Here is a 121,896-nt window from a genome sequence, read left to right as displayed (position 1 = left end):
ACGTCAGCCGTGTCCCCGTGGTCATTGCACCCGGGACCTTTGGGACGGCGGGGGGATGGCCGAGCTGAGCACCGACTGGGAGCCGAGACCCAAGCAGGGCAGTCTCTGGCTTTCCACAAGAGCCAGGCTTTTCCTGGGGAAATGGCTGCTTTCCCTCTGCCCTGGAAGGCTTGCTTTAACTGAGATCCCAATTTCTGCCTCCCACCGCTCGCCACTCCCCCGATGAGGAGCCACGTGAAATTTCTCTTGCCATCTTTCATTAAAATAATCCAATTAAGCAATGCTCAGGAATCTCTGGTCCGGGCCAGCCTGGTCAGCCGGCGTTCCCGTGTTTCCAAAGCATCTTCTCGCCCTGCTTGCCCTCACTTCAAAGCTCCGGGGAGCAGCCCCGTCCTTGGAGCGCTTCGGCAAAGTATGTCAAGAGATTCGGGAAGCATGTTTTAATGCCAAGGAAATTAGTAACCAAATGAGTTCTTAGCCAAACGGCTCCTCTTCTTGATCTTGGGAAAAGTGGTGTTTAAATTCTCTATCTCATGGTTTTAGACTCAGGAAATGTGATTGCACATCTGTCATTATTTTACTCTTCTGTGTTGATTGCTCATATTAAACAAACCACATTCCTGCATCGCTTAGTAATCTCTGCTGTTCCCTTTCCTCTCCGAGAAGACAAGTCCCAGCTTGACATCAATGTACCTGTTGATCAGAGCTCCACTGTTAACCAACCGGCAGATCTGTTCAGACACCGGCCGCGGGGAGCGTTCGCACCACCGGCCCCTTTCCTCCAGATTGCTGCAACTCCGCGGCGCCTCTTTTCCCTAACCCTCGTTCGGCCGAAGAGCAGGAGGAGCCGCCGAGGTCCACACCCCGCGGGGACCCATGTGCTTCCCAGAAAGGCTCTCCAGCCTTCCCCCGGCCTCCACCGAGCAGGTAAGAACACGCGCTTCGGAGTTGGACACCAGTCAAAACAGGGTAGGTCCCTCGGAGCGCAGCGCGGTTCCCAGGAGCCTCACCAGCCCCGGAGGACGCGGTGCGCCCCGGCACGCACCATGGGCTCCCATCGGCCGAGCCCGCTCTGAGCCATCGCACCTCTGCGGGACACTGAGCTCTCCTCGCGGTGGTTTTGTCTTCCAGCTCTGCTGAGATCGCCCCCAGCTCGCCATGGAGCTGCTGGAGGAACCCGACTCGTAGGTGTTCCCAGCTCCAGGTAGGAAAGCCGGCGCGTGTTCGTGATGGCGAGGGAGGGAAGGTGGTGCCGGTGGGGAGCTGGTTCTGCGGGGGACATCTCGGCTGGCACCCGGCCGAGCTGTGGGGACGTGGCTTTCACCACGACGTGCCTGTCCTGTGGCTGTAAGCGCTTTCTAGTGGAGGATCTCAGGGCAATCTCGTTATTGAGCTTTGTCTTCTCCTGGCGAGGACACGGGGCACGTGTTCCTTCCCTGTGTCCCGTCAGGGTGTTTGGCTGCTGGGGCCGTGCAGGGCCCCGGGGTGCTGGTGGGGACGGCGCCGTCTCCATATCCCCCAGCCCCCAGGCTCTCTTTGTGAGGTTGTTTGGCTTGGATCGCTCCGTTTGGATTCGGTTTTGTTTGCATTGTCTGTGGCGGTGCTTTCCAAAGCGGCACTGGGGTGGGTCGTTTGGGGATGAGAAGGGAAAAAAGGGCAAAAAAATGTGTCCTGTGGGTCACCGATGGAAAAACAGGAGGAAAGGCAGGCGGGGAGGAAGAGGGTGGTACTCGGGGAAGGAAAAGGGGGCTGCCTGCGAGCACCGTCCATCTTGTGCTCCGGCAGCTCCGCTCCCTCCCCGACAGCCAGGTCCCTGTGGGACTGGGGCTCTCGGTGCCCCTTCAGGTGGCCTTAGGGACTGGGGGGCAGATGGGTGCCCTCTTGTGCTGTCACCACTGAGCTGTTCTTGGTGAGACGCCTCGGAAACGAAGCTGCTTATTTTTAAATAACTCTGCCCTTTGCACCGCCATGCGAGGCCCTGAAACATTTTTCTCCTTCGGCCCCTACGGGAAGAGAAGGAGAGGCCCTGGGAAGGCCTTCTGCTGGCCCCAGATGAGGTGGGGGCAGGAGGGCATGGCTGGTGGGTGCCCTTCCCCACGCACCCCGGGGTGCTCCTGGTGCAGCGCCGGCCTTGCGGTGACGGCGGGGCCATGATGGGTCCCCCGCTGGCTGCCACCAGCAGCTTGTGGCATGCCACCAAATGGGAGGTGGGCCGGGGCCTCCCAGCTCTGGCCTGGTATACGGCTGTGGTTTTTGTGTATATGGCAGCCATGGTTCAGGTGGTTTGGGCTGGTGTCACCTCCGGACTGCCCAAACCGTCCCGACACGGAGAGCTGGCGCTCGGCCTTCCTTCTGGCCACGGATATTGGGCCCCGGCCCCGCTCTGCTTGTGGCTGCCGGCAGCCAGTGCCCCGCTGTGTGGGACCAGGGCAGGATGAGGCCTGCCTCGAGTTCTGGTGCTGTTTAGAAAGCAAGTGCACGGGGTAACAGGAGCTTTCGTCTGCGCTGCTTTCAGCTCAGGGCCCCCCGAGCCCTGGGAGCGGACAGGAATGTGGCGCTGGGTGCGTCCAGCTCGAGATGCGGTTTGGGAGCATTTTGTGGCTCGCACTCAGCCAAACCCATGCAAATCCCCGCGCGGGGTTTGCGGAGGCCTCGCAGAGCGGTGTGGTGCTCGCAAACCTCGCCCGCTGGAGCTGGGGGGGTAAGGACGAAGCCCCGTGCTCCGTGTCGAAACACATCACTTTGCTCGGCCGCTCTTTACGCCATTTTGTAGTGAAATTTGTTTCAGGCAGAAGCAGAAGCAACCCCAAACTCCTTCCCCGCCTGTCCCCTGTGCTCCCACAGTTGTGCACCTCCAGACGGGCAGGAGGAGACGGGGTCTGCACATCCCCACACCTCGCTGACCCCCTCCTGCTCTTGCATGCCTCCCATTTTCCCTTTGCACTACCACCTCCAGCTGCCCGGTGTTTTCAGCCAGGATCCCAGCCCGGGTTTCAAACGTCACTGCCTTTTCCACCTTGCAAGCATGGCCAGCTGCAAGGCCACCGTCCCTTTTCGCAAAGTGCCCTGTCCCGGCGCCGCGCAGGGCCGTCGGAGGCCGCGCCTGTGGGACGGCTCTTTTTAAACAATTAAGAGCTTCTCCAGCTCGTTTCCTTCCATGCCCTCGCAGAGGAAATCAGCTTAATTAGTAGTCTTGGTGAATAATTAATTTTCTCAAATTCTTTTGATAGCTTCTTGAAAGCGAGGGGAGGGCTGGGTCAGGCACGAGCTGCTGCCGAGCTGCCCCATAGCTGGCGCCTGCAGCCCCCAGAAAAATTTGCTCCCTTTTGATAGGGGCAGCCCAGGGGGGTGCAAATATCCCAAAAAGTGGGGTGAGAAGGGGCTGGGGCTGTTCTCCAAGCTGTTTTCCATACCAGCATCTCATGGACATACATCCACCCGATTGATCCCATGCATTCCCCGGTACAGCACGGGCACGCGGCCCTAAAGCCTGCTGAGCTCCTCTCCCATAGAGAGGGTTTCGAGGCTCTCTGCCCGTAAAGATCGGGTTGATTTTCAGCTTTGGCTCTCTGTTTTTAATAACAGGAGGGTCTGCTGTTGTTTAGACCTGAGCGGAGAGACTTTAATTACTACTTCTGTTACGAAAACGATGTAAATAGGGACTCGGGGAAGCAGCGAGGGTTATTAAAGCGAGGAGGCTGTAATTGCCGTGCCCCACCCTCTCCATCAGATCTTCCTCGCTCTTGGGTTTGGAGAGGACCGGCTGAGCCAGTCGGGTGTCCCTGGCCGCGGGTCGGCCCCGCAGCCCGCCGGCAGGGCGAGGACGCTCCCGGCGGCACCCAGCGCACCGAGGGCAGTTATCGGCCCCGGAGAGCATCGCCCGCACCCGGCAGGGCCGTGCCACGGGACCCCTGTGTTTTGGCACCCCCAATGGGTTTGCAGCTCAAGGAGCAAGGCATATGGATTTCGCGTGGTGAACGAGGAGGGTTTTCCTCGGGGAGAACATTTTGTAGATGAAGAAGCTCCCAGCTGAGCTGCGAACGGCATCTCGCCGATGCGAACGTCCCGCGCCTTGTTGGTTTTTTTTTAAGTCATATCTTTGAGTTCATTTAATAATGGATGAATTATCAGAAATATGCGCTGGCGTGGAGCCCGGGTTTTGTCAGGAGGCGAAAAACTTCAATAACATGTTGGCTGAAATTATTAAAAAAACAAGGGAGCGAGAACAAATTTAAAAAGTGGAAAGTAAATCTGTGCCAAAGCCTCTGGGGATGGGGAACAACCAACTCAGTGGCAAACTTTCTCTCTCTCTTTTCCTACATACCTGTGCAGGAGGTGGGACTGCCCTCACCCAGCGTCAGCCAAATAAAATGGCAGCACCTTGGTTAAGCCTGAGCCTGGCAATTTTGGGGTCAGCAGCCGAGCCTGGGGCCGGGAATGCCCGGCACGCTGCCACCGGCTGCAGAAGGAGATGTGAGCTGTGCCGTGCGTGGCTTGCCTACTGTGCCCGCACCCAGAGCTCCTGCTTTTAAAGCAGAGGGCCAGCAGGTCGCCGTATGGTGGCACGTGTGTAATTGGTGTTGCAAAACGCAGACCAGCTCAGGTCAGAGCAGCGGGGATGGCTCCAGCGCTGTGCCCATGCGTGTCCGACACCTCCCTGCGCTGCAGACCCTGCAGGAGACTCTCCTGCAAAAGTGGGGACAGTGCTGCATGCCTGACCCGTGTCCCCTGGCTTTGTGGTCTTGTATTCCCCCTTGGGGGACCCCAGCAAGGAAGGGGTAGGGAGATACCTGTCAGATTTGGCACTCTGCAGCCTGCTGCACAGGGAGCACAGGGGACACCCCCCGTTGTCCCCAAAGCCACCACCTCCTCTCAACCCCACCGGCTGGAAATGGGGATGCAGAGAGGTGACACCAGCTGCTCCCCAGCCTCAGGGGATGCCCTCGGCGGCCTTGCAGCAAGTAAAACCCGCGTCCCTTTCCCTGCTGCATGCTCACAGGACAGCACCCACGCACCCCACGTCTGCGCCTTGCCCCTCCATTGGGCTCCCCTGAGCCCCAGGGCACAGGGATGGGGACGAGAGGCACCGGCGGCTGCTCTCTCCCCATGGCCGGAGCCTCTCGGGTGAAGCAATCGCGCCCGTCATCAGACAGGAACGAGGCGAAGCCGGGGGCGAGAGGCAGCAGGGGGGGAGCGTTGCCTCCCCGCCAGCATGCAGCAACACGCCGGGCAGCACGGCTCGCCGCTTTGGCACTGCTGTGTCCCGCTGGACCCCCAGGTTCAGATGTTCTGGGGTGGGACACGTGCTTGTTACATGTGGAGCAGTGCAGCGAGCTCAGCATCCTCCTGCGGGGCACTGGGCGTCCTGCGCCATGGGGTGCAGCCCGGCCCCCAACACTGAGCATTTGGGACCGTGGGGAGCAGGGGGTGGCTCGGGGCATGCAGCTTCCCAAAAGCGCCAGTGGCCACAAGCTGTCCTCCCCCAGGGCTTTCTCCGAGCCCTGCAGAGCTGAGTCCTGCAGAGCCGAGCCCCTGCGCTGTTGCATAATGCAATCAGGGTTCAATCTGGGTGGAAAAAACATCCTTTTGGTCACGCTTGTGGAAAGCCGCGGGCTCTGGCCACGCTTGCTGGCTCCAGCGCTCGCCTTCAGGATCCTCGCGCCGATGGCAAACTTTCCTTCTCCTCCCACTGCGGAGGCTTTGGCTCTGCGGAGGGGGAATTTCCCGCTGCCTGCAATTAGCCAGTTTTGAGGTGAAAATATGCGCTCCCCTCCCTGCTTGGAGTCAACAGCTGCGGGTGTGCGAGAGCCCCCGGCCAGCCCGGGCAGGAGGGGCCCCCCCCGGCTCCAAACCATGCCTGCGCCTGCGTGCCGTGCACCGTTTTGGGGCAGTCTGGGGGCAAACGGGGATTTCCAGCTCCCCCTATGGCTTGGGGGCGATGCTGGGCAGTGGTGGTGGGGGTCCTGGGGCGGGGGGGCGGATGCCCGCAGCCCGGCCACGCGTGGGGGCAGCAGCGACAACGGCGGCTGCCAGCCCTCTGCTCGCAGCTGGAGTCAGCGTGAGTCAGCCTCTGCCAGCTAAGGAGCTCTCCCGTCCTCCTCCTCTGCTCCACTCATCCCTGGCTCCCCCGGGAGAGGTGACACAAGCCCTGCTCCTGCCCCGTGAGCCTTTGTGACACCCCCTAAAGCCATCACCCCATTGCGCAGAGGGGTCCCAGGGGGGTCCCTCCCGTGTCCGCGCGGTGGGCGGCCCGGAGCCACGCTGCTCCCAGCACATCCCGGGGGCTCTGCCAACATTCCCCCCACCGCGTCCCACATTTGGCCAGTCCCAGAAAGCAAACCAACATTTTTAAGCTCGTTTTTTTTTTTCCCTGGCCCTTCTCAGCGTGCCCATTTTCGAACACGAGGCCGCCGGCTACGGAGCCGGGTGCCCTGTGCCGCGGGAAGGGTGCGGGCTGATGTTCGGGCGTCCCCATGGGTTATGGGCAGAGAGGGACGTGCAGCAAGGGGAGAGGAGGGACACTCGGTGGCTTTGCAAACAGCTTGTCCCCAGGGCTGGATTCGCTCCGTTTCCACGCTCGGCTTTCGGGGAGTTTTGTCCCCAGGGAAGCGGCCGAGCGGGGCTGTCGGCCACGTGCCGCGTCCCCACGGGGCGGGCGCCCGGCTGAGCCCCGCACAGCCTGACCCCGTCCTCCCCGAAAAGCTGGGTGTTAGCTAACAGCCTGCCAGAGCCCCGGGCTGGCTGAAAAACTGCAATTCTGCTCCAGCTGCCGGAGGAGGAGGCCTGTCCCCACGGGGAGGGGAGGGGAAGGGAAGGGAAGGGAAGGGAAGGGAAGGGAAGGGAAGGGAAGGGAAGGGAAGGGAAGGGAAGGGAAGGGAAGGGAAGGGAAGGGAAGGGAAGGGAAGGGAAGGGAAGGGAAGGGAAGGGAAGGGAAGGGAAGGGAAGGGAAGGGAAGGGAAGGGAAGGGAAGGGGAAGGGAAGGGGAAGGGAAGGGGAAGGGAAGGGAAGGGAAGGGAAGGGAAGGGAAGGGAAGGGAAGGGAAGGGAAGGGAAGGGAAGGGAAGGGAAGGGAAGGGAAGGGAAGGGAAGGGAAGGGAAGGGAAGGGAAGGGAAGGGAAGGGAAGGGAAGGGAAGGGAAGGGAAGGGAAGGGAAGGGAAGGGAAGGGAAGGGAAGGGAAGGGAAGGGAAGGGAAGGGAAGGGAAGGGAAGGGAAGGGAAGGGAAGGGAAGGGAAGGGAAGGACCCTCCTGCCTGCGCTCCTGCCCGCTTGCCGGCTGATCCAGCTCGGCTAATAAGCAGGTAGCAGCGCCTTGGCTTCCCCGCCTGGGTGGGGAGGATGCTTCCAGCACCGAGGGTTTGTAACCGAGGCATAAGGAAGCAGACAGGAGCAAGCAGGTAATTTTTATCCCCGTGATCTAAGCAGCGTCGTTTCGCTTGGAAAAATGCATGAATTTTCCTGCTGTTTGCCCCGGCAAACCCTTCGTTCTTCCCCGTCTTGCTTTCTGCTGCAAGAGGGAAGGAGAAGCCACCCCGCCGGCTGGCTGGGCGGTGTTTCACCACCACGACGGGGGGTCAGCTTCGTTTTGGGGTGGGGGCTGGCAGTCGGAAGGCAGAGCCGGGAAATGCTGGGGCTGCACTGAGGGTGTGGTGGTCCTGAGCGGCCTGAAGCAAGGAGCAAATGGAAGCTGCTGGTATTTCCCTAATGGGGTGCCTTCCGTCTGATAGACCATCGGTCCGTCCCTATCTCATCTCCGATGGAAAAATCTGAATTTCCTTGGCTGTGCTGATTAAAGTTTAATTACCTTCAATGCAAACGATTTATCAAAGGAACACAGATTTATTTTTTTTTTGGAGAAGTTCATGCATACCCTGGGAAGGAGAGCGGTTGCTGACGTGCTCCTCCTCGGAGAGCCTGCTCAGTGTAAGCAGAAACCTTTGGGCAGAGGCAGGGAAAAAACTACTTTTGTTTTTTTTCCCAAATAGCTTCCCCAACTTGTGAAAAATCCCCCTCAACAGCCAATTTTACAAGTGAGTTACATTTTCCCGGTCCTCTGGTATCCGGATGTTGAAACCTCTCGCTGGGAATCGCAGAGACCGGGGGAAAACGGGGCCCTGGCCGTTTTTCCATGTCCTGTGTGCGCGTTGCTGTGCCTGGAGACGTGATTGCAAAACCAGCCCCGGGTTCGGAGGGAGACGGAGGTGCAGGTGCTCACACTGCTGTCGTCGTGCTCCTTCTTTTTCGGAGAGGTTGGCTCCTTTCTCTTGCTCTGCCGAGCCGGCGATGCCTCTTTGTGCCCCGAACCTCGCAGCCAGCAGCACAGGCAGGGCCGACGTGAGCTCTCTGCTCCCCCCAGACTAAAGGGAGCTGGCAATGCGGGAGCTCAGCCCAGTGTAAGAAGGCAGCTTGTCCTACGGCAGAGCACCGCGGGTTTGCGTCCCAGTGACTTAAAGCCACCAAAATTCCTCACCCCAATCCCTCCTCACCCTCGTGCTGGCGGCAGCGCGCGGGACGTGCAGCAGGGGAGCGAAACCCTGCCGCTAACCCCAGCCAGGTGCAGGCGCGGTGCTTGCCAAAGCGACGCCGGCTGTGCCACGGGCACGGCCCCGCGTGCTGCAGCCGAAAGGGCCGTGGAAAACCCCGGCGCAGCGCTCACCGCTGCGTCTTCCCACCCCGAGCTCTTGGCGTTCCTCTCCTCCCCTGCCGGCGTAAGCAAAGCCAAGCTGCAGGGAGGTGCTGCTGGAAGCGCTACCTGCTTTTGCATCCTCAGCCGTCCGTGTTTCCAGCCCCCAGCAAAAAGGAATCCAGCTCTCAAAGCGTCGCTGTACTTAGAAGCAAATGCGAAGACATTAAAAAAAAAAAAAAAAAAAAACAGATCTGCAACATTAGTAACCCATTTGCGCCATGCAAAGATATCATTAATTGCCAATTAGCTGCCGAACAGGACTGAAAACATCCAGCTTGGGTAGCGCAAATGCAGCCGGGCCCTCTGCAACCAGAAAAACACCCGGCACCGTGTAATTAAATGGCTCCTGCACGCTCACCCCACCTGGAAAGGCTGCGGGAGGCTTCCCACGCCGCTGGGACGGGCACCGCTGGGATGGGAGCCGCCGGGATGGGTGCTGCTGGTCCCGCAGACCCCAGCATTTGCCGTGTTGATGCCCCTGGGGACCTGTTTTGGATCTGCCCCGTTTCGGAGGGAGAAGGAGCAGCACAGACACGCGTGCCGGCGGGAGAGCTTTGAGCGATCCCTGCCGCAGAGGTGCCGAGGGTGACGGCGGTGCCTGGCGGACGCGGGCAGAGGAGGTGCAGTATCGGCTCGGGCTGGGCGTGAAGCCCAATGCAAATTGTTAATTGTGTTTTTAATGCAGCGGCTTAAGACCCAGCCCCGTCGCAAACACGAGCAGGGGAAGGTGGCAGAAGCATCCGATCCTGCTCCGCAGGTAGGGCTGTCTGCTGGGCTCGGCGAGGGAGGAAGGCAAAAGGCCTCTCCTGCCTCGGAGGCTGGCCTGGTTGTACCTGGAAAATAGGGACTTACGCTTGGAGAAAAACGTATTTCAAGCATCATTTTCTCTACCTCGATTTTGTGGGCACCTAGTAGGGTCCCTGGCTGCGCAGGCACAATTCTGGATCTGATACCGTGAGAGCCAAAAAGCCTGCAGCAAAGGGATGTGTGGCTGTGGGGCCGCACGGGGTCGGCGTAAAATGGGGACAAATCCCCGTGGTGGGCGAGGGCTGCCTCCTCCTGCGTGCGCCCACCATGGGAGGTCCAATCCTGCTCCCCCTGGCTGATTTATTCACACCAGCAGCTCGCAGTGGTGTAACAGCACCGCAGAAAGCCCCCGGGGGCTTTGCAGGGGGGGAATGCAGGTGGGTCTGTACCCAGCTCCCCCGGCGCATCGCAGAGAGGGGCAGAGTCGTCTCTCCCCGCTCCCCCAGGCCAAATCCTTCTGACGGGACGGGCAGGATGCGGCCCTTTGCTCAGCGCCCTGTGGCACTCCGTATCTCTTCCACCAGCACAAACCCGGCGTGGGCTCTGGGGGGCTCGTGCCCTGCCCGGGCAGCTCTCTGCTCCCGTGTTTTCGGGTGCTTTTTTTCCATCTCGAGCCCTTCCCGGGGGCTGAGCTCCAGCCCGAGGTGTGCTGGGGAGTGCAAAGACAGATGCCCACGGCCGGATCCTGCCCAGCTAACGAACCCCGGGGCTCGCGGGCAGCATTGCGGATGCAAAGTGCCAGATCAGCGCGGGGTTCCCATTAGTAATTACGCCAGAGGGTAACGCAGCATCTCCCTGATCACCGACGACCTGGGAGGAGCCGCTCCGCATGTGATTAAACGTCTGGGCACACGGCGTAAATCACGGGAGTGGGATTTGCCATGGCAGGAGGGATGCAAAGCAGGGAGTGCCAGCGGGGTGCTTGGGGGCACCCTCCTCCTGCACAGTGCCCAGATGAGGGGGGTACTGCCAGCAGGAGGGGTTTTGGGGGCTGCGTTGGCACAGGGGAGAGCGTGGAGAGGCACAAAACAGGTGGCGAGGGGCTGGGATGGAGCAAGTGGCTGAGGTCAAGCCATGCCCCGCTGGGACGCGTGGCCACAGGGGTCCAGAAGCGTAACCAGAAGCAAAAAAAGGGCAAAAAAAATAAAAAAAACACTAAGACTAAATGCAGCAAGTGCTGACAAAGCGAGCCGGGGCTGGGGGCGGGGGTCAGGGCGTGTGGCAGCGCTGCTCCCCGTGCCTCTCCTCCTCCAAGCCCGGCATCCTCCAGCCCTGCTCCTTCTCCCGTGTAAAGCCCTGGGCCAAGCCCTGCTGGCCCGGGGAAGCGCTGTGCAAACACAAGCACCGAATGAGAAACACCTGGGATTTCTCCCCCGCCGCCAGACACCGTTGCGGCCTTCCAGGCACTTTCTTTTCCCCCCCCCAAAAAAAAAAAAAGTCCATGAGAAGAGGGCATTGTGCAAGGAAACTCGCAGCCTGGCTGCTGAGCGGCTGGTAAAGTGATGCCAAGGAGATGAGACTGGATCCCACGAAAAGCGACGCCCAAAGGAAGGTTCTTATCCCGGGAACATGTGCATTTTATGCCACCGTGTTAAAGGGTGTCAGTGCTCTCTTCTAAGTCTTTATATCTGGATCATAAAATTTCAGAGGAGCAGGGGAAAAAAATCCCATAAAGGAGGCAGTAGCCACAGCTGCTTCTGCTTTATTGCGCTCATAGAGCTCATAAACAGCTTTGTTCTGCAAAGTGAAGAGCTCTCGGGCCAGCGGCGCCGTGAGGGCTCCTGCCTGCTGCCATGGGGTGCCCGGCGTGGGGACCTGGCTGTGCGCAGCCACCCCAAAAAACCTGCCTGGGCTTTAGGATGCGCTGTGATGCTGTGGTCCAGGGGAGCGTGGCTGGAGTGCTGTGATGGGGGGCGAGGGATGCAGCCCCAGGGGCTGCAGCAATGCCAGGGCTGGGGAAAAGTGCAGGGATGCGATGGGTGATTTCTCCTCTTTTGGCTATTTCCGCGGTTAAAGCCAACAGTCTGCACCCAGAGACCTGGGTATCTGGGGGAAAGGGGGGGAAGGAGTTTCCCAGGGCTGTGAAATCCACGCAAGCCCTGTCCTGGAGAGGTAGGGCCCCGGCTGGAATCGGCATTGGGTCTGCTCCTGCCCCTGCAGGACACCCCCACCACCCACATCGGGTGGCCTGGGCACCTCCAGCGCTGCCTGCGCTCACCCCAGGGCCTCCCGTTGGCATTCGCCGGTGTTATTTCCCCCCAGCTGGAGGAACCCAGATGGAAACCACCTGCTCGGCCCCGGCCGGCTGGCCCCGCGTCCCCTGGCCCCGCCGGGTGCCAGCGGGGACACCCCGAGTGCACGGGGAGATGCTGTGGCTGTCGGGGCCGAATCCTGCAGCACGGAGCAGTGCTGCTGTGCTGCCACGAAGCACTGCGGGGCGATGCCAGCCTGCCCCCGTATCGTTTTGGCCCGGGGCCGTGCCTGATTCATGATTTAAGCACGTTCTTCCCTTCGTCCTGTTAACTAGGAGCTCCGTGTGCGAGCCCACAAGTGCGGCGCGCGGCCAGCCGGAGGCTTCGCAGCTGCCACTTCCCGGGGAAGCGACGTGCCTGGGGAACGTTTCTGCTGAGCGTGGCCCTTCAGACCCAAACAGCGGGGAGCGTTTCCTCGCTGCCCATGTCTGTGCCAGGGATGGTGCAAAACATCGTGCCCTGCTGCTCGGGAGGGCGCTGGGAGCCGCGCTCTGCGCCAGGCTGCGGTCTGTGGGCAGCATCACCCTGAGACGGGTGCACTCGTTGGGTTGTTGCTGGCAGAGCAGCGGCTCTGAGCACCCCACTGTCCCTCCCCTAAAGGAGGAGTCCCCCCAGGTTTTGCCCCCAAACTGCTCCCAAACTGCCAGGCAGGCGGCCCACAGCTGGGGGTTTGGGGAGGAGTGTGGAGCCTGCGGGCTCGGTGTCGTGGTAGGGATGCAGGGTGCATGTGCCTTACCTGCATTATATATATATACGTATACGTGTGCGTATGTACGTGTCTTCCCTGCAAAAGGAGGGACCCAAAATACCGAAATAAAAGCGGTGAAATACAGGTGACCAGAGCTGGAGTTAAGGACGTGGGGCTGCGGGACCCCCACGATGTGGCCAGGGAGCTCAGGCGCGTCGTGCTGTGTCCCGCCTGCTGCTGAGGAACCAGGAGTTTGACAGTTCTTTGTGGAAGCCCTCTAGATAAACGTTAGCTGAGACACGGATCCTCGCAGGGGCCTGCTCAGTCCGCCCTTTAATAATCCTGGGGCGTTTGGTCGGGCACTTAAAGCACGCCGCGGTCTGCTCCAGAGGCGGACCCGCGCGGCCGGGACCTCTCCCAGCCCTCCCGCGAGGCACAGCCCAAACACCCGCGGTGCCGGCAGGGGTGGTTTGGGGCTGGGGTGGCCGCTGTGCTGGTGGCCCCTTTGGGGACCGGCTCCAAACGGGGCTGGCGCCCCCCTGCCAGGCAGAGCGCGGGAGTGGAAACCGAGGGGTGGCCACAAGGCAGCGCGGCGCGGGGTGCTTTGGCACGGGGTGCGTTGGCACGGGGTGCTTCGCCCTGGGGCTGGCAGGGACAGGGCTGGCGTGGGCTGGGTTTCCTGCATATTTACAGCCCTGCAGCCCCAGAAATTTACAGAGCACGAGGCCAGAGCCCTGTTTCCCCGGCTCCTGCCTGCACCCTGCCTGCTCGTGCGCTCCCTTGAGCAGCAGTCGTCTGCAGCTCCCGATGCAACGTGGGGTTGTCCGAGCCACATTGCAGCACGCAGCTCGCCCCGTGCTTTGGGGCCGAGCCTCTTTCGGTGCTGGAATCCCGTCTGCTTTGAAAATCCTGCTGGTGAGAGCCTCCTCTATCCAGGTTCGAGCGCACACGGGTGCAAATGGAGTGGCTCCGGCGGAGGAAGCATCTCCAGCTGCACCAGCACGGGGCGAGGCTGGTCGCTGACCTCCCGTGCGATGTTTTAACCCCGTCCCCACAGTTTGCATCCAAATGTGAGCGGGGAGCGGGGGAGAGGTTTGCTGCCTTGTGCAAGTCCGTAATCAAAACCCGCTGCCGGGGGCTCCGGCTGAAAGCACATCTGTTGGGGGGGCCGAGCCAGGAGCTGCAGGTGCGCCCCTGTGGCACCCTCTGTGCCCTGGCCCCAGACGGGTGCTTCCCCTGCCCAAATTGCATTAATTGCAATTATTTTTCAGCAGATTCCCAGACCAGATTTCTCCCCCAGCTCCTTAGCCCCCTGCTGCCGTGGATTCGCTGATGTCTCGTAGGGCTGAGGCTGCGCTGGGGCGTGCGGGGGGACCCCACTGGGGTTCCCAAAATCCCAGCCCCTGCCGTGGAGAAGCCTCCGGGGATGTCTGTCCCCCCGCCGGATGGGGCTGGGATCGGCTGGTGGCTCTGCAGCTCTCGGAGGGAAGCCGGCGAGCAGGCGCGCAGACAGGCTAAAAATATTCCCCCCGCTCCTGTGATCTTTCCTCCCCGCCGGCCGCTGCCTTTCCTGCATTACAACACGTTTCCACGGCTTCCCAGCAGCTCCGGCAGGCGGGGAGCAGCTCTGCCAGCTCCGGGAGATAAAAAAAAAACAGGTCCAGAGCCCCCAAAAAGCCCATTTAGGGCCCCAGAAATGGGAAAGCATGCAGATGGGAGAGGGAGAAGGGTTATTTTGGTGGGTTTTTTTTTGGAAATGCAAAGTGCAGCGTGTTTCGTCGCGCAGGGGGCTGAACCAAACCCACGCCACGGCACTTCCCTGCTGGCCTCGCCAGCTTGCTCCCCCCGAACTAACTAATTGCCTTATCAATAACTTGGCAATGACAAGCACCTGATGCGAAGCGAGCCCGCCCTCCCATCGGGCCGTCCCGAGGAATCTCACAGGCTCCCTTCGCATCCGGCTGCTGCGGCTGGGTTTTGAAGAGGATCCTCGGTGGCAGGCGGCTGTAAATACGGGGGGAGATGAGGGGAAAACCCCGCGTCAGCACCGCCGGCAGAGCCGCACGCAGCGGGTGAACGCCGGCCTCTGCCAGGCAGCCAGGACTCACGCTTCGATTTTCTTCGTATTCCCAACACTGGTGCACTCAAGGGTGGGTTTTCCCTTTTTCCAGCCCCACACGAAACCGCTTCTCGTGTCCTTTTCATCCATCCCGACTTCCCAGACAGAGACGGAGGACAGCGGGGGAAACAGAGAGGGAGATTTGGGGTCCAGACCCACGGCACCCCCCCTCGGTGGGGACCCCCCGTCCCGCTGCTCCCGGTGCCCAGCCGGAGCGCAGCGTGGCCGGTCCCCCCCCGGCCGTGGAGCCGTGGGTGGTTCTGCATTTCTGGCATTCCTGCCCCGGCGCCGATGGCCGCGTGCCACCGCCGGCCATCCCTGCGCTCAGCGGGGCTGTCTCGGGGGCCACCCCTTGCTTCCCGCTCCCCTGCGGAAGGGTGCTGCGGAGCTCGGCTTGCGGAGGGTTTTGCCAACGCTCTGCCAGCCCCGTAACCCCGAGGATGTGTCCAAAGTCTCCCTGCGAGCCCCGGAGCAGGCGGGGGGACCTGCTGTCACCCAGCGCTGGCTCCTGCTTGGGGGGCACCAGCTCTGCCAGCCCGCCGCCTATCTCACCGGGACGGACCGGGACGGTGCTGGGGGGGTCGCTCATCCAACATCAAAGAATCGAGGCAGCATCAGGACAAAAACCCCGAGGAGGGCGCCCATAGGTGCCCAGGCATTCGGTCGTAAAGCAAATAAAGGCAGGGGCTTGATTGTGTCCCTGCGGAGCAGGCGCCCCTGGCGCACCCCATCGCATTGACCCCACAGACTCCAGGGATCACCAGGCTCACAGCTGGATGCCCAGCTCGCCGCGCACCATTTGCCCCCATGCAGGACACGGCACGCGTCTGCCTGGCCCAGGGGAGAGGGCAAAAGATGAGTTTCCTTGGAAATCCTCCATGAAATGCAAGAGACCCAGCAAGGTCCAGCTCCTCGCTGGAGTTTATAGCAACGCGCGGCTGTTGTGGTTCTGCGCGGAGCCGAGCAGGGCTTCATTATTTATTTTCTTCCCTTTATGGGCTGAGAAACCATCCCAAAGCCGAGCAGGGCCCGGCCTCCCCCACTCAGTGACCGCCGTCTTTGTCCTGCCTGCCCCGGGGAAGAATTTCTAAACCTCGTCTGCAGCTGGAGCCGTGGCCCTGCCGCCGTGCCAAGCGTCCCCCGAGCGGCGGGGACACCTCTGTCCCCGGGCGCACCCCGGTGCCATGCGCATGCCTCTGGGTATGGTTTATTAAAAAGCAAATATACACTGGGGGAGGCTGGCAGAGAGCTGGAAGCCCCCCTGAAATTGCATTTCATCGGCTTTTACAAAAACTATGTGCAAAATCAGTGGCATAGATGGAGGAGCTCGTGGCCAGGTTATGGGAGAAGTCAGGGAGCAAACCTCTTGGGGTTGCGCGCGGGGGTTTTAGACCCTTCCTGGTACATTTTGCCATAAGGGACATCCTAAAAATTCCTTTGCAAAATGGGCGGCTATTTTTGCGGCACCCGGTGTTAATGCTCGGGGCCGATGGGGAACATGCCTCGGGTGAGCGCGGCCCCAGCCTGAATTTGGAAACGCTCCCCGGACGAAGCGCCCAGCGCGCTGCAGGCTGCGACAGCCCCAGCCTCCGCAAAAAGGAGCTGGGCGCTGAGAACCAGATGAATTTGTTTGTTACTCTGTAGCTTTGTTTATAATTTTTATCCCATTAGCAAAAATCATAGGGAAAATATGTATGAGATAAGAGAGCTTCCACGTCTGTGCAGCGATTCCTGCCAGTAACAATGCCAATATTGAGACGCTGTTACAGAAGATATTTGACTGGCGATAATGCAGGATCACAGTGAACAGCTGCTATTTCCCATCCTCTTAATATAAATACATCTAGTGTGAAAAAAATCTGTATATTTTATGTGGATGATATTTTCGGTCATAACCACAGCTCCTTTTTTTTTTTTTTTTTTTTTTCCGGAGACATGCCTCGCAATGCAATTAGCTCCATCAAACATTCTCCAAAAGAGAAAGACAGAAAGAAAAGGTTCAATTTATTACATTTTCCATCTGCGTTTCCGTTTCTTGGGATTTTTGGCAACCTTAATGCCAGAATTGTGAAAGAGAAATGTCACTGGAGTCCTTGGGGTTTTCCTTTCACAAAGCCGGCCGGCCGGACACTGGCTCATGTCCATCTTTCCGAGCTCTCCCTGCGGAGGGGACGCGCCCGCGGCCCTGGCCTGAGAGTATCTCCATTTATCCTGGGATATGTAACACAGCGTTAGCACGCATGCCGTCCAAATAAGTGTTTGTGTATCGCCTCGCTGGCATCCGAAAGCTTTCTGCTGCTTTATTTGGCTGTCCCGGTGCCTCCAGAGCAAGGCACCTTATTACCGAGGGGCAGCTCGTGCAAGCCCGGGGATGAGCAGCAGGGAAGGGGCTGGTGTGGGACCCCCAGGTGACACATTCGGCAGGATGGGACCCGTGTGGCACACCTGTGGCCCTGACTTGCCCTCTCGAGCGGAGCACGAGGTGATGGGGATGTTTGCCCCTCGCTGCCGGAGCTGGCAATGCGCACTCACCCTCCCCAGCCCCACCGATGCCGCACTGAAAACGTTTTGTTCGTTTTCTAGAAAACGAACCAAATTGCAGCTCCGCAACGTGCATGGCCCCTGCTGCACACCCCCTGCGCTAGCTGGGGAACGGAGGCCTCCTGAGTGAATTTTGGGGGAAAAAAGACTTTTCTGGCCTCTGCTCTGCTGCTCTGCTGCCCTTGGCTGCGGTGGCGCCCAGCACATGCCGCCGGTGGCTTCATGGGGACGCGGTGTGCCACAAGCAGCAGTGAGCTGCCAGGTGCAAATGCCCCCTGAATTTTTCACGGAATGAGAGAGCTGCGGCGGGCCCAAACCCGGCGCTTTTCCGGCCCCTTTCAGCTCTGCCGAAAGCCAGGCTGTTTTTTTCCATGAGGACAGCAGCGCGTCGGGTTCCCACTGCCGGCACCGCGCGCTCGCGTCGTGTAATTACCCAGCACGATCAGTTGGGCTGCAAACAGATTTCAGGAGCGAGCGTCAGGGTATTCGCAGCGGAGCTGCTCTTTATTTAGGTCTGGGAACAAGCGGCTGTTCTCTCCCACAGCCTCGCAGAGACTGCGGGGGCAGAGCCGGCCTCTCAGGTCAGCCCGAAAGATGCCTATAGACACTTAAAAGTGAGGAATAAATAACTACTCCCGAAACGAATCTCGCCATATGGCACTTCTGAGGAAGGAGCGCCGCGGAAGATGCTTTGCCGCTAATTTATGGCGCTGCTGCTGCTATTCCTGTCCCGGGTCACCGATGGAGCCCGGCCCCGTGTGCGCGTCGGCTGCCTTACGGGCGCGGGGCACCCCTTATGGGCTCCCTTCGGCCGTCACAAAAGCGAGCCAGACCCGACCGTGGTCCTGCTGCCAGGACATCAGGGGAGGATTTCCTAGGAGCAGGATCTGGCCCTAATTCTGGCTTGGTTTGGCTCCTGAAGGCAGGCCTGGGGGGTCGGTGGCACGGCCGGGGGCTTGGAGCCCCCAGGCACCGCACGCTGAGGGGTGGCAGCGGCTCCTCCACGGCTGGCTGGGGCTGTGGGAAAACCTGGGGGCTTTGGGGATTTTTTTTTTGGGGGGGGGTGGGTTATGGGAGATCGAGGCTTTTGGGGAAAGCTTTCTGGGGGCTTTTCCCCGGTGGCATAGCAGCGGCCTGGGCGGCGCGAGTTTTTGGGGTGGGTGAGAGACGGGAGATGCGATGGGGCACGGGCAGAGCCCGGGGCGTCTGCTCCCAAGGGGCTGCCTCGGGACGGAGCTGGGGGCCGCAGGGCTGGGTGCGGGGGGTGCTCGGCTCCCCCCGCAGAGGCCAGGCGAGTGCCGCGGCCAGGCGATGCCGGCGGCCCCGGGGGGGGGGTGCCCGGCTCCCTCCCGGCTCCCCCCCCCACCAAGGAGCCGCCCGCTCCCTGCGGCTGTCGGCTCCCCGCGGGCAGCTCAGCACCCTCAGTACCATCCCCGGGTCCCCTCCCCGGTGTCCTCTGTCCCCCCCCCCCGCCCCGCTCCGTGCTGCCCCCCTGCCGGCCCCGGCCCCGCTCCGAGGCTGGAGGGAGGCGGCGCCGGTGGCGCTCGGGGCGGTGCGGCCCGGGAAGGGGCGGGGGCGGCGGGCCGGGCTGGGCTGGGCTGGGCACGGCTCGGCACGGCTCGGCACGGTTCGGCACGGCACGGCTCGGCTGGGCAGAGCGGTCCCCGGAGCCGCAGGTAGGTGCGCACCCGTGCGCCCCGCACCGCGCGCACGGCTCGGGCACGGCACGGGCACGGCTCGGCCGGGCACGGCACGGCTCGGCACGGCTCGGCACGGTCCAACAGCCGCTCTCCCGGCCCCGGTGCGGCCCCGGGGGTGCCCCGGGTGGGCCCGGGCTGGCTCGGGGAGGCTTCGGGGCGGCGGGGGCCGGCGCGGCGGCTTGTTGCGCTGTGGGGGCCGAGTTGGTGCCGGAGAGCTGCAAGTGGCTTCATTTTCCAGGAATGCGAGTCATTTCCTCTGGCCGGTCGCAGGGAGTTGAAATTTAACAGCGGCGGGGCTGCTCCGCCAACCCCCCGCCCGCCCCGCTCCGCTCCTCCGCCCGGCCCCCGGGACCCTTTGCTAGGGGCCGCGCTCGGCCCCGGGTTGCGCTCACCCATGGGACCCCTGCCCCTGGGTGACGCTCGCCCATGGGGCTGTGCTTGCCCGGGGGGTCCCCTCACCCGTGGGTCTCACCACCAGGGAGTCTGTGAGGCCCATCTCCTGGGGGTCCTATTGCCCAGGGGTCGTGGTCACCCAGGGGTCCCATCACCCAGGGGTTGCGCTCACCCAACAGGTCCCATCGCCCAGGGGTCCCATCGCCCAGGGGTCCCATCACCCAGGGGTCCCACTCACCCAGGGGTCCCATCGCCCAGGGGTCCCATCGCCCAGGGGTTGCGCTCACCCATGGGTCCCATCGCCCATGGGTCCCATCACCCAGGGGTCCCACTCACCCATGGGTCCCATCGCCCAGGGGTCCCAATCATCACCCGGTCCCCTCATTTCTGTGTCCCCTTGTCCGTGGGTTACACTTGCCCGTGGGATCCACCACCCATGGGTGCTGTTGCCTGTCGGTACCCTCACCGCGGGGCCTCTTGGCCACGGATCCGCCTGCCTCTGGGTGCCATTCACCCGCGGGTGCCCCTACCTGTGGGTGCCGTCACCCCAGGACCTGCTCAGCACCAGGTCAGTTCCACGGGAGGCTGCGTGGCCTGAGGGTCACTGGGGCGAGCGGGGCCACGGGGGTGCTGTGGCACGGAGCTGGCGGTGGCACCCGGGGCACCCGCTAGCGCCACTGTGGCTCACCGCCGTGCTTCCCACCGGCGATGTGAATCCCCATCCAAGTCGTGAGGATAAACCCATGCAGCGCCTTAACGAGGCCCTAAACGAGCTGGTGCCCCCGTAGGGACTAGCGTTCCCATGAGGAGCGCCTTTCCCTGCTGCAGGGCTGGGGCTGAGGGCTCCCGGCCGCGCCGTGCCACCCGTGTCCTTCGGCTCAGCAGTGCCCGGCCGTGACGTGCCGCCGCCACCTCGGGGACACCGTGGTGGCAGCGAGAGGGACACGGCCGGGTGCCTTCGCTGTCGTCTAGCAGTTCTGAATCAGCTTTTTTCTGCTCGTGGCTGATGCGTTTTCTGGTCATGAGGGTGTTTTTCGCTCGAAGCCAAGCTCAGCTTTTCCAGAAAGGTTACAGCCGCGCTGATTGCGCGCCGAGGGTTTCTGCTCTCCGCCGTTCCTGGGCTGCTTTGTGTTGGTGTTTTTCCACCAGGCTTGCTCGCACTCCCTAATTCTTAGATAGAGCGTGGATTGATTTGGTCTCTGTTGCTTGAAAGCGACGTTGTTTCGTTTAAAACTCCGAGTCCCGAAGGCAGATTGGGATTTGGTTATAGGTTATAGGCTTTTTACTATCAGTTTGCAAAGGGGTTCTTTTTTTAAACTCGGTTTATTCAGGCTCTTTAAACCCAGAATCTGTAAGCAATTATTCCATTACATGAAAGTCAGTACACTGAAAAGGATTAATTCAGACCAGATGTAAAAATAAATGTGAATTTCAAATTAAGATGATGTCAGCTCCCTCCTGCTAAAAAAAAAAGAAAATAAAAAAAAAAAAAAGAAAAGCAGCGCTGTGGACTCCAGATGGAATATACAAATTATGGTTGTGGTTAAAATATCTGCCTGGTTGTTAATTTAGTTTTATGCTTTTCTTTTTCTTTTTTTTTTTTTCTTTGCCTCTCTGAAAAGCAGGCTTATGATATTTTCCAAAGGCAGAAGGCTCTCCCCGCTGCTGCTGGGGAAGGGGAGCCGGGGAGGCGCAGCGCGGCCCCCCCAGCCCCGGCGCTTTTGGGGCCGCCCGGGGCGATTCGGGGAGCGGAGGTGCCCGGCTGCTCGAGGAGACCGCGCTGCTCGCTCGTAGGCTGCCCAGCCAGGGCGGCTCCGCTCTTCCTCTCCAGTCCTGAGGATCCAAAAAAATTAACCTTGGCTTCGTTTGCCCCAATCTGGAGCTGGAGGCAAAGGTGCCGCGGACTTCGGAGGGCGCAGATGGGGACCCGAAGGTTCAAGGCACCGTCGTCTGTGTTTCGGCGTGAAATGGAGCTGGTTTGGTGCGAAATGGAGCCGAGGGCTTGGTGCCTGCCATGTGTGGTCTTTGGGAAGCGATGCTGGGAGCCACCCGGCGGGGCTGAGCCGTGGGGAGCCCGCCGGCATCCCGTGGGGCTGTGCCTGGGTTCTGCACCCACCCCACGTGCTTTGCACCTCGCTGCGGACCCGAGGCAGGGCAGCGCTTCCCCACGTGCGGTTTTGAACCCGTCTCCTTCCCCTGGGAAATCACCCCTGTCCCGGGGCTACAATAAGTACGATCAAGGCTTTTTTTTTTTTTTGGCTCTTTCCACGTGCACCCGGAGCCGCGCGTTCCCCGGAGCGGGGACCGGTTTGGGTGCTGAGCCCCAGCTGGGCCGTGGCAGCGCGGCTCCTGCCCGGAAGCGCGGCCATGGGATGGGGCTCCCAAAAGGGGCTTCTGCACAAAAATCTTCCGAGCCTTTCCGAAAGCCCTTTCCCTGGGAAAGAGGACTTTGCCCGGGGTCGGGGCATCACGCAGGCAGGAGGCTGCCGTGGAGTTGATGTTATTTTTTTTAACAGGGGCTTTCGTGGTTTGGAAATGTCTCTTTCCGGCGCGGGGAGGCCAAGCCGGCTGCGGGGAGGTTGAGCTGCTCCTTACGGCTGCCTCGTGGTTGGAGAGCAGATCCTGCAGCCAAACCCAGGGCCAAACCCCCGAGGATTTACGGGTGCTGCTCGGGCTAACCCCATGGATGGAGAGGGCAGCGCTGCTTCCCGTCCGCGGGCATCCTTCGGGGCAACTGCTGCCATCCTGGGACCTGTGCGCCAACAAATCCCGCCGTGGGGCTGGGGGACGTTTCACAAAGCCCCGGAAAGCGTGGGGGGGGGTGTAACGGGATGAAAGCACTGCGCAGGGGCGCGGGGTGCCCGCGCCGGGGTCCCGGCTGGCCGGGGCGCACAAAGCCCCGTCTGTTCCCCTGCCTCTCCTCGAATAACCCGCAGCAAGCAGAGCAGCGCCGCGTCTCCTCCTCCTCCTCCTTCCAGCGCTGCCGCGGGGGATAATTGCTTCCAGCCGTGTGCCAGCCGGCCTCCAGCCCGCCTCGCGCCCTGCGCCCCCTCTCCAGCCTCCTCCTCGGAAGCCGGCGGTCTGAGCGGCTCGCGGTGCGATTTTGGGCACCGCCGTGGGATGGGGATGGTGGCGGCTGGGCAAAGCCCGGCTTTGGGAGGCTGGAAGGAGGCTGAAAAATAAACGAAACGAAGCCCAGCCGCCCCAGTTTGACACTACAGGAGGGAGCGCTGCTTCCCCGGGCCCCGTCCCAGCGCTGGCGGGGAGGCGTGGGCCGCGTGGCCGTCCTGCCCTGCCCTGCCCTGCGTGGGGGCATCTCCTCGTTTCCAGCCCTCCCAAACTGGGCAGAGCTGCGGGACGCTGGTGGGGCCGGATGCGTGCGTGCGGCCCCGGCCGTGTCCTTGGTGAGCTGTCCCCATGGATCATCGCCGCTGGCTTCCTTCAGGGCTCGGACATCTGCAGCGGCCCCGGGGGGGGCCACGGATAGAGCCCCCCCCCCCCCGACCCGGTGGTGCTGCACCTGGGAGCTCTCGGCAGACGTTGCTTTAATCCCAGAGGCCGGTGGTGAAGTTTTCCAGAAGGAAATAAAATGGAAGGGGCTGGTTCACGAAACAGGAAAGGAAAACAGAGAAGATAAAAAGCAGGAGCTGGCGGCCGGAGCCTGCCGAGATCCGTCTGCTGAGTGCCTCTGCTGCCGGTTTAGTTTTTAGTGCGCCGAGCCCAAAGGAAGGCAGCGAAGGCAGGAGGAATTGCTGCGCCACGTACGGGTAACCCGCAGCTGGAAAACTCCGTGCTTCCAGGCTGGATTCGACATCTTGCATGGCAGAGGGCAGGGCGGGGGGAGCAATTTCCTGAGCCCCCGGCGCGGTGTCGTGTCCCGCGGGGCTTGGCCCCGGCTGCAGATGCAGAGCGTCCCTGTTTTGGGACGGTGCTCGTGTCCCAGCCCTTGGTGGCCGTCCCCGGGTGTCCCCAGTGCTGCTGCACGCCGGTGGCCGCGGGGACCCCGGTGTCCTTTGGGTGCAGCTCCCGCTGCCCCGGCCGAGTCCCCAGCATCCCAACTGCTTTGTGGGGGATGAAGTAATGGAATATTTATAACCCGGTCCTTTTTCCCAGTGCAGGTCTCTTTCATCTGCCTCTGTTCGTTATGAGGAAACTGTTGAGTTCATGAAGAATTGGAGACAATTTTAATTACGGGGTGACCGCAAGCGTGAATTAATCTAGCTTTTGGGTTAGCAGAAGCTGCGCTAAGTGACAGCCTTAAAACTTGTAATAACAGCTTGCGCATACCTGCGCCCTGTGATGTGGGGTAAAACCGACTCTAAACTCTTCCAAACAAGAAATTCCTGCCCCGTGAATTCATCTTCCCATCCAGCTCTGCACTTTGTTCTGCCTTTCCTCTCCCTGCGCCCGATCAACCCTTGCATAATCCCTTAATGCGCTGCTATTGTGGCTCGGGAGCGCCGAAACAAAAGCCGGGGACCGGCGGCCGGGTTGGACAGCCGATAGGACAGAATTTACAAACAAAAAAAAAGAAGGAAATTGGTCAAATATAAACGTGACAGGGCTCGAGGGATGCGCTGCGTTAAGGGATGCGCTTTCAGCGTGTGCCTCGTGCCGTGCTGCTTCTCCCCGCCTTGGTGGCAGCAGGAGGGACTCGCCGGTGACAAGCGCCACCCGCCAGCACCGTGACATCCATCCTCGGGCATCCCCGGAGCCGAAATGTCACAAACCGAGACCCGGCCACGTCCTCTGGATCCGATCGCGTGCGCTGCGGCGGGGGGGGAGATGCTGCACATGCAGAGCAGCCTCGTTTCGCGTGGAAAAGAGTTGTGCGCTGGCTTCTTCTGAAGGAAAAAGCCACCTCGGCCATGAAGTTCAGGCTATGTAAATCCCAGGCGCTGGAACGGGACCAGAATTTCTGTTGGCTGTGAGAGCCTGCCAAGCTGCTCCTCTGCCGCCGCCCGAGCCTTCGCGTGCCCGCAGCCGTGCGTGCAGGACCCGCGCTGGTCCAACGCCGCGCGTGCCCGGGCAGCGGGGATGTTGGGAGCTGCTTTTCCGAGGTTTATTGCACAATGTTTTCTTTCCAGCTCGGCTTTGTAAAAGCATTCGTCCCGTGGCACCGGGGTGAGCCGGGGAGATGCTCTTGCAAGCACAACAGGTCGAGGAATTTTCTCCCTGCCCCCCGGAGTGATGGAGCGCGAGGAGGCTGACGAGGTGTCTGCAGTGCCTTCCCATGACGTTTTAATGCTTTTTGCCCAAGCTCCCTTTAGCAGGAAAAACACCGATACTTGCTGTGCCATGGCCGGGAGAGCCACATGTGCCGGCACCACGGGGCCGCTCTGTGCCCAAACCCTCCGTCCTCCGTGGGTTTTACAGCTTCGTGGGCACCAGCACCACTTTGCTCTACCACACCTTGCAAAATTGCACGTGGGGAAGGTTTGCTGGGGGTCTCTGCATGCACCAGGGGCAGCTCGTGATGGAAAATTGCAGGATCCGAGCAGAGCTCCCTTGCTGCAATCTCTTCTTGCCATTCCCAGCCCGGAGCCATGCGTGTCTGGGGCTCGTGTCAGCGCTTGTTTGGGCACACGGGGAGAAAAATACCTGTTCGCTGGGAATTTTAGCATCGACCACAGATAGACAGGGTTTGCCCCCGGCTCACGGTTAGCCAACAGCAGCACTTACCGGGTTTTTTTCCTTTTTTTAAGCCTTTCCGCCCAGCACCGGTGGGTATTTTTGGGGAGGCAGCCGAGCGCAGCGCCCAGCCCGCGGCTGTCTCGGCGCGCCGGAGCAGCAGCAGCAGCAGCTCGCCGGCGGCAGCACGGGCTCCGGCTGCCGGGGAATGCAAGCTGACCTTGTGGGAAGGAGCAGCAGATGCCCCAAAATAATGCACCTGGCTCTGGTGGGGACAGCTCGCCTGAGTAGGGCTCGGGATGCCCAGTGGCTGCCTCTCACCCAGCTTGCGGACACCCACAGGAAGCTCCGGCAGCCTTGGGGGGTTCATAAAGCTGCCCTGACACGGGGCGACAGTGTTCAGCAGGAGGGTCTGGAGCGTTTCCTCTACAAACGCAGAACTGCACATTTTTTTCCTCCAGCGTTTTGCCTGCTCTCGCAGGTAGTGCCCTGCAGGGCGAGGAGTAAATGTACGGCCTGGCGTCGCTCCCGGGGCACGGGCGGTTTTGCCAGGGCCCCGAAGACGTGGTTTCATTTCCAGGAGCTCTTCGGGCTTCTTCCGCGGGGCCGGGCCGGGTGCCAGCAGCCCGGCTGGAGGAAGGACCCGGTTATTTCTACCCGTAAAGTCAAGGATATTCTGTGCGATGGTTGGAGCCCCTCGGGCTGCAGCAGGAGGATGCTCAGGGGCCGTGGGGCACCCGTGGGTGGCAGCGGGGTGCAGAGGGCGCTGGCACCGTGCAGCGCCTGGCCCTGGGGCGTGGTGCCCTCCCCTCTGTTGGGGACGCTCACCAAATACCTTCAGCCCCGTTTCGTTCCCTGCTGTGATTTTTAATGAACCCTGTAAGAAGCCCGGCTGCTGGGCTGCTTGCTCCGAGTCGGGATCGAGCACGTCCGGGCACGGTCACGGTGCGCAGATGCAGCGCACGGACGCGGTGCACGGTGCAAGGCGTGTAGGCAGTGGCACGGGTGCGGCGCACAGCCACAGCGCGTGGCCACGATGCACGTGTGCGATGCACGGCCCCGATGCACGGCTGTGCTGCATGTGTTTAATGCACGGCCACATTGCACAGCCGCGCAATGCCTCGGTGGTTCCAGCCCAGCGCGGCAGGAGAGCTGCACCTCTGGGTTTCCCAACTCGTGCTAACCGCCGGTAACCACCTAACGCCAAGTCACCTCGGGGCACTTTTTCCTCTGCTCAAAAAATCTCCAAGTGAAACTGTTTTTGGAAGCCAAGCGTGTTTTCGTTTAGACCAAAGCTAATACTTGGTGGAGAGGGAGACGCTGTCGTGTCCTCGGTGCCAGCACAGAGCTGCTGGGTAGGAAAAGGAGTGAGCTAGTTTGGATTTTAAAGATCCTTGCTCATTGTTCCATGCGGGCGTTTGTGTCCCTGGGGACAGCTGTGGGATAAAGAGTGCTTAAGGAATATTTGCCCTTGAAAATAGGATAAAACCCAGTTGCCTGTGGTTGGTGCTGGGACGGGTTTGTCTTGGCCCCGGTCCCGACTCAGGCGAACGCAGGGAAATGGCGGGGGCCGGGCGGGCAGGGGGGCGAGGGCTGGTGGCTGCCCCGTGCATCCTGTGGGGCTCGGTTCGTCTGAGCCCTGCAAGAAGTCGGGGCAGTGCTGGAGGGGCATGGGGCTGCTGGGGGGGCGCAGGTCCTGAATTGGACCCCACCGACCTGGGCCTTTCCGCAGCTCGCAGCAAAACCTCCTGCGAGGCAGCGCCGCCGTGGACCAGCCCGGTTTGTTCCCAGCACAAAGACTTTTTTATGATCGCTGTGATGCCGGGAAAGCCTCTTCTGAGGTTTTTCTGAAACTGTAGCCGGGAGAAGAAAGCCGCTGCTTCAGGCTTTTTGGGCTGGGCTGCGATCCCACGCTGCCCGAACCACGGCGGGGCACGCTCGGGCGCTTCGGGTGTCCCCTGCCGCCCCTTGGCGGGGGGACAACAGCATCACGGGGGGGTACAACTGTGGGGGGCTCCTGGGGGGCTCATTATAAGCCGTGGGACAGGGAATTCGGTGCAGGGCTCATCGACCCCCTGTCCCACAGGGATGGCGCCCGTGGGGACCGAGGCCGCCCCGGCCCGCCGGTGAGGTGCCCGCCGCCCACCCCCAGCCCCAGCCCGGCCACGCGGCGAGGGAGAGCCCGGCCCACGATGAACAAGCTGCCCTTCCACAACAACCGAGTCATGCAGGACCGCCGCAGCGTGTGCATCTTCCTCCCCAACGACGACTCCCTCAACATCATCATCAACGTAAGGCGGCGGCAGATCGGGGGCGCGCAGCGGACCCCCCCGTTCCCGCTGAGCACGGCCGTTGGCATCGCCCCGCGCCTCTTTTGCCAGCTCTCGTCTTGCTTCTGCTTCTAATTTTGACCCCCCCCGCCCTCTCCTTGCTGCAGAAACCCCCACAGGTTGTTCCCCTTGAAGGGTGCATCAGTGCTGTACGCTCTCCTGCTTCTTCTTCGTTCAATTTGCTGCTTGCTGAGATTTTCGTTGGGTACTGGACGTGAAATTCCCACACTTTGCTTATTTTTTTTAATTAGTGCTACTCAATATTCCATTGTCTGCCCCCAAACCAGGTTGGTTGCAGTGCGTTCTGCACCACCTGCGGTCAAGCTGCCCCAGCTGCACGTGTCCCGCATATTTTGGGGGATTTTGTCCCCATGCAAAAACAAGACCCAGACCCGCCGGTGACCATGCCTGGGGACACGGCAGGGTTTCGGTGCCGTCGGCCAGGCTCGGTGCCCGTGCAACGGGGCTTGTGCGTGCATCCGCAGGTGAAGATCTTGTGCCACGAGCTGCTCGTGCAGGTGTGTGACCTCCTGAGGCTGAAGGACTGCCACCTCTTCGGGCTCAGCGTCATCCAGAGTAAGTCTGGGGCTCGCCCGCCGGTGCCGGTGGCCGGTCCTGCCGGAGCCGTCCGGGCGCGAGCGGGACGCGCCGGCCACGCTCACCCCTCTCCCCCTGCAGACAATGAGCACGTGTACATGGACCTGGCCCAGAAACTCTACAAGTACTGCCCCAAGGAGTGGAAGAAGGAGGCCAGCAAGGTCAGCGGTGAGGTGTTGCATGGAGAGATGACGGCACTAAGGCCACCTCTGTCCCCGGCGCAGGTCACTGTCCCTGCGCAGCTGCGGGGGGGGGGGGGGGGTGTAAACGCGCTGTGGGGGGGGGATGAGCGTGCAAACCCTGAGGGAGCTTGGTGGCTGTCACCCCCGTGCCACCACGTGCCCCAGCTGGGGACCTGTCCTCCACATGAATTTTTTCCCCGGTGATTTTTTTCCTCCCTCATTTCCCTGTATTTCAGCAGAATCTCGGCTTCCGTCCAGTTTTTAAAATCAAGCATTCTTTTTTTTATCCTTTTTTTTTTTTTTTTCCTTTTCCCAAAGCACCTTTATAATTATTTTCAATGCAGCCTGCACAGGGAGCTCGGTGTGAAGGCTCCTGTGCTGCTGCTGGGACTGGCGAAGGGACAGAGAGGGATGGAAGAGGGACATCAGCACGGGGGAAGGCGGCTGCAGACCCACTGGGGGTCTTGAACCCAACCTCCACCTTCTTTAAACCCAAATCCCCTTTGTTTTTTTTGAGATAAGGCAGATTTGGGGGGGAAAAGTGGTGGTGGGGAAGGGAATTGCCAAGACGGACCTTGCACTGGGGGTGTCGGTGCGGGGACCGGGGTTCACAGAATGACAGCGGGATCCCCGCAGGAGCCCCGAATGCCTTCTGTGTTTCAGGGGATCGACCAGTTCGGCCCCCCCATGATCATCCACTTCCGAGTGCAGTACTACGTGGAGAACGGCAGGCTGATCAGGTGAGGGGTGGGCGCCCCGTGATAACCGCCTGCGGGGCTCGTGGCGCTCCGGGCTGCGTCTGGGCAGTGCCAAAATGCTGGGAAAAAAAAAAAAGAGATTTTTGTGAAAGTAACCCGAAATAGCACGTCTTCATTCAGAAGTGTTCAGGCACCCGAAGCTCGCCCCTTTTTGCTGTCCCTGTCCCTATCTGTTCGTGTGCCAAGGGACCCCGTGCTGCGAACCTCCCTGCAGGGACTATCAGGGACGCTTCTCCCCCTCAGTGATGAAGGAGCCATTTTGGGGGCTGCGGACATCAGATTTAGGAGATTTAGGATTTTATCACTCACCGGAAGGACTGAAGGGAGCTTGATGTGTTCTTTCAGAAAAAAAAAAAACACACAAAACATTTGCAGGGCCTAAAGCCCTAAAGCGTCTCGGGGATGCGTTGGGGCACGGTGGCCGCGCGGAGGTGCTCCGGTGGGGTTAATTGCCCGGCTGCGAACTGGGCGCTGCAGGGGGTGGCTGCGATGTCGTGCTGCCGTGGGACCCCAGCACCCCTCCCAAAAATCCTCTCGTCCCCTGCAGCGACCGGACGGCGCGGTACTACTACTACTGGCACCTGCGGAAGCAGGTGCTGCACTCGCAGTGCGTGCTGCGCGAGGAGGCCTACTTCCTGCTCACCGCCTTCGCCCTGCAGGCCGACCTGGGCGACTTCAAGCGCAACAAGCACTACGGGAAGTACTTCGAGCCCGAAGCCTATTTCCCCGCCTGGGTAAGCCTGCTGCTGCCCGCTGCAAGGATATCCCGTGTTTGGGGCATCTCCTGCCCGCTCTCCCCGCTGGCCCTGCGCTGCTCGGGGTTCGTTTCAGGAGAAGGGGCGATGGCGCTGCCTCCTCAGCTCCGGCCTTGTCCTGGTTATTAATAACCAGTGACAACTGCGGGGCTGCCAATAGCTGTTGGGGTCAGCGTGGTTGTTTTCACAGGGATTTTCCTGTGTTTGCTACGAGGATGCTCGCTACAGGGGGCTTCCCCTCGCGCCGCGTCGCCCGGCCACCCCCACGTGCCCCCCGCGGGCTCTGCAGCCCCTGGGTGCTGCTGTCCCCGTGCACAGCCCCCCCATCCGGGACCCCCCCATCGGCAGGGACGTTGCTCGCTGCTTGGCACCAGGCTGGGCAGGGTGTCCCCAAAAAAGCCTGGTTGTGACCAGACTACTGAATATCGGCATTGAAGCGCAGCGAGGGGCAACGCGTGTGGTGCGCTGACGCCAAAAAGCTGAGCCTCCCCCCAGGGCGTCCCGCAGCCAGGACTGCCCAGGATGCTGGGATGGCAGGTTGAATAAATCATAGAATGATAGAATGTCGTATAAAACATGTAGGCACTGCTGCCCGCTTTGATTGATGACTTATATTTCGTGGGTTTGCCCCAGATCTACCGGTTTCCCTGTTTTTCGTACATGCTGGGGAAAAGTGACGGCCCCATGTCCCTGCCCAGTGGGAAACCCTACAAGGAGGAATGGGTGGCCCCTGTATTTATTCCATTTGTGCCACCAGAAGTTGAGCACTACGGGGATGGGGGCTTGCAAGTCTCTAAAATGGAAGGCATTGCTTTGGTTTTCCTTTTCCCTTGGACTCGCCCGTGCTCCCCTCGACACCCTTCTCATCTTCAAACAGGTGGTGGCCAAGAGGGGCCGGGACTACATCCTGAAGCACGTCCCCAACATGCACAAGGACCAGTTCGCTCTGACGGCCTCCGAGGCCCACCTCAAGTACATCAAGGAGGCCGTGCGGCTGGACGACGTGGCCGTGCACTACTACAGGCTGTACAAGGTGAGAGCCCCCGCTTGCGGCAGCCCGAAATTGAGGAGGAGAAGTTTGTCTTTGGGAGAGCGTGGGGAATGGCAAGTATGGAAAGTGTCTGAGCGTGGCAAGGAGGCACATTGTTGAAAAGGGCTGGAAAAACGATTAAAATACCTTTTTTCCAGCCCTTCATGCCCTGCAGGGAGATGTGCGTGGGTAAGCTGTGGCCACACGCGTGGCCAGTGTCACCTGTGTGGTGCTGGTGCTGGTTGTGCTCAGGCACACGAGTGCCCCAGCCTTCTTTCTGAAGATCTTTCAAAGTTTCCTGAGGTTAAGCTGCTCTACAAGGGGTTTGGCATTTTGGGGGAGGAGAGGTGGCACTGGCTCGGAGGATGCAACCCGCAGTGACATGCGTGCCACTGACGGCTCAGGCCTGGCACCCAGCGCCCGCTGCAGAGGCGGACACCTGGCTGCAGATCTACACACTTCAAGGTGCAAATCGTGTATTTAAAAACATCTCATTTCTCCCCCCAGGACAAGAGGGAGGTGGAAGCCTCCCTGACGTTGGGGCTGACCACACGGGGCATTCAGATCTTCCAGGTACGGAGCTGGGCAGCGCCCAGGGCTGGGCTCCGTCCCCGCGGGCTGCCCGTGCCCGTGTCCTCAGCTTCGCCTCTTGTTGCAGAACCTCGACGAGGAAAAGCAGCTGCTCTACGACTTCCCCTGGACAAACGTGGGCAAACTGGTGTTCGTGGTGAGTGTGGGGCCGTGGGCCTGCCGGGCTGGGTCATGGTGGGGAGCTCCTGCCAGGCACAGGGGGCTGCTGCCGCCCCCTCTAAGGTTCCCCTGCTCGTGCGCAGGGCAAGAAGTTTGAGATCCTTCCCGACGGGCTGCCCTCGGCCAGGAAGCTCATCTACTACACGGGCTGCCCGCTGCGCTCCCGCCACCTCCTGCAGCTGCTCAGCAGCAGCCACCGGCTCTACATGAACCTGCAGCCCGTGCTGCGGCAGGTCCGCAAGCTGGAGGAGAACGAGGGTAGGTGCCGGGGGGCTCCCCTGCAAATCCTGCCCGTGCCGGGCTTGCTCCCCGGCCTGGGGATGGAGCCGCCCCCGTGGGTCTCCTTGATGATGTGTCAGCACGTCCTGGTCCTAGTCCAGAGCCAGGCTGGGGATGGCCAAAAATCCTCTCCCAGCTGGGTGGGTGCCTGCAGACACCCCTGGGCTGCTGAGGGATGGGTGCGAGCCTGCTGTGCTCCCCAAGGGCCCAGTTCCTCCCAGTGCCTCAGCACAGTGCTTCCCAGTGCCCCGTGTCCCTTCCCCAAGCTCATAAGACCCTCGTGGAAACACACAATCCTCTTCTTCCTCTTCCTGTTCTTCCCCATTTTCTTCCTTCTCTTATTCCTCCTCGTCCTCGTCCTCGTCCTCGTCCTCGTCCTTCTCCTTCTCCTTCTCCTTCTCCTTCTCCTTCTCCTTCTCCTTCTCCTTCTCCTTCTCCTTCTCCTTCTCCTTCTCCTTCTCCTTCTCCTTCTCCTTCTCCTTCTCCTTCTCCTTCTCCTTCTCCTTCTCTTTCTTCTCTTTCTTTCTTCTTCTCCTTCCTCCTCCTCCTCTTCCCCTTCCCCTTCCTCCTCTCCATCTTCCTCCTCCTCATCTTCCTCCTCCTTCTCTTCCGTTTCCTCCTCTTCCTTCTCCTCCTCTTTCTTCTTCCCCTTCCTCCTCTCCATCTTCCTCCTCCTCCTCCTCCTCCTCTACCTCCTTCTCCTTTTTATTCTCTTCCTCTTCTCCCTCCTCCTCTTCATCTTCTTTCTCCTCCTCTGCTGGAGGGAGAGCCCAGCACAGAGCCCAGCAGCTTCAGAGCTCCTCGCCCACCTCCCCCAGTCCCCAGGTGCCACCCGCCGGGGCTGGCTCCTGTCGTGCCACCCCTCTGGGTTTGGGTTTGGCATCCCGGCGGGCCTGGAGGTGCCCTGGGGGGTGCAGGGTGCTGCATGCCATCGTGCCACTGCCCTCGCAGAGAAGAAGCAGTACCGCGAGTCCTACATCAGCGACACCCTGGACCTGGACATGGAGCAGCTGGAGAAGCGCTCGCGGGCCAGCGGCAGCAGCGCCGGCAGCATCCGGCACAAGCGCCTGTCGCGGCACTCCACCGCCAGCCACAGCAGCTCCCACACCTCGGGCATCGAGGCCGACCCCAAACCCCGCGAGATGGGGCCCGAGGACGCCGGCGTCCACCGCAAGCTGAAGACCTGCAGCTCCATGACCAGCCACGGCAGCTCCCACACCTCCGGGGTGGAGAGCGGCGGCAAGGACCGCCTGGAGGAGGACTCCCAGGATGACGGTGAGAGAGCCCGGCTCGGGCGCCCAAGGGCTCGGAGGGTGCTCCCGAGGGGCTCCTCGCTCACCCGTCCCCATCCTTCCCCCCCCCAACCCCGAGCAGAGATAGAGATGCTGGTGGACGACCCCCGGGAGCTGGAGCAGGCGGGCGAGCTGGCGCTGGAGGTGAGCCCCGACATGTGCGTCTACATCACCGAGGACATGCTGCTGTCGCGCAAGTTCAACGGGCACTCAGGTAACGCCCGAAGCTGGCGGGTTTGGGGCTGCCCCCTCCTCCCCTGCGGTCCCTCTTCCACGGTGCGCGTTCGCCTTGGTGTGGGGCAGAGCGAAATTAGCCCGAGCGTCCCCTTGGGAAATCCGGTGTGCCCGGCGGGTGGACGGGAGGATGGAGCACGTGCAGCCTGGTGAAAATGTGAAAAACCTTGGAACGATGCGGGTTTTCCTTGGAGGAGGGTTTGCTTTAACTTCTTGGGGGGTGCACGTGGAAACGAAGCACAAACCCCTGCAGCAAGCCCCTGTGAGAGCGGGAGGGGATGGCAGGAGTCTTTTGGGGACACCGGGAACGAGGGCAGCTATGCCCCGGCCGGAGCCACCTGCAGGCGTTGGGAGTAATTTCAGCTTTGGATGCCATTTTGGTGCCAATTTGGGATGCTTTGTAGGTGATTCCAGCTGCAAGCAGAGCTCTGGGGGTGCCATCCAGCTGGGGGTGCCATCCAGCTGGGGGTGCCATCCAGCTGGGGGTGCCTTCTACCCCAGAGCAATGGGGTGGGCACCCCAAGAGAGCCGCGAGGCCGTGAGATAACCTTCGCGCCCTCCTCTTCCTCTCTCTCCACCGCGCAGGGCTGATCGTAAAGGAGCTCAGCTCCTCCACCTCCAGCTCCTCGGAGACGGTGGTGAAGCTGCGGGGGCAGAGCACGGACTCCTTACCCCAGGTACGTGCCACCAGCGGGCTCCTCGCCCCCCGGCCCTGCTCCCGGGGAGGTTCGGGTCTCCCCTCCCCGAGGACCCCGGCTCCTGACGCCCTTTCCTTTGCCCAGACGGCGTGCAGGAAACCCAAGACCTCGACGGACCGGCACAGCCTGAGCCTGGACGACATCCGGCTCTACCAGAAGGACTTCTTGCAGCTGGCCGACCTGTGCCAGGACACGGCGCAGAGCTACACCTTCGGCTGCGGCCACGGCCTCGCCGAGGACGGCCTCTACTGCCACGGCTGCCTGGCCCAGCAGTGCATCAACATCCCGGAGGGCTTCCCCGTCAAACGAACCAGCAAATACTTCTCGCTGGACCTCACCCACGACGAAGTCCCGGAGTTTGTCGTCTGAGCGCGGCGGGGCCAGGACTGGCTGCTGTGTCCCCCACCACCACCACCACCACTGGGGTGTGGGGGGGTCTCGGCCCCGCCGCCCCCCAGCGCCACCTCCCCGGCCTCTCCCGGAGACCGTGGGGCACGGCGGGGTGACGCCGGCGGTCCCCCCCCCCCACCCCGGCAGCCTTTTGCCTCTGGGAACGGTTTGTGCGAAGCGCAAAGTCCTCTTTCACCTCGGAGAAGCAGAGCTCGCTCGGCCCGGCGGAAACCAGCCCGTATTTCCTCAGTGCCTCGGGGCAAATTTTGGTTTTCTCCCCTCCCGGCCCCTTCCCTTAACGCCGCCGCCGGCTCCTGCGGTGGCTCGGTGGCCGCGGCGAGAAGACGCTGGAAAGGAAACACCGGATTGCTGCGCCCAAGCCAAGCCAAAGAGATGTAAATCCCCTCCAGGCCAGTATGGGAAGCGAGAATGAAGCAATAAGTAGCCGGGGATGTCCACGCTCGGGGAAGGGAGGGGACGAAGGCGTCAGCAGGTTGCTGCCGAGGCAGCGCCTGAACCCAGATCTTCCAAAAACGCGCTGGAGCTCGGTCCCGGTCCTGCTGGGGGACGGGGGGCCGAGCGGGGGCTTCAGGCCTTCACGGAGCTTTATTTAAAAAAAAAGAAAAGAAAAAAAAAAAAAAGAAACCAAAAATACCGCACCCAAGAAAACCCAAAGGAAAGGAGAACAGAAAAGGATAGGTCACCTGTAACGACACCGCAATAATGCTTCCCAACCTTTAAATATATAGAAATCACATATATAAATATATCAAAGTATGTATGTTTATATATGTCTGGATCTTATAGACCCATTTCCAGTTTATTTCTGCGCTGAAATGCCTTTTATACAAAGGATACGCCTTTCTTCAACAAAGCATATAGACAATCGTGTTTTTTTTTTTTTCCAAGCACCAAGGTGAGCAAATAGACTTTCCTAGCGAGAAGAACGCGTACGCAGCCACGGTGGGAGCGTGGCTTTTCCCGGCGTGGTCCCGGCTCTGTTTTAACAAGGCTTCTCGTGCGTCCTTCAGTCTTTTACGGTTCGAAAGGTTCTGCCGAAGGATGGTGGCGACGCGCTGGAAAAACGCATGTGTCTTTTCTGGGCACGTCCCCGGGAAGGCGTAACACTGCCCGGCGGTACCGGAGGGGAAAACATCGCGGCAGCACGTCCTCACAGCACAATGCCTTCTCAGCCGGTATTTTTTGATTAGAGTTTAGCCATCGACAGCCAAAGTTTTACCCTATTTTGATATTACCGCCTTTTTTTTTTTTAACTGGAAACTTTTCTTAAAAAAAAAAAAAATAATATTTTATAAATAAGCACAATCTTATTTTTCTAAGAAACGTTGGGAGGGGGGGGATCAGTACCAAAAAAAAAAGCGGAGCGGAGCTGTCGGCACAGTGCAAGAAAATGGGGGTTATTGCGACGGGGGAGCTGGGTAGGAGCGGCGGCACGGTGCGGCTGATGTGTGTCATGGGAAAACGATGCAGGGACGCCAGCAGGAGGCTGGGGACCCCATGGAAATCCCCCCGAAACCCACCCAAGGCAGTGGCGGGATGCTGCACGGGGGCTCGGGGCCCTGCTTTGGTTTTTGGGGACCTCGTAAAGCACCCCAAAAGGCCAAGGGATGGCTCAGACACCACATCCCGGGCCGGGATGCTGGGGTTTGCTACAGATGGCCGCCATCCCCGGGTGGGTTATGGTGTGCTGAGGGGATCGGGAAATCCCCCAAATTCATCCCTGGCCTCTTCCCCTTCCCTGCGAGGCTGCAGCACCCGCCCTGGGCGCTCACCCACGGCTCTGCCGAAAGAAATGCGCAGATAAGCGCGTGGTGCTGATCAGGGAGCGTGGGGGGGGATAGTGGCAAGCTCGAGGCCTCGCTCTTCCTTTCCCCACCTCATCCCGCAGCCGAAACCGAAGCAGAGCAGCTGGGAGCTGGGCACGGAGAGATGTTTGCAGCCCCAAAACCGAGCACACAGCCCGGCACCCAGCGGGGTCGCTGGCAGCAGTGCGGGGCGAGAGGCTGGCGCGTGCCCGGGGGCTGCGGGGTGCAGAGGTGCCGCGCGCGTCCGAGACCGCCGCGCGGGTCGGGGTGGGGTGGGATGGGGCGTCATGGGGTTGTCGGTGGCCTGCTGAGGTTGGTGCAGGTCCCTCGGCAGTGCCGAGCTGTCTGCGTGCGCAAACTGCGTAGTCCTTTCTGTGAAAGGATCCTCCCGTCGGGGCGACGCGAGAGCGAGTGACTTGTGTCGCGAAAGCCAGACCCGAGTAAAACGGCCCCGAAACCCCAGCGCGACGTGGTTTTGTGACGCAGAGGTTCGTCGTGCGCCTTTTGCGGTCCGGCTGGAGGTGACAATAAAGTTCCCCTTGTTTGCATCCCTTTGGCTCGTGGCGATTTGAGGCTTAAAGAAGTGACGGAAGGCGAAGGGACGGGGCGCACGAGAGGCAGGAGGGGGTCCCCAACCCTGTCCCCAACCCTGTCCCCAACCCTGTCCCCAATCCTGTCCCCAGCCCGCTGCTGGCAGCCAAGCGGTGGCATTTGCTGCCATCCTGTGGCCGTGTCCCCGTCCCCATCCTGCGTGGGGAGCCCTGGTCCTGCAGGATGGGGCCGGGAGAATCGGCCGGGACAGCGGTGTGGCAGCGTGGCCGTCCTCTGCTGTGGCACCGCCGGGACACCCCCGCCACCCCCTGCCCTGTGCTGCCTGTGCCCCAAATCCAGCGGGGTGAGTTGGCCGCTATTAGCACCCAAATCCCGATTTCCTGCAGAAGAGGACAGTGACGATGACGGCGGTGATGAAGAAGAGGTGCCCGTCGTCCCACGGGGACGCAGCATCGCTGGAATGCGTCTCCCAGCAGGTGCCACCGTCCTGTGGCCAGGGATGTCACCACGGGCCGTGCCAGCGCTGGGGTCAGCGGGGTACTGCCACCCACGTGGAGCCTGGGCACCCCTGGGACCCACACGAGAGCCTGCCCCTGGGACAGGGACAGGGATGGGGACAGGGACAGGGACAGGGACAGGGACAGTGCTCTGCGCCCCCAGCACGAGGACATCCCTGCCACCCCATCCCCGGGCTGGCACCCCTGGTGTCCGTGGCAGAGGGCTGCTGCGGCACGGGCTGCACCTTTTCCACGGGCTCCGAAAATAATTGTGTGTACCAGGGACCCCCTTTGTCCCCAGAAATAGCCCTTGGCCTCGGGGGAAACGTGCCCAGAGAAGGCGGCGGGGGGGCGCTGGTCGTTACAGGCTTTCCACGGCTGCTTGCTGCCTGCTGCGTTTCGGCGCAGCCTCGTGCGGGAGGGATGAACACGACGCGGTGCACGACATTTTTGGAGGGGTCCGCGTTGTTTGCTGCTAAGTATAGCCTCCAGATTCCATCGCTGGCCTATAAAAACCTACATTTTCCTAAAACCAGATGTTGAATCTTTTCTTTTTTTCTTTTATTTTTTTTTTTTGCGGCACAGCAGGCGGCAGCCCCACGGCTGGGGCACAGCCAGCTCTCCCCTCCACCCAGGCTGTGCCCGGCAAGCGCTTTTCCACTATCCCCCGCCATCCGAAGGCATCTGGGGGCTTTGTCCCCGTGGAGGGGGCTTCATCCCCGTGGAGGGGTCTTCGTCCCCGTGGAGGGGGCTTTTACCCCCTTTATCTCCAGGGGAAGGGCTCTTCCAGCTCCCATCCCTCGCTGGCCTCTCCTTTGGGCCGCCCTCGTGTCCCCGGTGCCGGCAGCTGCCTGCTTGACGATTTCACAAGTTTTATCTTTCGCTGCGAGGTTGGAGTTTCGCCTCCAGTCGCTTCGCTTCCAGGCTTCGCGTCTCCTGTCGTCGCTGCCGGCAGCCCGAGCGGCCGGCGAGGCGCGAGCTGCAGCGCGGCGGCGTGCGAGTGGCACCTCGCTGGAAGGAGCCGCCGCGGCTCCCGCACGGAGCGCGCCAAGGCGGGCGGGGCAACGTGGCACTGGTTACGATTAAAAGGCAGCCACCGGGAAAAGGGGATTTAAGGGAAAAAAGAAAAAAAATCCCATCAAATACCAGGGTGAGGAGCACTCGGAAGGTGAACCATTTTGATTGATACGGCCCGGTGCAAAATGCCCTGCAAGGAAGCAAGGTGGGGGTGTCGGGTGTTGTGAGTTGTGCCGCTGCGCCGACCCCGGGGGCTTTCAGGTGCCCCCGGTGCCTGCACCCTCCCTGAGAGGCATTGCTGGGACCTCCCTCCCCTCGCACCGCAGCCTCCCCCCAGGCTGGCAGCATGACCCACTGGAGGCAATCGCAGCCAGTCCCCTGCCCCGGTGCCCGGTTGGGCAGGGGGCTGGCGCGCCCCAGGGACCCCCCCGAGCCGCCCCGTTCGGTTCCCGGCAGCATCCTGCGCCCCCCGCTCGGTGTGGGGTGGCAGCACTGGGTGTCCCCCGGTGGGGGGGGGGGGGGCAGATCCAGGCTTGCCGGGGCGATGGGCAATGGCTGAGCTTCTGCTGCGCCTGGCTTGCAGGGCAGCCTCGGAAATCAGTCATCGGCGTTGCTGTGGGAACGGGGGGAAAAAAACCATTTTCTCACAGCCCTTCGCCTCCCTTGCAGGAAACGCGCTCGGAGCACGGGGAGGCCACGCGCAGCCCACGGCCCCCGTGGGGGTGGGGTGGGGGGACACGATCCCAGACCCGCAGATCCCATTGAGGGGTTTGGAAAGCTGCGGCACCCCAAAAGGCACCGGCCTCTGCCAGGGCGTCCCCAAAACCGACCCAAGGCGCGCTGGGTGCCCGCCAGCTGCTAAAAATCCTAAAAATTCCCGATCTTAAAAATCTGGGCGTTTGGGTTTAAGGAGCTCAAAAAGAAAATACAAAATGGGGAGCGTTGAGGGCCTGGGGGGTTGGAGCTGCGAGGTATGGGGGGCAAGAGAGGGCAGGGGAGGGGGGCGCGGGGGGACGCGATGGGTGCAGGAGACGACGGGGGGTGTGCGATGGGGGCGGAGGGTGCGGGATGGGCGCGCAGCGGGTGGGCTGTGGGGTCGGTGCGTGGCACGTGTGGGGCGGGGGGGGTGAGCGTGGGGCAGGGCAGGGCAGGAGGGAGGGGAGGGGAAGGGAGGGCAGGGGAGGGGAGGGCAGGGGAGGGCAGGCCGGGGCGCAGCGGGGTCTCGGAGAAAAGCGATCCGCAGCAAACGGGGGGTCGGGGGGGGCGGGGAGGGGAGGGAGAGCAGCAGCAGCAGCAGCAGCAGCAGGAGGAGGAGGAGGAGGAGGAAGTCGGGGCCGAGCCGCTTCCTGTAGGCAGAGGGATGAGCGCAGACAAAGCTGGGTGGGGACTCGCCGCTCCGGGCTGCCGCTGACCCCCCCTCCTCCTGCCTCCCGCCCGCAGCCCCCCCTGCATCCCTCCTTCCATCCCTCCCTCCTTCCATCCATCCCTCCATCCATCCCTCCTTCCATCCCTCCATCCCTCCATCCTTCCATCCCTCCGTCCGTCCGTCCGTCCGTCTGTCCGCCGCCCCCCCCGGAGAGCCGGGGCAGCTCCGGCCGCCTGCAGGTACCGCCGGGGGCTGGGGGGACACCACTGGGAGGCACTGGGAGGCACTGGGAGGCACTGGGAGGCACTGGGAGCGGAGCCGCAGGGGCTTGCGGGCGCTGGGAGCGCCGGCACTGGGAGCACTGGGCGCACTGGGAGCTCTGGGGCTGGGCAGCCCCCCCCCCCCCGTGGCAGCCCCACCCCCGGCTGGCTGCTTGCGGCGGGCCCCAAAGGGCTCCCCCCCAACCCTCTACACCCCCCAAAAAAAAAAAAAAAAGGAGATGAGCCCACCCAAACCCCCCTGGGTGCCACCCCCGGGCAGGGCGGCGGCGCCCCATCACCCCACCGTCACTCCGTGGGGGGCCAATTTCACCCACCCCAGGGACCTTGGTGGCGATGGCACCTGCCCGGTGACACTGGGAGGACTGGGGGGACTGGGGGCTGCGGGGAAGGTGCCTGGCACACGGCGCTCAGCCTCCCCAACAAAGCTCTGATTTACAGGGGCCGATCCTCGGTTAATCAACTGATTTGCCATCACACGGAAGGCTTTTGCCGAGGATGAATGAGGAGTAGTGTTCTCTCCTTTTTTTCTTTTTTTCTTTTTTTTTCTTTTCCCCCCCTCCCCTACAAAGGGCTTTCCCTGCCCCAAATCCCTGCCGGAACCTCCGGCTTGGGGACGGGGCTGCCCCCAGCCTGGCTCGGAGAGGGAAATTTTGGGGTGCACCATCCAGGCTTGCCACCCCTGTGCCGGCGGCCCTCTGGCTGGGGATTTCAATCGAAATCCTGCTTTTTCCCAGCCGTGGCTGTACGGCAGCCAGCAGCACGGCTTGTGCAGGGCGTCGGGACAAGGAACCATGGCAGAACTGCCCCCACCTTGGGGTGCGCTTGGGGGGGGGGACCCCTTGGGGAGAGCGGCTCCAGGGGTCCCCTGTGCCAGCGGGAGGGGAACGCAGCCCAAAACTTGGGTTTTCTCGCTGCCTCGTGGCAAAACGGATTTATATTTAGGCAAAAACTTGAATCTGGGCTCTCCCTCCTTCTTGCTAACGAGTCGCTGGTAAAGTCGGGGCGTGCTGCCCCGGGGGGCGGCAGCGACGTGGGCACGCAGGGCAGCGCTGCCTCCCGCTGCCGTGCCCGTGCCGTGCGGGGCAGGGTGCTGCGGGTTCGCTCCCTCCTTCCTTCCCCATCGCTCCGGGCACGGGAGGGAAGGGCCGGGGTCGGGGCACACGCCCTGGCACCCGGCTGGGGCCAGGCATGGAGGCTTTTTCCTCATAACTGGATTTCCCTGAATGCAGCTGGAGCCTGCGATTTTAATCCTCTTTTCTGCCATATGGCCGCTGGCTGGATTGGAATATGACTCAATTAATTATTGCCAGGAAAGCCCCGGGGCCAAGCCTTTCTTTCTCCGGGAGGGTGCTCGGAGGTGCTCGGGGGCTTTTCTCACCCCGTGCCATGGGGCAGGGGGGGCCGGGCTGCTCCCTTGGCACCGTCCTTGGTGCTTTTTTCAGCTTTTTCAGCCCTGCGTTCGCTTGCCAGGGGCATGCTGCCACCTGTGACACGAGCGTGGCGGTCTCAGCACCATCTGGATGATGACCGGAGTCGGCCTAGCACCCAGCACAGTGACCCCAACGTGGGGGACCCACAGGTCCCCTGCCCCAAGCTGCGCTCCCTGCGCGTGCCCTTCCTCCCCCCACAGCCCCGGGAGCCGCCGGCCTCGCTCCAGCAGCGCACGCACTGGAGGATGCTCTGGGACGGCGCTGGGGATGCTCTGGGACGGCGCTGGGGATGCTCTGGGACAGCACTGGGGATGCTCTGGGATGTCACTGGGCGTGCTCTGGGATGTGCTGCCTTTTCTCCAAGCACCCACACGGCCCCAGAGGATGGCACTGGGTGCGCGCAGCGCTCGGCCACGTCGGGGGCAGGTGGCGGCAGCAGGGCACGCAATGTGATTCCCGGCAGGTAGCGGGGCGTGCGCCACCAGAGAAGCCCTACTATAATAATAATAATTATTATTTTTAATCCCCAAGACACACAGCTTTTTCACCACTCGGCACGGGAGCAGCCGTGAGCGTAGCACACAGGACGAAAACGCCAGCCTTGCGCGGCGAGGCGGTGCCTCTCCACCCAGCCCCGCGAGCGCGCCCGCTCGGCTTTGGCTGTTTTGGCCTCAGAACAGCGGCGGCCGAGGCACCACTTCTCCTTTTGAAAACCCGTGAGTCATGGGAGGAGGGAAGCAGCGCCGGCGCATGCTGTTTCCATAGCAATTGGGGCTGGCGAGCCAGCGCCGAGCCCTGCAGCCCCCAAAAACGCTGCCCCGGGGGCTGCGGGGTGGCCGTGCCGCCCGGTCCCGCGCCGGCTCCAGGGGGATTGGGATTGTCCTGCTCGTGCCGTGTTGTCTGCTGGTGCGGTGGGGCCCTCCTGCCAACCCATAACCTCTTTTGGGTCGGGGATGAGGGGATCGCCCTGGGAAAAGCATCATTTTTGGCACGAGTTGTGTCAGTGCTCAGCGTGACTTCTCCGGGTGTTCCGGTCCTTAGTCGTGCCCGGGGCAGGATATGGCCGTGTGCGTTCACAGCATGCCAAAGTGGGAGAAACAACCAAAGGGACCAGGCTGCATTTTTAATTTTTCTTGCTTTTCAGACTCCTTCCTTGCTGTTTCTCCCTCTCTGGCTTCTCGCTCAGCCACTCCGTGCGGTCGCAGCGGGTGCTGGGAGCAAGGAGGTGAGGAAAGGCAGGGGGGATGCCGCATCCCGCGATGGGGTCCAGGCCTGGGTGCGGGATGCAGCACACGGTGCTGTGCTGGGAAGGGCACTTTTGTGCTTGTCCTTGCCCAGGCTGACTGCCTGGCCACTTCCAGTGGGGGGTCACACCTTCCAAGTGCATTTTTTTGTTTCTGCGTGCAACGTGCGTGGTTGAAACACCCCCAGAACAGGTCCTTCACGGCGCAGGAACAGCCCCGCATCCCAAACGGATGGGGAGAAGGGAAAGCGGGGGCTCTGCTTCTGCTGGGGATGGCGGGATGGCTGCGGGGGGGGCACAGGCTGCGTCTCCGGGCTGGATGAGAGAGGTTTGCTGCACGCACTTGGCACGAGCAAGTTGGCTCTCGCCCCACTTAGAGGCAGGTCTGGGGAGAAGGATGGGCTCCAGCTGCTGTGGCTGGTGGGCGGACAGGGACTTGGCTGGGTGGAGAGGTGAGGTTGGCTCCAAAACTTCGGGGCTGGGCGGGCAGAGCCCACGGGCAGGATGTGGGAAGCAGCCCCGTGGGGTCTGCAGGGGTTTGGGGCTGTGGCTGGTGGGAGTTGTTCTTGGCCCCGACCCGCTCCTGGCCGCTTCTTCCTGCACGTGCGTCCTCGTGTGAGCCACGAGGAGGCTGAAGTCTGGCATAACGCATCTCCTCCATTTCACGTAGGCAAAACCAAGTTTTCACACACTCAGTGGGGAAAAAAAATAAAGAAGTCTCTGAAATGGCATTGTACCAAACCTTAAAAACTTCCCACCTTGCCATTTGCTTGCAGCTGGTACCATCCTTGACAATTCCTGGGCAGCAGCTGTACCCAGACCAGCTCATCGTACCAAACACAGTTTTCACCTTATCTCATCCTCCACTTGCTTTTCACACAGTAATTTTCTTCCCCTGTTGCCTCTCGTCATCGTTGTAGCTCGGTCTAATTGGAGAAGGTCAGGGTGCTCCTGGGTTGTGGTCGGTGGGTACCGGTGCTGGTCTCCAGCAGTGGCGATGCTCCTGCGTAGCCCAAAAAGCTGGCTGAGATGCGGGGACGGGAAACCAGAGAAGTTTGCATTTAAATGAGAGCAGCTCAGGGACACTCATCCAGGTGCATTGGCTTCGCTGCCGGGTGGAAGGAGACCTCTGGCTCATGAAGAAGTGGCTGGGCTCGTCCTTGTGCTGGAGCTTGAGAGCATTGCTCGGGGTCGCAGACCTGGCAGCAGCATGCGCCCTCCTGGCCCTTCCCTGAGCTCGTGGTGAGCTGTGGGTTTGCAGGTGGTGGCGGTGCCTTTGGGGTTTCATCCCTTTGGGCACAGCACCGTGAAATCCCCTTCTCTGCTGTGGTGAAGGGCCAGCAGCACATCATGGTGGCGCTGATGCCAATCTGGGCATGTTCTCCCCACGTGCTGGGGACAGGAGCAGGCACCGCGGTACCCGGCGGGCTGCGGAGCAGGAGCGTGTTGGATGAGCTCCTGGAGCTGAGCCAGAGTCTGGGTTTAGCAGGTTGATTGCCCTGCCCTCACTTGCTCTCCTGACAGCTATCAGAAGGAAAGTTTGCTCGGTGCCTCCCGTAACGCTCCCTACGAGCAGCTCTTCTCGCTGGGCGGCTGGGTTTGTAGGACAGGCTGACTCGGGCGTGAAAAAGCAGCATTGCCCAAGCCTTGGAGCTCATTGCAGATCCCGAGCAATCGGTGCTCCTTCCTAGATGGCATGCAGCCCCAGCAGAGGGGAACAAACCCAGCGCAGCACAGGATATTCCTGCTGCAGCTCCCGGGAGCCCCCGCTGTGCTGCTGCTTTACCCCCACCGCGCTGCCCAGCATCCCTCCTGCTGCAGCATCCTCCCTTTCAGGGCTGCTAAAACCCATCCCTGTGGCTCAGCTGCCTCGGCCAGAGCTATTCCTTGGCTTCACGGGGACGTTGGTGCCATGAACACTTCTGCAAGCAGACACAGGCAGGCTCATGACACACTTGTGACAGCTGGCGCATTGGGGAACACAGGAGTGGGGCCAGATCCTGCAGCTGGGTCGGTCTCCGTGGCCAAGAGGATTGTCCCACCCCACAGCCACAGGGACCTGAGGCCAGGCAGGGTGTCCACAGCAGTTTTGGAGAATTTCAGGTCATTCTGGGTGGTCCTGGGGTGGGTGCCCTCATCCCCAAGGCAGGGCAGGCTCAGTGTGCATCCCTGTGCTCTGGGGCTGGCTGGCTGCGTGGTGGGGCTGCTGCTATGCCGGTGCTCTTCCCTAGGCCGGGATGGTGTTACCGGCTCTGTAGCTCCAAGATTTATGGCTTTTGGGGAAGGCTAAGTGTTCCCAGGGGCTGCTTTGCATGGATGGAGCCCAGAGGTGCACTCTGCTTCCAAACCCTCCCGCTGCAGCCTGTCTCGGGCAAGGGTCATCTTGTGGGGACACCAACGCGTTGGTCTGAGGCTCCTGAGGACCAAAGCAATGGGAGATATTCTCAGCATCTGGTTTTTGATGTTGTGGCACGGCGATGGTACCTGCCAGAGGGGTGCCTCCAAGCGGTGTGGGGAGCCCTGAAGTGGGGCCTGGGTGCCCCAGGAGCTGCACAACGCCCGTCCGTCACCCTCGAGGCGACCAGGCCCCATCGCTGGCTGCTTGGTATTAAACTCGTGACTCTTCCTGCTCTTCCCTCTTATCTGACAAGATAAGAATTTCCAAGAAATTTCTCTCTATCGGGGCCGTGGCTGCCCTCAGGAGGTGTCTGAGGCCCGCGTGGCGAGGCTGCGATGGGCCCAGCCCCGCTCACGGCTCTACAGGGCCTTGACGGGACGTGTGCTCCCTCTGGGGTCCCAGCGGGCATCCCAAAACCACCCCACCATCATGTTTGTGTAGGGGAGGCTTCCCAGCCCGTGCGTGGTTGGGTTTTGTCTCCCTGGGCTGCTCCTCTGGCACGTCTGGGCTGCCAGGAGCACACACGGCGCCGCTCGATCTCCCTCGTGTTATGGTTCTTCTCGCCCCCTCTGCCTGCGCCAGCTCTCGAATTCGACCCGTTTTGGCAGGAGCTGGATGGGGAGCGTGGGGAGACGGCTCCCCCCGTGACAGCTGGGATGAACGAGGGGCTCGCCGGTGTTGCAGATGGAGCCCAGGCCAGAGGGTGAATAACGCCGACGGCCTGTGCTGTGAGGCTGTGTGGTTTGGGGTTTTTTGGCTGGGATGCATTAGCCCCGGGAGCTGGTGGCCACGGGGGTCTGCCCAAGGGTCTGTTCTGTCCCCCCTTCACTTTCCTGTTGCTCAGGACACTTCAGGATTTTTCCAGTGAGCAAACAGGGGTTTGGCAATGAACCACCATGCTCCTTGCCTCATTAGGATGGAGGGGGCACCTGGAGGTGCCCGGTCCCACCTCTGGGTGTCGTATGGGTCCTTGTGGGCCCAGGAGCTCATCAGCGGCCTCTTGCCCCTAAAAGCACACGGTGACCTGGTCAGGTCTCCTCCGTACAGCTCCATATGCCTGCCTGGGGTCTTCTACCCCCTCAGAGGGTGTCCAGGTGTTTGGGGGCCTTTAGGGTGGATCATCAGCTATCCACAACCTGTAAAACTACTCAGAGCCCTTCTCATCAGTCCCCGGGACTGGGTCTGCTGCTCCTCTCATGCCGGGATGTGCCCACGCAGGGTTCTTCTGCCCCGGGTGGGAACACTTTGAATATTGACAGGGACAGGTCCATGGCCTGGCCTCACCGCCGCGGGACCTGTGCCGCAGCCCACCCCAAGGCCAGCCTTTCGGAAAGGTTTCAGGCTCCATTATTCAAGTCATGCTGACCTGATTGCGCTTCATCCCTTGTATTTTTAATACTGTGGAGCCGTGATGGTGTTTGTGCGGTGCTCACAGCGCTGCTGCCATCAAAATACGTTGCATTATTTATCAGCTGATTTAATATAATTGCTGCTCAGCCTGACGTCCCCGCCTGGGGGCCGTATTCATGTCCGGTGCTTCCTGGCTGATGCCTGCGGGGGGGACGCTGCCGCCCCCGGCTCCTCCCTCCGTGCTGGGCCAGGCAGGAATAAAAAGATGATAATACAGCAACCCAGGCTTTTAGGGGGGCATTGACAGCAAATAAGGGACACACCGATGGTTTTCGAGCCTAAATCTGAGCCCTGTACTAAGGTTTCCATTAATGGATGTCAAACTTAGGCTGGCTTGGAGTCGATGCTACTCCTCCATCCTACCTGTAACTGAATCCTGGCCCCAAAGGAGCAGCTGCCTTTGCTGATTTCCACACTCTGGGCTGGAGGAGCACAGAAAAGGGTGGCGCAGACGGGTGCTGAGGGCCCAGCAGGCAGGGAAAGGTTTTTGTGCTCAGGCAGCTGAAGCACGGCATTGCGGGTGGCTTGGCAGGATTAAAGGGTGGGAGCGGGCACGGGGAGGGGTAAATGAACCACACGGAGTCCGTGGCATGGCCAGGATGCATGCTACGGCCTTGGGTCCCATCCTGCCTCGTATCCCTGGTGTGGCTTCACCCCCGTGACAAAGGGATGGATGGATGGGAGGGCGAGCATGTGCAGGAAATGCCACCTTGCGCCGCTTTATCCTGGCTTTGGCACACGTGTTTTTTTGGCTTTGCACGTTTCCTTTACGTTTTTGCAAGGCTTCATATCTCAAACGTAAAAACACCGCCCCGGGGAGCAGCTCTCGGCTCCCTCTGTGTAAAGCAGTGTTTGCTAGGCGCGTGTCAGCCCCAGCACGGCAGGAACATCGCATGGCTGGCGTTACACACGGTGCCACCGGCTCAGCAGGAAGCGTGGCAGGGATGCGGCACCGCCGGCTCAGGGCTTCCAGTAGCTCGTTGTAAATAACAGTGTGAGAAAAACTGCCTTTTGGCAAAGGGAAAAAATGCTCCGTGTGCGTTTCGCGGGGAAAACAGGCTGGTGAGGGATGTCGGGCTCTGTGGGAAAACCGAGGCGCTGTATCTGGAGCTCAGTACGAGAGGAGGCGAGGACCAGGGACCCAGGTGTGCTCCCCACCGCTGTCATTAATTTCTGCTTTCTGCTTCTGGGCGAGATGCTCAGGGTTACAGCGAAAAGGGCACAGCAGTGAGCGGCAGAGGGGGAATTTAGCGGAGGCAATGTGGGTCAGCTTGCCACGCGAGGACGGAGCACCAGCAGCCTACTTCTGGCTCGCCTGCCCCTGCTAACCCGGTTTGTGGGGCCGCTCGCTCGCCTGCGGATAGTAACTCAGCTCACCACATACTATTTAGCGCACTAAATTACTTTTCAACTTACTATTAAAACTATATAAAAGTACGGGGATCTATTTTTCCTTTTTTTTTTTTCCTCTCCCCTTGGAAACCTGCTAAAATCACCCACATTTACTGGTGATCCTCCTCCCGCTGGGGATCCGGCCGTCAGAGAGCTCTCTGCTTGTTGCAACAGTCTGCTTGTCTGTTGTTGTAGCAGGTGTCTTATTGATGCTGTAGCAAAACCTGTGCAGGTTAATCGTAGCCACGAGGCGTAGGAGTTTACTCCGCAACTCCTGCACAAAGTGCAACAAATCTCAGGAAGCAGTTACAAAGCTCTCCGTCTCCACGCGGTGCGCGAGTAGCGGCTCTCAAAGGCACCTACTCTGGATGTATATTAAAAAAAAAAAACAGAGGTGGAAAGAAAGGAAAAAAAAAAAAAAGAGAAAAGGAAGAAGAAAAAACCAGCTTCCAGCCTCCTGCTTTGATGGCTGCAGAGCAGGGATGGGGAGAGAAGCGGTGCTCAGCAGCACCGGAGAGCTGCTCCACCCCAGCGGATAGGCTGTGACCTGTTTGATGTATTTGAAGCTGGAAATAGATCCTTATGAGTAATGTGGTTCAGGTGCTTATCACTAATTAATTAATTCTTTTGTACTGTAGATGCCTAATTAAAGCAGTCTAAGGTAATTCCCGTGGGGTCTCGAGCTAATGGGGGTGGTTAAGGGGCTTGTTTCTGTGCTGATGTAACTTGTTGGGCAATTCCCCGCGGCCGGAGAGGTTTATTAGGCTTCGTGTGACTGTTACTTAAAATAAAATTCCAATAAAGGTTTGATTCGGGTGAAATCATCAGAGATGGCAGCGGGGCTCCCGGAGCGCAGCTGGAGGCTTCACCTCCGGCTGTACGGGAGCGAAAGGCGCCGCGGGGCTCTTGCGCTGTGAGCAAAATGTGCGGGTCTGAGCTTTAACTGGGCCAAACTGGTGGCTTCCCAGCTTCCCTGTCCCTGTCCCCATTAAGTGGCCACAGCTTTGAACAAAGGGCCACCTCCAGCAAGGCTCAGCGAGGGTTTGTCCCTTCGGGAGTGGTGGCGGCACAGCCAAATGCCAAAATCCCTTTGCAAATAGCTCTGAGCAGAGCGCCTCTGCAAACCCCTGCCCCTTCCCTTGATCCCAAGCCTCACCCGGCGCCTCCTCTTGGGGTCTTTATCTCAGTGCTGGAAAAACTTAGGAGCGGGATGCCAGGGGTTGAAACCCTGGAGTGGGTCAGCTCGTTAACACGAGGTAATAGCCCTGGGCTGCTTCCCTTAACGAAGGGTCAGTGGTCAGCGGGGGGCTCCTCGCTTCCTCTGTGGCTTCAGCCACCCTCGACCACTGCCCTTCTCCCGGACAAGGGGCAGGGAGCTGGGATTTCTGAGCAAGGCGAGTTCATTTTGAAGTCAACGTGAGGTGTTTTGGTGAAGGAATCAAGAAGTGAACGATCCGAGAGCTCAGCACGGTGATACCTCTAAACTGAAGGGCGATTTGGGTTTCGAATGGTCTCACCGTGGCAGAAAGGAGCTATTTGGGGTTTTCTGCTCTCTTCTGTTCCCAAGCAAGGCTCTTGTGTTTTTGGCTCAGCACGGGCAGAGCCATGGTGCTGCGAGCGGCCCTGACCTTGTGTTGGGGCCGCGGTCAGGCTGCGGAGGTTTTTAGGGAGTTTCCGAAGCTGTGCGTTCTCCTCTTGGGCGAGCCGCATAAAAATAAAGCACAAGCAACCAAAAATATTTATTTATTGATTGATTGGTTCTGAAATCCCCGTGGGATAACGGCCAAGTGGTGCTTGCACGGGGGAGGCAGCTCTGGCCTTATTTCCAGGCTTTCGCTGCAAGCCTGGGGACCAGCGGTCCCACGTGCTGAAACCCCAATGGGGACCAAACGGGACGGCTCAGGTGCAGAAGTTGTGCTGAGCCCCTGGGTGCTGGGCATGGTGTGACGGGGCGCGTGCCCTTTGCCATCCCTTCGGCACCTCGCCGCGGAGCGTGGCAGCGTCCCGCCGACACCATCCCCTTCCTCCTCCTCCCCGTGGGGCCGCGTCTGCCCCTCCTGGTGCACTTCGTCCTCCCAGCACCTCATTTTTGCAGACTGCTGCTCCTTCTGGGGCCTCGTGCCGGCCCCAGTGGTGGAGGGGAACGGGTCGGTGCCACCGCCCAGCACCGGGTGCGCACCCAGCTCTCGTGGCAGGGGGGACAGGGCAGGCGTCCCCGGCCCCACCGTCAGGCGCCCGCTCCCTCACCCAAATCATGTTTGAGAAAAGAACCGAACGACTGAAAGGAAGTTGAGGTCGCTTTCTGTTTGCCTTCTCTTTTGAACCGTTAGGGCACGTGTGGGAAAACAAAAACCCGAGGTTCTCACTTGGGCGTGACGCCCGCGGGGACTTCTTGGGGCACGAGGGGAACCCTGCGGCAGGGCCCCGAAACGCCTGGCGCTGGGTCTGCCCCTTCCCACCTCCAGAGCCGTGGCTGCAGCACCCCAACACGCTGCTTGGGAGGCTTTTGGGGTGTCAGTGGTGGGATCCTGCGCCGTTGACTCCGTCTCTAAGCGAGGTTTTGGCTTTGGCTGTGGCCGGGGATGGACGGACGGGGCAGCCAGAGCTCAGCCCCCTAGGATCCAGGGCCAGCGATGAGCCCCCAATTCCTCCCGCTGGTTTTGGAGGCGAAGCAGCCTCCAAATCTTCCTAGTGTGCCTCACCCATGTGCTGTGCACCACCTGGGTGCCCAGGACCCCGGTGCAGCCTTTGGGGCGCGATACGGGGTAGCGCCGAGACCCCCACTGGGAACAAAACACCACCATTGGGGCCGATCCGGCCGCTCATCGCTGCCGGGCGGGATCGTTAGCTGGTGTGCTAACGAAGCAGTTTCCATGGAAACAGGCTCGGTTTCGGCTCAGGCGCCTTGCAGTTTATTTATTTATTTCATTCGCTGGCGCGCCTCCGAGCCGCGGGCTGCTTTTCAGCAGATTGGGCGCCGCGGGAGGCGTCGGCAGGAAAACCCGCGTTGGAGAAGGGGAATAAATCCCGGGTGGGATGGGGGCCTGTGGCCACAGGTGCTGGTGAGGGGTGTGAGAGGAGCTCAGGGGCTCCGAGCTGGCTCGTTATCCCCGTGCCAAAGGAAACGAGGGGCCACAAGCACTTTGGGCATGCCGGGGCTCCTTTCCCAGCCCCGTCTGCTGCTCAGCTCAGCGAGGCTGCCCCGGCTTCCGCCCCCTGGAAACATGCTCTTTGCTATTTTCTTTCCGTCTGTAGTATTTTTTTTTTTTTGGCTTTATCTGTATATTTAGTCGTTATTTTTCAAGCGAGCGGCCTATCTTTAGAGACGGCTCTTAGCACAAGCACCAGGATGGCTTCAAAACGCATCCGCTCCCCCTGGGTGGTGCCGATGGGCTCCGTTATCCCCCTCTGTGGGGTTTGGGGTGGGATGTGCAGGTGATGCCTGCCCTGCAGGAACCACTCCGAGCCCTTTTCCCCCAAATCCTGGCTGTCCCCAGTGGGGTTTGCGCGCCGTGCAGCTCACCGGGCGGACGTTTTTTCAGGTACACCCCGAGGCTGGGAGGCTCCTGCTCGCACATCGGAAACGTGCTGGGTGGGGGACGCCAGGGCTGGCGAGCTGCTTTTGGTCCTCGAGGCGGAGGAAGCACGAGGGTTCGCTCGAGCAGATGTCAGAGCTTTCGGTTTCCTTCCCGCAGAGCCACCCAGCCCGGCTGCTGCTTTTCCTTTCGGTTCTCCAGGAGCGGTAGCGGGGGAGAGCGATTTTCTTCAAAGCAGGCAAAAAGCACCCGGGACTTGGAAGAAAAAAATAAATCCAGGGAATGGGAGGGTCAGAGAGGATGTGATCCGTGGGTTTTAAACCCGGGGGGGCCTGTGATGGGGTGGGCAAAGGCTGCAGGCAGCCCCAGGTGCCGCGGGGAGCAGGAGCTGCTCCGGCCACTGCAGCATCACGCTCGCCACCTCCTGCACATTCAGGAACCCGGGAACGTGCCTTGGCATCCCAAGCTGGCTTTAATGCTGCTTTTTAGTAGTGACAGACCTAACCCAGAGCAAAATGTGCCCCGAGGTACACCTTTCTGGGACAAAAGCTGCCGGTTTAAGGTGTTCAGGTTAAATACCCAGCATTAGAGTGATGGTTTTTAAACACTGAGGAGAGTGCCGTTCTCCGGCCACGCGCAACCTGAAACAAAGCCCAGCTGGCAGGGGAAGAGCGAGGCTCAGGATCTGTGTTTGTGGGGCTGGAAACGGGGGGATGGAGCTCATGCAAGGTGCGAACCAACTCACAGCTTTGGGGTTTGCTGTCACGGGGAAAAGCCGGAGCTTTTGGCAAAGCCGGCCCGAGCAAACAGCCCCAAATGCTGTTTTGGCACCCTAAAAGCAGCCTCACTCACCATTTTCAAAGCTGAGTCAAGGCAAATCCCCCCCCGGATCCCAGTTTTGGTGCCTCTTTTGGCTGGTGAAAGAAAAAATGTTCAAGCATCTCGGTCCCTCTTCCTCAAATGGAAGGAAATTAGGAGGGGTTTCGGAGCACGGGCACCAGCTAGCAAAACTCAGCAGCGATATTTCTGACTCCAGGCATCCCACCGCAAGGGTTTCTGCGTCCTTTTACAGGAACCCAGCCTGTTGCCACGCGCAGTGAGTGGCCCGCAACCCCTCTGCACAGTGGGCAAGCACCACAACAGCCTCCTGAGAGCCCGAGCTGTAATTACAGCACATAGCCCCAAAGAGACGATCTCCCTGTACCGTGCGCCATAAGCATCATTAGCATGACAATAAAATAACATCCCCGCTCGTTAACCTGTGGCCTCCAAGGCAGGAATCCTATTACCCGGGCACACGCACCGCTGAGCTGCTGGAAGAGGACGTGTCCCTGTGCCTGTCCCCGTGGTGGTGCCGTGGAGCCCCTGGCTCCGTGGGGACCTCTGGCACAGGGCACGGCGTGTCCCCGTGTCCCCTGCTGCAAGTGGGGGCTCAGGAAACGTCGCAAAGCTCGGTGATTTTTAACTGTATGGCAGGGGTTGTTCACGGGGTGGGCTTGGATGGTCTCGTAACTGCCTGCCTGCTCCTTTTGGGGCTCCCTTGCCCACCTACGTCCCCGTCCCGAGCCGCTCCTAGGGCCGCTGTTGCTCTGTGGGAACTCCCAAATTCCCGTAAGAACATTTCCTAGCAAGAGCCATCCTCAAATATTTGGGCGTTTTTCATCGAACCAGGGGATTTACCCGCCAGCTGGGGTGGTTTTTATTCGCCTGATGCTGTCGGCACCTACCCGCTATCCGTGCACGTAGCTTTGGGGTTTGCTCCCGGCGCCTCCGTGCCGGAGGTACGATGGGTTTCCTTGGGCTGGGATAGAAAATAACGCTTGTGTGGCCGTGCTGTTCTAAGTCTGGGCTGCTGGGGGTGGGTTTCCAGTGGGGGATGTCCACGAGCTGGTTTTTTTTGTTGTTGAAGGAAGCACGCCCAGTGGCTCGCAGCGTGGGCACGCTGGCTCCAAAAATATTGTCGTTCCCACACTGTGCGGAGGGGCCGAGTGCTCCTGGGGCGTGTGGCCGGATCCTGGCCGGGTGCTGAGCAGCGCCGAGCCCCGGCAATGCCCCAGCAGCTCCGTGCGTGGCCAGGGCACATCCCCTGCTCGTCCCAGCCGGGTCTCCGTCCTCTCCTGCCTGCCCGCCGGCACTTTGGGGCTGTCTCCTCCTCGGAGCAGGAGCCCCCGGAGGCTGGGGATGCTCGAGGCGGGGGACGAGGGGGGAGGATTTCTGCTGATTTCGCTGGGAAACAGCCACGGGACCGCTTGCCAGGAGCCCTCGGATATTTGCCCGCTGACTCGAAACCTCTTCCTGTGCCGAGAGCCTCGCGGCGTGCAAACAAACGGCGTCACTGTGGTCTGTCTCCCCCCCCCAGGGGACCTGGGGGGAGCGGAAGGAAGCCCCCAGCCTGCCCGGGGGCCATAAATACCCCTATCGCCGCACTGCCTGGCATCGCATCCATCTCATCAGCCTTTTTCTCCCCCCCCCCCCCCCTTTCTCTGTTTCCCCCTTTATTTCAAGGTGTCGGACGCCCGAGAGGAGCAGCCGTTCCCCTAGGGATACCCGTCACCGGCGAGCCCTGCCTCTGGTAAAAGCAATCGCTGCCGGGGCCCCCCCACCCCCGGGGGGGGCGAGGGGCTGCCTGAGGGGGGCTGGATGGGCAAGACGGGCTGGGTGCTGCGTTATGGGGTGGTGCTGGGGAGCTGGGTGCCGTTGTAAGGTAAGGGGAAGCAGCCGTGCCGGAGCCCACGCCGCCGTGCCGAGCATCCCCTGCCCGCCCGGGGTGGGAATCTCCAGCAGCAGGGAGCTCCCGAGTCCTGTTTGGCACCCCAACGCTCGGGCTGGCAGCAGGGATGCAGCAAGGCAGGCCCAGGACGGCCACCCCACAACGTCCCCAGCTGCCCCAAAAGCCACCAGCCCCGGGGGATGCGCAGGGACGGCAGCAGGAGGACACAGGCAGCCGGTGCGCGCACGCCCCTGAGCTCGCTGCCCGGTTTCCTTCTGCCTCATTGCCACCGCAGCCTTCCCGATAGCACCAAACCCCAAAACACAGCGTGGCGGGGGTCCTGCTGGCTGCAGGCTGCGCTCCCAGCATCCCATAAACCCAGCTAATAGGGAATCCCTGCTCCGGCAGCGATGCCCGTGAAGGCTGGTGTCTCTCTGCCCTTGTTAAACACACGGTTGAATGCCGGTCTGCATCTCCCGTCCTCCCGCAAGTGTTCTCGCGGCCCTGCTCCGTCACCTCCCCGCACCCAAGGCAGCCCCAGCGAATCACTTTTGGGGTTTCAGGGCCGCGAGCAGCTCCGCGCCGAGCCCCCGGTTCCCCCCCCCGCGCGCCCGGCGTGCCGATGGCCAGCAACAACACCGCTAGCATAGCGCAGGCACGCAAGCTGGTGGAGCAGCTGAAGATGGAGGCCAACATCGACAGGATAAAGGTAACGCCGCCCGGGGACCAGCACCCCGGCCAGCGGGACGCTGCGGGGAGGCACCGCGCGCGGCGGGAGGTGGCGGCCACGGGGACGTCCGTCCCGCCGGTCCCGGCGGCCGCGGGAGACGCTCGCCCAGGGGAATTGCCCCGCTGGCCATGTCCGCTCTGCCCCGGCGTGATCGCCGTGCCGCGGCATGCAAAAATTCCTCGGCTGCTGCCTTCCGCGGTGCTGCAGGGGCAGCGGCAGGACGTGCTGCCCCAGGGGGGATATGTGTCCCCGGGGGGATCCGTGCCGTCCCCGGGGGGGGGGGGGGATGTCCCCACGCAGCCCGTCCCCAGCTCCTTCTCTTCCAGGTGTCGAAGGCGGCGGCAGACCTGATGGCGTACTGCGAAGCCCACGCCAAGGAGGACCCCCTATTGACCCCCGTCCCGGCCTCAGAAAACCCCTTTAGAGAGAAGAAGTTCTTCTGCGTGATCCTGTAAACCCTCAAGGAGCCTGACCGGCACTCAGGCCACCCTGAACACTGACGTAGAGTTTTTAGGAACGGGGGACGACCTGCTAGTCCACAGAATTTAAACAAAAATAAGTAAAAAAAAAAAAAAATACACGGCCTGGAAGCTACAGGGATGTGCATGTTTAAAGAACCCGGCCGCCCTTGGGGGAATAAGGTGATCTGCATTGCGAGGCAAAAGATCTGAAGTCTGTAGAGTTGCCTAGAAAGGAAAAAAAAAAAAAAAAAAAAGAAAAGGGGGGGAAAAAAAAAAAGCATATTAATGTAAAGAATAAATCCGTGTCACTTTTCTGCTCACCAAATTTGTTTGGTTGTTCCATACCCAACGCACCGGAGCGGTGCTGAGCAAAGTAAACCGCTAAAGGTGCGCATAACCCCTCCCGGAATGGCGTTGGTGGCCCCCTCCCGGGTGGGATTTTCTGTTTACGTTGCCGGATAGATAGCGGCAGGCTAGCTGCCTGTGATGTTGCTCGATGTTGGGTCTCGTGCTTTCCCCTTCCCCGCGCTCGGGGGCAGGATGGCGGCGGTCGCACCCCCCCCCCGGAACCGCTGCGCCCCCCGCGCTGTGTCCGCTAGCTTCGCCCCCCGCGAGTGCTCGTGTTGTGCTTGGTGCTCCCCGCTCCTGCCACGGCTTTCTGTAGTAGTGCATGGCACTTACCGCCGGGCCTTTCTTTTCTAATAATTCGACGCCGCGTGCTGCGGGGAGGCGCTGCAGGTGGAGGCGATGCCTGAAGCGATGCCCGAGGCGATGCCCGAGGCGATGCCGGAGGCGATGCCCGAGGCAAAGCCGACTCCTGCAGCGCCTCCCCGGACAGAGGATGGCCTCCAAAATCAGCTCCGGCCGCTTCTTCCCGGGCTCCGTCCCCTCCTCCCACACCTCTGTGCCTCTTCTCTGCCCCTCGCTCGCTCCCCGCCCGGCCCTTTCGGCTTCCCCGCCGCGGGTGCTCCTGCCCTGTCCCCCCCGCCGTCACGACAGGGGGTGATTTTGGGGGGCTGCAGGGTGACCCCGGAGCATCCCCGTCCCGCAGGTGCCTGATGCCCCGTTTATACGCAGCCAGCGCCCCGGAGGAGGGCTCGCTCCCAGGGCTGCAGGGAGGCGGCACCCCCCGTCAGCATTTCGGGGGAAAAACACCTTCTTTTGGGGCTCGGTGCCATAGGGGGTGCTTGCGAGGACGTGGCTTGCCAGAAGCCTTTCCCTCCCGTTGCCGAACACCTCCCGGGATGCTGACGGGCAGGGGGACGGGGGCTCTGCTCACCTCGACCCCCCCGTTAGCCCTCGGGGTCTGCACCCAAAATCAGCTGGGCACCGCCGAGGGTGCGCTGGGGACCGCGGCAACCCCGCTGATAACCCGGATCTGAACCAGCTATCAGCTGAAAAATAGATATTCAAGAGGGCGACGGCCTTTAGGTACCTTTCTGCGAGCCTTTCTAGCCCGAAACAAGTGCGTTTTGGTTTTTCTACCTTTTCATACTCTTTTTCTAGCCTTCTACGTCGAAGACCCCTTAGCTGGAGCAGGGGCCACCGGCGGCCCGCGGTGGCTCCGCGTTCCCCCGTCCCCTGCTCCGCGTCCCGGGGCGGCGAGCTCGTGGTGTTACGGGGAAAACGCGTAAATCCCCAAATCCCCCCCCCCCCCGCCCTGCCTTGTCTTTTCCTTTCGTGCTGCCTTTCCGCCCCGGCCGGCCCTTCCCGATTGCTGTCGTGGTTTGTAATAATTTATTTATTATTATTTTTATTTTTTTTTTTAACGGGCGCGCGTCTTTTACGACCGGAATTCTTACCACCACCAAAAGGCCTAAAAGCTGCACCAGGAGCCCGGAGGAGGGGACGGGGGGGGGGATCGGGAGGCAGCCGAAAGCACCCACAGGGGGGGTGCTGTGCGCGTTGCTGGTCCCGTCAGGGTGCTGCAGGGGTCTTGACCACCCCCCCCCCCCCAAGTCTTGGGGTCACCCCAAGGAGCACCCCCCAAAAAAAAACCCTCGGTCACCTCTCCCGGCCAGCAGGGACATCTGCCCCGGGCTGGGAAGGGAAAATCTGCGGGGGGTGCCCAGGTGTGGGGCTTTTTTGGGGTGTGGGGGGTTTGGGGGGGGGGTGTCCGGCCGTGGGCTGTAACGGAAAGGCAGCGCGGGGAGGTCGGCCTCGTGGTGTAGCGCGTCCCCGTCCCTCGTGGTGTGTGTGCTCGGTGGAAATAAAACTTGGGATTTGTTTCAAGCCTCTGGTGCCGGTGTCGTGTGGGAACGGGTAAAAGGGGGGGGGGGCTGCGGGACGGATCCTGCTGCGGGTCCCGGTGCGGTGGGAGGCGGGGGGGGGGGACAAGAGCGGAGCAGGGGGGTAAAGCGCAGCCAAGCAAGGCGAAGCATCGCCCCCTCGCACCCCCCCCCCCGCCCCGGGCCACCGACCCACCCACTGAATTTGCACCCTGTTTCTGCAGGGTTTGGGCAGGGTGCCCGCGGGTGCCGGGGGCGTTGGGGCAGCACCCGCAGCCCCGCGGGGCCGGGCAGGTGGGTGCGGGGAGCTCTGCGGGGCCCTTCGACACGGTCCTGGTCCTGCCTGCTCCACTTCCTACTTTTTTCCCTTTTTTCTTTTTTTCCGTTTTCCCTTTTTTCTTTTTTTTCCTTTTTTTTCTTTTCCCCCTTCTCTGTTTTCTTTTTCCTTTCCCTTCCTTTTCCCCATTCTTTCCCTTTTCTTTTCCCTTTTCCCCTTTCTTTTTTTCATTTTCTTTTCCCTTTTCCCTTCCCTTTCCTCTTTTCCTTTTTCCTTTTTCCTTTTATTTTCTTTTCCTTTCTTTTCCTTTCTTTTCTTTTCTCCCCTTTTCTCCCCTTTTCTCCCCTATTCTCCCCTTTTCTCCCCTTTTCTTTTTTTTCTTGTTCTTGTTCTTGTTCTTTCTCTTTTTCTTTTTCTTTTTTTTCTTTTTCTTTTTCTTTTTCTTTTTCTTTTTCTTTTTCTTTTTCTTTTTCTTTTTCTTTTTCTTTTTCTTTTTCTTTTTCTTTTTCTTTTTCTTTTTCTTTTTCTTTTTCTTTTTCTTTTTCTTTTCTCCCCTTTTTCCCCCTTTTTCCCCATTCCCATTTTTCCCTTTTCTTTCCCTTTCCCTCCCCCCCTTTCCCTCCCCCTCCCTTCCCCCCGCACCGCAGCAAACCCCGCGCAGGCCACGCCCACCCCTCAGACCACGCCCCCGAACCAGCCACGCCCCTTACTCTGACCACGCCCTATCAAACCACGCCCCTCGTCGAAAGCCCCGCCCCCTCCCCAGGCCCCGCCCCTTCCCTCCCCCATACCCATGAACCCACCAGAGGCCCGCCTCCCTTCCCTCCCCGCTCCCCGATTGGCAGCGCCTCCTGCCCTTCACCCCGCACGGACCAATGGCAGCCGTCCGTGCGAGAGAGCGAGCGGGGCGGGGAGGGCGGTCCTTCCGGTGCGGCCGGGCGGCAGGGGCAGGGCGGCGCCATGTTCCGCCGCAAGCTCTCGGCGCTCGACTACCACAACCCGGGCGGCTTCAGCTGTAGGGGTGAGGGGCCACGGGAGCCCTCGGGGGGCTCCGCTTCCCCCTCACGGGGCTCCCGGCCTGACGGGGCTCCCGGCCTGACGGGGCTCCGTGCCCGCAGGCCTCGCGGCGGCCCGGCCCGGCCCAGGGGCCCAGGCAGCTCTCAGGGCCCCAGGCAGCTCTCAGGGCCCCCCCCCGGCACCCTCACGGGCCCCTCACGGGCCCCCCCCGGCTCCCTCACGGTCTCCTCACGGGCCCGTCCCGGCGGCGGTGCGGAGCTCGGGGCCCGGAGGGTGCCCCGCAGCCCCGGCAGCCCGCTTGAGGCCCGGCGGGCGGCTCGTTCCGGGCGCGGCGCGCTGCTTTTGCCGTATATGCGGTTTTTTTCGCTTAAAAGGGCGCTGAAACAAATGTTACAGAGAGCCAGGGTGCGCTGCTGGGAGCTGGGGGTCGGCTGCTTAACGGCTTGGCTTCAGGGCTCGTCTCTCTTTCCAGGCGCATCTGCTGTCGTCTTCTGTTGTCGCGCACCCTTAGCTCTTTGTAGTTGGCGTTTTTTTTTTCCTCAAGGGTTTGTTTTGGCAGTGCAGAAACTGTAAAAGTTGTTACTGAAAGCTGTAATTCACGGATGTTGCGACCAGGTGTTTCTTACACCACCTTCAGTGGCAGTAGGACGTGTAGGAGTTGTAAAAGTTACTGAAAGCTGTAATTCACGTACGTGTAGAAGCTGTAAAAGTTGTTGTTGAAAGCTTTAGTTCACGTATGTTGTGACCTTGTGTTTCTTACACCACCTTCAGTGGCAGCAGGACACCTCGGTCACGCAGAAGACACCCTTGATAGGTAGAAATAGTCCCTGATACAGTCCTCGTCCCTGCTGGGATAACCAGTGTGCTTACCCCAGTCTGAGCTGTGGTTATTAACCTCATTAACTCAGGATATTAAAACTCATCCAGCGCCCAAATATCAGCTGGTTCCTGAGGTGCTGGTGGTGCTCGAGAGCTGCAAAGCACAGGTGCAAAGAAATTGCTTTGTCTGGTACCAGCATCTTCGGAGCGCAGCCTCTGTGTTGTGGAGCTCCAGCTCCGAGGGCTGAAATGTTGGGTCAACAACCCAGAAAAGTTGATGCAACAGAGAAGGAAGGAAGAAAATGCCCCTGCGCGGTCACGGGATGTGTGCCCGTTGTTCTTTGGCGCAGGCCGGGGTTTGTTGCGGCATGGGACGTGTTTGGGCAGCAGAGTTAGGAGCTGAGTTTCTCAGTGTCATTGTTTCACTTTTCCTTCTTTGCTTAGTAACAGTTCTAATTGATTTCCTAATAAAAACAGTATTTTGGCTGATGCCTTTTAGTGTAGTCTGTCCACCGTAGCCCATTCAAAGCAACTTGAAAAGTGGAAAAAGCTCCCACTGTTGAATTTTGGTCAGAGGTTATCCTGGAATACGTGATTTTAGTGTTAGGTATATCTTTCTTCGTGGTAATAAATGAAAGTGCCCAGGGGCACCCGGGTTTGTATGAATCGGATCAGAATTTAGGGGCTTGTTTTTGCCCTTAAGGTGTTGGTTGACTTTTGTTCTGTTTATTCCTCCCTGCAGATGAAACAGAATTCAGGAATTTCATCGTCTGGCTTGAAGACCAGAAAATCAGGCACTACAAGATTGAAGACCGAGGGAATTTAAGGAACATACACAGCGAGGACTGGCCCAAATCATTTGAAAAGGTATTTTGGTGTTCCAAGCACAAACTTAAGCTATAAACATGTCGTATGTCAGTGACAATTCACGGCTTCTGCAGTGCCTGAATGTGAACGACTGAACACTTGCCCTGTGTCTGAACTTCTCAATTTCTGGGAATTTAAATGTATAACTGAAGCCAAGCTGTAGGAGTTAAGATGGTAGAGATTTTTGTGCGTAATTTTCGCACTGCCGTGTTTTTGCAGTAGCTTCTGTCCTAGTCTTTCTTGCCCGGATTGATTTAGCTGTTGAAATTGGCCGCAAACAAACAGCTTTTTCTGCATTACGGTTTTTCTGTACCAAAATGAAATTGGGTTAGGCTGGTACGGGCTTTGCGAGAGGCTGAAGTAAAGCTGCTGCACCTCAACTCCGCGCCTCCTGTTAGATGATTTTCCGCTGCTGGTGCGAAGCGTGGCAAGCAGCCATGGCTCCGCGAGCGATCTGCGTGCTCGTGAGCACTCTGAGTCACCGTAGGCTGGTTCTGTGTTCGTTCCCGCTTCCTTTCTCTCACAGCGGCCCCAGGAGGAGCTGAAAACGCTGCTCCTGATGCTCGCTGCCCGTCCATCTCACTCGTTTTTCCTGGAACCGTTACCCTCGTTCGCTGCCCAGGAGGTTTGGAGCTGCAGCGCTCGTGCTTTGCTGGTGGAAGCCCAAAGCGCAGTGCCAAAGCTGATGCCAGGGTAGTGCCCTGAGCTTTCGGCGTGTGTGATACCACGATTACTGGCTGCTGGTACCGTTGTGGTGTCGGTGGTACTTAGCTACAGCCCTGTGCCGCACCGTTCCACGTAATCTTTCCTGGTGAGGCCAGACCGCCCTTCTCTGCGTGCCTGCCAGCAGAGCTCACCAGCTCGTGTGCGTCCCAGCCTCGCTTTGTCTTCCCCTATTGCACGCAGTTTTCCCTCAAGGGAAAAAGTACTTGTGCTGCCCCCTCAGAATCCTCTGATTTTCATGCAGATGGTTTAAGGGCGTTGTTGTACCTCGATGCCGGTCTTCTGAGAGCTTTGGGTGGCGTCATTCCTCCTTCCTGCTTTAGGTGGGAAGTTTTGCTGTACTCGGTTCTGTCCTTCTCCCCCTCGCCTCTGCTCCCTGCGTAAAGAGAACGGAGAGCAAAGGAGTGTCTTTGGGTTTCCCGGTTGTCAGTCTGATGGTAAATGGCATCAGTTACCCACAAAAAAAAAGCAGGTTCCGTTATTAAATGGCAGACTGGAGCAAGCTGTGGAGTGAGGCACTCTCACGTGCCTCAGGCGGATCAGATGCTGCAGCAGGATGTTCTGTAATGATGCTTCTTGTTAATAATTCTAACCGTAGGGACTGTTCACAAAGCAGTTCTGTGCTCCTCGCTAATCCGTACGAGTGTTTCCTTCCAGTCAATAACACCTGTTCCTTTTCTCCTCTTTCTGCCCCACAGTATATGAAAGATGTAAACTGTCCCTTCAAAGTACAGGAACGACAAGAAACGGTGGACTGGCTCCTTGGCTTAGCAGTGAGGCTCGAGTATGGCGATAACGGTATGATGAACTCCTCCAGCGTTTCACGTTGGTGGGGAAACCTGGTTGGCTATTCAGTGTTATGGAGTGTTTGCCAAATTAAGACAATGTCAAAAGTATATATTGTTTTATTTAAAAAAAAAAAATGCAGTTTCACGTGCTTGGTTTGGCAGCATATTCAGATGTGAACTGTTTCCCTTCAGCTCAGCTCCTGTGGGACAGCGCAGCACCGTACTCACATTTCCTGCTCTGTTTCTGGGTGTAGGCAAACCCGTGGTATATATTTATCCCCTTCTCCCTGTGGTGTTGCCTTTATGAGAACTTACTCCGAAGTCTATGGCGGGCTTTTTCTTTAATAGTGCACGCATTCAGATAAGTTATTCTTAAACCCTCATTCCACAGGGAGCAGATCCTGAACCCTTGGGAAGTGGGACAAGGGTATGAAAGAGTTGAATGGAGCCTCAGCAGCAGTTTGGTTACAGGGGGAATGCTGTGCATTACAAATGTAATTACTGCAAACATTATAATAGGCAGAGTGCTGTTTTCCATTACCTTTAATTGCTGCAGGGCTGAGCTCTGCCCAAGACAAGGATGGGGTGTAAACCCTTGCAGTCCACAAAGCTGGTTCTTAGTCTGCCATGCTGGAGAAAGTGAGCTGCCTGGGACTCAGGTTTACGTGGAGATGGAGGAAACAGCAGAGGTTCTGCCTCTGAGTGCTTGAAAAGCACATCTGTGGGGCGTCTCTGAATGCTGCAGTCTGTAAAACACAGCCTGCATTGGAAGCGGTTTGTTTGCTGATTAGAACCACCCTGAGCCCGCAGTTCTTGATCCCTGCGTGTGCCGCTGCTAAAGGCAAAGGGCCCGTCTTAGGTGAACTGATGGAAGTTGCAGCTCGTCCAGCTGCCTTCTGGGAGGCCGCGAGAAGAGTGTCATGACTTAAGTGTGGAGCGGGCTCCGATGCTGCTCTGGATAGTATGTGGTAAGATCTGGGTGGGTGGGAGCAGTTAGGACAGCTCGCTAGGACGGCAGCCTTCGTGGGGGGTTTAGCGAGGGGCTCCAAAATGGCAGCCTATCAGCCAGCAGGCTCCTGGGCGTGCGCCGCACCCCAAAAATGCAGCAAGTTTGGCTCTAAACTTCTAACTAGTTACCTTTTAATTAGCCCCAACAGTGATCGTGTTTGCTTCTCAATTTCACAGCTGACAAGTATAAGGACTCTACCCCTGATGCTGCTAAAAATACTGACAATACAGCAAAGAACGCAGAACCGCTGATTAACTTGGATGGTAAGTGTGCAACAGCGTTGGATATGATGGCTGCGTCGTACACAAATGTCTTCTGTAGCCTGCATCAAGTTCTTTGGATTTTAAGTTGTTGCTGTACTATGATACATCCAACTTTTTAAAGCCACGTTTAAAGCTTTAGGAATGCGGGGTTCATATACTTCTTAATGCTGTCCCAAACTGTTTCTCTGTGAACAGTGTTCTGAAAGTTACCTCCAGCTGTTTGTATCTGCATTCCTTCTGAAGGACAGAGAAGCTGCTCCCTGCGAATACCAGGTCTCTGGGTGTGCACTGGTGCAGACCTTTCCCTCTTGGGGAAGGGCAGGGGCACAGAATCTCCCAGCAGAATGAGGTACCCAGAGACTTGAGCAGGTGCGAAGAAGTTGGGAGGGCTCTGAGCAGGCAGTGAGGAAGCAGCTGGGGGTTTTTTACCTTTTCCTCGTGACCACTATCTTTCTTGATGGCTAGGCATGTTTGCAACAAGTAGGACTGGTGGGAAAGCAGCCACTAAAAATAGCCTGAAATCCCCCAAATCTTCCCTCGTTACTCCTTGTACAGAAAGACAGCTAGCGACTGGCCCTACTCCCAGCCAGCAGGCGCAGGTAGAAAGCTTTCTAAAAGAGAGCGTCTTCACGATAGGTTCTAATCTCAAAGCCTTAACACTGGTTTCCTTTGTAGTAGGACGTGTGTAACGTGCTTTGCATTGGGAGCAATGCTGTTTGCAATGCTGCTTGTGCTTGGATGGGGTTCTGCAACCCGGTTACAAAGCCTAGTGGCCCACTTTCATTGCTTTGTACCTTTTATAACCGTGTGCAGGCTTCAGCCTTGCACCAAACCGATCGCTTCCCTTCTGTTACTGCTGTGGTGGCCAAGTGGTTGCTTGCTGCTGTGTCTGTGTGGCCTGCACGCTTGAGGGCAATCTGATACCATGGAATCAGGAAGCTAATTGTCTTCTGCAGCCAGTTAAACTATCATTTGTTTTCATTGTTATTTTTCACAGTGAATAATCCTGATTTCAAGGCTGGAGTGATGGCTTTGGCTAATCTGCTTCAGATCCAGCGACATGATGATTACTTGGTAATGCTTAAGGTGAGCTTCACGGTTTTCAGGTCTCCTTTCTTCTCTTTTTGTTACCCAGTGGCTCCTGTGCATGTGGTACCTTGTGGTACACATTTACTGATAACTATGACTTCTTTAGGAACAAAGAGAAAGTTTGTGCCTTTTCAAGTAGATAAGAACACGCAGTATAAATCACAGAAATTAATGCAGGGCTAATTATCTTGGTAAACAGTTTGATTGTAGCTGAGTTCCTGGAATTGCAATGCTAGCTGAGAACTGCTGTTCAGGATTTGAAGTGCTCTAGGTTAGCAGAAGTTGCTTTGTGAGGTTTCTGTAAACCTCAGAAATATTGATGGACACACTTGAAGGCTAGCATTGCATTCTAATTCTAGAAATGAAAAGAGAAACTTGAAAACAGAGGTTAAGGGATGCAAAGGATGCTTTAAAACAACACAGGGAGAAGCCACAGTTAGATGCTGCCTCCTCATGACTTTTGGGTCCTATGAATCCTTTGTTCCTTGTCACTACCAAAGTCTGTTTAGTTTATTCTTAACAGCTGATTATGGCCCTTAAATGCAGTAAATAAGCAAATTAATTTTGTAAAGCTCTTCTTGTGACTTTGGGAAAACTAGTGACTTAGTGTTGGAATTCTGTTACCTGTAAATTTCAGGTTGAGGCTGTGTTCTCCAAGCCCTGTATTTAGTGAGGTGGTGGCAATCCAGAGTTCCTACGTGATCATGCCGTGATATGGAGATACACTTAGCTTTGTTTGGCACCAAAGTAAGCTTATTTCGCTGAACAAGAAGAGAATAATGCCCATCCGTTACAACATGCCAGATTTGTCTTGGAGAAACTAATGCAGTGAATGGGTGATGAAGTTTGTGTGGTGTAAGTCTGTAACAGGTAACACATCATCGTATTAGCCTGGGTTCCTGAGGAAATGATGACCTAGAGTTATCCTGTCAGGTACCTTCTCCTTTTCTCCAGTATGGTGTCCTCCTTCGCTTCCCCAAAAAGCCCTTGAATCCTTTACAAATCCTTAAAGAGAGGTGGAGGTCTCAGTTCTCCAAACCCATGAAGAAAAAACAAACAAAAAAAAAACATAAAACAATAAAGTAAAAAAGGATACGAGGTAGAGGAGACCCAGTGAATGGTGCTGTTGGGGGTCTGTAGCGTGATCTCAGCCCTTGTCCGGCAGAATTCCTTCAGCTGTTCTTACAGATGTGTCTCGAGGCTAGCAACCGTTATCTGGGTCCACCTGTTTGGTACTAACAACCCAGAGTGTGTGTTCTGCATGAAAGTATTTACATTTTTGTCATTCTTTTGGCATTTCTAGTCTCACTTTTTCTTTTTTTGTTTGGAGGTAGTTGGACAAAACCACAAGCCTGAATTTTCCTCCTTTTAATTGCCTTAATAACAGATTCTTGCGATAACAATTTCTGTCGCACAAACAACAGCAATGCTGGCCTTCAGGGCTTGATGATAACGAAATGTGTCAGTGGAACTCTTGAATTCTACACCACGTTGCCCGTTGCAATGCCCATACATAGAGATTATGATGCATGTTCAGCCTTAGACGCTCTGGAATGGCTCCGTAGGGAAGGCGGAAGGGTGCGAGCCTGACGCAGGCATCTGGCCAAACCTTGGCCAGAAGCAGAGAGGTATTTGGATCCCCCCCTTTTACTGTTTGCAATTTGGGAAGTTGGTCACAAACCATCTATGTAACACAGTTACACGCTTTTTCTAATGTAAAAGCCACTCAGGATTCTCCCGTGTGAGGTCTGCTTTCACTGCTGGAATTTAAAGCTAAGCTTCTTATCAAATCACTTCTTATATCCAGGCCAATTCCCTCAGTTAGATTTCTAGAAATGCTCGCTGCCAGCTTTTTAGGATCACGTCTCCGCTCTAATCGTGAACAAAACCAGGAGAAATCGTGGGGGGGAAACATGAAGCAGCATGACTGCTTCTGTCACGTTCGGCTATTCATCAGGGAAGGTCTGCAGAGTGTGTTTGACAGACCAAGTGTTTTTCGGTGGAAGAATGCCTGCCTGGTATTTCTTTGTTTGTTTCTGGAGGCATTTGCAGCTGTAGGTATCACAGCTAATAGCTCAGTGTGATTTTGCGCTGTGTTCTGGAGCCAGTAAAAACAGATGAGCAGCAGGATTGATAAGACTCTTTTTGTTTCTGTGTCTAGAAATAAATATTTTCTTGTTCTTGTCTTTTTAAAGCCTGGTTGGGTAGCCTCGTTCCAGGTTTCTCTGTATGTGAAAGGTGGCTCAGTACCTACTAAAAGATCCCTGTAGGGGGAATTCCTTCCTGAAGAAGCTGTATTGTTGCGGCATTAGAGGTGGAACAGTGTAATCCAGGCAGCGTAAGCTCAAAAATAAAAATGCTGCTGCTTTGGGATCGTGACTAACTCAATTTAGGAATGGCAAACTTTCTTGGCTGTTCCTAGTACTTTGCAGTTTCTGGCCCGGTGGTGGCTGAAATGAACAGTGTGGCGTCCTCACCTCTTTTGGTTAACCTTCCCGACTCTGCCTGCGTAAGCTGCTCCTGACGAGGAGTAGTGCTGTTTGCAGGGGTGTAAGGTCCGAAGGAGTTTTCCAAAAGCCTCTCACAAAGCTGTGGTTATGCTGCATTAAAATGTTGGCTCCTTTTCCCGTGGATTTTCTGCGAAATGCATCAAGACGTAAATGAATGACTCTGGCCTTTAAATGTTTTTTCCTAGGCGATTCGCATTTTGGTTCAAGAGCGCTTGACGCAGGATGCCATAGCGAAGGCCAATCAGTCCAAGGAGGTTTGTATATACAGCGCACAAGTCCGGTGTTAATTGTTCGATGCCTGCCATCTCTGTTTAAGTGGGTGCTGTTTAAACACTTCACTTAATTGGGTGCTGAAAACTTGCTTTGCTTTGCCAATTCTGAACCTGGAAGACCCAAAGGGGAGCGTACAGAGCTCTCGGCTCAGTTGTGTACAAAATGTACGTGTACAATACCACATGTGAACAGCTGTTTTCCCATCCTAGTGTACGCTAAAGGGTTACAGTTCATCACAGGAGGACCACAGTGTCCAAAGAAATACATGCCCTCGCTTTCCTTGGAATCAGCAGGGTTGGCTGCGTGAGCAGGTGAAGCATTCCTTGTATGGAGTGTTTTGCTGCTCAAGTCTCATGCGTTTGAAGAATGGGATGTCGGTCACCCAGCTCCTCTCTCCCTTCCCCCTAAGTGAGAAACGGCGAGGGAAACGTCTACAATTAAGCCTCAGATTCTGCAGAATTATTTCTTAACAACGAGCTGTCTGTAAGACGTTGTTTGTGGGTCAGATGAATAACGCGCCAGCGATTCTCTGTGAATTGACTGTTTTTCCAGATTGTCATTTCTTAAACATCCCAGTTCTCCAGCATTTGGCATAGCAGCTGTTGGCGTCGGGTATCGGGTGCAGCCAAGGCAGGGAGCCTCCCTTGCCCTGCAGATTGTGTTTAGAAATGTCCTTGCTAAAGCAACTGGGTCTGGTCAAAGAGGGCAAGTCCCTTCATCTTTTCTGGCAGCTGTTCAGAGCAGCCCGTGCTTTATTTGTTATCATAATGCTGCTTCTGGTGTTTACTAAGTGGCAACTGCAGGTGCTCAGAAACACAGTGCAGTCAGTAATTGCCAGGAGCCTTGGGAACAGTAAATCAGAGCTTTGGACTCCTATATCCAAAGATATAAAAGAGCAGGAAAAGACAAAAGCAGCTGGGATCGCTGTATTCGTTTTAGTTTCTTTAACTGCTGCTAACAAAAGGCAAGCCTTTGTTGTTGTTTGCATAGCTGCAAAGCCGACATGCAGGGACCAAAACGGGATTTTCCACATTTGGCAGAAGATCTTTGAGGATCAATGAATTTTTTCATAACAAAAAGCAATATTCGGTAGGTCCTCAGAGCGTGGTCTGGTTGAAATGTCCCGGTGTCACCGAGTGTGATAACGTCACTGGAAGCATGTTCTTGTGATGATTATTAATTTCCAAGTGAGGTGGTGAAAAGGCAGAGGGTTGGAGGCAGGGAAACAGCTTTTTCTGTGCCAGTAGTGATCATCAGTATCGTAATACACTGGGTAGATGGAGAAAATATCTAAACCAGTGAGGACAGCTGGGTCACGGGATAGGAGCTCGGGAAAATAAACCTCTGCTCCTGGCTTTGGCTGGCTTGGTAATGGTCAGAATACCAGCCAGTGACACTGTGTATTAAACTCTTTCCAGGGTCAAGACTTATAATTGTTTGACTTCTGCATGGCTGAGGACTTAATGCATCTCATGACATTTTGTATATTCTTGGCAATGTCAAGATACGGTGGGGATACGATAGAATAGACGTAGAAGCGTCCTCGCTGAGGGATATGTATGCTGAGGACACTTCCACTGCTGTGCTTGCAGTTTACAAAATAAAATGAGATTTATCTCGGGCTGTCAAGCTACGGTTTTAAAGATAAGGAAGACAGGTTTTAAAAAATAATATTTTGAATGGCTTGCAGTTCAGTATCTGGACAGGATTCAGATTGGTACCAACAGTCTCTGAGCCTGTCTTAGGCTTCTTCCCTTAGCTGATGAGTGTATCCCAGGTAGGATCAGGTGCAACAAATGCCGTTGAAGCAGTCCTTCAGGATCACTGTAAGGGAGCTCCTGGAGGCTGTGCCTGCTACAGGTTTAAAGGCACAATAAAGGGGGTACATTTTCCCCCCTTCTTTGAGATCTGGACACTCTTCTCCTTCTGCTCCCAGGGTATCTAGTTTTATTGTCGACAGCTCCAGTTACAGAGGAGATGCCTGCCGTGGTCAGGCCCGTTGCAAGCATTTTGTGCAGCGGTTTTATTTAAAACTTCCGGGTAAAGTGAGGCTGTGAAATGACCTGCTCTGCGTGGTAACAGCTGGAAAGGTGCTCTTCGTTTCTCTGCCTGTGCACTGTGCAAACGAACACGTTCCTTTTCTGGTCGTGGCAGCAGCGGGTGCCGGGACAGCCCAGTGCCCGCTACAAGACCGCTGCGGGGCTGGGAAGGGCCGCGGCCACTGCTCTGCCAAGGGCAGCTTCCAGCAGAGGGAGCAGACAGCAGCGTGAAAAGGGAGCTGACATCAGGGTGGGGGAGCAGGACAGGGGAAGCAAGGGGTGTCTGAAGAGACCGGCTGCTTCCTGGTGCCACTGCGGTCACTCAGCATCGGTCGCTCAGCATCGGAGGTGCCTGCAACAGGGGAGCCTGCCACAACGGGCTGCCTGCCCTGGGGAGTTTGTCAGCAGAGAAGTGGCTGAATCAGTACTCCGGTGTTCCTGAAACGTGTTAAGGTGGCAACGAGGTCTTCGCAGTCTTAAATATAAAGCTATTAAAGCATACTATGGTCTGATACTGCTGGCTTCTGTCTGAAGCGGCACTAGCAGTATTCTTAGCAACAGGCTGTTTAAATTTTAGCAATAGCGTGCACTCATGCAGATGTTTTTAAGATTATATACCCCTTTATACATATTTATGTATATATATTTATATAGATGTATGTTTATAGATATACACATATATATATATACCCCTTTATATTAAGATTATATAACCCTTTAAAAGAAAACCTCACTGCGTAGGAGGTTTGTAGCCCCATCACTGTAGAAACTAATGGCATTGAACGTGGATGTTTTTGTTGTGCAAGGCGAATGCTGAGAAGTTACATAGTCGGTAAAAGCAACCTCTAAGATTTTCATTGTTTAAATCAATTTCTGTGTATGCTGAAATACGCTGAACGCTCACTCACCATGACAACTTCTCCACAGCTGAAGAGGGTAAAAGAAATAGAGCAATGCTTATAAATAACCGCTAATAAAACTATAAAACTTCTACTTGCGCTGTTTTATAGAGCAAGTGTTTAGAAAATCAAGCGTTTAGATTTATTCCTACGCTCAGCGCTTGAGAAAATGCTTCGGAGGACGTTGATGGAGGCTGCCAGTTCAGTGCCTGAGAAACTCACTTGATTACAGCTTGCTTCCAAATCAGACAATGCTTTGAAATCTGGCAGCTGTTTAAATGCAATAGTTACCAAGAAAGCCTAGTTTGTGCGTGCTTTTTGTTTGTGTCTGGTTAGGGATGTTGCTGTATTGGGTGTTCTACTGCAGTACAGCTGGTTAGCCTTTTAAGGATTGACCATGGGCAGCGTATATTCAGTGGGACTCTCTCGACAAGTAGGGGAATATTGTTAAGGATGAAGGTTTTTCATTATTAATATTCTGTGTCTGATGTTTCAGGACGCACGAGCAGTCGTGTAATCAAGTGTGATGATTTTTTGAAGTTGTTGTGTGTCCATAAAAAAAAAAAATTGTGTCCTCTCCTCCAGAGTTATCTGGTGTAATACTTGATTTTATTTTCCAGGCATGCAAAATGACATTTCTAATTGCATTTGAACATGTTCTTTCTTTTTAAAGGGTTTGCCTGTTGCTTTAGAAAAGCACATTCTTGGTTTTGACACAGGAGGTAAGCAGCTCGCTTCATGTTACTTCTAAATAGCTGTGCTTGTCGTTGTCAAAGTAGATCACTGTCAAATATGTAGATAATGTGTACAGTAAAAAAAAAAAAAAGCGTGATTCTTCTGGAAGCCTGTAGTGGAAAGAATTGCTCCCTCCCAGCTTATTTATGAGCACTCCTGAGCATTTTGTGTTGGAACAAAAAAGCACAAATCTTAGCTGTGGAATATATTATATAGTCTGGGAGTAATGCTTCAGTGACAGCCACATTTGCACCCAGAAGGAATGCCTCGTTACTGTTGTCTTGTACAACCTTACTCCTACCAGCAGAGGACCTCTGTGCTTCTCCCGTGTTCTAGCTACCTGATTTACCTAAATGTAACAGGAGGCAGTGCAAATTGGCCTGACCTGAGAGTTTTTTGCAAGCAAGAGTCCGGTGGCACGGGCTCCACTAGTCTGGCTTCACTTTTGCCCCGCGTACAACTGGGTTACTACTTGGAGTGCTTCGTACTGACCCAGCTTGGCTGGGGATTACGGCACGGGCTGCACAAAGCCGAGTGAGATTTTGCAGAGCACCCTGCCCCTCTCTAGCAGCAGGGAGAATTCCTGAGAAAGGAGCTCCTGTTTCAAGTCTGGAAACTACAGGCATGAATGAGCCGCACAGTGTTAACTTAGATTAAGCTGTTCTCAAGACCTTCGAGTCAGATGTAAATGCTTGATGCTTCTCTTTTTGCAACTCACCCAGATGCCGTTATCAACGAAGCTGCCCAAATTCTGCGACTGCTGCATATAGAGGAGCTCCGAGAGCTGCAAACAAAAATTAACGAAGCGATCGTAGCAGTTCAGGCAATTATTGCTGATCCCAAGACAGACCACAGACTGGGGAAAGTTGGGAGATAAAGGGATTAAAGCTTTTAGTCCCTTGTGTACTTAGTACAGCTAGGAACTATGTGCAACTCTACAAGTCTGGCATGCAGTTTGAAATGGATATTATTTTACTGATATGAAAGAAAACAGGAAATTGAGTTCTGACTGTTCTAGTGAGTTACCGTTTTTCTTTAAATAAATGAAGTTTGGGAAGTAGAAGCAAGTTGTTCTCATTAGCTCTGAGTTGGCAAATATGGCTTTTTTTTCTTTGTGTTTGGCTTTGTGTGGAGAAGGGAGTGTTTCATAAAGGCTCTGGAGATTCCTCTTTTGCTGAGGTCCTGCCATGTGAACAGCTTGCTCCTGGCTTGCTCGCTGCTTCTCCACAATCCACCTTACAACTGACATACTTAAATCCAAAGGGAAACGTAAAACAACCATTTTATTCAATTATTGAAGTAACCTAGAAAAAGTGAAGCATTACAACTTAAAATGTATTTCTGAACATGTATTGGTCTCCGTGGGTAGGTCTATGAAGGCACTCAGGAGAACCAACAAGCATGAACAGATCACTTCTAGCATATTCTTCTAATATAAATACTAAAAGACATGCATTGAGGCAGTGTTGAAAATACAGAATTGTCTTCCGGAAAAAAAAAAACAAACTCCCATGCCTTTGCTGTATCACAAAACTGTTCTGCACACTTCTCTGAACGTATACAGTCTTCAGGGCTGTAGATGACTGAGACCCAGCAAGATACTGCATCCAAAGCTTCCCCGATGTGCTTATTTTTGGTTAAAAGGACCTGTTGGTCAGATTGTCAAACTAATGAAATTAATCTATCCTCCCAATAAAATAAAACATTTGAATAAGAAAGCTATCCTTTTAAATTTGCTTGCATAAGCAAGAGTTAGAGTAACGGCCTAGGATTCACAGGACCATTTTTTTGTAATAAATCAATGTTTTTTCACTTTAAAAAAAATACAGTAGTAAAGACTTGAGGTATAAATTCAAAAATACACGATGATCTTTTGCAGGAAGGTAGGTTGCTTCGTTGGCCTTGGTTAAGGGGTTTTCCCTTTCAGTTGTATGCAGTGACAGTTTTCTGGGTCTGAAGTTCTTTGGGGTGCAAAGATTGTTGTTTCTTGAAGTTGCGGTTATCATTTCCTTGCTGCAGAGAGAAATTCATCCCTTTAGCACGTCTGCCGTGTAACAGCTGCCAGGCAAAAGAAAAGGATTGGGTTTCGTTGGGGTTTTACCTCCAGGGCAGTAGGGATAAACTGCGGTTATTCCGTAGAGATGCGATCGGTGCTCTGGCAGATACTCGTCGGTAAAGGAGCCAGTTTCCTTATTGACAGCTATCACGCCATCCCTGTTGATAGAGAAGTGCTTTACTTGTGTGTTCTTGGTTTTTAACCCCATCTACGTGCATTTTAAGACAGGCAGCTGAAACGATCGGTCCGAACACCTGCAGAGCAAGGCGAATTTGCCCCGTAAGATCTACACGCAGCTCATTCCCTGCACTGCTTTTTGGTGACACGGAATCGCGGAGGCAAATTATCTCCCCGAGAGCCTCGTCCAAGTGTGGCAAGAGTGCTTGTTGTAATCTGCTAAGATTTGACTGGAGCTTTGAGAGCTTCCAGCTGGAGCGGGAAGAGGCGAGTTCCCGATGACCCTGGTGCCTTGGGTGGTGGGGGAGAGGGAACGACCGGGGACAGTATCTTTTCCTTGACCTAATCTACATCCAGAACCCTGTGCCAAGTCCTAGTTAGAAAAAAAAAAAAAAAACACCGCAATTTCTGTCCCTCTCAGGGAACTGGGGTTGTTTCTAAACAGCTGTTTGTTCTGTGCTCTTAAGAAAGATTTACAAGTGCCTGCTGCTGACCGTGGCACTGCAGAAGACCCAGGGCAGCGCTCTGGTGAGGTTCCAGGACGTGGGAGCGGGCTGGGGACGGCGTTTTGCATTTTTCTTTCCCCCCTGTAAGCTGCTCGCTCAGCTCTGGCTGCGGCGGGGAGCAGGTTCCCTCCCTTACCGTCTCCAGTCGGTGTGGTAGAAGTGGTCGGCGTAACTGATGATGCTGAAGGGGTAGTTGAGGTTGTTCTGTATGATGCGCCTGCCTGCCCCGTCGGGGAACGTGCACTCCAGGTTCTTCGTGCCTTTTCACGGGCGAGGTGGTTACCCGGCCACAAAAAGCAAACAAAAACTGCGTTCAGCAATTTTTTTGCAACAGCTTCTCAGCCTAAGGCCGCGGAAGCAACTCGTGCTGCGGGTCCCCCAACCCCGTCACACCGAAAATCTTCCGGACAAGGCCAGCAGAAGGGGATAAAGAGGACCGCAGGTACCCCCAAAGCCACACACAAGCGGTTTTCTCCCTCGGTGCTTGGTGTGTGACCCGTCCCCAGAGAGTTACCTGCGTCTGCCCAACAGAGCAGCTTGGAGAAGGGGTCGAACGTCAGGCCGTTGGGCAACCCGATGTCCTTGTTCACCAGCACCCTCCTGTTGGCCCCGTTGACCGTGGCCGTTTCGATTTTCGGTGCTTCCCGATTCCAGTCGGTCCAGTAGAGGTTGCTTGGGAAATAATTACACAGTGAGCAAACAGGGCACGCACCCAAAAGGGCTGAGGGGGAGCGTTGGCTGTCTCTTCGTGGCCGGGTCTTATCAGGAAAGAGGCTTGGTTTTCCCCCTCGTGCTGCCTGGAAGAGCTCTTTATTCGATTTGAAAAAAAAAAACCTCTAGAAGTAAAACCAGAATGATGTCAAACGTGTTTACGACCCGAGCCGTAGCTTCTAGATGAGGGAGAGCCTTGGGAGCAGCGCATTTGGTATTGCAACAGCACCCTAGGGGCACAGCTTGTGTTTTCAAGCAGCGTGGTTCAAAGCCTTTAAAAATAATCCTGATGCTGAAACAGCAGGTTTAGCCAAACCCAGAGTTATTAAAGAAAAGGAGGGCGAGGGAGGACAGAGCCCATCTTCTTAGGGGGGTGCGGTGGAGGAGAGCAGCTCCCAGGACCAGGAGGGGTCTTGGCACCGCTGAGCGCCTCTGGCTCAGTGAATCGCCCCGGTCAGCCCCGGTCCCACCTCAAGCACCCTTTAGGAGGTGAGCAGCCCCACAACAACCCCTTAAGAAATGGGGTCTCACCCTCGGACGGGGTCCACCGCGATGGCCCGGGGGTTGACGAGCTCCGTGTCGAAGAGCACCCGCCGCTCGGAGCCATCCAGCCGGGCTCGCTCGATCTTATCGAGGCCGCTGTCGGTCCAGAACATGGCTCTGCGCAGGTGGTCCACGGCCAGCCCCTCGGGGCTGAGGAGCCCTGCGGGAGGCGACGTGTGGCTCCTGGCCCAGCTCGGCACCGGGAGCCCCCCACCGGCACCGGGGGACGCGGGACCCCAAAGCGGGACAGCCCTGGAGCCGCGACGGGCACAAAGCGGCGCGGAGCCACCAGAGGTGGCTCTGGGCGGGTGACACGGGTGGAGGGGACGCACCTGAGCTGATGACGGTCTCCGGCTCGGCGCCGGGCTCCAGGCTGGCCCGGCTTATGGTGCGGCCGGCCACGTCGGTCCAGTAGACCGTCCTCTCCCGGCAGTCGTAGTCGATCCCCACCACGATGGAGCCCTGGTGGGGTGGGAGGGGACACGGTGAGATCCTGCCACGAGGCTCGGTGACGGCCTCGCCCAGCAGCCAGCACCGGGAGCTGCCCGGGACCCTCCACGAGGCGCAGCAACGGGGAGAGATGCTCAGAGCCCTTTTCCCAGGGAAAACCCCGCAGGCTCCTCCTGCAGCTGGGGCTCTCAGGCCAGCTGCTGCGGGCGCACACCCACGGCCAGATGGGTCCGAAACCCTTCGGCTCCAGGAGAGCTTCCTGCAGCAGCGAGGCCAGCCCGAGGCCCTGGGATGGGGAAGGGAATACTTGGCAACCGGCGCTGCGTTTCCCCAGGGCACAGCGAGAGTCGTGGCTCAGCTGTTGGAGACTCTCCCTCGGTCTGGCCTGGCTGGAGACGCTCCAAAAAAGAGTCAGAGGAAGGAAAAAGGCAAATTTTGCAGTAGGGTCGCAGCCGACTCCGGACAGGGGAGCCCTGAGGGTGCCGGTGCACCCTCGCCTTGCCACCGACCCGGTTTGGGGCTTGCCTGTCTACTGGGGGCCAACTGGAGGGAAGGGAAGAAGCGTTCTGCCTCCTCCTCCTCCTCCTCCTCCTCCTCCTCGCTGGCCTCCCGCACCCCCAGCACCCGCGATACTTTACATGCAGGGAGAGCAGGGTCTTCGCCTCCTCCTTCTGCAGCCGTGTGCCGTTGAGCGGCAGGTAGCCGATCTGCTGCCCCTGGGCGTAGAGCAGGAAGGTCCCCGTGCCCGGCGGGGACACGTCGGGCCGCGGTGAGGGCCGGACGCTCGGCGGCGCGACGCTGGGGAGACCTGGCACAGCACGGGGCGGGGGGGGGGGAAAAGGGACGGGGATGGCTCGCAGAGCGTCCTCCGCTCGCCTCCACGCCCCAGCGGTGCTGGACGGGGGCGGGTTAGACGCAGGGTGCCGGGTCCCAGAGCTCTTACATGGCGGGGGGCTGCCGGGCTCCGAGCGCGTGCCCTGGATCTCCCTGCCGCTCTCGTCCACGCACCAGCAGTACCCGCTGTCCCCGTGGCACTGCAGCGGGGTGAAGTGGCCCCCCGCGTCGCACTGCGGCACGTACTGGTCGCCGCGGGGGCTGCCGCCGTAGTGCTCCAGCAGGCTCTGCCGCCAGCGCTCGCACATGCTCGGGGGCCGCTCCGTGGGCTCTGGCACGGGGAAGGGCGACGGTCACCACCCCCCCCACCCACGCCGCGGGTCCCACGGGCAGGGACGGGGTGCTCGGGGATTTACCAGAGCCCCCGGTCCTTGCTGGGTGCGCCTCCACCCTAACTGAGGATGCTGGAGGGGCACCCCGGGGCTGGGGTGATTTGGGGAGGGGACGTGCTCCCCGCTCCCGTCGGCACTGACCTGGGTTCCCGCAGCGCGGCGGCGTGCTGCCCGGCGCCGTCCTCGTGCCGGCGATCTCCTGCCCCGCGGCGTCCACGCACCAGCAGTGCCCGGTGCTGCCGTGGCACTGCAGGGGCCGGTACCCGCCCCGCTCGTCGCACTGCGGCACGTGCCCGTCGCCCACGGGCGAGGGGCCCGGCGGCACCGCCCGCGGGTACAGCCGCTCGTGTTCGCACGGCGTCAGCTGCTGGGAGGACCCTGCCGGCGGTGAAGCCCCCCCCAGCCCCGGGATCAGGGGGGTGCCAGCTTGGAGCAGCCGGGCACCCCTGGCTGCGGGTGCCGGGTGAGGCTCCAGGGGCTCTGCTTGTGCCAGGGGGCTTGGGGATGCCCCCCCCCGCAGCCCCCTTCACTCCAGGCTGATGCAGGAGGCACCCCAATGGCCACCAGCACCGTAACCCCATAGCCAGGGTGCCCTAAAGGTCTGGGTGCCCCTTGCGGTGCCCAGCACCCATGCCCTGGGAAAGGGTCCCCTCCTCTCACTGCAGCCCCACCGTCCCCACCCTGCAGCCACGCAGGACAGGCAGGGGCAGGGAGAGCTCAGCCCCCGCTCGGCACCCTCAGCACCACCAGTAGTGCCGGGAGATGCTTCGCCCAGCACCTACACGTCCACCAATCCCATAGAAACGCCAACAAAATCCCGCAGGACCCACCCTGCCTCCCCTCCCCGCTCCCGTCGGCACTGACCTGGGTTCCCGCAGCGCGGCGGCGTGCTGCCCGGTGCCGTCCTCGTGCCGGCGATCTCCTGCCCCGCGGCGTCCACGCACCAGCAGTGCCCGGTGCCGCCGTGGCACTGCAGGGGCCGGTACTCGCCCCGCTCGTCGCACTGCGCCGCGTGCCCCGGCACCCGCGGGTACAGCCGCTCGTGCTCGCACGGCGTCAGCCGCTGCGTGCTGCCTTGCGCTGTTGGGGAAGCCGCGGCACGGGGCAGTGAGGCTGGGGAAAAAAATCAGCCCCGGGTAGAGGTGGCATGGAGGCGGGCACCACACCTTACCGTGCGTGCACTGGAAGCCGTCGCCCTCGTAGCCGGGCTGGCACCGGCAGGAGAAGGAGCCCGGTGTGTTGTAGCAGGCGGCGGCGGGGTGACACGGGTTTTCGGCACACTCGTCCACGTCTGTGCAAGGGACGGAGCGCTCAGCCGGGGCAGGGCACCCAGCACCTCCCCACCACCCGGTGGGCACCGGGCACCCCGCTCGTACCGGTGCAGTCGCGGCCGTCTCCGGTGTAGCCGGGCAGGCACTCGCAGGCAGGGAGGCCCCCGGCGCGGGGCAGGCAGCGCGCCCGGTCCCCTGGTGCACAGGGGTGGCTCCCGTCCTCGCAGGGATCAGCTGACAGCGCCAGTGCTGCGGGGATATGTGGGTTATGGGGTGGTGGGGGTGAACCCAAGGGGGCAGAGGGGTTGGGGGATGCGGCGCCCCGAATTTCAGGGCTGGCACTTACGCACGCAGGCGTGCCCGTCCTCCGCCAGCCGGTACCCGCTGCGGCACTCGCAGCGGTAGCTGCCTGGCGCGTTCAGGCAGACGGAGAAGGGGCCACACTGGCTCAGGCCCTCCCCGCACTCGTCCACGTCTGCAGGAAGGGGAGACGCCGGGAACCCCGGCCGTGGTGGGGCACCCGCCACAGCCCCTGTTTTGGGGGGCTGCGTGCTCCGGCCATCCCGCCCCAAACCGCCCATCTCGCCCCAAACCGCCCATCTCACCCCAAACCTCCCATCCCACAGCTGCCACTTCCACCATCCCCACCCTGCTCCCGGGACGCTTCCCCAGCCTCCTCCAGCACCAGAGACCCCCTGGGACCTCAGTTCCCCCCCCCATAATCCACCAACATCCCCCGTGCAGCTCCAGGAGCTCCTCATACAGCGGGTGTCGCGATGCTGCGGCACATCCCAGCACCCCAAATGGCTCTCTGCCCACCGCGGGTGCCCCAGAGGGAACGGGGTGCACCGAGCCCCCCCCCCCTCACCTTGGCAGCCCCGTCCGTCTCCCCGGTAGCCATCCGCGCACTCGCACGTGTACCCCAGCCCCGTGCCGGGCTGGCAGCGCGCCGTCGCCTCGCACGTGTGCGTGCCGTCGTGGCACGGGTTCACCGGGGGCGTCTCAGCATCGTCTGCGGGGCAGCGGGGGGCTCGTTAGTGGGTGAAAAACTGCTGGGAGGAGGAACCCAGACCCCCGCTCCCAACCTGGCACGGCCAGAGGAGCGTGCTCACCGTGGGCTGAGCCGATGCGGCCGGCGAGGGCGTAGCGCAGGGCCTGCTCCTGGCCGTCGTAGAGGGCGAAGGCGCGCGCCACGCTCAGCCGCTGGAGCGGGGGCAGGCGGCCGCGGGCGTGCGGGCAGCCCAAAAAGGTGATGTTCTGGCGCAGGCGGTACGACAGGGTCTGGTTGGCGGCCCCCGAGGTGAGGACGTAGTCCCGGTGGGCTGAGGACGTCACGGCTGCAACAGGAACCCGGAGAAAGCTGATTTCCATCTCGGATGTTGGAAATGGGGTGTTTGGGGGTTGACTTGAGCGCGGCACATGTGGACAGCATCGGGGATGCCAAAACCACGGGCAAAAAAAAAGACGGGATAAGCAAACCACAGCTCCTACCTGAGCTGGAGTAGTGGTACAGCTCCTTGTAGGGGCCGACGTGGACGGTGAAGTTCTCCGGGATGAAAGGCACCTGGCCCTGAATGTGGGTCTTCAGGCTCAAGTAGTTGTCTGGCCCCAAGCCTTCGGCCGTCTGGGTGATGTGGACCTGCTCCTCCCCGGGGTAGAAGGTCACCTCCAGGTTCTGGGTGAATTCAGCACCTGGGCAGGAGGAGGGAACGAGCAGGATTGGTTTTCAGACCCAGCAGAGCCCGTGACACGCAGTGGGGAGGTGACGGCGACCCCAACCCTGAGGGTGTCTCCAACCCTGCATCTCCAGCAACCCCGAGGGGAGCACCTCCAACCCACAGCCCCGCTCACCGGTGATGCTGAAGCCGTTCTCGTAGCCGGGCTCCTCGAGAGCAAAGAGCCACCCGAAGAGCCCTCCGAGGGGCAGGAGGGGCAGGAGAGCGCGAGCAGCGGGCGCGGGCACCCCACTGATGGCCGTGTAGGCTCGCCCGTCGCTGCCCACGATGTAGGCGTGCAGGTCGACGTCCTGGAAGCGGACGGGCATCCTCCCCACCTCCAGGCTGCCGCTCACCTTCCCGTTCAGGCGATGCACGGCCCCTGGGCAGGGAGAAAGCGCAGCCCTGGCACCGTCCGCCCCCCCCCGGGGCACCACACACCCTCCCCGCTGCGCCCCGTACCTTCGGGCAGGCACTGCCGCCCGTTGCCGTAGTAGGAGGCCTGGCAGTGGCAGCAGAGGCCGGTGGCGTAGTCGGTGCAGAAGGCGTGCGGGGAGCAGCGCCCGTGGTGCCGGGCGCACGTCTCCTTGCTGCCCGCGCTGTAGGTGAACACTGGGGACAAGCGGGGGGGGAGTTTGGGGACGTGGGGACGGAGCCACCCCCAAGGCTCCCTGCCTGGCGCACGCAGCTCGCTGCACGGCCACGAGCAGCCCCTGGGCACCCGGTTTGGGCTCCAGGAGCGCGCCGGAGGAGCAAAGCCAACCCGTTGCCGCTCAGGAAAAGGCAAACCCGCAGCAAAGAGACCCCTTTTTTTAGGAACCGGCCCGCCACGAGATGTCCCCCGCTCGATTTTCGCCACGGCGGGGCCGCGGCCACTCACCGTCGGCGTTAAAATGCACATCCTCCTCCACGCCCACGCCGTGGTGCCCGGAGCTGTAGGACGCGGGGTTTGCGGGGTAGCTCTGCGGGGTGTCCCCGTCGGGCTGCAGCCGGCGGCTCCGCTCCTGCCCCGGGGCCGCGGGCAGCCCCGCGGGGACGATGCTCGGCTGGCCGCGGTGGCGGGGACGCGGTGACGTGGGCGCCCAGCCGGGTCGTGCCGGCGGCTCCGTGGGCGCTGCGGGGCTCTGCGGTGTGCCGGGGCTGGCCCCCTCACCACCCCCCGGCTCCACGTGCTCCAGGGGTCCTGAGCTGCCCACGTGGAAGACCCACACGCCGGGCACCCCCGCGTTGCTCCCCCTGCGCACACACGTGCACACAGGTTGCAAACGCGCGCGGGCACACCAAAGACACCCAGGACCCCAACCACGGACCCATAAATCCGGCCGCAGGGAGGAGAGCTCTGTCCGAAAGCCAAATCTGCTCCCCAAAAGCTTCCACACGCGTGGTGCTGAGCCCCCCCCCCAGTGAACTTCCTCCCCCACTGCTCGCTCCCCTGCCTCTTCTAGTTTCCACGCAGGCACCCCCTGAGCCTGCACAGCCCCAGCAGCCGGGGCACCCCCCGCCACCCCTGCTCCCCCTGCCCACCCCGCGGCCCCACGCACCGCTCGAGGTGCCTCAGCGCCTGCTCGGTGCTGGCCACGCTGTAGAAGAGCCCTTCTCTCCTCCCGTCGTCGCTGTCCCCGCGGCTGAAGCCCACCCTGGCCGGCAGCTCCAGCTGGACGTTGTAGGACTCCTTGGGCCGCGTCCCCAGGAACTGGAGGCCGCCCTCGGGGTAGAGGAAGATGGCGTAGGTGTCCTCCTCGTCGTAGGCTATGACCGCCTGGAAGGTGTTGAGCTGCCGAGAGGAGAGCGGGACAAACGGACGTCAGCAGGGCAGAACCTCAGCGGAGGATCCCGAGAAACCCTGCGCCCTCCAAAGGCAGGGGCCAGGGGTATGCCCCGAAACGCATGCAGGTGGGGCAGCACCTCCCCAAAAAAGCCCCCCCCGTCACCCTACAGACACCTCCCAGGAGTAGGGGCTGCCTGGGTGAACCAAACCCGGGTGCTATGCGCTGCGAGGACGCTCAGCACCTTCCATCCTCCGCAGGAGCCCCAGCAGAGGATGGAAGGCCCCCTGGAACCGCCACGCAGCGGGGTGACAGCCCCGCGCCGTGCCCTGCACCCTCACCGCCCGGGTAACCCACCCCTGGGGCTGGCTGCACCCCTCGTCCCCATCCCCACCCTGCCCAACACCACCACCACCAGCCCCCCTTCCACCTTCCCATTAACACCGGAGGAAAACCCGCGCCCCCCACCCCCACCCCCCCCCCCAGCTTCCCCGGGAGAACAATTTCAGCTCGGTTTCCTCAGGAAAAAACACGCACGTGTGCTCCCGCCGTCCCCGCAGCCGCCGGCTCGGCCGCCCCAGCTCCGAGCACAACCCTTTTACTAGCCACCGGAGAGCCCCCGGCACCGCACGCACCCCGAGCAGGCACAAAGAGCCCCGTTGTCGGCGGCGCACACTCGGGGCATTCAGAGACCCCGCGGAGAGTCAGCCAAAAGGCTGCCGGGGACTGGGGGGGGTTGGTGACCCCCCCCCGGGCCGGATTCCTCCCCCACGCAGCCAGCCCGGCGGTGACCGGGGGACGATTTTTTGGCTGGTGACACATTGGAGGGGGGGGGGGGGGGGGGACAGTGGGGACACGGGGCAAAGAGCAGGGGCGGCCCCGAGGAGCCGCAAAGGGCGAATTCCAGCCGAGAGGGCGATTTGTGCTCCCAGCAGCTAAATCCTGGCCGCGGGCTGGGAAGTGTCACGGCACGGACGGGGAGCGTGTCCCCGGGGGGCGTGATCGGGAGCCCCCAGCCCCTGCGGCTGAGCCCAGGCTGGGAGCGATGAGCCGCAACTTCCCCGGATGGGAGGCGACGGCCCGTGGGCCAAATCCTGCTTCGGAGCGTGGGGGGGAAGCGCTCCAACACACGGCACGTTCAGGGAGATAAAAGAGGCTTTGGGGATTTAGGCTTTTGGGGTTTTCAGCAGTTTTTGCTTCGGGGGTGGGCTTTGCAAGGGGGAGCCCTGCAAAGCGCGCGCACGAGCTGAGTTTCCGTGCTGCTTCAACCAGACCTTGCATCGAGCGGCTCGTTCCCGAGCAAGGCTTGTCTCAGCTTAAAACCCGATCCAAGCGCTCGGAGAGGAAAAAAACAATTAGGGCGAGAAAGCGAGGCCGCATTTTTGATGGCCGCGAGGTCGCCGCGAGGCCTCCGATGGCATTTCTTCAGCCGCTTTCCCAAGTTTTAAATAGGAGGAAAAAAATGCGCTTCGCTTCCTTCCAAACCTCGCTTTCTTCCCCCGCCTGGCCGCAGCAATCCCCAGCCCGCCACCACGGGGGCCTCAGCTTGGGGACAATCAGGGACGGCTCCCGGTGGCAGGGTGTCACCGTCACCTCCTGCCTCCGTGGCAGGTCACCGGCTCCCGTCCCAGCTGCGGATGCGGCGTTTTTTGGGGAGACCCCGCGGCCGCCAGCGCGGGAAGGCAACGCCAACGCAGGAGCCTTTTCGGTACCGGGGTGGGGAAGGCGGAACGCCCGCCCGACCCCAAAATCGGCCCGCGGTGGAAATTTGGAGGCCGGATCCTTGCTGGGGGTATCCGGGCAGGAGGGAACGCTCGCCCCGAGGCACCAGCAAGAGGTTTGGGGACGGACGGCTGAGCCGGGCTCCGCGCAGCGTTGGGTTTGGCACAACCTAGAGCCTCCAAACCTCCTCTGCCCGCCGGCAAAGCAAACAGAGCCCGCGAGGCCGCCACGAGTGGAGAGGGGAAGCTCCGCGCCTCCTCCAGCGCCGGACCCGCCGTCCGTGTCTGGGTCCCAGCGGGGAGGACTGGTGCCTCACCTGCGCGGAGGGCTCGGCGCCCGGCGCCAGCTCCTGGTAGGCGCCCACGTCCTCCCAGGTGGCGACGAAGACGCCGGCGGGCACGAAGGAGCCGGCGGTGCGGGGGAACCCGGCCTGGACGTAGCCCGCGGCCTGGTTCAGCACGGCCGGGGAGGTGTCGTGGCGGTAGTGGATGTCCCCCCTGCCGCCGGAGGTGTCGAGGTCGGCCAGGAAGGGAGCGACGACGGGGAAGTCCGTGGGGAAGTCGTCGTCCACGTACTGGGGCTCCCCGGGGAAATCCTGGGTGGAGATGACCCCGTTGGTCCCCACCTGCAGGGAGAAGGGCGCGAGGTGTCGGGGAGCCGCGGGGGCACCTCCCCGTGTCCCTTCCCTCCCGCCCGCCGTCCCCCGGGGGCACGGCACGGGGTCGGGGGGGGGCCCCCCGAGACCGCGCGGCCCCGTGCGGCCGGGGGGGGGGGAACAAAAGACCTCGGGCACCCCCGTGAGCTGCGGCTCGGGGGCTGCCCCAGCTGCTCATGGGGGGGGGAACAGCTGCGGAGGAAAAAGGCTTCTTGTTCCTCGGCGGCCCCGGGGAGCCGGGGGGGAAGGTGCGGAGGAGGAGGCGCGGGGACGGAGGGCGACAAGGCACGTGTGGGGTCGGGGCGAGGAGGGGGAGAGGGGGAGAGGGCGTGGGGTGGGATGGGGGGAGAAAGTGGGGGGGTGGGGAGGGGTGGGGAGGGGGAGGGAGGGAGGGGGGGAAGAGAAGAGGGAGGGGAGAGGTGGAAGGAGGGAGGGAGGGAAGGAGGGAAGGGAGGAAAGGGAGGGATGGAAGGAGGGAGGGAAGGGAGAGGTGGAAGGAGGGAGGGAGGGAAGGGAGGGAAGGAAGAGATGGAAGGAAGGAGGGAAGGGAGAGATGGAATGAAGGAGGGAAGGGAGGGATGGGAGGAAGGAGGGAAGGGAGGGATGAGAGGAAGGAGGGAAAGGAGAGGTGGAAGGAGAGGGAGGGAGGGAAGAGATCACAGAATCGCAGAGCCACGGATGTAAGGAGGGAGGGAGGAGAGGGATGCGAGAAGGGAGGGAAGGGAGAGCTGGAAGGAGGGAGGGAAGGGAAAGGTGGAAGGAGGGAGGGAAGGGAGGGATGGGAGAGGAGAGGAGAGGGAAGGGAGGGATGGGAGAGGAGAGGAGAGGGAAGGGAGGGATGGGAGAGGAGAGGAGAGGAGAGGAGAGGAGAGGAGAGGAGAGGAGAGGAGAGGAGAGGAGAGGAGAGGAGAGGAGAGGAGAGGAGAGGAGAGGAGAGGAGAGGAGAGGAGAGGAGAGGAGAGGAGAGGAGAGGAGAGGAGAGGAGAGGAGAGGAGAGGAGAGGAGAGGAGAGGAGAGGAGAGGAGAGGAGAGGAGAGGAGAGGAGAGGAGAGGAGAGGAGAGGAGAGGAGAGGAGAGGAGAGGGAGGGATGGCAGGAGGGCGGGAAGGGAGGGGTGGAAGGCAGCAGGGTGGAAGGAACAGGGATGGAGGGAGGGAGGGATGGAAGGATGGAAGGACGGAGGGATGGAGGGACGGAAGGAGGGAGGGAAGGACGGAAGGCCGGCTGGCGGGCAGGGGGGGGCGGGCTGGGAAGGCGGCGGGGGAGCTGCCGGGGGGGCACTCACGTAGAGGCGGCGGGCGGCGCGGCCGTAGAGGCGCAGGGCTCGGGGCAGGGCCACGGCGGGGGAGCTCTCGTCGTCGCCGGGCCTCAGCCGGAGGTCTCCGCGGGCCGGCCCGTGGGGCAGGAGCCCCGCGCGGGGCAGCCCCCCGGCAGCCCCGGCCAGCAGCACGGCCGCCAGCACCGGCACCGCCGCCGCCCGCATCCCGCAGCCGGCGAGCACCGGGAGCGGCCCCGACGGGACGGCCCCGAGCGGCCGGAGGGGAACCGGGGCGGGACGGGGCGGATCCGAGCCCCGACGGCTTCTGCGATTGGGTCCCCCGGCCCCGGGGCCGCCCAGTGCGGCCTTATCCCAAAATCCGCCCCGGGGCCGTGCTTCCCCTCCTCTGTCCCCGTGTCCCCCCCCCCCTCCTCCCTCATCCCCAGCCCCCGGCGGGCCGGGCATCCCGGGGCCGGGCGGGGGGGGGGGGGGGGGGGGCTGGCTGCGGGCTGCCCGCCGCCCCCGGAGAGCCGGGAGCGAGGCCAGTTTGGGGCCGGGAAGCGGGGTTTGGGGCCGGCCCTTTGGGGTGGGTGTGGGGGGGGGGGGAGGCTCCCCGCTGCCCCCCGCCGGGCAGAAACCCGACTCCGCATCCCCGGGGAGCGGGGGGGGGCGGGCGGGGAAGCTGGGAGCACACAGCCCCCCCCCCCCCGACACCCCCGGGCAGCTGGGCTGGCACCGTGTCAGCTTGCCTCGCTTCTCCTTTCCCGGAGCTTTTTGCCCTGCGGGGGTGAAAAAGGCTCGCCCGTGGGGGGCCGGGCTCGCTGGGGGCTCCTGGCAGCACCCACCGGCTCCTCGGCTCCATCACCCCCCCCCCTACACCCCCCCCTCCAGGCCTTGTGATGCTGCCTCCGTCCCCAAAACGCCAGGCCCGGGGCCGAGGAACGCCGGATAACGGGGAGGGAAGCGTCAGCCCCCCTCCCGGGCTGGCGGCTGAAATAAATCGGGTGCCCGTCCCTCGGCCTCCCCGCTGGGAATCTCCGCTGGCAGGGACCTGGGGTCCCCCGTCCCCAAGGGGCCAGGCAGCTCCCACCCCATCGGGGGGGGACGGGGCTGGGAGCCCGGCTGTGACAGCAGGGACGCGTCCGCCACCCCTCCTGCCGCTCGTCTCCGGCCCTCGGACGCGAACGCTTCGCCTGGCCCTGAAAAAACATTAGGGCTTCGAGCGGGGTTCGGGCCAGCTGGATGCGATCCGCCGCCTTCGACGAGCTCCCCGTGCCAAACGCATGGCTTTTCTCTGAAGCTCTGACGCCCCGTGGGCTGTCCGGGGAAATCGGGCGCTGCCCGGAGCCTGCAGCCCCCCGGCCCTGTCCCCCCGGCACCCCCGGGATCCCCCCCCCCCCCAGCACCCTCACGCTCCGGGGTGCCGGCCCCAAGGGCAAGCCGGGGACCAGGACATCCCTCCCGTGGGGAAAGGTGGCCCTGGGGGTGCAGAGGAGGTGCGGGGAAGCTCGTGGGGTCTCGCTGCCAAAAGCAAAGCCACGGCGCTCACCGCTGGGGCGGAAAATTTGGGCTTTTCCGTCCCGTACCGTGGCAGCGGCGAAGAGAAGGGTTTGGAGGGGATGGCTGCTGGTTGCTGCTGGCGGCCTGAGAGGGTTCGCTGCCAGGGTGTTTTTAAGGAGTAAATTGGTTTGGGGTTTCTAAGCCTGCAGCAGAGCCTTGAAATGGGTGGGAGGACAAGCAGGACATCTGGGCGCAGCTCCCCCCGGGGAATTTGGCTTTCTGAGAGCCCGAATTCCCCCTGCCATGAGCCTCTCCCAGGGAAAATGTCACTGCCTGCGGCTGTCCCCAGCCACGTCTGGGAGAAAAGGGCCCCGAGCCACTCAGGGCCCCCCTGCTGGGGCGGGGGCAGCTGCCAGGCTTCTCGCATGGGCTTCGGGATGCTAAAAAAGGCTTTTTGTCACCCCCGTGGCAAACCCGGCACCTCTCGGTGTGAGATAAAAATGCAGCTGCTGGGAAAAGCTGGAGGCCTGCCTGGTCCCGGGAGTGGAGCCCCAGTGCTGGGGGGGCTGTGGTGTTGGGACTGGCCTTAGTGGGGATGGGGATGGGGTGGGATGGGATGGGATGGGATGGGATGGGATGGGATGGGATGGGATGGGATGGGATGGGATGGGATGGAAATGGGGATGGGATGGGGAATGGGGATTGGGATGGGATGGGATGGGATGGGATGGGATGGGATGGGGAATGGGGATGGGGATGGGGTGGGATGGGATGGGATGGGATGGGATGGGATGGGATGGGATGGGATGGGATGGGATGGGATGGGATGGGATGGGATGGGATGGGACGGGGTGGGACGGGATGGGATGGGATGGGGGATGGGATGGGGGATGGGGATGGGGATGGGATGGGATGGGGTATGGGGATGGGGATGGGATGGGATGGGATGGGATGGGATGGGACGGGGTGGGACGGGATGGGATGGGATGGGGGATGGGATGGGGGATGGGGATGGGGATGGGATGGGATGGGGTATGGGGATGGGGATGGGATGGGATGGGATGGGATGGGATGGGATGAGGATAAGGATAAGGATGGGGATGGGCTGCTCTCACCCACACCGTGTGCTGGGGAGGGAGGTGCTCACGGGGACTGATCCCTGTAATCGCTTCCACGTGGCCGAGCAGAGCCTCTGGCTGGGGTTTAGCTCTTCCCTCAGCCTGGGCATAAACAAAAGCAACAAACAGGCCTGTTCTTGGTGGTGTTTTGTACAGAAACAGATGTGGTGAAGCTGGAGGAGGTGGAGGATGCTCTGCAGGAAGGGGCTGGGTCGCACCGGTGACCACATACACCCGAAATCCCTCTCCCTAAACAGCTGGGGCTGCATGGGGCCGGCACCCCCTGCCCTGCTGTGGGGCTGCCCCTTGGCCGGGCTGGGGGCGAGGAAGAGGACAGGAAGGGCTGGGGAAGGCCTGGCACTGTGGTCTGGGCTGGGGCGAGAGGGGCTGTGGGGTCAGGAAACCCCAGCATCCTCTCCCTCGGGGCCTGCAGCCCTCCGAGGACCGCGGCCGCGCGGAGGTGAGCAGGAAACGCGCCTCTCCTGGGGCGGCTGGGGAAAAAAAAACCCACTCCCGGCAGCCCCAGGGGTGCTGCCCACGCAGGACGGGGCTGGGGGCTGCGGCACAGAGCCAGGGGGTGCTCGGGCTGGGGGCGAAGGTTGGGGCAGGGAGCCCGAATTTGGGTGTTTCGGTCAGCAGGACCCCGCCAGGCTAGCAGCTCACCGCAGCGGTGCCCTCCGAGCATTCCTCCTCCTGGCAGCAGGAATCCAGGCCCGGGTAGGGACGATTTGTTGGACGGGGGACGACAGACGACTGCCATAAACATCCTCCCAGTGCTGCTAGCAAAGTGCTTCGTAGGGCAGGGGCTGACTCAGAAGGAGGCCTGAGCTCCCAGAATCAGCATGCGCGAGGCTTTTTGACCTCCTGAGAAACAGACGGAGACGTGCTGCCTGCTTGTCTATCCCCTCCTTCATAACGAGGATCTGCTGGATAACTTCAGCCACCTCCAACAGCAGCATCTCTGCGGAGCCCCGGGCTGTAGGGCCGGCCAGAAGCAGGAGATGCCGCGAGCTCCCCTCTGGCCTGCACAGGTGAGCACAGGTTGAGCTCGAGCACAACCCTTACGGGACACCAGAGAATCCACACGGGCTGGGTGAGCGCAGAGGCAGTGGCGGGGGACATCCCTGGTCCCCGCAGAGCCTTCGATGCTGCACGTCCCCTCTCTGTGCCCTGACACCCGCTCGGGACGAGGCCGGGCTGGCGGGGAGAGGTTTTGCTTTGATCCGAGCGAACAGGAGCGGGGGAAAACCCAGGAGAGCTTCGGGCACCCGCGCGTCCCTCCCCTGGAGACCCCCGTGGGGGCGGGGGGCTGCTCCCCACCTGCAGCAGCACCAGCCTGCCATCCCTCCTCGATCTGCGCCAACGCGGCGCGGGGCAGGAGGGCAGCACCCGGCCGGGGCAGGTCTGCAGCAGCGAAGGAGCCGGCTCTCGGCATTCCCATTTTTGGGAACGGCTCTCCTCGACTTCGGGCTCGCTTCTCGGAGTCGGCCTGGCCTCGTGACTCCCCTCCTTCTCCGCCTGCCCCACGGGACGCCCGTCCCCAGCAGCGTGGACCCGCAGGTAGCTCACAACCTGCTCGCGCGCTGGGGCTGGCGGGGCTGGGGGGGGGGCGGCGCGGGGTGCCCGGCAGTCCCAAACCACCCCCTTGCACCCCACACTCCTGGCACGAGCACGGGATGAGGCACCGGAGGCGTCCACCCCCTGGCTCATTTCCACAGGCAGGGTGAAGCCCACGCGGAGATATTATTTCCGCTCAGGGCACCGAACGTGCTCGCAGGGAGGGAGGCTGTCCCGGGCAGACGGGACGTCGGAGCCCCAGCGGGGCCGTGCTTTGGGAAAATAAGTTTTTTTATGGGAAAAAATAAGGAGGGTTTCTCTACCCTGGGCTACTCAGCTGGAGCAGGAGTGCAAGAAGGAGTGGAGAGGAGAAGCAACCCAGGCGCTGCTCTGGCAGGCACCCAGCACGCCCAGCACCCCGGGGACCGGGGGGGCGCAGACGCCGAAAAACTTCCTGAGGCATCCACGGCCCCAGCCCAGCCATCGCTCCGGGTTTTACAAAGTATTTTAAGGCGTAAAGGTAAAAAAAAAGGTTTGCTTTTATTTTAATCTCTGGGGCTCTCCTTCCTTCCTTCCTTCCTCTCTCCCAGCGCCGGCGCGAGGCTGCCTTCGCTCCAGCAGCTGCCGGATGAGCGTGCTGAGCCCCCCGCGCCTGGCGCTGAGCGATGGCTCTGCCGCAGCCCCCAGGGATCCCCCACATCCTCGTTTGGTCCCGTCTCCAGCCAAATCCCTGGCAGAGGGGCTCGAGCTGCCAGGCAGGGCAGCCCGGATGGGTTCGAGGTCGATATTCGCTGGGGTGGGAGCATGTGCGGCTTCTGGGGACGGAGTGGGGTAAGGAAAAGGATAAAACTCGTTGTGGTTGGCGTGGCCGTGCCCTGCGTTTCCAGGGCTCCTGCATTTTCCTCGCAAAGAGAAACACTCGTTATTTTTTTTTCCCCATCCTGCAGGATTCGGCCCCAGACAGGCTCCAGGCTGTGCTGATGCAGCTTTGGGGCACTGCTGCGGGGCGCTTACACCCTGAATCGAGAGTCCCCTGCACAATTCAGTCTGCCATACGAGTTACGTGTCCCTAGGACCTTCCTTTTGCCAGCAGCCTTGCAGCCGGGACCCAGGGGCTTGCCAGGCAGCACCGTCACAGATGGGGCCACCCCTGCTCCGTGCCCAAACAGAGCTAAGGGCTCCCCCAAAACCCCTCTCCAACCCATTTTGTCACCTCCTCGGCACTCCGGCGCTGACCCCCAGATGCTCCGGGTGACTAATCCCCGCAATTAGCCTCCTTTCGTGCAGCGGAGCAGCTTCCTGCCTTTGTCTTCCCCCTGACAGCCTCTGCGAGCAAAGACGCTTTTAGCCACATTTTCCTGGCTCGGGCTCTGCCGCCAGCCTCCGTCCTGAGGAGCTGGGAGCAGGGGGACTGTCCCCCGATGTCCCCCGATGTCCCTCGGTGTCCCCCGGCACGCAGCGGTGGGCCAGAGGCACAGCTTTTAGGATTCGTTCTTTAAATTGAAGACCGCTGCGGACCCCGGGAGAGTTTCATGCCCAAAGGGATTTGGGGGCTGGCTGGAGACAGAGCGCTCGGGCTATCCGAAAATTCAACGCGAAATGGGGAAACACATGGGCAGCACATTTGGGGAGCCGCCCGCTCCTCCCAACCCATTCCCAGCCCCAGGGCCGTGCTGTGCTTGTGATTTTGGGGAGCTTTTGGGTACCCCCAGAGACTGGGGTCCCTCCCCCGCGACAGCTGGGGTGCGCCCGTGGCCAAGGCTGGGCCCCCGCACAAAAAGAGGAAACGCGAGGCTTAGGCAAGAGCGGAGGGTTTTTTGCTCTTGTAACCCAAACCGCGGCGTGCCGGAGGAGCTGCAGCTGCAGAATAGATCAGTGGTGGATGTACCTCCTGGGGAGAAGCATCCTCACCCCCCTGCAGCAGCCGGGGCGGGCTCCAAGCAAAATAAAAACCCTTTCCTGGCCGCCGGACTGAGCTCGGCGCTCTGGGTCTGGTGGGAAGCAGCCCAAATTTTAGGGAAAAAAAAGAAAGAAAAGGGGTAATTTTAGGGCAGCCTGAAGCGCTGTCAGGGCTCCAGGCACGGCCAGGGCAGCTCAGCCCTTGCTTTGCACGGACAGGTGAGACGTGGTGAAGAAAGTCTCGGCTTTGGGGACACAAAGCTGTCCCCAGAACGGACGTGAGAGGAGCAAGGTGACAATGTCCTGCTCTGCTGAAGGGAGGGAGTCACCGTCCTGTGCCCGAGCCTGGGGCACGTGCGTGGCGGAGACAGCCTGTGTAGAAAAATGAAGTGAGATTAAATTAAAGGAAATAAAGAGAAGGAGTAAAATATGGAAAAGGGAAAGGGAAAGGGAAAGGGAAAGGGAAAGGGAAAGGGAAAGGGAAAGGGAAAGGAGATGACGAATAGAAGGACAATGAAAAGATGAAGATGAAGAAAAGATGAAGAAAAAGAAGTGAAAGAAAAAAGACAAAAGAAAAAAGATAAAAGATAAAAGAAAAAAGAAAAAGGAAAAAAGAGAAAAAAGGAAAAAAGGAAAAAAAGGAAAAAGGAAAAAGGAAAAAGGAAAAGGAAAAAGGAAAAGGAAAAAGGAAAAGGAAAAAGGAAAAGGAAAGGAAAAGGAAAAAGGAAAAGGAAAAAGGAAAAAAAGGAAAAAGGAAAAATGGAAAAAAAAGAAAAAGGGAAAAGGGAAAAAGGGAAAAAGAAAAGGGAAAGGAAAAAGAAAACAGGAAAAAGGAAAAAAGGAAAAAGGAAAAGGGAAAAAGGAAAAAGGAAAAAGGAAAAGGGAAAAAAGGAAAAAGGAAAAAGGAAAAGGAAAAGGAAAAGGAAAAAGGAAAAGGGGAAAAAAGGGAAAAGGGAAAAGGGAAAAGGAAAAGGAAAAGGAAAAAGGAAAAGGAAAAGGAAAAGGAAAAGGAAAAGGAAAAGGAAAAGGAAAAGGAAAAGGAAAAGGAAAAGGAAAAGGAAAAGGAAAAGGAAAAGGAAAAGGAAAAGGAAAAGGAAAAGGAAAAGGAAAAGGAAAAGGAAAAGGAAAAGGAAAAGGAAAAGGAAAAGGAAAAGGAAAAGGAAAAGGAAAAGGAAAAAGGAAAAAAGGAAAAAAGGAAAAAGGGAAAGGGGGAAAAAAGGGAAAAGGGAAAAAGGGAAAAAGGGAAAAGGAAAAGGAAAAGGAAAAAGGAAAAAGAAAAAAGGAAAAAGGAAAAAGGAAAAAGGAAAAAGGAAAAAGGAAAAGGGGAAGGAAAATAATAATAATAATAATAAAAAAAACAAAAACAGAAAAACAGAAAAACAGAAAAAGAAAAAAGAAAAAGAAAAAAAAGAAAACAAAGAAAAAGGGGGAAAAGGGAAAAAGGGAAAGAAAAAAAAGAAAAAAGAAAAAAGAGGGAAGAGGGAAGAGGGAAGAGGGAAGAGGGAAGAGGGAAGAGGGAAGAGGGAAGAGGGAAGAGGGAAGAGGGAAGAGGGAAGAGGGAAGAGGGAAGAGAAAAAGAAAAAGAAAAAGAAAAAGAAAAAGAAAAAGAAAAAGAAAAAGAAAAGAAAAAGAAAAAAGAAAAAAGAAAAAAGAAAAAAGAAAAAAGAAAAAAGAAAAAAGAAAAAAGAAAAGAAAAAAGAAAAAGAAAAGAAAAAGAAAAGAAAAAGAAAAAGAAAAAGAAAAAGAAAAAGAAAAAGAAAAGAAAAAGAAAAGAAAAGAAAAAGAAAAGAAAAAGAAAAGAAAAAGAAAGAAAAAGAAAAAGAAAAGAAAAGAAAAGAAAAAGAAAAGAAAAGAAGCACAGGCCCGCGGCGGCCGCTCGGGGCTCGCTGCTGCCCCCCGGTGCCCGCCCGCCCCCGGCGCAGCCTCGCGCCCGGCACGGGACAGCGCGGGCAGGCACACGGGCACACGCACTCTGCCTCCCCCCAGGCTCAGCCCTATCCCCGACCCCAACCCCTGACCCCTATGGCCATATCCAACCCCTGCTGCTGTCCCCAACCCCTATCCCCAACCCATATTGCTGTCCCCTATCCCCGACCCCATTGCTATCCCTGGCCCCTATTACTGTCCCCTGTCCCCAACCCCATCCCCACCCCCAACCCCTCTCCCTGTTCCCAACCCCTATCCCCAACCCCTATCACTGTCCTCTATCCCCAACCCCATTGCTATCCCTGACCCCTATTACTGTCCCCTGTCCCCAACCCCATTCCCAACCCCTACTGCTGTCCCCAAACCCTATCCCTGATCCCTATTACTGTCCCCTGTCCCCGACCCCTGTCCCCGACCCCGTCCCCAACCCCCATCCCCAACCCCTATTGCTGTCCCCTGTCCCTGACCCTATCCCCAACCCCTATTGCTGTCCCCTGTCCCTGACCCCTATCCCCAACCCCTATTGCTGTCCCCAACCCCTATTGCTGTCCCCTGTCCCTGACCCCTATCCCCCTCCCCTATCCCCAACCCCGATTTCCCCCCAGCCCTCCCTGCTCTGTCCCCCCCACCCCACGCCAGGCGCCCCTCGCCCTGCCCTTGCCGCAGCCTTTCTGGGCTTGTGCAATGGGGTCCGTGCCGCTCCCCCCTCAGCTCCTCCTGCCCCCACACTGCCCACCCGGAGCGGGGCAGGGCCGCATCCTGACCCCGATCCCCCGCAGCCCCCCATCACCCTGCTGGGGCTGTTTTCCAAGGGCGCTGCGATAACGCAGCTGGAAGCAATCAGCGGCGCTTCTCCGCATGGCTCACCGCTGGCTCAGAGCAGGGGGTGCGTTCCCTGCGCCCCGAGGCCACTTCTGGGGACACCCGGGGTCCCCCAAAAACCCCTCCTGGGGACACCTCCGCTCTTCCAGAAGAAGGGACGACGGGAACCGCCCGGAGCTGTGCTGCTCGAGGCGCCTTCACCAGCCGGTTGGAAGCGGGGTGTCCGGGCGCGGCCGAGACCCTCGGTGCATCATCGCAGCATGGAGAGCCCCAGGAGGGAAATTTCGGGGCATCGCCGCCCCCGATTTCGTGCTCCTGGCAGGCGGGAGGCTGGCTCTCCCCCGTAGGACCCTCCCAGCCTTGTTTGCTCAGGATGCGAGCATCCAGCGAGCGCTGCCAACGCGGCCGCTCCCGGCCAGCCGCGTCCCTCGCCGCCTGCCAAAACCCTCCCCGTCTAACGGGCTCTAAATTAGGTTATTTGGATACCAATAAAAACACTTCCAAAGCGAGCGCGGAGCTGGGAGAGGGTGAGAAATCTCTGGTGGGGGGGACACGGCTCCGCCGGGCTTCCTTCGCGGAAAGCCGGGGCTGGCAGCGACCCGGCGGGGCAGGCGCCCGCTCAGCACCACCCGGGCGGCGGGGAAAAGCCGCGCGGGGTCAGCGAGAGTTTTGGAAACAAAACCTGAAATTCCTCCCAGATGCTTCACGTTTTTCCAGCTCCTCATTTGTCTTCTGGGTTTTGCGGCGTGCTGCTTTTTCTTCCGCTTTGGGTTGTTTTGATCCTTTTTTTTTTTATTTCTTTTTTTTTTTTTCTTCTTCTTTCCTTCCCCCTCTCTCCGCCAGGAATGCGAGCGGCGAGAAGAGGGTCACGTCGGAACCGTGACGAACAGGGGAGATTCGTCATCAGCGGTGACGAGCCCTTCTCAAAATCATTTTCCCCCAAATAGCTGCAGTTTACACAAACCACGCCAAGCGGAGAGCTAAACGGGGAGCGGGAGCATCTGGCTGCCCACGCCGCTTTCTCCCCTGGGGCAGGGAAAGGAGGGAGATGAGTCTGCGGTTGTGCGGCCGACCGGACACCCGCCCTGACCCCGCAGCAGGCTGGAAGGCAGCGCCCGTGCTCGGCCACGCTCAGCGCCAGGCCTGCCCGGAGCGAGGAAAGGAGCCAGGACGGGAAGAAACGCGGCCGCCTCTGCCCGGGGTGGCCACCTCCTGTGCCCTGGGGGCAAGGCTGGACCAGGAGGTCGTCCCCAAAAGCCATCTCAGTCCCCATCGCCCTGCCACTTCGGGCGGTTTTGGGACGCGAACAAGCGTCCCCACGTCCTTCAGGGTTCCCAGCCAGCCCTCCAGTGCCGGTGCACCCGGGGACGGCACCCGCTCCAAAAAAGGGCTGACTTTTGTCGAGGTTCCTCCTCCTCTCCCCCGGGGCGACAAATTTCTGCTGAATTTGGCCTTCTGGCCTTGCCCAGCCTGGCGAGGAACTCCCCAGCGGTGACACTTGGGCCTCTTTTCCACCCGAGCAGCGTGCGCCCGGCGGTGCCGTGCCCTTCCCAGGGTGTCCCCGGGGCGGTGCAGGGCTGACGGGTGCCAGCACCCTGTAACGCCCGCGGGCTTCACCTTGCGAGGCAGCTCCTGCAGATGGCTGCAGCTCGCCGGGGTGGGCTTTCAGCACAAAACGGCACGGTTCTGCCAGGAGCGAGGACAAGGAGCGGGGCCACCAGGACGGCCATGAAAAGCGACGCATGGGCTGGGCGCCCCGGGCTGCGGCACCGCGGAGGGCTCCGGGCGGGGGGCTGCCACCAAAAAGTCGGCGCCGTGCTCCGCAGCGCCACGAGGCTCCACGTGGAGCCCCACGGCGACGCTCTGCACCCGAAAGGAGCTGACAATCGGGGCACTGAAGAAGGCGGCGTGCTTCTTCGCGGCGTGTTTCTTCTCGACGTGCCCACGGGGAGGACGTCATCGCGGTGGCCGCCCCCACGCAGGCTGCGTTTCTTCTCCCCGGGTCCCCGGGGCGGAAACACTCGCCCCGTTTGCTTTTAGCCCTAGCGAGGGCAGCACTTCAACGCCCACACGTGCGAGAACGCCGAGCGGCGGCGAGGCTTACCTTCACGTCTTCCTGGGAACAAACTCTCGGCGCCCTCCCTGCCGGAGGTGGCTGGATGTGCCCGAGAAACCCAGCCCACCGCTAACGCGTGCCAGCGCAGGCATCTGGGCCGGGCACCGAGCGCCTTTCCCACCCCTCCTGTCATCTTGATACTTTCCTGCGCTTCTCGTACGCTCGTCTAGAGCAGCAAAAAGGGGCCCCGAAAGCAGACGGCCGTGGTTTCGTGCTTATTCATCATCACATGTATCCTGCGAGCTGCGGTATGCGCTAGGCAGCGGCGCTGCTGCGGCCGGAGGGGCCGCTGCTCTTCCTGCAAGAGGCGCTGGGGGCTTCGCCCGAAGCTTGCTCCTGCCACGGCCGGGCTCTGCCGCGGGCACGGAGGGGCTGGGACCCTGCACGGGGGGGGCTCAGCGGTGGTCCCACGCCGTGGCAGGCACACGGGGTGCTGTAGGAGCTGTGGGGTGCTGTAGGAGCAGTGGGGTGCTGTAGGAGCGATGGGGGGCAGGCAGGAGCGCTGGGGGGCAGAGCCCTGCAGTGAACGGCCTCGTGGGGAACTCTGCCCATTCCTGGCCTGCAGTGCAGCAGCTGGGCCCGACACCAGCCCCCTACCCCGTAGTCCCCTCCAAGGACTTGGTCCCGACCCCGTTACCTCCCCCTGCACCGGGGGCACAGCCCTGATCACCCCAGGGGCCCACAGTCCGTGATCCCCCGGGGGCTCAGCCCCTGTCCCCTGCCCCGGGACCCTCAAGGGGCTCATCCCTGACCCCTACCCACATCCCTAACCTCCCCCAGGAGCTCATCTCCAGCCCCTACCCACACCCCCAGCCCCCCCAGTAGCTCATCCCCGACCCCTTCCCACCCCCCTAGTGGCTCATTACTGACCCCTACCCACCCCCTCAGACCCCCAGAAGCTCATCCCTGACCCCTTCCCCCCCCTCAGCCCCCCTAGAAGCTCTCCCCCCAACTTACCCACGCCTCCAGCCCCCCAGAAGCTCACCCCCGACCCCTACCCTCACCTTCAGCCCCCCAGAAGCTCACCCCCCCACCACCCACACCTCCAGCCCCCCCAGAAGCTCATCCTTGACCCCTTCCCACCCCCTCAGCCCCCCCCGAAGCTTGTCCCCGCACTTACCCACACCTCCAGCCCCCCCAGGAGCTCAACCCCTCCACCCCTCACCCCCTCGGCCCCCCCAGGAGCTCATCCCCGACCCCTTCTCACCCCCTCAGCCACCCAGAAGCTCCCCCCCCTCCCCCTCAACCCCCCCCAGGAGCATATCCCCGACCCCTTCCCACCCCTTCAGCCCCCCCAGAAGCTCTCCCCCCAACTTACCCACCCCTCCAGCCCCCCCAGAAGCTCAACCCTGAACCCTTCCCACCCCTTCAGACCCCCCAAGAAGCTCACCCCCCTACCCCCTCAGCCCCCCCAGGAGCTCATCCCCGACCCCTTCCCACCCCACCAGCCCCCCAGGAGCTCACCCCCTCCACCCCTCACCCCCCCAGGAGCTCAACTCCGACCCCTTCCCCCCCCCTCAGTCCCCCCAGGAGCTCATCCCCGACCCCTTCCCCCCCCCTCAGCCCCCCCCAGCAGCTCTCCCCCCAACTTCCCCACCCCCCCACCCCCCCCAGCAGCTCACCCCCCGACCCCTTCCCCCCCCCCCAGCAGGCCCCCTCCCTTCCCCCCCCCCCCGTTTCCCCGCCGTGCCCCCCCCCCAGCCCCGGGGCGGGCAGCAGCCGGGCAGGAGCCGCCCCGGGGGCCGCCCCGAAGCCTCTCCGCGCCGCCCCCCCCCCCCCCACCCCCGGGGCCTCCCTCCCCGCGCCGGGGCCGGGCCAGTCGGCGGCGAGGAAGAGGAGGAGGAGGAGGAGGAAGGCGAGGGCGGCAGCCCGATGGCGAGCGAGGGCTACCGGTGCCGGGGCAGCCGCTTCATCGAGAGCGGGCAGTCGGCGGTGCCCAGCTCGGTGCTGTTCGGGGCCGGCCTTTTGGGCAACGTGCTCGCCCTGCTGCTGCTGGGCCAGCACCGACGGCGCTCCCGCTCGCCCGGCGGTCGCCCGCCGAGGGTGTCCGCCTTCTACGTGCTGGTGAGCGGGCTGGCGGTCACCGACCTGCTGGGCAAGTGCCTGCTCAGCCCCATGGTGCTGGCCGCTTACGCTTACAACCGGAGCCTGAGCGAGCTGGGCTCGCCCGGCGGGCGGGCCGAGGGCGAGCCGGGAGCCCTGTGCCAGCTCTTCGCCTTCCTCATGGCTTTCTTCGGGCTGGCCCCGACCCTGCTGCTGCTCGCCATGGCCCTGGAGTGCTGGCTGTCGCTGGGCCACCCGTACTTCTACCGGCGGCACCTCACCCGACGGCTGGGGGCGGCGCTGGCCCCGGCGGCGGCGGGGCTGTGCGCGCTCTTCTGCGCGCTCCCGCTGCTGGGTTTCGGGGTCCCCATGCAGTACTGCCCCGGCACCTGGTGCTTCATCCGCATGGCCGGCGGGGGGGCCGGCCAGCTCGGCTTCCCCGTGCTCTACGCCAGCCTGATGGGGGTGCTGGTGCTGGCCATCGGCGCCTGCAACGTGAGCAGCATGCGGCACCTCTACGGCATGGCCCGCAGGCAGCCCCCCCGCGGGGCCGCCGCCCCCTCCCCGGCCGCCGCCGCCGCTTCCCCCCCCCGCATGGAGGAGCTCGACCACCTCGTCCTGCTGGGGCTCATGACCGTGCTCTTCACCGTCTGCTCGCTGCCGCTCATCGTGAGTACAAACCCCAACCCCCCCCCTCCTCCAGGCTCGTTGTTGAACCCCCCCCCCGCGGTGAAATCCGCCCTCGGGTTGCTTTGTGTCCCCTCCAAGTACCCCCCCCCTCCCCACCACCCTACCCCCGAGGGTCAGCTTATTGCTTTGCCCCCCCTCCCGCCTTGGAATAGCCCCCCCTTAACCATCGCCCCGTCCGGGGGGGGTGGGTTATTGCGTTTATCCCCCCCCCCCCCAAAACACCCGCCGGCAGCACCCAGGGGTTGGCAGCTCCTTGCTTTAACCCCCGTGGAATAACGCCCCCATCGCCACCGCCCTGCGCCAGAGGTGTCGGGGGGGTCGGGTCATTGCTTTGTCCCCCCCCCCCCAATATCCCCCACCCTCTCCCATGCGTCTGGTGATCTCTTATAACCTCCCTGGAATGACGCCCCCATCGCCACCGACCCATCCTGGAGGTGGTGGGGGGGCTCAGGTCATTGCTTTAATCCCTTTAATTAACCCCCCCCCCCCCCCATCATCACCACCCCATTCCAGAGGTTTCAGGGGGCTCGGGTCATTGCCTTAATCCCTTTGAATAACCCCCCCACATCACACCCCCCCCCCCATTCTGGAGTTGTCAGGGGGCTTGGTCATTGTTTTAATCCCTTTAATTAACCCCCCCATCACCGCCACCCCATCCCGGAGGTGTCAGGGGTCTCGGGTCATTGCCTTAAGCCCTTTAATTACCCCCCCCATCACCACCACCCCATCCCAGAGGGGTCAGGGGGCTCGGGTCATTGCTTTAATTCCTTTAATTAACCTCCCTCCCCCCCCCCATCAGCACCCCCCCCCCCCCATTCTGGAGTTGTCAGGGGGCTCGGGTCATTGTTTTAATCCCTTTAATTAACTCCCCCATCACCACCACCCCATCCCGGAGGTGTAAGGGGTCTCGGGTCATTGTCTTAATCCCTTTAATTAACCCCCCCCACCCCCTCTGTGGGCAGTCGGGTCAGTGCTTCAGTTCCCTTTTCGCCCCCCCCCCCCCCCATCACCACCGCCTCGTCCCAGAGGTGCGGGGGGGTCGCTTCACTGCTTTAACCCCTTGAACCATCTCCCCGCACCCTGCGCGCTCCCAGGGAGGTCGGCGCACTGCGTTACACCCTTCAGTAGCCCCCCCCCGAATCCCCCCCCCCCGTCCCATCCCGGAGGTGCTGGGTCCCTTTGAACCGCACTGGATCTCTGGACCTGGGGAAAATCCTCCCCGAAATCCTCCCCCAAATCCTCCCTGGGGCTGGGGGTCCCGCAGGTGGGTAGGGTGGGAACCCTCGTTGCCCCCCCCCAACCTCACAGCGCCTCGGGGGGCCGGAGCCTTGCTGAAGCCGCCTCTTTTGGACAGATCCGGGCGTACATGGGGGCATTCGCGGCCGATTTCAACGAGAACGCCGACCTCAGCGCCCTGCGCTTCCTCTCCGTCAACTCCATCGTCGACCCCTGGGTCTTCATCATCTTCCGCACCTCCGTCTTCCGCATGTTCGTCCGCAGGCTCTGCCGCCGCCTCGGCTCCCGCAGGGCCACCCTAAAGGGACCGGGGCCGGAGGGGGACGGCCGGTTTTGCCCGCTGGGCTGGCGCAGGACGGACGCCCCGCAGCTCGTCTTCCCCTGAGCGCGGCGGGGCCACGGGAGCTGGTGAAGATGAGGAGCGAGCCTTCGGCCCCGAGCAGCGCGGGGACGGTGCCCGGTTGGTGACGGCAGGGCGGGCCGCACGGCATTCCTGCCCTGTTCTGTCCCCGGGGATGCGTGCCACCCGCGGGAGGAACCGGCGCCGGGGGGGGGGTCGCTCCCGGGGACCTGCGGATATCGCAGCGCTCGGTGCAGAGTTTGGGGAGCGCACGGCTCCGGGGGGGCACGAGGAGTCTGGTGCGGGGTGCCGGGGCAGCGCTTTGGCAGGCAGCAGGACCACACAGGATGGAGAGACTCATGCCTCCCCCCTCGAATAAAAGTGGTTCGGGGCCCTGCTCCATCTCCTCATCCCGCACACGATGCCCGGAGAGCCGGCGGGGTTGTCCCCGGGGCCGGCCACAGCCCCCGCGCTGTCCCCGGGGTGCCTCGGGGTGCCCCGGGGAGGAGGACGGGGGGCAGCTCCCCGGCCCCTCCTCGGCTCAGGGCTTGTGATTTCCCCGCGGTGGCTCTGCTCTGGAGAATCGCTTGCGCCCAGCTGTGCCGTGGGAGGCTGCCGGTCCTGCCGTAATTATTTTAACGCGGTATTTATGACGATACCCGTTCTTAATAAGAGCGGCAAGCGAGAGGAAAAGCAGAGCCCAGGATGTATAACCTAGCGGTGCAAGCATGCGAGCAGCAGATCGTTTTAATGAAAGCTCCATTTCCCCTCAACCACGCGTATTAACTGGGGCTTGTTTAACATCTGCCTCGAGTGACCGTTTAGGACAAAAAAAAAAAAAAATACGATAACCCGAGTCCCCGTCTGCTTAGCGTCCTTGGAGGAGACAGGGCAAATACTTCTCTCCCTCTCTTTAGCCAAGCCTTGCAAGGTGTAGCCGTGTTCCTGCCAGTTCTCACGCGGTATTTACTCTTGTTGTCAAACTGATTTTCCTTTTGAAGGAAGCAACTCGGGTAAATATAGCTTGGGGCTTTTTGGAGGTGACCTGATCGCTTGTGCTCCGGCTCTGGGACCCGCCAGGCTCCGCCAGCGGGAGGGAAGGGCAGGCTGGCGGCACGCTGCTGGAGGTGGCACCCCCGGCCCTGCAGGTTCCCCGGTCTGTGCCCCGCAGCGGGGTTTTCTGCGGAAAAAGGACTGAACTGAGCGTTGGTCCGCGTATCGGTGTCCTATTCCTCGCACGTTCCCGACTCGGAGATGGCGCACGTGGGACCCTGCGAGCTCAGGAGCGGCACCGAGGCAGCGCCACGGCTTTCACCGGACTGATCTCCGCAGCAGGATGGACACCGGCTGGGATAGCAGCTCTGCAAAACCTTCCTGCCGGCCCCTGGGCTGGCATCGCCCCCGCCGTGTGGCTCCGCGCACCGCTCGGGACAGGGGGAGCGGGCTGGCACGAGCCGTGCCGCCACCAGGATTCGCTCCCGGAGAGCGTGCCGAAGCAGGCTGCGAGCTGGTGCTGTGAGCCGGGTGCTGACCGCGTGTCTGTAGAACCTGGGACTGTGCTCAGTGCGAAACGAGAGCAATTAAATTAATCAGGGTTTTTATTAAGGTGCGTGGATGCAGACTCCATCCGAGCCCCTAGGTGATGCGTGCGTGCGCCGCGCTGCCTGGCTCGTCCGTGCGCTCGTCACCGGAGGAAGGAAATGTCCCCGTTTTGGGGGGGCTCGCGGGGCGGTGGGGTGACCCCAACCCCTGCCCCTGCCTCCCCGACCCCATCCCTGGAGGCTCCCTGCTCCCTGCTCGGGTTCCCTGGGGGATCCTGGAGACTTCAGTGTGCTCTCCTGGCTTCGGTGGCGCTTTTCGTGGGTGCCCGTCCCTGCTCACAGCGGGGGAACCCCAGCAGCTGCTGGCGAAGCCTCACACCACTGGGATCTGAAACTCAGCTGCGTTTTGGGGCCGTGGGGCTGCCGTGCTGCTGTCTTCTCCAGAGATGGCAGCACGTCCCCAGCCAGGGCTGGGCTCTCAGCGGGGCAGAGCAAGGCAAGCTGCAAGGGGGGGGCTGCGCTCTCCCCTCCAGCCCACCCCTTCGGCAGCCCCGCTGCTTTGTGCCCCGAGGCGTGCCCTTGCCCGGCTGGGGGCTTCAGGAGTCAAAACCCAGCGCCCTTTCCCACGACCGAGCGCCGAAAATAAATAAATAAATCCCTGAGACCTGCCGTTCGGTTCTACAAGTCCCGATAAAGCAAAGACGCTCGGGGCTGGCTGCGGGGGTGAGGGCTGCAGGGCTGAGCCTGTCCTGCTCCTGCCCACTGGTGCTCAGCAATTCCCGGCAGGCCCCTTTGCACCGGGGTGCCGCAGTGCCAGCGAGGCGCAAAGGGACGGATCCGGTGCTTAATGGAGGCGAGCAGGAGGTGCCGCAGTGGCTCGAGCCAGCGATGCTCCTTTTGGAGCTGCCCACAACCCTCCGGCACCGCCAGCTGCCCCCTCCTGCGATCAGGGTGTCTCTGGTGTCAACGTCCCCAGCGTCACCTAACCCTGTGGCCCGGACATAAATTGAGCACAGCTGATTTATTTTTTATTTATTTTTTATTTTTTTTTCAGCTCGTGAAATCCAGGCGCAGCTTCTCAGAAAGCTCATTTCCCAGCAACATGCCTAGTCCTTGCACGGGGCCCTTTTTTTATTGTCTGCTTGCATTTTTAAGCCCTTCCCGAAGTCGGAAGCCGCGTGCCTGGGCAGGCTGCAGCGCCGCGGCTGCCAGGCACCCGAGCCAGGGCGCTCAGCCCGCGGGCTGTACGACACCACGAGCCAGTGAGCGGTTTGCATTTTTTTTTTTAACCCGTGCACCCAGGTGCTGGCGTTCCCCAGGGCCCAGGGACACGTACCTGCCCCGCTGGTGCTCAGCCCGGCTTTCGAGCAGCTGCTGAGCCAGGCTGCTTCCAGCACTGGTGCACCAGAGAAGCGCCGGGGCTGGGAATGCTTTGGGAAAATGTCTGGATTTTCTTTGGAAGGAAAACAGTGTCTGGGTTTTCTAAACAGACGGGCTTTTGATTTAAAAGGCTCGAAACCCACCCGCGCGGGTCTCCTGATTTAACAACCCGCCGCGGATGGAGCACGGTCCCGGGGCAGAGCACCCCAGGGGCTGCGTCCTCCCGGCCCCAGGGTTTACGTGACATTCACGCAGTGCTCCTCCAAGCCCGGAGCTCTTCTCCGAGTGGGACAGCCCCCATAAATCTCCTCTTAGGGGAAAATGATGCCAGCGACCCTCGGGGAGACATATGCTCCTTGTTAGGCGCGAGACACGTGGAGATAAACATGGAAGCAGAAGGGGGAAAACAAACACTTCCCAAGAAATGGACAGATCGTACCAAGTGGCACGTTCCTGGTTTTGAGCTCAGAACAGGGAGGGAAAAAACAAAAAAGCCCAGCAATTTTCCTATTACTGCAAAAACGTCCCCTCAGAGGCAACTGTCGGTTGAGAAGCCCGAAGCCCCAGATGGGTATTTAAGGCTCCATTAGCTGCCAGGAAAATGAGCTCCAGAACCTGCCAAAAGCCCTTCCTGAGCTGCGATAGCGAACACCAGAGAGGAGTGGGAGGCTGGCAAGAGCCCCGGGGCAGCCACCCCGCGGGAGGGCTTCTGCTCGTAAGGCGCACGCCGCAGCCTCCCCGGGCCGCTTACACCGACCAGGCCAGGATTAGGCCCCGGCCACTGTTTTAATCTGCTTTTTGTGGGCTTTTTTGGGAGGGGCTGAGCGTGGCAGGGTCGCATCCAGCCCTCAGCAGCTTGGGAAGCTGGGGGGACATCTCCCGACATCGGACGTGCCCGTGGGCATCGGTGCTCAGCGGGATCAGCCCCACAGGGGGCTGCGGAGGTCCCGGGACGGGCATTTTCCTGTCCCACAGGCACACAGAAAACCTCTTTCCCTCCATCACATCCCTCGCACTCAGCCACGGGGCCGTGGAGGGCTGCGGTGGCCTGTCACCGGGAGGTGACGGCTCGCCGAAGGAGCCTCTCCGGCCACGCAAGCAGCAGAAGCAGCCCGAGGAACGGGAGCCACGCGTCGGAAGCGAAGGTGCTGTCGCAAACCGCGTCTCACCCCGCCGCTGGAGCTCGCCTTCGATCGTGTTTCCTTTACGAAGTTTCCTGTTGCCAAAGGGAGTTTTACAAAAGCAACGGTGAAAAAGGCGAGCGTGGCAGCGCGCGGCGTGCCCACGCCGGAGCCGAGCAACGCCGCCGTGTCTCAACGGGGTTTTTTTTTGGGGGGGGGGGCACGAGTGGGGACAGGCCCCCGTTAGGGCACGGGTAAAGGGGTGCCCCCGCGTCCTGCCTGAGCTGGCTCCGTGCCCGGTGGCCGAGGGAAGGGGCGAAGTGGGGAAGAGGGTCGGGGTCGTGCCGGGGGAAATGCAACGCAGCGGCCGGGCTCCCTGCGCCAGCCCGCGCGCCCAGCGGGCACCGGCACCGGGAGGTTTCCCGGGGCTGCTGCTTGGGCTGGCCGAGCCCCCCCGGGGCAGGCTGAGGGCTGGGGGCTTCCCCCTGCCCCTCTGGGCTCCCCCCCAGCTGGGGGGGTCCCCAGGGCGAGCAGCAGTGCGGTAGGAAAGGGGGGGCACCCCCCGCGCCCCCGCGCGCCCCTTGGCCACCCGGGCACCCCAACCCGGGGACGGGACGGGGGGGGGGGCGCTCCCAAAGCACCCCCGGGGACTCCCGGAGCATCCCCGGGGCTGGGGCCCGGCCCCGGGGCGGGGCGGCCCGGGAGGGGGGGCGGCGCCGCGGGGCCGAAGCGGGGCGGGGGGGGGCCGGGGGGTGCGGTCGGGCGGCGGAGGCGCATTCGGGCGGCGGCGATGAACGGGACGGGCCGGGAGCCGTGCGAGCGCGGCGAGGCGCTGGTGGCCGGGGCCCGGCCGCTGGTGAGCGCCCTGATGTTCTCGGCGGGGCTCCTGGGCAACCTGCTGGCCCTGGGGCTGCTGCTGCGCTGCCGCCGGCCCCCCCGCGCCCGCCCTCCTTCCCTCTTCCACGTCCTGGTGCTGGCCCTGGTGGTCACCGACCTGCTGGGCACCTGCTCGGTCAGCCCCTTCGTGCTGGCCTCCTACCACCGCAACCTCACGCTGACCGCCCTGGCGCGGGGTGGGCACATCTGCCTCTACTTCGGCTTCGCCATGAGCTTCTTCGGCCTCGCCACCATGCTCATCCTCTTCGCCATGGCGCTGGAGCGCTGCCTGGCGCTGGGGCGGCCCTACTTCTACGAGCGCTTCCTCAGCCCCCGCACGGGCTCGGTGGCCCTGCCCGCCATCTACACCTTCGCCGCCGCCTTCTGCTCCCTGCCGCTGGTGGGCTTCGGGCGCTACGTGCAGTACTGCCCCGGCACCTGGTGCTTCATCCAGATGTACCTGGACGACGGGCGGCACGCCGGCGGCGCGGAGGCGGCCGGGATGCACGTCACCTTCTCGCTGCTCTACGCCACCCTGCTCCTGCTCCTCATCCTCTCGGTGCTGCTCTGCAACCTCAGCGTCATCAGCAACCTGGCCCGCATGCACCGCCGGGGGCAGAAGACCCGCCGGCTGGCCACGCCGGAGCAGCCCCGGGCGGCGGGGGGCGGCGGGCGGTGCATGTTCTCCATGGCCGAGGAGATCGACCACCTCCTGCTCCTCGCCATCATGACCATCACCTTCGTCATCTGCTCGCTGCCCTTCACGGTGAGTGCCACGGCCTCTCCCAGGAGCCGAGTCCCCTCCCCAGCATCCCCATTTCTCCTGTTGTGAGGCTCCCCTCTCCCTCCACTGCCCAAAATTCGAGCTCCTTCCCAAAGCTCGGGAGACCTTGGGTCTGCTGCAAACCGCGGGCGATTCACGATGCTCGCGGGGAACGAGGGATTCTCCCGCACACCCCCAGTGCTGGAGCCACCATCCCCTCCCACAGAGGCTTCGAGGCCAGGCGGGGGTGGCACCGCGTGTCCCAGGCACGCCGATGTCCCCTGGGGCCACCGTCCCCAAGGGCCACGTGCACTCGCCGCGGAGGTGCGAGCGGTGGCAGGGCGAGGAGCGAGACACGGAAAGGTGGGGATGGGGATGGAGGAAACCCCGCTGGGCTGGGCTGGGAGGCAAGCAGCCCGTACCGGGGCCATGTAGGCGCAGTGCCCCGTGCTCTCCTCACCTGGGGGCTGCTGTTCACCCCTCCGGGCTGCGTCTCACCGCCGGCGGCGTCGCGTGCTCCCCATCACCTCCGGCCGCGGCTCGGGAGGCGCGGAGCCTTGCCGTGTGCGCGAGCCCTGCGGCGATGGGAGGCTCCTTTGCCGTCGTTTAGTTCCCATTAGAAGCGAGCCCCACTAAGGTCGGGCGTGCTGCCAGCACTAATTTTGTGCTCGTGGACTTAAATGGACGCTACCTTCCCTTTTGCGCTCACAGAAGGAAGAGTCCCGAGGGAAGAGAAAACGACCGCAGCCTGTAGCCAAGCCAGGCTGTCTGGGTTTTAAGAGAGAGAAAAGACAAAGCGGCGATGTCCGGGAGCTCGCAAGCATCCCAGGAACCAGACTCAACATCCTGAGAGCTCCCGTCAATGGGCCCACGCGTGCCGGGCGGCTCTCCCGGCGGCCTGGAGGAGCCCAGCTCTGGATGTCGCGGTCGTTAGGCAGCGGGACCCTTTGGCCGGGTCTGCTCAGGACAGGCGGGGTGGGAAAGTGCCGCTGATGGGGATCCCATGGGCCCCGTGGTGGCAGCTCTTAGCCGTGTCCCGAAACGCGGCGGCTTTTCCTTTCCCATTGCCCGGCTCCCACGTGGCTTTGCGTTTGGGCAGCGCTTTGGCATCGTCTCAAACGGAGCCGCCAAACGCTGCCTCCCGGGCGTGACACTTTCTCCTCTGGCCCACAGCACCCACCCTCCGAGGAGCAGCACGTGAACCCAGACGCTGCCAGCCCACAGAGCCACGAACCCTTCCCCCCCCAAAAAAATCCCCGAGCCGGGGGCAGGCCGGCAAGCGCTGCCGTCCCCGAGCGGTACCCAGCGGACCCCGGGCGCAGCGGGGACGCTCGCACCCCCCCCCCGTGCCCCCGGCTCCCCATCCGAGCATCCCCGCGGCGTGGGAGCGAGGGGGTGGCGATGGGGTGAGTAAGGCGTGCTGAGTCACCCTTCCAGGAAGCCCCGTAAGCCGCTATGAGTCGGCACACGCCAGGAAGCACCGCACCGGGGCGGCCCAGCGCCCCGCACCCGATGCGTCCCGTGCCTTTACCCATCCCGTGCAGCCGCAGGTTCTCCCGGTGAGACCTGCGCACCGCTCGCCGCGCCCTTAACCAGCCGCCGGCTTAATTGCATTTGGGCTCGGCGAAGCCTCGCTGGGCGCAGACCTGGCTCTCATTTGCAGGAAATTCGTTTAAGCCGGTGGAAGCAGAAAGCGCGCTGTACGTGGCCCCCGGGAGAGCAGGCCCGGCGTTATTTCCCCCCCCCCCGTTGTTCTTTTGCAGGTCTGCGCCTACATGAACAAGTTCAGCAAGGGCAAGAACTACGACTGGGATCTCCTGGCGCTGAGGTTCCTCTCCATCAACCCCATCCTCGACCCTTGGGTCTTCGCCATCCTGCGGCCGCCGGTGCTGCGGGTCCTGCGCTCGGTGCTGTGCTGCCAGCTGTCCCCCGGCAGCCAGGACGTGCACACCCCGTCCCCCGCAAAGACGAAACTGGAGACGAGGCTGGACCCCAGCGGGCAGTAGATCCGCCAGAAGACGTTGCCAGGCTGGGCTGGCTGGGGTGCGGTGCAGCCCTCGCAGGTGTTACCGAAGTTTTATGGCCCCTGAGAGACGTCCCCGCTGTAGGGTGGGACGGGGCTGCGCCCGGTGCCGCCGCGTGTCCGGGGAGCCGTGCGAAGCCGGTGCAGTGTCCCACAGGGCAGAAAGCGCTCGCTGTGGGATGGGACCGGAGCACCTGGATGTCACCACTGCCACGAGACAGGGCCATTCCTGCCCTGCGATGGATGCACGCCGCATTCGGACACGTCAAAGAGGGGCTGAATCGTGGGGTGACTTGCTGGGACACCGCAGCCGCCGCGTGCATGGCTGCGGCTGGCCAAAGGGGCCGTTTATGGGGCTTTGAGCATCTCCAGCCACCTCCTGCCCCTTCCACCCGCATCCCCCGGGGTGGGACTGCTGGGGAAATGGGGCACAGCCCGTGTGCCTTTTGCCACTGTCCTCCCAAGCCGTGTCCCCGGGGTCTGCTCGTGGAGGCGCGGGTCCTGTAGGGGCGGCTGGCTCAGCCCTGGCCGCAGGCACCCGGGGACCAGGCAGGAGAGGAGGCAGCTGCGATGTAGGGGAGGAAGAAGCTTTTGCCCCTCTTCTTTCTTTCCCCTTTGTCTGGCAGCCTGCTTGCCCAAGGAAAAGCACTTTATGGGGTGTAGCTCTGTGTGTCCGTGTCTATTTGTCCCCCCCCACCCCCCCCCAGCTCCCAGCAATTTTAGGCTCCGGTCGGTGCCAGCCCAGCGTGTCCGAGGGCGCGCCGGGCAGAAAGAAGCTGAGCTTTGGCCTTTCTGTGTGCTGCCATGGCATGGGGAACCGCGGGGCCTCTCCCAGCTCCCATTTTGCAAGGAGCTTTCTTTGTCCTGCGGCAATACAGAGCCTGGCTGGGAGCAGGAGGTTTTGGTCGCAGCCACGCGTCTCGCCCATGCCCAGGGCGATGCCGCCGATGGGTTTGGGGTTGGTGTGAAGGAGGAGGGCTCATCCTCGTGGGTCCCACCAGGGCAAGGAGCACCAGACCCCGCTGCCTTCCCCAAGGGGGAACCTGGCCTGCCCGGTGGCACCGCCACCCTCCGAGCCGCCGCCGGGCTTGTCCTGGTGCTTGTCCCGCTGCCGCTGGGCAGCTGCAGCATCCCCCGGCCGTGGCGTCTTCGTGCTACTGCAGGTGGAGCGCCTTGCCTGCCCGAGAGCTGCAGCTCCGCTCAAAAAGCCCAAACGCGCAAAGATTCGGAGCTTTCGTCCGTGTCGGCCGTGCGAAAACCCTCCCGTAATAAATGGCATCCCGAGGAGCCGGCTGCGTCGTGGTGGTGAGTTTGTGCTGAGGCCGCAACCCCCCCCACCCCCCCCGGTACGGGGGAAGAGAGGGGCTGAGAGGGGAGACGTGCCCGCAGCCCCCCCAAACGGGGAGAACAACCCGGGGTGTGGGGAGTCTCACCGTCACCCAGGCGCCTGGGATCCAAAGCCAGGGAGAGGGGCTGACAAAGCTCCTACCTGTTATCAAAACACCAGGAAAAAAAAAGAAAAAGAAAAGAAACAAAACGCCCAACGCAACGGCTAAAAAAAGGGCAGGATCTATGTCACGTCTGTCAGCCAGCCAATATCCACAGGAAGTTTACTGGCCTCCGAAATGCGTGTGGGCAGATGTCAGGCGTGGGGATGCTATTGCTCAAGGCCCGCAGATGGGTTGCTGGCGGCTCCTGCGGCTGGGGGGGGGGGGTTTGGGGGGGGTTTTGGGGGGGGTGAGCATGGACTGCCCGTCCCCCAGCTGCTAGCTCCATGCGCTGGCTCCTCGCTCGTGCAATTAGCTAATTAAAGCCCTGGGTTTCCGGATTCACGAGGCTTCTCCCCGCTGCCCACACGTGTTGCCCCCCCCCATATTTTTCCCCACCCGTGCCCACAGCCGCAGCAAAGGGCAGGGCCGGGGGGCTCGGCACAGCCCCCGGTGTCCCAGGGGGGCTTGAGGAGGAGCCGAAACCCTCTGGGAACGGCCGCGAGTCCCCGTGCTGGTTTGCCCGGCTGGTCGTGACACGGTCGCTCACGCTGGAATTTCGGGACCGGTTGCTTAATCCCAAAGCAGCAGGAAAAGCTGCCGGGCATGTGAAGGATGGAAAAACCCAAAGCTTTGCGGGGCGGGGGGGTGGGGGGGCTGCATCCCCCCTGAGGCGTGCGGTAGCGGGGGGACGTGACCACAGGTTCCCAGGGTTATCCGTGGGGACAGACGGGACGGGACGGGACGGGACGGGACAGTCCCATTCTCGCCGCAGGCTGGGCTCTGCCAGCCACCAGCCCGGCTGCTGACCACTAATTGCTGCCCGATCGTTTTTTGGGAGCTTTGTGGCTTCCCCAGCAGGAAGCGCGGGGCTGGGAGGTGACTTCCAGCTCCCGTCCCCCGGCACCAGCCCGGCAGCGATCAGCGATGTCCCTCGGCTTGTGCCCCGGTGTCCCCGGCCCCTGGGCACGCAGGGTCACCCCCAGAGCTGGAGGAAAGCTGCCGGGTCCTCTGCCAGACCAGAAAAGCGCCCAAATTAGAGCTCTGCAGGGCCCAGGAGAGCCCCAGATTGGTGTGTCCTGAGCCACGAGCCTGCAGAAAACGCCGCTTTTATTAGCGTCATGAAGGAGCCATTACAGCGGCCAAATTAATTCGACTCTCGTCATCTCAGCCGGCATCTGCTCCGCTTAAACGCAGCGTGCCCAAGCGTCGCCTCGCTGCCTGTGCCCTTCCCTCGATGATTTCTCGTTTCCGAGCCGGGGAGGGGACGGGGACCCGCTCGGTGCCCCCGCAGAGCCCGCCTAGGGCTGCAGCGAGCCCTGCCCGGCTCTGCCTCGCCCCTGGGCTGTCCCCCCGCAAGGGGAGCGGGGCCCTGCGCCTCGCCGTGCCGCGATTTGGGGACACTGGGCTTTTTTTCCAGCAGCAGGGAAGACGGGAGGGGAGTTTCCCTCTCGCTTGCTCATTTTCCCTTGGCTTCCGACTTGTTTTGGAATATCTCCTCCGGAGAGCCGCGGGGCCGGGCGATCCGAGCGCTGGCAGCGAGCGAGCCCTCCGCTTCTTGGCTGCTTTGGGCTCCTGGCTGAGCCTCGTCCTTCCCAGGGCTCCAGCAGCTCCTCCGGAGCCCCATGTCCCTCTCTGGGGGCTTGGCAGAAGGGGACAAGGCTCGGGGGGGGGCGGGAACGTGGCAGGGGCAGCGAGCCCGGCTGGCCGGAGCTGTTCTCAGCTCTCTGCGTCCCCGTGCGCTAACAAGAAACGCTTCCAGCCCCTCTGCAACCCATTCTCCTGGGTTTTCCGAGTCGCTTGTTAGCACCAGGGACCAACACCGAGCACCCTCCTCCTCCAGCATCCCCAGGGCAGGGCTCAGGCTGCATTTTACCCGGAACCCACTTAGCAGGGGCATCACCCCTTCCCCGGAGCAGCCGGGGCACCCCAAGCATCGCAGCCTCACAGCCAGAGCCTGGAGCAACAAATCCCCGATCCAGCCCATCACAGGAGGTCTACAAGACCTTGGGAACAGCAAGGACGCGAGCGGGATTACTTCTCAGCGGCCATATTTTCAGGTTTTTATTTGCAATGTATGAATGATATTTATGTTTATTTTCATCTTCATGGATTTTGGTGGCTCTGTGCAGCCCCGCAGCGGTCGAGGTCCCCCCCCAGCACCTCCAGCAGTGCTGCCTTTTGGCTTATTGGGGGATTTTGCTCCTCTGGGCTCCCTGTCCCACCCGTACCTGGCCACGGCTCCTGATGCAGGAGGGAGGAACACGGGAGGCAGAGGCACAGCTCAGCCGGCGGCCCCGGGGGGGGGGGACATGGTGGGGATGCTCCACGCTGGGAAAGCGAACCGCGGGGACACCCGGCGGGCTTGGCAAGAGGATCTCCGGCTGCTTGAAAGCACAAGGGGAACATTTGTGTGAACCCTGCGAGGGCAGGGAGCTAAAAATACAGCCGCCGCCGCCCGGCACGAGAGCAAACCCTCCAAGGCCGCCGCTTGTTTGTTTGCTCCGGGGCTGCGTGCGCACGGCGAGCCCCCGCCGCCCCAGCGCTCGCCCCCGGAGAAAGTCGTCCCGGCTAAGAGCATCCAGCTGAGGCACGCAGGGTTGTGTTTTCCCAGCTTCCTCTCCCCGTACGACCGCTGCGTGCGGAGTGAAGACGGATCACTTTTTCCCCAAGCAGGGAAATTTGGCCGTGAGGGCTCCGCCAGCGCCACGGATGCTGGCGGGAGGGATTCGGTACCCGCGGAGCAGCGACCCACGGACTGGAGGTGTGCCACCCCGCGAAAAAAACCATCAAAGCCAAATTATCAAAGCCAAAAATTACCAAGGGCTTTCCCCTGTGCCCACATAACCTGCTGTGATGGCAAAGCCCCCACAGGGGGGGTCGGGAGGGAGGTGACCGCCCGGTCCCTGCCCCGCAGCCTGGCGTGTGAGCGCCCCGGGGAGCCGCGAGGGCTTCACGTGCCGGGCTGCTCGGTTTTTGAAGTGGGTTCCTCTGAATCATGGAAACATCCGCGTCCACCTCAGCCACGCGGTCCGCGGGGAAAAGCAGCCGAGCCGCATTTCCCAAAGCAATCCGAGTCCTCCAAACCAGGAGACTAAACAGTGTCAGAGCCATGTCAAGCATCTGGCCGCATCTTTTATAAGCTACGACCCACGGCTGAGCGTGCCGTATCGCTCCCGCCCTGCCCCACACGCTGCCTGCTGCTATCTCTCCTGCAAACCAACCCCCTTTTATCAGCTTTTTACCCCCGTTAGCAGCCTCAAGAGCTGGGCCCGTGCGAGGGGGAGAGCAAAGGTCCCGGGATTTCGGAGCCAGCCACGTGCAGAGCAGACAGGGCCGGGCAGACCGCAAATTTGGGTAGTCTGGGTCCCCGAGAGCAGCTCCCACCTGGCCTGGTTTCGCTGCGGTTCAGCTGCAGAAGCTGCCAGTTTGTGGCTGAAAGAAAAACCCCTAAAAATAGAAAAAAAAAAAAAGAGGTTTGTTTCTCTGCTTTGCGAGCGATGCCTTTCGGTGGTCACCACGCCAAGCCACGGGGCACGGCGCTGACGGTGGGGCCGAGGGGGTGCTGAGCAGGAGACCCAGCAGGACTCCGCACTTCTCCGTGCTATGGCAGCAAATCCTCCCGGTGCTGCAGCCCCACTGTCAGTTCGGGAATCTCCAGAAAAAGAACAAAGGCTGGGGCTGCTGCGGCCACGAACAGGGAAACCACCTGCGTGCCGGGGCTGGGGGGCCTCCTGCTCTGGGCGCAGAGCCCGAGGGTGCTGCTCGCCACGCGAGGGAACCCAGCCAAGCCCCACACTCCCCCCATCCCATCCCCATCCCATCCCCTTCCCATCCCCGGCCCTGCAGGCTCCCGGAGCAGTTACTCACGCTGAGCATCTGCAGATTTATCGCTCCCACCAGCTGCTGTAAACAGCCCCCATCACACGCAACCTCCAGCCGCGCTTTTCCCAGCAAGCCCTTCCTGGCTGCTGAATTTATATATATATAATATATATATATATTCTTTTTTCTGCCCGCCTTGCTCTGCACGGGATTTGCAGCCCGGGAACGGTGCTGGGTACAAAGCACCACAATGGCAGGGCGGAGCAAACCCCTACGGATGCCATTTCCCCGGAGCTCGACACCCCCAGGTGATGCTGAGAGGGCACGCGAGATTTTTGTTTCTCTTCCCACGGGCAGGAGGGCTGGCGGTGGCCGGGCCAGATGTGAGATTTCAAAGCAGGCAGAGTTTTGAGCAGAGTTAAAAAAAGAGCCAAGGGCTGTGTTTACACGGGGCCGTTCCCGAGCTCTTTGGTTTTCCCCGTGTTTATCCGCAGTGCTACCAGAGCTCCGGCCACACAGAGACCGGGGAGCGATGGACTTTGTCGTGCCGAGTGGATGTATACACGAGGGAACGTTTATTTGTCACGAGCAGCTGCTATTTCCTCCCCTAAATGCCTCTTCCATCCGATCGGGGATGGGAAAGGCCCGTTTGCGGCCGTGACGGCTCTCAGACGGCCCCGGGGATGGAGCTGCTCCGGTCCCGGCATTCCCGGCACGGGCACCGGGCCCCCGGCCACCGCCGTCCCCGCAGCCCCCGGGGCTGTCCCCAGCCGTGCCACCACGGCCGGGGGTGGTTTTCGGTTCTTTTCTCGGTGGGGTGGGTTGTTAGCATGGGTCGTGAAGAGCTGCAAAGTTTGTAACTGATGATCTCGCTTCGACCCGAAGTTGACTCTCTTTTATTCGGGGCACTGAAGCGCCCTGGAGAGGTGCATCCCTTCCACGAGGGGTTTTCAGGCACACGTTCATCATCCAGCCCCTTTTTGAGGGAGCTCAGCCCTTCTCAGGCATTGCAAAGCCCCAGGAACCGTGACCCCAAGCCCTGGTAGGGCCGATGGGGACACGGCTCTGGCCACCCCGTTGCTCCTTTGCTGCTTTTCCCCTGTCGGGGGGAGCAGCTCCTCTTTTCTCACACTTTTCCAAAGTCATTCTGTGTTTTTAGGAGGGCAGGCTAAGCCGGGAAGGATTTTTTTCACGCGTGTGTGTTTGTTTTGGGGCCTGCCTTCGCAGTGCAGCACTCAGAGCGTTTTTTGGGTCACATTTTACTGCTTTCTGCCCCTGCTCGGCCTTGCCAGAGCCCTGCTGGGATCAGGAGGGCAGGATGGGGCCGTGTGGTGCTGGAGGGCACAGCTCCACCAGGAGCGGGGAGGCCGCTGGGGAATGTCACAGCCTCAGTTTTACCCTGGGACTTGGCACTTGGTGCATTTTTCTAACGCAGCCATCCCCACCCCGCTCTCCCAGCAGGTCCCTGTGGGGTCCCTTCGGGGTCTGCACCCTCACAGAGCGCACCCAGACCTCCAGGAGGTCCCTGTGGGGTCCCTGTCCTGGCGGAGGGGAAAGTGAGGATTTCAGGGGGGGCTCCTGTCTTTAGAAAGGGGTCCTGGAGCCCTCATCCTTCTGGGGGGTCATTGCGAGGTCCTCATCCTTGCAGCGGGTTTCGGACCCTCGCAGGGCATTTTTTTAGGACCCTCGCAGGGCATTTTTTGGGAAAACCCGTGCAGCTGGGTGCAGAGGGCAGTGGCTCTGCCAGTGCCACCGGGAGGCTGGAAGTGGCCTCGGTGGGGACAGGGGGAGCGGCGGGGGGTCCTCGGGGTGCTCTCCGCTGCGTGAACACAGGGGGAAGAGGAGCCAGCTGGCCCCATTTCTCTGTCTCTTCTGGATGTGCCCGGCCAGGGGAATCGGTGAAGCTTGGCCATCGGGAGCTTGCTGGGTTGTGAAGCCCTTCCCAACCCCAGCTCCTGACTCATCCCCCGGCACAAACCACGGGGCGAGGATAAAAGGATCCTCGGGTTTCTGGCGGCTTTCCCTGCGTGGAACCTGGGCTTTGCTGTCACGGTCACACTTCTGGGTTTTCCACCCCAAAATTGCACCGAGGGCGTCATCCAGCAAGCCACCCCCTGGGGTAAATCTGAGACGCGCAGGGAAGAAAATGACCTCGGCTTGTTTCTTCAAAGGTCGCTGCGCTCGCTGCTGCCTCCTCCCCGACCCCAGGAGAAGAGCAGGGGACCCGGAGCCCTTGCGGGGTCTGTCCCCAGGGGGTCCTTGGCTGGCCTTGGAGCCCCCCAGGTGCCAGATCCACTGCGGGTTGGGGCAGGAGAGGGCTGCGAGCTGGCGTTTGCCACTCTCCTCCCTAAGAACCCGCGGGTTGAGCCGCGGTCGGTCGCACCCCGGGGTGTTACCGGAGCTGGTGCCCACGCTCAGTGAGCTGGGTTGGGTTTCTTGGCCCTCCTGGAGAAACCAGCGGTGGCCTGGGGAGAGAAGAGGGGTTTTTGAGCGGGGGGGGGGAAACGTAGGGCCGTGGGGAGGGTGAGGAAAAGGCTGGGCTGGGGCTCTGCGCACACCATCGCCGCCGGCGAACCGGAGCCAGATGCCGCGGGTGCCTGCTGCAGGCACTGCTCTGGAGCACGCAGCGGCTTTGCCGGAGGAGCCAGAGCCATTTCCAGCCCCCGGGCGGATGCGTGCAGCGGGGGATCTGCTGCCTCCCGGAGCTTTTCCCCCCTTACGCCCAAAGCAGCACAGACACCAGCCCACGGGGATGCTCGGCCCCAGCCCCCGGGCACTGAAGGATGCTTCTCGGCGGGCTGCCCTGAGCAGGGTGTGCTGAGCCCCCCAGCTCGGCGGGGGCCGGCTCCTCGTCACCGCTGGGAGGACTCAGACCCCACGTGCAATGAGTGGCCAGGTGCTGGCCGTGTCCCTCCCCTACCTCCGTGCCCGGGGCTGGGAGCTGCCCCGCGCTGGGAGGCCCATGGATACCGCGCTGGCTTTGCTCCTGAAAACACTTACAGTTATTTTTGGGCACTAACTGCCTCGCTAAATATTTGCCTTGGTGTTAGCGCCTGGCCCCACTCACCCAGAGTCACCCAGAGCATCTCTCGGGGCTCACCCAGCCCTCCGAAGCTCCCATTCCCCAGCAGGGTCACCCCCAGCGAGCCCGGCTGCTGGAGACAAGACCCCAGGACCTAAAACCCAAAAAGGGACCCGAGGAGGTGCCGTCCTGCGGCGCGCAGCGAGGCTCTGCCTCCGCTCTCCTCCTGGCAGGGCTGCTCGTGGAGCAAAACCGGGCCAGGGCGTCGCGGTTTGCAATCCCTTCTCCAGCTCCGCGTGCAAGGAGCTGCCGTGGCTCATCCGTGGCTCCGTCCCCACCGGGGGATCTTGGTTTTTTTACAGGTGCATGTGCAGAACGAGCCCGGCGAGCCCAGCCCAGGAGCTTGGGCGCCAGCCAGCAGAGAGGAACAAGCCCTGGTTTCACGATACAACTGTTTGTGTTGCAAGCAAGCCAAGGGAGCAAAGGCCCTTCCCCACCTCTGCTCCGTGCCGGGGAGCTGGCCGTGCCCCTCCGGGCTGGGATGTGGGGACCCTTCCCAGCACGGCCCCGCGGGGAAGCCGCCCGTGTCCCACCACCCGGGGCTGAATCACCGTATTGCAGCCGCTCTTTCAACACCCAGGAGGGATTTGGCAACCCCACGAGCTATTAATAGAGCCGTGCTGTTGTCCAAGGGCCCCGTGCTGCGCCGACGAGCGCGGGAGAGCAAAGTAAACTCCAAGGGAGGCGAAGCACTCAGTTTACCTAAGGAGAGGTCAGGCGAGCGGGGAAATAACCTGTCGAGGAGCAGGAACCGCAGCGGTGCCCTCTCCTCCCTTATCGCCTCCTGTCCCCGCGCTGGAACAATGAACAATGAAGGCAGCGACGTGGCGCCGGGGACGTGCCACCTCCACTCCCAGCCCTGCACAACCCTCAGGGCTCCCCCGAGCCGGGCTGATCCAGGGGGAAATTCACCCCGGAGGGGTTCCCACTGGATGGCCCCTTCTGGGTCCTGCTCCTCCAGCTTGGTCTCCCCTTCCTCGGGCTTCACCCCCCCCGGGCACGGCGGCCACCCTGCGAGGAACCACGGCTTCGGGTGCCGCTCCTACCTGCCCGCAGCTCTCCCCCGGTCAGCACCAGGAGCACAGCCGTATTTTTAGCGGTGGAAGTGCCAGGCGGACACGCTGGCAATAAGGAAACCCAGCCCGCCCCACGGCCGCCCATTATCTCTCAGCCCAGCTCCATCCTGCCCCCGTGCCCTCCCTTCCCCAGCCGTACGCAAGCACAGCTCCTCTGCCATCCCCAGCCGCGCCGACACCACGCCAGCTCCTCCCTGTCTCCCGTCCCCTTCGGCAGTGCCAAGGCCACTGGGATCGCAGCCCGGGGTGCCGCGATGCTTGGGGGGGTCACCCTTTTAAAACCGGGGACCTCGGTGCCCCTCGGGAGCTGGGTGGTTTGAGACAGCCTCAGCAGGAGGTGAGCTCAGCTGGTACCTCTCACTCGGCTGTGGCTCCGTCAGTGCCAGGAGGAAGGCCTGCCACCCTCCTCCTCCTCTTCCTCCTTCCCCCAGCCCTGCCAGACGCTGCGTCCCCGCGGCACCAGGAACCGCTGAGCGCAAGCACCGCAAGCCAGCCCCCCGGCTCTTGTCCTGGTTCACATCCTGGCAGAGCTGGCAGCCGCCCGCACGCCAGCACGTGTCCTTCCCGTGCCCCATCCTCTCCCGCAAGCCTCCTTCCGCTGGCTTTAACCAGCCTACAGCTGTATTCCTGGTGTGCAGCCGCAGGGAGCGGGGCTTAAAAGGGCGGTGTGGGGCACGGGGACAGGGATGGGCTGAGAACTGCTGAGTCCCGGGGCCTGCAAGTGCTTCGGTCTGCCGCCCCTCGGCCAAGCCATGCACCAGGGCCCTGTGTAATAGTTACTCTTACATCTCCTTAAACACGGAAAACCCAGTGCGTACCCTAAATGATCCCTCAGGCCCTCTAGCAAGCACCCTGCTCCCTCCCAGGCGATGGTGATGGCTCTGCAGGCAGCTCACGGCGCATGGAGCGCTTCATATTGTCTGGGACAGAGAGCGAAACTGCTTTGCTCTCAGGCACAACCACTTAATCCATTATTTTGTACCATCATCTTGTCTTCTGTTCCACGACTGACATCCGAACCCCCCCTGAAAGACTTCCAAAGAACCGAAGTACTTGATATGTCCACCTCTGACTTTTAGTGCTGCAGTACAATCAAAAGAAGGGCGTGATATAAACCCCCAAAATGTCAATACTTTCCATCAATACAATCTATCAGGAAACCTATCGGCTCATCAGCTCATTGTGCACCTCGCTAGCATCATCTTCGGAGACAGAGACCTGCGGTTTGTCCACACAGACACGTTTTAATGTCAAATGGTTGAAAAGGGAGCTGATAGCATCAACGTTCACTGTGATTGTGCTTCCCTTGCCTATCAGCATGCGCCGGGACGCAAAGAAGCTGTAGATATGCACGCCATCCTGCAGCGATCGCTGGCTTCCTTCCACCGCCCTGAATTCCTCCTCTCCAGCCTGGTGGGGCTCACTCTGTGCCTCGCAGCCGCCCCCGGGACTGCAGAGCTCTTCTTCCTCGGGCTCTCTTCTCACTCCCGTCCATAAGCACACACTGGGCTTTGCTGAGCACTTCTTTCCGTGTTGGTCTTTCCCCAGGGCCATCGCTATTAAAAATAACATAATACAGGGCTGCTTCTGCCAGCGACCGGGAGTGCTGGAGGATGCAGACCACAATCAAACTGCTCCCAGGACTCGGAACATTTTCTCCCCGTATGTACGTATCCTGGCACATATATGCCTCCATAGATTGCCTCCACGCTCCAAGTGCCTGCTAGCGCCGCACAATGGAAAAGACATTTTGTGTTTAAAGAAACAAACAAGCTCGGAGCCAGGCCCGTGCAACCCGATGGGGTGCAGGACCCTGCCCCACACCCGTGCTTGGGGTCAGCAGCTCCATCAGACGCGGCGGCCGGCCAGCTCGATGCTAGCAGCACGTCCCTTCCCTTCCCCGCGTCACCACAGGGACCTGCCGGTTTCTTTCGGGGTTCCCGGCGCTTCCGAACCCCTGCTGGGAGGCTCGGGGTTTAGGGACCCCACTGGCGACGTGGGCGCTGAACCCCGTAGCGCTGCGACTCCCCGGCTCTTAGGCTTGCTACGGCCACCGCCCCCGGCAGCAAGCAGGCCCTCAGCCACCCGCACCCCCCCCCAAGATATCCGATTCCTGAACCCCCACGGCTTCGATGGCAATTCTCCAGGAAGAACTGAGCAGCACCCTCAAAGGCAGCAATTTTTCCAGCCATAACCGAGATGTGGCACTGACCCCTAGTGACAGGCTCCTGCCCAGACACCGCGTGGCTAAGGTCCGCGATAAAAAAAAAAAATTAACGCGCTGCCAAGAGCAGCGGGGATCCGGGAAGACTCCTCGGATTGCACAAAATCTGCTGAAGTAAGGGATCCTCCTGCCGTAGGCACGCAGAGGCTGAAGGAGCCTTCCTGGAAGCGCGCTTCCACCCTGGGCACGCTGGTCGGGGACGTCAGGCGCTCCACGCACCGCAGCGCTCGCCACCAAGACGAACGCCGAGTGATTAAACCGGAGATAAGGGTTTATTTGAGACCGAGGGATAAGCCCAGATATCGTACTTTGCCTGCCCGAAGCGGGAGAGTGATGCAGCAGGAGGGAGAGCAGCAGTGGTGTCACTGGGGGCAGCGGTGGCAATGCCCCCCGTACCGCTCGCGGAGCGCGGTGGGACGGCTGCTTGCTGCCGAGGAACGGCAGGAACTCACGGAGGAGAACTCGCCGACCTCCTCCTTCCCCCTGGGAAAGTTCTGCTGCACGGCAGACTCCGTTCTGCATACTGCAGCTCGGTACTTTAAATACATATATTTTGGCCCCGAGCCCGGTCAGTAAGTCCAAAAACGGCCTGCTCCAATTAAGGGCTTCAAGGAGAGCACAAGAGTAATGGTTTATTTCTCGGCATTTCAAAATACTCCCAACCACGCAGGCTGCTTGCAGGACGGGAGAGAGAGACTTCACAATGCTCTCGGTGGTTCCTTAACACCATTTTTTCCCCCCTCACCAGGAACTTCAGAGCCGTAAGGAGGAAGATCCGACCCTCCCGGCACACCTCGGCAGTGCTGTGGAACAGAGCAGGTTAAAGGCAGTGGGAAGAAGATTGTCGTGGCCATCAGTGGGATTAGACAGAGCTTCCCTCTGACCACACCGCGCTTCTCCCCAGCTCGCACCCCAAGATGTCTCGCAGCATGGAATGACGGACCTTCTGCTGTCTTGAGGAAACAAGCAAGGGCTGGAACTCCACGTCCCCGGGCCCTGAATCTCCCAGTCCTCACCAAAAGGACGTGGAACGGCTCTGTCGCACGCTGGAACAGCCTCTCCCCAGCACCGCCAGCCTTGCCCCTCATCTCTCTCCCCTCGTTTCCGTACTGCTGGCCTTCCCACACACCTCATTCCCCGCACCGTCCTTGCCGCAGAAGGCACCAACCTCACTGCTGTTACTGAGACCACAGAAAAATAGCAGAGGCTGTAAATAACCCCCTGGGCTTGCAACCAAGAAAATGCCAGCACTGAGAAAAGCCATCGCCCGATCTGCCCACCCTTGGGCTTTGCTGGCAAATATTTGTGCTGGGTACTCACAGCTGCTGTGATGACCCGAGCTCTGGCCTTCACAATAAAGCCACCTTAGCCAGATACCGCTGTTACCCCCGAGGATGAACGCTAATGAATTCAGTTCCCGACTCAGGTGTAAACAGCTGTGTGTCAGTTTAAACACTGCAGATTTGAGGTGAGTGGAACGTTTGCCCTCGCGGCTCTGTGTAGTCACAGGGCAGACCGAACTGCTTACCGAGGGCAGAGCTCGCCGACAGATCTGCCGAGCCTCTGCTGGAACCAAGGGGAGAGAAGTGCTCTTTCTCCCGGAATCACTCACTCTTCCTGCCCAGGGTAACCAGAGCATCTTGGTGAGATATACAGAAACCGTACAGAAGGGCTGTGCTGATTCAACTTTTCTGGCACGATTTGTTGGGGAGGCGAGCGCTCCGCGTGCACGGTGAGCTCACCCTGCCGCTCCGTTAATTACCAGGTGCGCAGAACTCCTCGGCAGCCGCCTCCACGCAGCTCTGCTCCCGTGATTTGCCGTGAAATGCGATGCGGACAGCACCCAGGAGGTTGTACGGACACATTTCTGGTGTGAGAAACACCAGGTTCCACAGAACTACCAACGCAGCGCCACGGGGAACTTAAACTGAAACTCGGGGGCTGTTTTATCCCCTCGCCACCAATTTACAGCCAAACTCCCTTCTCCCTCTGTGTTGCAAAGGCTCACCGAGGGCTGAGAAAGTGAGAAGAGTTTTTTCTGGGCACTGTCCCGCAGCCCTTCGCTCTCACAGCTCACTGTGTCTCTTGGCCTGCTTTTCCCTCCCTGCCAGCCTCGGGGCTGTCCCACGCAGATCCCTCCCAGGGGACTGGACTTTCTCTGCCTTCACCCCAGCTTCCTCAGGCGTCTCCTCTCGCACTGTGGCCTTCTCTTCAGAGCCTTCTGGCTGCTGCTGCTCCTGCCCGTCCCCGTGGCGGTAGGAGGCACGGAGGGTGAATTCGGGCGCTGTGGTGTCCATCATTTGGAGGAAATCGTAAGCAGGAAGAGGTGGTTTCCAGTCTTCCTCAGACAAGGTACCTGAGAAGTGAATGCAGCCGCTTGTTAATGAGTTAAGAGGCTGTGATGTGACCCGCTTTGCAGATTATTTCCATTTCAGACCAAGTATAGCTTTTCCGTGCTTCCAGTGAATGCAAAATTAAAGATCTTTTTTAAAAGATCACTTTTATCGCCACGGCTAACACTGACACTCAAACCAAACCGACCGCAGATGCATTAACATTTACTGGAGCTGGCCAAGGGCTCCTCTCCTCAACGGCCTGCTCCTACGTCCTCAGAGCTCCAAACTGTGAAGCTGACGAGCAGCAACACTCTGTGCCTCTCCAGCAGTGGACGGGCCTCAAATAGCTATGTTAATGAGTGCATTA

At 60.6% G+C, this 121,896-nt stretch overlaps 8 protein-coding genes and 2 long non-coding RNA genes across 25 annotated transcripts in view; 5 read left to right on the top strand and 5 right to left on the bottom strand.

Moving 5' to 3' along the window:
* Nucleotides 1-723: 723 nt before the first annotated feature.
* FRMD6 (FERM domain containing 6) lies at nucleotides 724-36,486 on the top strand. Of its 7 annotated transcripts, none has more exons than XM_083838903.1 (15): nucleotides 724-927; nucleotides 1,132-1,204; nucleotides 26,900-27,104; nucleotides 27,629-27,719; nucleotides 27,822-27,964; nucleotides 28,586-28,662; nucleotides 29,228-29,414; nucleotides 30,313-30,468; nucleotides 30,973-31,038; nucleotides 31,124-31,192; nucleotides 31,299-31,473; nucleotides 32,446-32,769; nucleotides 32,869-33,000; nucleotides 33,606-33,697; nucleotides 33,803-36,486. In XM_083838903.1, the coding sequence occupies exons 3-15, from the start codon at nucleotides 27,006-27,008 to the stop codon at nucleotides 34,085-34,087; spliced, it is 1,896 nt and encodes a 631-aa protein (XP_083695029.1). In that variant the 5' UTR covers nucleotides 724-927; nucleotides 1,132-1,204; nucleotides 26,900-27,005; the 3' UTR covers nucleotides 34,088-36,486. The 7 variants fall into 7 exon arrangements, with proteins under 7 accessions (XP_083695029.1, XP_083695030.1, XP_083695028.1 ...); XM_083838904.1 differs by lacking the exon at nucleotides 724-927 and adding an exon at nucleotides 953-969 and having other exon boundaries at nucleotides 27,822-27,901; XM_083838902.1 differs by lacking the exon at nucleotides 724-927 and adding an exon at nucleotides 953-969 and having other exon boundaries at nucleotides 27,822-27,901; nucleotides 28,559-28,662.
* Nucleotides 8,214-18,524, bottom strand: LOC310900646. Its single transcript, XR_014585289.1, has 2 exons — nucleotides 14,538-18,524; nucleotides 8,214-14,433 (listed from the first exon to the last, which is right to left on the bottom strand). It is a non-coding gene; the product is annotated as an uncharacterized lncRNA (long non-coding RNA).
* Nucleotides 36,487-39,309: 2,823 nt separating the features above from the next.
* GNG2 (G protein subunit gamma 2) lies at nucleotides 39,310-57,189 on the top strand. 3 transcript variants are annotated; one of them, XM_083838898.1, is made up of 4 exons: nucleotides 39,310-39,605; nucleotides 53,562-53,628; nucleotides 54,330-54,475; nucleotides 54,823-57,189. In XM_083838898.1, exons 3-4 carry the CDS (start codon nucleotides 54,389-54,391, stop codon nucleotides 54,949-54,951), a joined length of 216 nt encoding a protein of 71 aa, XP_083695024.1. In that variant the 5' UTR covers nucleotides 39,310-39,605; nucleotides 53,562-53,628; nucleotides 54,330-54,388; the 3' UTR covers nucleotides 54,952-57,189. The 3 variants fall into 3 exon arrangements, with proteins under 3 accessions (XP_083695024.1, XP_083695025.1, XP_083695026.1); XM_083838899.1 differs by lacking the exon at nucleotides 39,310-39,605 and adding an exon at nucleotides 48,935-49,011; XM_083838900.1 differs by lacking the exon at nucleotides 39,310-39,605 and adding an exon at nucleotides 49,062-53,396.
* Nucleotides 57,190-58,329: 1,140 nt separating this feature from the next.
* On the top strand, nucleotides 58,330-71,556 carry RTRAF (RNA transcription, translation and transport factor). Its single transcript, XM_083838897.1, has 8 exons — nucleotides 58,330-58,483; nucleotides 60,041-60,165; nucleotides 61,587-61,686; nucleotides 62,862-62,948; nucleotides 63,946-64,034; nucleotides 66,733-66,801; nucleotides 70,432-70,480; nucleotides 71,216-71,556. Exons 1-8 carry the CDS (start codon nucleotides 58,423-58,425, stop codon nucleotides 71,368-71,370), a joined length of 735 nt encoding a protein of 244 aa, XP_083695023.1. The 5' UTR covers nucleotides 58,330-58,422; the 3' UTR covers nucleotides 71,371-71,556.
* A 201-nt stretch (nucleotides 71,557-71,757) lies between these two features.
* Nucleotides 71,758-84,859, bottom strand: NID2 (nidogen 2). The gene is made up of 22 exons (XM_083838896.1): nucleotides 84,576-84,859; nucleotides 82,953-83,261; nucleotides 80,690-80,922; nucleotides 80,029-80,384; nucleotides 79,611-79,760; nucleotides 79,285-79,530; nucleotides 78,925-79,125; nucleotides 78,546-78,770; nucleotides 78,302-78,445; nucleotides 77,780-77,908; nucleotides 77,539-77,682; nucleotides 77,334-77,453; nucleotides 77,027-77,242; nucleotides 76,304-76,540; nucleotides 75,880-76,101; nucleotides 75,575-75,744; nucleotides 74,819-74,948; nucleotides 74,475-74,646; nucleotides 73,747-73,904; nucleotides 73,369-73,492; nucleotides 72,595-72,707; nucleotides 71,758-72,506 (listed from the first exon to the last, which is right to left on the bottom strand). Exons 1-22 carry the CDS (start codon nucleotides 84,771-84,773, stop codon nucleotides 72,496-72,498), a joined length of 4,008 nt encoding a protein of 1,335 aa, XP_083695022.1. The 5' UTR covers nucleotides 84,774-84,859; the 3' UTR covers nucleotides 71,758-72,495.
* A 4,384-nt stretch (nucleotides 84,860-89,243) lies between these two features.
* On the bottom strand, nucleotides 89,244-94,215 carry LOC310900411. Its single transcript, XR_014585111.1, has 2 exons — nucleotides 93,416-94,215; nucleotides 89,244-90,994 (listed from the first exon to the last, which is right to left on the bottom strand). It is a non-coding gene; the product is annotated as an uncharacterized lncRNA (long non-coding RNA).
* Nucleotides 94,216-97,278: 3,063 nt separating this feature from the next.
* LOC310900293 (prostaglandin D2 receptor-like) lies at nucleotides 97,279-101,384 on the top strand. The gene is made up of 2 exons (XM_083838028.1): nucleotides 97,279-98,198; nucleotides 99,574-101,384. Exons 1-2 carry the CDS (start codon nucleotides 97,359-97,361, stop codon nucleotides 99,838-99,840), a joined length of 1,107 nt encoding a protein of 368 aa, XP_083694154.1. The 5' UTR covers nucleotides 97,279-97,358; the 3' UTR covers nucleotides 99,841-101,384.
* A 3,142-nt stretch (nucleotides 101,385-104,526) lies between these two features.
* LOC310900292 (prostaglandin E2 receptor EP2 subtype-like) lies at nucleotides 104,527-108,786 on the top strand. 3 transcript variants are annotated; one of them, XM_083838025.1, is made up of 3 exons: nucleotides 104,531-105,479; nucleotides 106,188-106,431; nucleotides 107,240-108,786. In XM_083838025.1, exons 1-3 carry the CDS (start codon nucleotides 104,628-104,630, stop codon nucleotides 108,004-108,006), a joined length of 1,863 nt encoding a protein of 620 aa, XP_083694151.1. In that variant the 5' UTR covers nucleotides 104,531-104,627; the 3' UTR covers nucleotides 108,007-108,786. The 3 variants fall into 3 exon arrangements, with proteins under 3 accessions (XP_083694152.1, XP_083694151.1, XP_083694153.1); XM_083838026.1 differs by having other exon boundaries at nucleotides 104,527-105,479; nucleotides 106,188-108,786; XM_083838027.1 differs by lacking the exon at nucleotides 106,188-106,431 and having other exon boundaries at nucleotides 104,539-105,479.
* Nucleotides 108,787-109,256: 470 nt separating this feature from the next.
* On the bottom strand, nucleotides 109,257-118,523 carry LOC310900166 (uncharacterized protein; the record flags this gene model as incomplete). Its single annotated transcript, XM_083837657.1, has 4 exons — nucleotides 109,257-112,436; nucleotides 112,857-115,276; nucleotides 116,596-116,935; nucleotides 118,158-118,523. 3 exons carry the CDS (start codon nucleotides 118,521-118,523, stop codon nucleotides 114,489-114,491), a joined length of 1,494 nt encoding a protein of 497 aa, XP_083693783.1. The 3' UTR covers nucleotides 109,257-112,436; nucleotides 112,857-114,488.
* TXNDC16 (thioredoxin domain containing 16) overlaps nucleotides 116,933-121,896 on the bottom strand; it is a 45,138-nt gene continuing 40,174 nt past the window's right edge. For 5 of the 6 annotated variants that reach the window (XM_083837825.1, XM_083837827.1, XM_083837828.1 and 2 more), the window contains one exon: nucleotides 119,800-121,549. In XM_083837825.1, the coding sequence (XP_083693951.1) occupies nucleotides 121,260-121,549 (290 nt within the window). In that variant the 3' untranslated portion in view covers nucleotides 119,800-121,259. Of the gene's footprint in view, nucleotides 118,526-119,799; nucleotides 121,550-121,896 lie in introns of those variants that run through there. The other variant, XR_014584921.1, reaches the window with a different exon arrangement.

This window comes from Anser anser (genome assembly GCF_964211835.1).
Source record: "Anser anser genome assembly, chromosome: 5".
In the NCBI taxonomy this organism is placed as follows: domain Eukaryota; kingdom Metazoa; phylum Chordata; class Aves; order Anseriformes; family Anatidae; genus Anser; species Anser anser.
This window is presented reverse-complemented; position numbering and strand designations above follow the sequence as displayed.

Excerpts from the sequence above, each read along its gene's own strand:
- FRMD6 (XM_083838903.1), top strand. The coding sequence starts at position 27,006 with ATGAACAAGCTGCCCTTCCACAACAACCGAGTCATGCAGGACCGCCGC. Across the intron at positions 27,965-28,585 it reads CACCTCTGTCCCCGGCGCAG|GGGATCGACCAGTTCGGCCC; the intron begins GTCACTGTCCCT and ends TCTGTGTTTCAG. Across the intron at positions 32,770-32,868 it reads GGAGGACTCCCAGGATGACG|AGATAGAGATGCTGGTGGAC; the intron begins GTGAGAGAGCCC and ends AACCCCGAGCAG.
- GNG2 (XM_083838898.1), top strand. The coding sequence starts at position 54,389 with ATGGCCAGCAACAACACCGCTAGCATAGCGCAGGCACGCAAGCTGGTG. Across the intron at positions 54,476-54,822 it reads CCAACATCGACAGGATAAAG|GTGTCGAAGGCGGCGGCAGA; the intron begins GTAACGCCGCCC and ends CTTCTCTTCCAG.
- RTRAF (XM_083838897.1), top strand. The coding sequence starts at position 58,423 with ATGTTCCGCCGCAAGCTCTCGGCGCTCGACTACCACAACCCGGGCGGC. Across the intron at positions 66,802-70,431 it reads AGGCCAATCAGTCCAAGGAG|GGTTTGCCTGTTGCTTTAGA; the intron begins GTTTGTATATAC and ends TTCTTTTTAAAG. Across the intron at positions 70,481-71,215 it reads TCTTGGTTTTGACACAGGAG|ATGCCGTTATCAACGAAGCT; the intron begins GTAAGCAGCTCG and ends CAACTCACCCAG.
- NID2 (XM_083838896.1), bottom strand. The coding sequence starts at position 84,773 with ATGCGGGCGGCGGCGGTGCCGGTGCTGGCGGCCGTGCTGCTGGCCGGG. Across the intron at positions 73,905-74,474 it reads GCGGTGGACCCCGTCCGAGG|CAACCTCTACTGGACCGACT; the intron begins GTGAGACCCCAT and ends TTATTTCCCAAG. Across the intron at positions 73,493-73,746 it reads GCTCTGTTGGGCAGACGCAG|GCACGAAGAACCTGGAGTGC; the intron begins GTAACTCTCTGG and ends GCCCGTGAAAAG.
- LOC310900293 (XM_083838028.1), top strand. The coding sequence starts at position 97,359 with ATGGCGAGCGAGGGCTACCGGTGCCGGGGCAGCCGCTTCATCGAGAGC. Across the intron at positions 98,199-99,573 it reads TCTGCTCGCTGCCGCTCATC|ATCCGGGCGTACATGGGGGC; the intron begins GTGAGTACAAAC and ends TCTTTTGGACAG.
- LOC310900292 (XM_083838025.1), top strand. The coding sequence starts at position 104,628 with ATGAACGGGACGGGCCGGGAGCCGTGCGAGCGCGGCGAGGCGCTGGTG. Across the intron at positions 105,480-106,187 it reads TCTGCTCGCTGCCCTTCACG|AAGGAAGAGTCCCGAGGGAA; the intron begins GTGAGTGCCACG and ends TTGCGCTCACAG. Across the intron at positions 106,432-107,239 it reads CAGCGGGACCCTTTGGCCGG|GTCTGCGCCTACATGAACAA; the intron begins GTCTGCTCAGGA and ends GTTCTTTTGCAG.